Here is a 144,179-nt window from a genome sequence, read left to right as displayed (position 1 = left end):
CATTTATTAGCAAAGCTAGCAATTACCAATAAATTGAATGTTTCTCCAGTAGCCAAGGATAAACTGAGGGATTTGCAGAGAGCATTTTTCTATCAATAAAGAGAAACTAATCAAAAAATTAAATGTGTTTGTTTATGAGACTAAGATTCATGATAGTGATGCATAATCTTAGGATTTACCAAAATAATAAGTATATAACAAGTATATAAGAAGTATAACAAGAATAGAGAAGTAGGTCATTTGTAACATAAAGGCTGTAGGCATTCCCAACTCCATGTGACTTTAATTAAATCAAAACTCAATTTTATTGTTGGGTTGGGTATCCAAGATTAAAGAAGCAATGCATTGATATACTATGAGAACATCTTGGAGTGTTTGTAAGTTTTCATGAGTCTAAATGAGGAATTAATTTACATGCAAACAGGGAAAATACACTCAGAGAATGGGAAGGTTTATAAACAAGCGACTTAGGCTCAGGAGAAGCCTCACTCTAACAATTTGGTAGGTCTCAACTTTTACAACTTAACTTAAACAAGCTAGCTTAAAAAGAAAATCTTTTTTTGTTAGTTCCTCTATGGCAATGCAAATGCCATAGAGAGAAATGCAAATTGAGAATCTATATAATCATCCATAGAGGAACTGATAAAAAAATTAATTTCTTTCTGTAGTCTTTCTTTTATTAAAATATAATAATGCTATTAAAATTTATAGTTTAATATCAAAGCATGTAAGATATTTTTGATTTTAAAAAATAAAAGGTCTATTATAAAATCTACCTAAAAAATCAATGACTTTTAAAAATAATTTTTACCATGAATTTTCCTTGAAAGAACTAGTCAAGCATTCCCAGATAGAAAAGTGGCAAAAAAAAGTAAATAAATTCTTCTCAAAAGAATTTAAAGCCATCAGTTATTTGAATGAATGTTATTCCAGATAACTAAAAAGAAGAGAAATACTACTCAGGAAAACTGTGAGTTTGCTTTACCCCTTTGTCACAGCAAAGTGACAAAGATGATAAAGAATGTGACTATTGGAAATATGTACAATAATCACAATAATGTAAATGGGAGAAAAACCAGCAACAAAACAATTAAAATAAAATGATTCAAAATTTTAATGACTAAGCATTATCTCTCTCCATAGAGATGAAAAAAAAAAACAACTAATTTCCTACTTCATTACAGAGATGGGGATTTATTTTGGAAAATAGAATATTATGTCAGACTTTCTCCACCCTCTAACCTCCAATATTATGGGAAGTATCTCCTTACTTTTTGCCTTGGAAGTTGGTTTTATGGAAAGAGGAGGGAAGGAGTTTATCTTGAGAAATATAGGTGATATGAAAACAAAATATCAGTAAAATGTTTTCAACAAAACTCACAAAAACAGAAATGACATTTAAAACCATTTCACAGAATTACAGAATTTCAGAGTTGAAAGTAACATTGACCTTAATAAAGCAGTAAGTGATATCTGCCCAGAGCCTGGCAATAAAGATGGATTTGGAGGTGACAAAAAAGGAAGAGGTTTGCTACAAATAATAATGAGTATGATGGGAATTCAAAGATGAACAAATACTTCTAATTATTTATCTACCCTTATCCATTGGATGGATGAGTGATCCAGTTTATTTCTGATTTGGGATGTTGTTATACTTTGGTCTTGATGTCTCTTAGTAAATATTCCTCTATAAAAGCTAATTGATGTTAATTGGTATTGACTAAAAATTAATTCATTGATTGATAATGGAAGGAATAGTTCATATAGCCTGATGAACAATAATATGGGGAGGAGGGCATTCCTTTAGGGTTATCCCTATAACCCCAAGGGGAGATATAGTAGTTGAATTCTAAAGAACTGACCAGGTAGTCAAATTGTGAATTGGGAGAATTCTGTCTATGCAGAAGGGCACATAAGGCTTTCTACCATTTTGCATCCCATGTTTCAGCCTTGTCTCACATTACCCTCCACCTCACTCCTGTATGCTCTAGTAAAACCATCATACTTTCTGCCTCCCCCTCTCATCACATATAAACATACCTGCACTTTCCTTGACTCCAATCTTAGATCATGCGATTCACTATGTCTGAAATATTCTCCTTGTCCCTCTTCTTGGTGAATTCCTATTCATCCTTTAAAACCTAGGTCAAATGCCATCATGAAGCTCTGCATTGGTAATATTCCCCTCACACATCACGTATCACTTCATTTTACAACTCTGGTATTTATTACATGGCATATGATTATTAGCCCTCTGTAATTCTGTAAATTCCATGAGGACAGAGACTCTTTCTTTTATAAACTTTATATCTTCAAGTTTGGTGCTTTCTACTCAAAACGTAATTTTTCTTAAGTGAATGAAAAGGAAAAAAGAAGCCAGAAAAAGATAACAGACTGAGATAATAAGGAGAAATCCAGGAACTAGAGGTCACAATGAGAACAGATCAGGTATGAGAGAAGAAAAAAAGGAAAACATTATGATCTGAGATGAGTATTTCAGAGTTTCTGGGAGTGATAATTGTTTTAGGTAATGATAAATTTTGAGATGTGGCCAGCCCTTTGAAAGTTAAAGCAGAATAGATATGTTCTCCTTGAGCCTTACTAAGTCACCCCTGCTTACGTACAGATTCAGTTGTTCAGATTCATCAATTACACTTTCACAAGGACTTTTTATTATAGGTCCCAGACATAAAAGAAGAGGAGATAAAATGACATCCACACAGCTAACAGCCAGACTTTTGTTCTCATTTGTTACATACCCACTTGGGAAATCAGGGCTAAGTGAAGAGGGAAAATGGACTGTGTTCAGCTCAGGCTGAAAAATCTTTTTCTCCATTGTGGATATTTTCAGAATCTGTCAGACATTAAATCAATACAATTAAAGGAAAGGACCAACTTAACTCCAGATAAAGTGACCTCATACTTAATCTAGATGTCTAGGATTTTGGCATTTAGAACCCAGCTCTCCCCATTCAACCATAGACAAATGTCTGAAGCAAGCCAGTTACTCACCAGGCATTTAATTTAACCCTTATCTGCAAGAACATCTTCCTGATTGGAGCTGGAAGCTAGAATGAACTGGGGAGCAGGAACCAACTCCAATCTTCAAGTTTCCATCGATGATCAAACATAAAGTTCACTATGCTGAGTTTTAAATGTTTACAACCCAATTCATTAATTAAAAAGACTGGCTAGGACCTAGACATCAAAGATATTTTCTCTTTATGGCAAGGCACATATTAAATTTCACACATCACATACCTTTCATTGATCTTTCTCTCTCCTTGCTTGCTTGCTCTAAGTACCGAGGATTTGGTTTAAACCACTTATCCTCACAAGGGAGTAATAGTAATCACTGCTTTTGCCACAGTCTAGTTGGACCTCAATCATCTATCTTTAGAGATGGCACAAGCAAGTGAGATTTCAATTAAGTGTAGCAGTGGTATTCAGAAATAAATCACGAGTGTCTTAAAAGCATAATAAAGTTGGACATTTAAAAAGTAGATTTCCAAAGAAGGTTAAAAAATATTCCAAATAATGAGGATGATGATGGTCAGGATCTTTTTCTGCCCGTGTCACAGATGTACTCCATGCAGCCTTTTCTTTGGCCATGTCAGATCTGCATGAAAATTACCTTCAAAGCACTTAAGAGATAGTGCTCATAAAAAAGATCACGAGCGCAAACACAGACCATAATGAAATTCAATATAATTTGATGACTCAATGACTTCATAAATGTGAGTACTTTTTCCATAATTGCATGTTGTATGCAGGAGTGTATTAGAGCCAGCTCAAACTTGCTGGTGAAAGTCAATTGTTAAATTTTCAGTAAGAGAATTTACACCTTGAAAATCAACAAATGCTACAAATCTGGACTTGATTTATTGTTTTATTGGATGACTAGATTTCAGAATGTGGTGGATAACATGCTAATTAAGATTCAGTTTAAAAGTATGTAGTGGATGTTTTTTTTTTTTTCTCAGAGAACCAATTGTTAAATATCTGTCAGCATACTGATAATCACATACTACCTTTGGTTTCTCAACCTGACTAACTCTTATCTATATTTCTATATGAATCTTTCATAGGGGAACTATCTAATGAATTAGAAGCTTTCTTTTAGTCTTTTAATATTAGGAATATCAAATACTAAAGTTACCTATCTGTTGTCTTACACTCTTGTTACATGATTAGCCCATTTCCCTGTATAGCTCTTTTGCACATCATCATTAGCAATATATTGCTATTCTGTTTGTACCTTAACAATTATGCTTCCTCCATTGTGAATTTCTTCTATATGAATCTGGAAAGGTCAAAGATACATGTACTGGAAGTTTAACTCAAAAAATTGCTCCAAAAATCTAAGTAATCTGATTTCTTAATCTACTTAGTTTTTGCTAAACTATTTGACTGATGACTTTTGAGGCCTTGTAATATTTCAGGATTCAGTGTAATTGGTACAATGTTATATGACAACAGAAACATTTAAAGCAGCTATATAGTTCAGTAAATAGAACATTAGACTATAGACAGAAAAACCTGAGTTCAAATCCAACATTAGACACTTACTAGTTATGTAACACAAAGTAAGTCATTTAATCATCTGTCTGACAATTTCCTCAATGGTAAAAGGTGAATAGCACTTACTTTCCAGGGTTCTGTGAAGATTAAATGAAATATTTATAAAGTGCTGTGCATGGTGCCTAGCACAAAGTAGGCACGTTATAAATGTTTGTTCCTTTTCCTCCTTTCCCTTCTGAAGAAAATAATCATTTCTAGAACATACTTCTTTTATTTGTCATTTATAAAGGACATCTTCTATGATACTGATAATCACCTTTGGTGAATATATCTTTTCCTATTTAGAAAGCACTGAATAATGGCAAAAAAAGAACCGAGTTTGAATCTTGATACTAACATTTGTTAAATGCATAACCAAATCATTTTACCTCTGTGAACTTCAGAGGGGATGAAGTTATTGAGGGAAGGAAAAAAATACTTTGTGAACCTTAAAGCATTATAAACATGTGAGTTATGGTGCTAATGCTCAAAGGGAGGATTACTGAATAAGGTTATCTTTATTGCATCCACTACAAAATCTGATATGAATTTGACATACAAATGGTAGACATGTTATCTGAGTAGAGCTTAAACAATTGTGAAAATGAATTATCACTTAAAATTAATTTATGCTCAAATTTGGGACAACACCCATGATGTCACAAGACCTCAGTAAAAATGAAGAATATGAATGAGAACAATGAATTTTCTTGAAAATAGATATTATTAATACTGCAGTTCTTATCATGTGAGTGCCCACAAAATCATTTGATAATAAACCAATTTGGGAACCACTGGTATAATGGAAAGTTGAAGTCAGGAAAGCAATTTGAATGTTGCAGTCTACCCCAAATAGCAGACTCATTGTACAAAGTCAGTTATATAAATTCTCTGAGCTTTAGTAAAAAGGAAGCCTTTTCAGGTAAGGATTTAATATTCTATGAATGCAGCTCTGAAATTTGTGATTCTTTGAATAGAAAATAAATCACTCCTTGAGGAAAATAAATCCCAAGGAATCCCTTTGACTGGCATTCAGAGCTCAATAGTATAGGATTTCAGAATCACAGATTTAGAAGCTGGAAGAGCCCATAAAGATTATCAAATTCAAATGCCTCATTTTATAGATGAAGATTTAAGGCCAGGTGAGACTAAGTAACTTGCCTAAAGTTACAAGTAGTAAATAACAGAATGTAGATTTGAACTCATATCTTCAAACTTCTCACCCAAAACTCTCTCCAATGTACCAGGATGTTATTCAAGAGAAGTTGCCCTACACTTAACACCATGCTTTAACTGCCTTTCTTTCTTAGAAGGTACCTTCTAAAACTGAAATATCCCGCCATTCTTGCTCCCCTATTTCCATTGGTGAGTGCCTTCTTGTGAGGAGGATCTGAGCCTCCAATCCTTCATTTCCCTCTTGATTTTTTTTCTTGTTCTCTGTACTTCTCTACCATTTCCTACCCACTCTCACCCCTCTCTTTTCAATTCCCTTTTATGTGTGCTTTCTTTCACTAAAACATAAATTCTTTAAAGTCAGGAGATAACTTTCTTTTTTGCTTGTATATGTATTCCCAACAGTTAGCAGCATTTAACACTGCCTAGCATGTAGTGAACAATTGGTAAATTCTTATTGTCCACTTGCCTACCTAAGTGGGGCATTAAAAAAGGCTTTTAGCATATAATATGGGTCTTGAGGAAAGAAGAGAAGGATTTCATCAGAGATGAGATGAGAGCTCATTTTAGTCATTGATGATAGCTTACTTAAATGCTCACAAAAAGAAGATAAGATAAAGTGAGGCAACCACTAGTAATTTAACTTGTCCAGAATGTTAGGTAAGTGAAAAGTCATCCATCTATTTACTTATATTCTACTGAGAAGCTGAGTCCTAAAATCCCTCTTATGTTTTTCCAGCAAAAAATGACCATCCCAAACCCTTCAACTTTTTACAGAACCAGATATATATAAATATAAGGTGACTCTGTGGGTAAAATGCTGAACTTAGAGCAAGGAAGACCTGGATTCAAAACTTGTGTCATATATTTCCTAGCAGCATAATCCTCATAAAGTCTTTTAATCACTTTTCAGTCTTGGTTTCTTCAACTTTAAAATGCTACATTAAATGTCAGATTCTATTATTAATTCATAGGTTTGAAAGATTTCAGAGAAACCTGTTCAAGTTTTCAAAACCACTGGAAAAGATAGATTACAAATTTCTCTTAGGTCACTTGCCTCATTTCCACATAAATTATTTTCTCTCTCCAACTGGGGGACTTCTTTAATGTTTAAAAAGATTTTGAATGACATGTCCTAAGTCTTCGTTTTGGTTCAGATCTTTTTTGGATTTTATGTTTTTATTAAAGAAGTTGAAGGCAAGAAAATTGTTTTCCCCACCAAGGAATGAAGCAAAAGGGGAAGAATGGTATTGTAGACACTTATGGAGGAGTCATTCAATGACAAAGTATCTGCCTGGGACTGCTAATTTTGACTTTTTTTTTTTTTTTGCAGCTCACAAAATCAAGTTGAAGCACTTCTACAGCTTCCTCTTCCCACACCCCTCCCACTTCTAAATCCATCTGCTCATTCCTTACAGATCACCATGACTTCTCTTAAAAATATTTATAAATAACGTGCCAAAAACAATACCTTGTCAATCTGCAAGCTGGCATTACCATGTGTGTATTTGGAGAGAGGTGAGGGAAGGCAGCAGATTCTTTTAGGAGACCAAAAAACAAAACAAAAAAAAAAAAACAAAAACAGTCAGAATCAAAAACTGAGGGTCTAATTTCTGCTAATTCCCTACTTTGTGTTATTTTAGAACCCTAAGAAAATTATTTCAGCTCTCTAAGCCTATTTCCTCATCTATAAAATGAAGGAGCTAGACTAGATAGTCTCTATGATTCACAATCGGTTTACATTGGATGATGTTACATGCTAGTGACTTGAAATACATTCTACTCTGGCTGTGTTGCTAAAATGAGAAGAGGACACTAAAAGCAGATAGAGCTTTGTACATTACCTCCTCCCTGCCTGGGATACAGTATTAATAAGGTCAAGTATTTCCAAGAACTGAGATAAAGCTTCACATCCTGTTCATTTAACCAATTTATTAAAAAATATTCACCAATATAGAAAGAGTAGATATAGACACAAGCATTCTCTTTTCACTGATACCTACCAGATCCCCATCTTTATCTGATCCAGCATAATCAAGAAACACATGTAACTGTTCCCAGGAATTTGGTCCTATTGAAACATAACCCAATCACCAGATGGTTTACCACTAGCTGTTGGGAGTAAACATGGTCAACATAGCCAGATGCTGAAACTGAATGGTTTTATTCTGATTTAAAGGACACTGCAGCCTCTTATAAAAACAATGATTTTGAGGGGGTCAGATTTAATTGAACACAAGGTTTGGTCAAATTCCTTTCTAGCTATGTCTGTCTCTATGTCCTTTTTTATCTTGATGAAGGCAACTTATCTAATCATCCTGATGATCTATGAATGGCCAAAAAAAAATTCAGTAACCATTCTAATTGTTGGGTTTGGTTTCTTGTTGTGGCAAAAATTAGACAAATCAATTTTGCTGACAATCCTAATCTTCACCCCTAGAGATGCAACCCTACCAGAATGAACTAACTTCCAAATCTTCTCCCCTTCCACAGAAACTAAGAAACTTATCACTAAAATGAATGCCATTTCATTAAAGCTAAGATACTAGATAGATGCCTGAGATCTTGATGTGGCTAACAGGAAAACTGAATAAAATCAAATATTTGGAAACTGATCCTCACATTGATCCTCATCTTGATTTATGGGAGCTACTATTAATCTCCAAGGAAGAATCTATCTGTTGGAAGAGAAAAAAGAAAGGTTTTTAAAGCTTTAATTGGGGGTGGCAGGGTGGAGTGCAATTAATTCTTGATTAAGCATATAATCATTCTTGGAAAACATGATAGGAACCAGCTGAAAAATTCTTCTCTCTTCCAATTACTCTTTTAGATGGCTCATAACTATTGAGGGAGGAGAAAAAGTGATTACATATTGGTCTGATTTTGATGAAGTTTTCAAAAGAAATATTTTATCTGGTGAGTATGGAGACAGAGCCCTAAGGACTGAAAGATTTACTGGGTAGCAAAGGCCAGGACCTAAGTTTGAAGAAGTGAGGAATCTGGAGTCAACTAGCCAAGTCCCAGAAGTATTACATGACCTGGAGTGGGCAAGAAATCCAAAGCAGGATTTATGCCAAAAACAGACTTTGAAGATCCAATTTGCCCACCCCAAGGAGGAACAATGAATTGGCAGATACAGGAGGCATAATGGTTAGAGTGTTGGGCCTCTCTAGGAAAACGAGTTCAAAGTCTGTCTCAGATACTGACTAGCTATGTGATCCTTAGCAAATGACCTAATATTTCTGTGACCATCTTTTCAAATCTATAAAATGAATAGAGATCAGTAGTCCCAGATCCTAAACTATATCACAAAGCAGTATTCACCAAAATCATTCAATATCACTTAAAAAAATAAAGATGTCAATCCGTAGAACATATGAGAGATACAACATACAGAAGCAAACATTATAGTACAGTTTTCAACAAATACAAAGATTCTGACTAATTATGAGCTCACTATTTGATTGCCAAGAAAAATGGAAAGCATTCTGGCAGCAAGTGTGTATAAACCAACATCTCACATCAGTAACCAAGATAAGTTCCAAATGAATATATACCTTATATATAATATATATATCATAAACAAATTAAAGCATCAAAAAAGAAAATACCTTTCACAGCAATGAATAGGGGAAGAGTTTTTGAAGAAATAAGGGATATAGAGGATTATAGAAGATACAATGATCTATTTTGATTATATTTTAAATAATTTTGCACAAATAAAACCAATACAGTTAAATTAAAAAAGAAATAGGTAATTGGAAAAGTTTTACAAATTCCTTTTATAAAAGTTTCATTTTCAAGATTTTTAAGGAAGTAATTCAAATTTATGAGGGAGAACCATAAGTGGCACAGTAGATGGAATACTGAACCTGGAATTAGCAAAACCTAGCTTTAGATACTTACTAGCTATATGACCCTTGACAAGTCACTTAATCTTTGTCTCAGTTTTCTCATCTGTAAAATGGGGATAATAACAATACCTAGCTCTGGAGGTTGGTCTAAAGATAGAATAAAATAATAACTACAAAGCACTTAGTAGAGTGCTTGGCACTATATAGGTACTATAGAAATATTAGCTATTTTTCTTAAATGATATAAATGGATAATTTTTAAAGGGAGAAATTCAAGGTATTAACAACCATGTAAAAATGTATTAAATTATTTGTAATTTTAAAATCACAAATAAAAATCTACCCTCATATCCATCAAATTAGCAAAGATGATAAAAAAAGAGAAATGCAAATTTTGAAGGGGTAAAAGAAAACTAAGAATAGTCAAGTTTGTTGATAGAGCAAAGAATTGGGTCATACAACTGGAAAATGATTCTGTGGCCCAAAAGTCATTAGACTGTCCTTATCTTTTGAACCAACTAATTGTTGTTGTCCCTCATTCTTAAAATGGACCAAAAGGATATCACTATTTTGGGGTCAAGTAATAATGTGTTCAACTGTGGCTACCACGATCAATCCAAACTTAGAAGACTCTACCATTGCTCAGGCACACAATTGGTACTATATAAATGTTTATTGACCTACTGGCATCACTATCAAGATCTGTTCCCCAATGAGTAAATAAGAAAACTCCTATCTATAGTCTTAGATCTCATATACCCAAATCCCGATGAAAAGGAACCCCTTCTTCTAGGAAGTTTCATTTGAAACTGTGGATGCCCTCTACATTTCACACACTGGGGCACAGCCCCAGTTACTTTAAATTAAGCATAACCTCCTTAATCCTGGATTCTTTTATCTATAAAATGAGGAGTGAGTTACCTTCTAGCTCTAAATATATGATCCCAAGATCCATATTCACAAGGTTGGATGAGAATAATAATTGCAAATCTTGGAATGCAAATCTTTGGCAAGCTCAAGTCTGTGCTCTGACATTTTTTACTTGGCTCTTGAGATGCCTTCCTTTCAGAGAAGTATGCCCTGAGGAAGAACTCCTCTAGCTTTTCATTAGCTAAACATGTAAACAAAATTTTCACTCCCCTCTGCTTGTTATCTGCATGAATAAACTACCTCCTCCTAAGGACATTTAAAAGAACCTTTCCCCTATCATTTCTGAATGAATCAAACTGTGATGAAAAGTACTTCTCCATGCAGGAGTTCAGAATTTCTCTTGGGAGAGAAAAAAGAATGTCTCAATACATCAGAGTATTTCATTTCAACTAAAAAAATTTTTAAGCACCTATTAAGTGTAAGGCACTGTTCTACATGCTGAGAATAGATACTAAAAAGCCCTTGACTTCCAGGAACTTATTTCTCCACTAAGATAAGACCTAAGGATCACAGAGGAAGGTTTGGCTTTCAAAACCAAGGATGGTCTTCTGTACAGTAGAGTGCCAGTTTCTTAATTTGTGTTCCCTGAGTTTCTTTAAATATATTTTGATAACTATGTTTTAATACAATTGGTTTCCATAGCAATCTCATTTATTTTATTTTATGCATTGAAAAATATTATTCTTAGAAGAGTAACCAGATTGCCAAAGGTTGACACCAAAAAAAGGAAAAGAACCTATGAATTTGAGTAATAGTAGTTAACAACTTAATAACCACTCTGAAAAAGAACAGGGTATACATAAAGAATAAATGAAATTCATTGAAGTCCAACTGTGCCATTCTGGCCATAAATCTCATCTCCATTCTTTTCCTATGCTGCTAACTCAAAGAAATACATAGCATCCAAGCAGGTGAGAGACTATAGAGAGATCTGTATGCATGCTTGAACTGGTCACAGATGAATTATGCTGTCTGTCTTCCTGGTCTATTAAGTAATCACCTATCTCCAGGAACCCATGAGTCCCATATCCAACAAAGGAGTAAATTAATGAAAACTGCTGCTTCGAAAAGCTTGCCTACTCCTGTGTGAAGCAGCATTGAGATTGACTTATTTGCAATTCATCTCTTAAATTTCTTTTCTTTCCTGCCTTGAAAAACACAAAGTAAAATCATCAAATGATGGACAACTGGGTTCTATACTAATCAGTAATCTGTTCTGAGAAATCAAAGAGGAGGGAGGGGACAGAGCTATTATTTTGTAAATATATAAACAGAAGCCCAAAGAGATCATAGCTCATAAGATCATAAGTCTCATAGATGGGATCTCAAGAAAAATATAGCCCAAATCAAATCCCTTATTTTATAGATAAGGAAAAAGACTAAGTGATCACACAGATAGAAAGATCACAAGATCACACAAATTAAAAAAAAAAAAAAGTATTAAAGGCAGAATTTGAACCCCAGTGTTCTGATTCCTAAGCCAGCTATGCCCAAGGTTAAACAATTCTGGAATCATGAAAAGATCAGTGTATTCAAAGTCAGAGATCCTTTTCTCCATTCTCACTTTGGCTATTGGCTATCTGTGCAATCTTAAGCATAATTTCCTCATATGAAAAATTAAGAAATTAGAATAACTCTGTAGCCATTTTGAGCTCTAATATTCCATGACTTTTAACAGTATTTTGGGTCATTCTATGCCCAATACTTGACTGAGCCAACCTTAGTTGTATCAAAGACTCCCATGTGATCCACTTTACAAGCAGCTTTTGACAATATTCTGAAATGTTTATTAAGACAAAATTATCTGTTCATTTCAGACTGATGGAAGAAAAAGCCCCACTTTGACCTGGCTCTCATCCAACGTCAGCAGCACAGAGGGATGGTTCAAAGGACATTTCCATTTTTGCTTATTAGCTCCCCTCTGGAGTTTGAAAAATGTATTCCAATAACTGAAAGTATGCTTGGTTGGGTTTTCAATACTGTTTATCTTATGAACTGTGATTTTGAGAAGCTTATGAAAAAATTCCTATAGTAGATTCTCAGTATAATTATTTTAAGATCCATATGCTTGTTCTGGTCCACCAGTTTTATGAGTTTTTCTCCCTGTGATCCCAGATGAAAAAGATCACAGCAATCAAATATTATTTCAATGCCATTAGGAACATGTGTTCTTGATGCTGTTTGTGGTTTACACAGGCTTATTTCTCTTCTAAGCTGTATAAGTAACCCATATGTTAAAACCCATCATGAGAAGAAGGGTCTGAGAACATGTTTTTTTGGGGGGAGAGGAGATTCTTATCCTCTTAACTTTTGACCCCTACCCAGCATGTGTGGGACAGCATATGTCCATTAATATCCCCTCCCTCTAAGAATTCCAAGACAAAGTCTCCATTAATAAGCATGCAGTTCAGAATTCTTGTTTTTATACAAAAGCAGTGATTTTAATAGTAGGGAACTGCCAATGAGGAAAAAATATCCCTTTACCAGTGTAAATTGGTACTTGATCTACATCTTACATTCTTAAAGGGAATGGCCTGGAAAACAGAAATTAAATGACTTATCTAGGATCACATAACTCCAGTATGCTGTGAGATGAGAATTAAACTCAGACCTTCTACATTGTGTGGTTGGCTCTCTATCCATTACGCAATGTTTTCTTTAAAAAAAAAAAAAAAAAAAAAAAAAAGGAAAAGAAATCACTCAATATTTGTTCCATGACTATAATGTACCAAGGTACCAAGTACACTGTGTAAAAGCTGGGGTGTGAAGACAAAAGTGGAACAAAAGTGTTTTGAAAGAGTTTATAATCTAGTAAAAAATAAATAAATAAGTTAACATATAAGTATATGCAGCCAGGAGGTGAAGTAGACAGAGGGTTGGGCCTGAAATCTGGAAAACTCATCGTTGTGAGTCCAAATTTGACTATGTGCCCCATGGCAAGTCATTTAACCCTATTTACCTCAGTTTCCTACTCTGTACAATGAGAAGGATAAGGCAAACTCCAGTATCTTTGTAAAGAAAACTGCAAATTAATTATGAAGTCACACATGACTAAAACAACTGAACAACTACAAAATATTAAAAACATAGAATGCCTTTATCATGACTTTTATAACGTGATTAAGTTTTACATTGCCTTATCAGGCAGGTGTAATAGACCAGTTTTTAAAATCTACAGGCAATCACAACTTCACTGGGTAAAACATATCTCCTATGGAGACTACCTGGGACAGCCCCAATTTTAAAGTGGGATCAAAACCATTAACCAAACACAGTACAAGCCATATCTTTACCAAGGACAAGCACTATCAGTGAAGGGTGAAAAGCACCCATAGGGTAGAGAGAGAGGTATATCAGTTTTTAAAATCTTGTAGAAAATAGTGTTTGAAGTAAGACTTTAAAGAAGCTTAGAAAGTAGAGGGCAGTGGGATACATTTCAGGTAAAGTTAACCATTATCCCTATACAGGTTGCTCTCCTGTAGCTGTCAGATTTTCCCAGAAGGTGTTGTCCATTCAGAACTTTCTATAAAGACTCCTCTATTTCTTTGCAATTCTCAGGGATCATTAGATTTAGAATTATTTTCCTGGGCTTTGCCACTACTCCTTCAGGCAAGAAGCCATGTAAAACCTGGCTTGGGAAGCAAGGTGCTTGTCATTCCATCTTCAGAGCTCACTCCTTTGGTCCAAATTCACATGTGATAACTACAAACCATTACATGAATTTTTTCCCCTTCATTCAGAAAGGGTATCTTTCACCCAAGGGAACACTCCTCACTTGTTGAAGAGCTGACAAAGTGTTACTCATTCAGCAGACTTAGCTAATTACCCCATCTCTCACTCCCATTGTGGGGAGAGGGAAAGTTAAGGGGAGTGGTACTCTATAAGTCTTCAAACATTTCCTCAGGGAAAGACATTCACTGGGGAGAGGGGGAAGGTATGAACACCCACAATATTAGCAATTCATATATGTCAGTTGACCTGTTTTCTAAATTGACAGATAATCAGAAGAAATGTATTTTTACTCTACATCTTGGAGATGTTCCAAGTCCTGTTCCCCTGGGAACCTATTCTCTGGGTCCATTTTTAAATTTGAGGTTTTGGAAATTAGCTTTTCATTCCATATGCCCAAATGCATTATTAATAACCATTCCCATTTACATATAGATTTTAAGATTTACAAAGGCATCATTTACATATGAAAAACTATTGACATCCAGTGTGTGCTGTGCCCACACACTAAGCCCCTTGATCTAATAATTCACAATTTAGGGTCAGTCCTACTTGTCCCAATTCCTAAGCTGACAATTTCATTGGCTCCTCTTTAATTCTCCAGTGCCCTTGATTTTAGGAACAAGGACAAAAGCCCAGGAATTTTATTGTTAAGTAGGTTAAGATTTCAGGTGGAAAAGGACTTAAGGAAAAGGATTCCCCTTTCTTAGACAAAAGATGCTCAGCCTCCTGGCTCACTATCAGAGAAGGAAAAGTATGTATTTGAGGCAAGTCATCTCTTCAGAAACAAAATACCTATGAATGTCCCAAAATAGGTTTTGCCTCAAGATCAGCAAACTAATATTTATTTAGTATTTTAAAGTTTGTCCTTTATAAATGTAATGCTGGAGAAACTGAGGCAAAATGGGAATTAGAGAGTTATAATATTTTATTTGAAAGGGAGAGATTTACTGGGACCAAATGGATCCATGGTTTGGTCCCAGGGCTGAATGAGACTATCCTCTCCAAGAATCCAGCAGCGAGTTCTCACTGACATATATACACATGGCTCAGATAAAGGGGGTAGACTGAGGCAGGGGCAGAGTCAGAGTGCTGAGAGTGGGAACACAGGACTAACAATTTGCTTCTGACAAGGTAGGGGGAGGCTTGGGGGACATCAGATAAATTGGGATTATAGAATGGGGAGAGGCACCCAACATTCTGATGATGCCTAAGATAGAAGGTCTTTCTCTTTATCTGTATCATCATGATTAGGAGGGAGGAGTGATGTTGCAGTATTGACCAGAACAATTAGGAACTGAGGCAGAACAATTCAGGGAAACTGAAGCAGGACAATTTAGGGAAACTGAATCAGGACAATTAGGGAAACTGAGTCAGGACCATAAAAGAGAACTGTGGCATAACATTCCACACACTCTCTCTCTTCTGAATATTCAAATCACTGAATTACCTTCCTCTAGAAGGTCTTAGCACCTTAATTTTGACCAACTCTATGTAAAGCAAATAAACCAAAATAAAACTAGAAAAATGCAAGGACAAGTCTCTCCCTGATAACCTCAGAGTTAATCAGCAGTACAAAGGCTCCCTGTTGCAAGCATGTCAGTTCCTCTGAAGTTGGGGCACTATCTCAGCCAGAGAATCCAGTTTGACACGGACAGTTCACTGTGAGTTAGGTCTGTGGTCATTTGTGCATTTAACTCAGCCTCTGCTTATAGAGCAGCAGGGCTCAAGACAATTGTGTTGCCCATTCAGAGGAGTAACCCACTCCAGGGGGGAAAGGTGGGACTTTGGAATAGCTGCACCTGTCCCTGCCCAGAGGAACAGACAGGGCTGCAGAAAGGATCCAGATTTCTGAGCAGAGTATCAGAGTGTGCAGGTAGATCAAAGCAGGCAAATCCTGAACTTTTAGAGGTTTCATAACAAACTGCAAGGTCCTTTGAGAATGCTGAAATACTAATTAAGGACATGGGGTTACAGGAGTGGAGAAGCAAATCAGAGAGACTGCCAGTCCCAAGACAGGTGTCTGATTTCTGATTGTTTCTAAAAAATAATCCCCCCAAACTGAGTCTACCTAGGCAATTCCAACAGAATAAGGGATTTCAGAGTTAAAGCACAACCAGCAAATCATAGTACAATAAATTTGAGGATTTCCAATTCAATCTGAACTAGTGAGATAGGGGGTGGGGCAAAGTGAATAGGAACTAGGGGTTCCCATTCTTTCAGGTATTTTGGGGAAAATCTACCAGTTTCCCCAATTTCCTATTTCTTCCTCCCTTTTTTTTTCTCACAGAAAAGAATTATCAAATAACCTTTCCACATATAAATCCCAAGAGTGAATGAAAATCCCTATACATAACAGACTAGTAGAGTAAGGTTTCCTGAAAATCCCTCAAACATAACAGCAATAGTTACAGTTTTAACAAATTCCATCCCAAATCTTAAACACACAGTAATAGATGACCCAATCAAGGTTCCCAAATTCCCCATATCAGTCCAAAGTACATTAGGAACAGGGACAATGGTCTCTCAAAAACTGCTTCATGCTGTTGGGGCAGAAATGTGTATGGTGTGGCGTGCTGACAATCCAAGCTGATCTAGGTCCCAGAAGCAAATCTGTAATTTGACCAAAATCTAGAACAAACACAAATCTATCAAAGAAAAGTTAGAACAGTCTTAGAGAGAAAGACTGGTCCACAAGGACTGCTACAAGCTGTGGGGAAGCCAAAATAGATTGGCCAGCAGCTTAACATGTTTTCTTCACAGGACAGGCAAATTGCTCTCAGATATAGTCCTAATAGATAAAACAGCAGTTAGATTTCACACACCATGATTAATTGTCCTTTAAAAACACTTGAATATCATAGACACAACATCCAGTATAGATAGATCACCAGGCTAAATACTTATTTGCCCAAGTATTTAGGATATAATGATTACAGATAACGAGATTGGGTTCTTTTTCTTTTGTATACTATGATGGTTCTCTGGGACCCGGTTTCTTGGGGAGGTTTTCTGGAGGCAGCCTTAGTTTCAGTTCAGAGTAATAATCACCTCAAATACAGCCAGCTGATAAAATCCAAACATTTATTTTCTCCTTCCAAGTCTTGTCTCTTTCCTTGGGCCCAGTTAGCTTTCCCAACTCCTGGCAATCTTCTAAACTGACTGACTGATTGAAGCTCTAAGAGCTTCTTATATATGATCTCTTAAAGGTGTGAACCCAAAGGTTGACTCCTCCTTTGAGAGTGGGATTATGGAAGGTGTGAATTCACAAAGTTACAAAGTTTTGTGTATCTCCCATACTTGTGAACTCCAATGTGTGAGTCAATGTGTGAATTCTCAAAGGTGTAAACTCAAGCATTGTTTCTAGCAATACTAGTGACTTAACACCTTGTAAGGATTTGCTCTAGCATTGTATCAATTCCATTGAGTTAACACTAGGATTCTTACAAGATATATTTGCCATAACCTTATATTGATAACAGTAAGAAATTTATCTCAGTAAGTTCATATTTAAGTAGACAGTTTCATAAGTGAACATTATACATACAAACCATTTTGCTTTAAAATACCCAATACATAGACAAATATCCCAAATTGCATATTGTCCATAACAGAAACATTTTCAAAAGGACAAAGAAAAAAAAACTATTATTTTCAGAGGCTCAGTAAATGACTTCAGGATGACCCAATATAATCAATTAAAACTTAGATAGAATATCCTAAACAGAATATCCTAGTATCACATACAAGAATGCAAGAGGTTCTTAAAAATATTAAACTTTTAGAAATAACCCTACCAAATTACCAAGGAAACCATTATCAAAAGAAACAAATATTCAGTCAATTAACTTAAAAGCAGGCCTATCTCTTGAAATCATTTGCCAAAGCCAAGGCTCTGCAGAAAGTGGCTGGAACAATTTGGAGGGTGAGGGGTAGGAGAGGATTCCATCTGGCTGCTCTTTCCCTACTCCACCTCCAAAGAGGCAGGGGGAAGGGAAGGCGAGCTAAACTCTACCCCTGGACAAAAGATTCCCTCGTTCTCCCATCAATTTTTCCCACACAAAAATCCTTCCATTAAAAATGTTCCTCTGTCTTTTCCAATCTTTCTGACTAGATGCTCCATTGCTAAAGTAGCAGAGAGCAGTAGGGGAGGGTTAATCTTCACCTTTGAAGACAAAAGATCCTGTTTCTCCCTACCTCACCCAACCTTTTTCCACATACAAATTTTCCTTCTAGTCTCTCCTAAATTACCTTCAAAATTATTAAGATTCACAATACAGTAAATAACTAAATGACTCCATGAAACCCACATGTCCAGCAAAGCTGAATTTAAAGCATAACTTAACAATGTTAACAAATTACCCAATGTATTTCAAAAGATAACATACTTTACCTAATTAGAGGTACATGACCCTTTCAGGCAAGTTAACAGAACCTCTCTTTAACAAGCCATTGTTCTAAAGATCTTATACTCAAAGGTAACTAAATCTAGCCTGCATAGGTAACAGTAAAATTATTTCCCACAAGTTTAAAACTGCCCAAAAGAATACTCAGAACAAATCTAGCATGCAAAGGCAATAGTGAAATTATTTCCCACAATTTCAGAATCATCCTAAAATTCCTAATCAAATGTTTTCTCCTGCCTGAGTTTCAGTCAGATACAGTTTTGCAACAGTTTGCAACAAATCACAAGCAAATTTTATACTAAGCAGTTGCAACATTGAAATAACCAATTCTTTTTTTTTTTTAATTATAGTAACTTTTTATTGACAAAATCCATGCCAGGGTAATTTTTTTTTACAACATTATCCCTTGCACTCACTTCTGTTCCAATTTTTCCCTCCCACCCTCCACCCCCTCCCCTAGATGGGAAGCAGTCCTATATATGTTGAATATGTCCTAGTATATCCTAGATACAATGTATGTGTGCAGATCCAAACAGTTTTCTTGTTGCACAGGGAGAATTGGATTCAGGAGGTAGAAATAACCTGGGAAGAAAAACAAAAATGCAAACAGTTTACATTCATTTCCCAGTGGTTTTTTTCTTTGGGTGTAGCTGCTTCTGTCCATCATTGATCAGTTGAAACTGAATTAGGTCTTTGTCAAAGAAATCCACTTCCATCAGATTACATCTTCATACAGTATCGTTGTTGACATATATAATGATCTCTTGGTTCTGCTCATTTCACTTAGCATCAGTTCATGTAATTCTTTCCAAGCTTCTCTGTATTCATCTTGCTGGTCATTTCTTACAGAACAATAATATTCCATAACATTCATATACCACAATTTACCCAACCATTCTCCAATTGATGGGCATCCATTCAATTTCCAACTTCTAGCCACTACAAACAGGGCTGCCACAAACATTTTGGCACATACTGGTCCCTTTCCCTTATTTAGTATCTCCTTGGGGTATAAGCCCAGTAGAAACACTGGTGGATCAAAGGGTATGCACAGTTTGATAACTTTTTGGGCATAATTCCAGATTGCTCTCCAGAATGGTTGGATTCGTTCACAACTCCACCAACAATGCATCAATGTCCCAGTTTTCCCACATCCCCTCCAACACTCATCATTATTTTTTCCTGTCATCTTAGCCAATCTGACAGGTGTGTAGTGGTATCTCAGAGTTGTCTTAATTTGCATTTCTCTGATTAATAATGATTTGGAACACTCTTTCATATGAGTGGTAATGATTTCAATTTCATCATCTGAAAATTGTCTGTTCATATCCTTTGACCATTTATCAATTGGAGAATGGCTTGGTTTCTTATAAATTAGAGTCGGCTCTCTATATATTTTGGAAATGAGGCCTTTATCGGAACCTTTAACTGTGAAGATGTTTTCCCAGTTTGTTGCTTCCCTTCTAATCTTGTTTACAGTAGTTTTGTTTGTACAGAAGCTTTTTAATTTGATGTAATCAAAATTTTCTATTTTGTGATCAATAATGGTCTCTAGTTCGTGAAATAACCAATTCTTAATCACTGTTGCTAAACCTTTAGCAGGGCTCTTTAACCAACAACTGGATCGGATTCTCTTCTCCAAGTATCCAGTCAATTAATTAACTCTCCAATAAATTAAATTATTAAGACTCTCTAACCTCTATCTTGCCTCCACTTCTCCGGCATTACAATAAAGAGATAGAACCAGTTACTTAAAAATTGGCCTAAGAAATTCCCAATTGAGAAAACTCATTCTAACAATATAAATTCATACATTCATTGAAGCTTGTGCGCATTTTAGTTGAATATAAATAGTCATTTTAGTCACAGTTGCCTAAATGGACAAAAAAAGTCAAGTGACTTGCTAAGTCATATAGTCAGTATGTGACAGGTAGAATTTGAAATCTTGACTCCAGATTATCCATTATGGCAAACTGCCTCTCCTTTACATACATTATTTCATTTAAATCTTATAATAATGCTTTAAAGGTAATATAATGGATATTATTCCCATTAACAGATAACAATAATAAAAAATCACATATATCACTATAAGGTTTATAAACTACTTTACATATATTATTTACTTTAATCTTCACAATAATCCTGAGAAGTAAATGCTGATATTATTTCTATTTTACCAAAAAGGAAACAGATTAAGAAAGGTTCTGTGACTTGCCCAACATCACACAATATATAAAGCAAGATTTGAACTTGGTTAAATGCAACTTTAGTTCTTTACCTACTACATTATGCTGAAGCAGTGTGTTCATGATCTTTGGGCAAACTTCTATGAGAAGTAGCAAATCAAGGGAGAAACTCCAGAACAGAAGTAAATGAATAAATAAATGGGACCTGAGTTACTGAAAGAACTGCCAATTGACAAAATAAGGGAGCTCTGGAAAAGACAGACACAAGACAGAATACCTGGAGGAGCTGTCATCAAGAACTGAGTGCAGATGTTCCAAAAGAAGACATATAAAGGGGAAGAGGCTAACTGACTTTGATCTCAGCTGACCCCATGACTGGTGCAGGTTCAAAACAATTTCCCCATTACTGTATTTGGAGTCTGACCCTGTTGTTCTGACCAGATGTCATTCCTACCCCTGATCTTCTCTATGGATTTCTGGCTGTTATGCAAAACAGCTTATGTAAAGGCTTCTTCTTATGTAAAGGGTCGCTCATGAGACTCTCCCCAACTCTCTCCATTGAAATGTATTAAATCCTGCTTCCTTATGCCCTCTTGAGCACTCCAGGATTTCCCTGCTTTCGTGGTGACTCAAATTTCAATTTGTTTGCTTCTATTAAAGATCCTAGCCTTTGCTATTTAGTCTTCTGTATTTCAGATTGACACTTGCCATAAGGAAGAAAAATAGGATTTGTTGTGAAGGGTTCTCAGATACACAGCAATGGATAGAAGTTGTAGAGAGGCAGATTTCAATATATAAAATAATATATTATAATAATAGACTGATATAAGACATAACTTTCTAATGAAATATTTGTGTAATGATTTCATTTTCACAAACCAAGTTACATTTATTATCTCATTTGATCTTTATTACAGTCCTGAAAGGTAAGAGTAATTTCCATCCTCATTTCACAGATGAGGAAAGTGAAACTGAGAAAAGCTAAATTAACTTGCTCAGGATCACACTGCTAGTAAAAATCTGAGGCAAGAATCAAACTAAAGTGTTTAGCACTCTAAATTGATTGGGCAGCAAGGTGCCTTAATTTCCATCTAAAAGTAAAATGGGCTGTTATAGGAAAAATGTTCCCTATTACTGGAGGCCTTTAAAGTAGAAGCTAAGACCCATATTATGTCACGGGAAGACCACTGATTCTGGAGGCAAGAAATTCAAGTTCACATCCTTCCTCTGAAGCTAAGTGCCTGCTGTGTGGTAAACAAGTCACTTACTTCTCTGGGTCTTATCCATAAAATGAGAGAAATGAACTAGATGACCTTTGCAATCCCTTTCAAAGGTAAATCTATGCTCTCATAACCACTGGTCAGGAGTTCTGTACATTTGGCAATGGATGTGTCAATTTTATTATCAATGTGGACATCCCTGGAAAGTATACTGCCAAGTAAGAGAACTTTTCCACAGCACTCTAAACTTCATCATTTGCTGTAACTGATGGTTCCACATGTGGATGATGTATTACTGGCTGATGGAGGATTGTGTTTTCTTGGTATTAATTAATGTGGTGCCAAATGTATGCTTGCCCAAAAGATTATTTTATGGAGAGCTCATACTGGTAAGCACTCAGAAGGTGGTCAGAAAAAGCAATACAAAGATACTCTCATGGTTTCTCTTAGAACTTTAGAACTGACTGTATGACATGGAATTCACTGGCAGAGGACTACACAGCATGGAGTGCTCTCATCAAGCTCAATGAGTAAAGAAGAATTGAATTAGCTCAGAAGAAATTCGAGATGCTCAAAGTTAGAGAACCCGTCCCAAATGTGTTAGGTACTATTGTGTCCTATCTGTGCCAGAGCATGCTGAATTTTTATGGGTCTGATCAGACACACTCAGACACACTGTAACTTGACTCTAACATAGTGATGTCATCCACCAATTTGAGAACAAAAGACAATAACCAAGGAGTTCTGTAAAATAAATTTCGGCTCAAAGATGGGTTTGACTAGAAAATTTCTAATAGCCCTACCAAACCTTCAATGCCATGATTCTAATTTGGGAATTTTCCCAGCCCCCTTACTGTAATATTCTCTCCAAAATGTAATGTTCTCTGTTGAGGTTTTCTTGGGGTCTCTGGAAGCAGCCTTCGTTTCAGTTCAATAATCACCACAAATGCAGCCAGGTGTTAAAGTCCAAATCCTTTATTGTCTCCTTCAAAGTCCTATCTCCTTCACTTGGGGCTCGGTCAGCTTTCTGGAAGTCTTCCTCTCTCCTTGGTTCTGAGAGCTTGAGCTCCTGCCTGTCTTCTCTGGTTTCTGAATCTCCCCGACTTTAAAGGTTTGTGCTTCAGCCTCCAGCCACTACAAAGGTGGACGATGGAATGAATCTATCTCAACCTCTGAGAACTTCTAGTGCACTTGTCTTTTTGTCCCTGAGAGGTTCTAGCTTATATCCTCCACCCTGAGTACAAATCAATCATTACATCACTAAGAAACCATTATTTGTGGTAGGATTAGATCCATGCTAAACTAGATTTAACCATTGTCTCCTCAATTCCACTTAGTATCTTGTTTCAAGTTCTGGCCCATAACATCACCTTGTAGGATTAAATCAATCATACTGAACCATGATAAATTAGATAACTATTGTCTCAATCAATTGCACTGACTTAGTACCTTGTAAGAATCCTTTGTTTCATGTTCAGAGTTCTGGCCCATAACACCTTACCATAATAATAAAAATGACAATTTGAGCAAACAACCTGGTGAAAATCTCTCTGAGATGTAGAAAAGTTTCACCTGAACAGAGCACAAATCCAATAGCCTTGTCTAACTGCATCTCAAATATGTGTAAGGGAGTCTATCAGTAAAGGAATAAGTTAGTGCCCACTTGGGCTCCTCTTAGGTGAAGCCTGGGATAAACAGTGTATTCTAGAAGTCTAACTTCAGGGACAGGGCTGGAAGGGGCAGTCTTTTCAAATTCAGGACCCAAGAGACCCTTGGTCAAGTGCACATAGTAGTAACCCTGAAGCCAAAAGGGCACTTAGATCCTTTTTATTCTCTATTCTGACTTCAGCCCTTCCTTTTATTTCATATTGGTAATAGAGGTAATAGACCACCTTTTGGTGGTCAGATAAGCAAATGAGAAATTAGTGACTGTTTCTACAGAATGAACTCCTGGTAAGAAAATTAAACAAATAGGCTTCCTCAGGATTTTCTCAACAACACGCTTGCTGCTTCCACCTGACTGGTTCATAGAAATTTCCGGTAAGTCCAATGCATCTTCTGTTACTAGAGATTGGTCATCACCTTGGCTCATCATTTGCCTTGCCTGAAGTCCTTTGCTAATATCTCTATGAGCCCCCTGCCATCATTTCACTTTTTAGTTGGTCAGACAAAATTGAATCAAGCTCTCACTGGACAAGTCATTTTTTCTCCAGAAGCAGTCCTTTCCCCAAATGCTGATGGGGAACAGAAAAAAACCTGCAAATTCCAGAGTGGACTGAGTTCACTGCCCTTCTGTCTTCCCAACTCCTTCTAACACATTTATAAGCGAGAAAAAAGTTAAGAAAACAGAACTATGTAATTTTAGAATTCTTGTAATATATCCATATGCCAGGAAGAGGAAAACAGATGGTTTATTCATGTGGTTTGGAAAAATGTTCTTTGTTGAAAAGGGAAAGCAGAATGTTCATAGTTCAGACACTGATACCACCTATATACCATCCTTCTGGTCCTCTGGTTATTCTTCTATTATTTTTGCTTCCTCCCTTTCCTTCTGTTCCCTAAATATGGGCATTCCCCAGTGCTCTATTCCTTCTATCCTCTCTCTCCATGTCCATTCCTATCACATTGACTATCACCTCTATGTGGAAGATATTTCTTTAGTGTAACTACTCAAGCATGCCAGACCTGCATTTCCAGCTGCATGGTGGACATTAGCACTTAAGTATCTAACTGAGATCTTAAACTTATGTTTAAAACTGACCTCATCACTCATCTCTCTCTTCCAACACAGTTCTTCCTCGTGACTTCCTTATTTCTATTAATGGTATGTCTATTTTTCCAAAAATAATGATTTTTTTCAAACCTGAGATTTCACTCCAGTAGGAACCCCTCCCTCTCCCCACAGTAGCAGATCAGCAAGCCATCTATAGTTTATAATCTTAGAGAGTTATCTGAAGGTACCTAGAGATTCTCTGTATCAAGACTTAAATTTTGTCCTATCTAATTCTAGGTCAGATTTCTTCCAATCATATTATGTTGACTCTTAAAATAATAACAATTGTAATGGTGATGATGGTGATGATGATACCTAGAATTTCCTAGTCACTTAACTTTATTTATGTTTACTATATTCCCATCTTAGAGAGTTATCTGAAGGTACGGGGACATTAAGTGATTTACCTGTAATCACAGAGCTCATAAGCACCTGTCTCAAGGCTTGAATTCAGTCCTGTCTGATTCTAGGACAGTTTCTTCCAATTATATTATGTTGACTCTTATAATAATAATAGTAATTGTAATGGTGATGATGATGATGATGATGATGATACTTAGAATTTCCTAGTCACCTAACTTTATTCATGTTTAATATATTCCCATCTGTTGTGTTCTTGAACTGAACCATAAAGATCAATGGGACCTTTTCATCTAGCTTTCAAGTTAAATTTTCTCTTTTTTTGCTTCCACTTATGGAGTAGGAATAGTCTGTAAGTGTTTGTAATGTAAAAAACAAAACACTTCAATAAAGCTTATTTAAAAAATGTGAGCTTTTTGAAAGAAACAACTGACTCCACTTTTCTATTAGTATTCCCAGCATTAATCACTTTATAAATGCTTAATAAATATTTTTCAATAATTTATTCATCTATCCATTCATTTATTCATGTTTGACTCCTCCCCCCTTTTCATGAATCTTTTGTGAGCTCTCTTACATTCATGCTTTCTATTCTATTCCAATTTCATAATTTAATTCCAAGTCCTTCTAAACTTATATTTGGAAAATAAAATTCCCTTAATTTGTCTCTTTGACTCTAGTTTTCCCACTACTGAACCATCCTGAATGTTGTCAACAGTTTGATTTTTGTAAAAATCTATACAATAAACAAAATAATAAATAGTCTGATTCTGTAGCTCTTACTATTTTCCTAATTGTAAATAGAATGAACCACTAGGATGGATAACATATACTCTTTTTTAAAAATAACTTTTTATTGACAGAACCCATGCCAGGGTAATTTTTTACAGCATTATCCCTTGCACTCACTTCTTGTCCGATTTTTCCCCTCCCTCCCTCCACCCCCTCCCTCAAATGGCAAGCAGTCCTATACATGTTAAATAGGTTACAGCATATCCTAGATACAATATATGTGTGCAGAACCGAACAGTTCTCTTGTTGAACAGGGAGAATTGGATTCAGAAGGTTATTTATACCTTCAGAAGGTTATTTATACCGGGAAGAAAAACAAAAATGCAAACAGTTTACATTCATTTCCCAGTGCTCTTTCTTTGGGTGTAGCTGCTTCTGTCCATCCTTGATCAATTGAAACTGAGCTAGATCTCTCTGTTGAAGAAATCCACTTCCATCAGAATACATCCTCATACAGTATCATTGTTGAGGTATATAATGATCTCCTGGTTCTGCTCATTTCACTCAGCATCAGTTCATATAAGTCTCGCCAATCCTCTCTGTATTCATCCTTGCTGGTCATTTCTTACAGAACAATAATATTCCATAACATTCATATACCACAATTTGCTCAACCATTCTCCAATTGATGGGCATCTATTCATTTTCCAGTTTCTAGCCACTACAAACAGGGCTGCCACAAACATTTTGGCACATACAGGTCCCTTTCCCTTCTTTAGTATCTCTTTGGGGTATAAGCCCAGTAGAAACACTGGTGGATCAAAGGGTATGCACAGTTTGATAACTGTGAGCATAGTTCCAAATTGCTCTCCAGAATGTCTGGATGTGTTCACAATTCCACCAACAATGTATCAGTGTCCCTGGATAACATATATTCTTAAGGCAGTTCCATTCAACTCTTGGATAGTTAGTTATTAGGAAGTTTTTTTTTCCTTTTATCAGTCCTAAGCAAATGCCTCCACTCCACTCAAAGTTTGTGGGAATGTGTTAAGAGCGGCCAGAGAATTTCCAAATGGGACCTGAATTTGAAACCAAATATTTAGGAGTCTTCTCCATTACTCAACTCAAAATCCCATGTATGTACAACTGGACCTATAAAATATTTTGGGATCTCTTTTAAGTAGTCGATTTACTTAGCCAAAAATAGACTATATATACTAATTTGACAATTAAATTGCTTTTATCTATAACTCACAAATATTTGTGTTAATTCTTCTTTTATCAATTAACAAATTTAACCTACTTTGAATTTATTGCCTCCGCATTAAAATCTACTTTCTTTCTCACTTCCAAAGATCTGTCAATGGTGTCCTAATCCACTTGGTCACAAAGATGTTTTCCTCTTTCTCTCTCCTTGTATATACTATCTCTCTAGTACCTTTGCCATCTATCCCCTCATTATTCCCATGTCACAACTCTATCTCTGATTTAATTACATGGTACAAATGTGAGTTTTATTCTTTTTTTTTTTTTTTTTTTTTGGATGCTCAAAAATTTTGACAAATAAGTATGTGGAAATTTGTATAGAAGAATTTAGCGTATATTGGATTACTTGCCGTTGGATTTTTGCAATAAGCTAATGGATATCTTAAAGTTATGAAGAACTTAGACAATCACTAATTTTTTTCATAAATTTTATTTTAATAGTATATATTTTTTTCTTTTTTAAGAATGTGTGAATTTTATTTTTAGAAGGCAGGATAGAAAGGTTTTAGGGCATTTTCAGATTCCAAAAGAATAAAAGTAGAGTTAGAATTTATTTGCTGTTCTATTGCTTACTCTTTTTTATATAAATAGTTTTTTTATTGACAAAACACATGCATGGGTAATTTTCCAACATTGACCCTTGCAAAAACTTCTGTTCCAACTTTACCTCTCTTTCCCTCCACTCCCTCCCCTAGAGGGCAAGTAGTCCCATATGTGTTAAATATGTTAAAGTATATATTAAATACAACGTATGTAGACATATTTATACAGTTGTCTTGCTATACAAGAAAAATCAGATTTTAGAAAGAAGATAAAAATAACCTGGGAGGAAAAACAAAAATGCAAGCAAACAATAATAGAAAGAGTATAAATGCTATGTTGTGGTCCACACTCATTTCCCATAGTTCTTTTCTGGGTGTAGCTGATTCTCTTCATTACTGATCAATTAGAACTGATCTGGATCTTCTCCTTGTTGAAGAGAGCTACGTCCATCAGAACTGATCCTCATTGAGTATTGTTATTGAAGTGTATAATGATCTCCTGATTCTGCTCATTTCACTTAGCATCAGTTTACCTAAGTCTTTCCAAGCATCTCTATATTCATCCTGCTGGTCATTTCTTACAGAATAATAATATTACATAACATTCATATACCACAATTTACTCAGCCATTATCCAATTGATGGACATCCATTCAATTTCCAGTTTTTAGCTACTACAAAAAGGGCTGCCACAAACATTTTTGCACATAGTATATTATTTTTCCAGTTACATATAAAGATCGTTTTCAACATTCCTTTTTGACAGATATTGAATTTAAATTTTTCCCCTTCCTCTCTTATTTTCCCCCTTCCCACATTAGCAAGCAATCTGATATAGGTTATAAATGTACATCCACTTTCTTTTTCTTTTTCTTTTTTTTCTCTGAGTCAAAAAGTGACTTGCCCAGGATCACACAGCTAGGAAGTGTTAAGTGTCTGAAATCATATTTGAACTCAGGTCCTCTTGACTTCAGGGCTGGTGCTCTATCCATTGCACCACCTAACTGCCCCTGTACATTCACTTTTAACATATTTCCATATGAGACATATTGGAAAAGAAAAAAATGAGAAAGAAAGAAAAAAAGAAAGAAAGGTGATAATAATATGCTTTAATCTAAATTGTCTCATTAGTTCTCTCTAGATGAAAATGGCATTTTCCATCCAAGGTTTTTTGGAATTGCCTTGGATCACTGAATTGCTAAGAAAAGCTAAGTCTGTCTTAGTTGATCATTACATGATCTTGTTGTTACTGTATACAATGTTCTCCTGGTTTTGCTTACTTACTTCACACAGCATCAGTTCATGTAAATCTTTCCAGGTTTTTTTTTTAATCAGCTTATTCATCCTTTCTTAAAGAAACTAATATTCCATTATATTCATGTACTATAACTTATTCAGTCATTTCTCAAATGATGGGCATCCACTCAATTTCTAGTTCTTTGTCACTACAAAAAGAGTTACTACAAATATTTTTGCACATATGGGTTTTTTCTCCTCTTTTATGATCCTTTTGGGATACAGACTTAGTAGTGACACTGCTGTATCAAAGGATATGTATGCACAGTTTTATAGACCTTTGGGTATTATACTTATTAATTTATGAGAAACAATTCTTTACTGTGGGAAAGATCATCTTAAGAGATCTACTGTTAGCATTTACAAAGAAACTGTATTATTTCCCACATTCTTCTTTCTATTTTATCTATGAGGGATGAGAACTGATATTTCTCTTAACTTTTGTCGCTTTATTTGGTCCACTCTCTTTGTCTGCCTATCACCTCATCTCTGTCTTCTAATAATAATAATCTATCTCTTCTTTTTTCATGCAACTCCTAAGTCATCTTCTATGAAACCTCTATTTCTTCTAACTGCAAGAAATATCTCCCTTGGCCTATTTCATAACATTCTCTCCTCTTCTTGTAAACATCTTAATTTTATTATATTGACTTGCCTCTGTCAGACCATCCCATGTTATAAACATAACTTTTATCATTGTAGCTCCCCTAGAACAATATATTTAATAATCAATTGGCAAAAGTTTGAGAGCCAGTTTTCACTTACAACCTGAATTCTTTGGGCTGGGACTAATTTCTTTCAGACCCTAACCCATACAGCTAAACATTAATCTTGATTGCCTGAAATCTTTTCCCAGTTATGTGCTTGTGGCTCATGAGGCAGTCATATCACTTCCTCAGACACCCAGCTAAATTCTCAGAACCCTACAACCATTGGAAATAAGAAAATCAAAACAGCTCTGCGGGAAGATGTAAATGGCAGAATAAAATACTCCAAGTCCTTCAGTTCCTGTGTTCTTAGAATAGCTGTCCTGTTCTTCTTGCAGGGAACAAATTGTCTGAGGAAAGCATTATTCTCTCCTTGCAGATGTGAAAATTTTTTTTCAATTAAAAAAAAAGAGGTCAATTTATAAGTCCCTCAGAACACAGAAAGATTAACAAGAAATAAACTAACTACAAGGTGCAACATGCTAGAATGGATGAAGAATGGTCTAATAGTCAGGAGGACCACACTTCAAAACCCACCTCTCACACATGCTGGCTGTGTATTCCTTGGTAGATCACTTACATAACCTCTCAGTGACTTGTAGTGGTTGATGGGATTTTCCTTATTGGGAGTTCTTTATACCAAAGAAATCACAGGTCTGAAAAAGAAAGTTGAGACCATATTGTGAGAATAGGTAAGATAGAAGAGTGGGTGAAGGGTAGAGAAAACAGGAACAAAATTTCTCTGAGGTAGTCAAGAATAAGGAAAGCCCTCATTTGACATAATGAAACACAGTGTTGGCAATAACTTCTCCAGGTATCAGTTTTTTACATTCCCAAAATGAAGAAATTGTTCTCTTTTCCAGTTCTGGATCTGTCATCAAATCCTACCCTAATCCTCTGGAGATAATAGAAAATTGTTCTGATGTAGGTTTTTCATTAATTTAGCCATTATAAATGGCATTCTACTTTGGGTAATTAGGGTGCAAAATACAAAAGTTAGAGGTTGACTACTGACTTCAATTGCTCAATAGCATAATCCAATACAAATTCTGTGTGAAATGGAAATTCAGACATGAAATAGGTAATCAGATTTAGGTGTCCCTGGGGACAATTGGATCTGAACATGAGCAGAAAATTTAAAAGTTCCATTCATGTCCAGATGAAAATTCATTTTTCAGCAAAGGTCAGAGAAGAAAACAAATATTGCTTGAATTTAATTACCACACCAGCTGTCAGTCACTGGAAGGAACAGTGCCAGGAAGATAATTCAAGGTTGAAACTAGCATGTTATAAGCCTTGTATTTTTGAATTCTGACCATTTCTTTCAGAAAAGCTTGAAGTTATCACTTGAAGGATGAGACTAAGCTGACTTCTTTTGTATTTCATTAATGATGTATCTCATTCTTTGAAATGGCAAAGGCAGAAAACAAGACCTCATTTCACTAAAATGATGTATTTCTACCATGTGAGTAAGAAGGTTAAGGTAGCTTTAATTATATACAGACTAAATGAAAATTCTGGGACAAGAGCAAAAACTGAGATATTAAGGCACACTGATCACCACCACCCACCACATGTTCTCAACTCACTTTATTCTACCTTCAGATTTCACTGTGACAGTTTCTCCATGGGGTAGGGAGTGTGAAGCCCAGATTTCAGGTTCCTGATAAAATCAATAGTCAGTTAACAACAATTTATTAAACACCACCAATACCAGGCACTGTACTAAGCACTGAGGATAGCCCTCCCATTAAAAAAAAGACAAAAATAATTCCTGCCATCAAGGAGTTCACATTCAAGTGAGGGAGCCAGCATGTAATTAACCAGGGATGTACAAGACAGGTGGAAGGCAGGCTGAAAAGTTTGAGAGGAAGGAGAGGAATCTTCCAACACCATGGGAGATTTGATTTGACTCTTAAAGGAAGCAAAAAAAGAATTGGAAGTGAGGAGAAAGAATCTTCTAGGCATAGTGAATGGCCACTGGAAAGACCCAAATTGGGAAATAAAATATTGTGTATAGAGAGTAGCAAGTAATTCAATGTAATTAGATTGTAGACTGTGTGGAGGAGAATAAAGTATAAAAATGGAAATTTGTGGAAGAATTTTAAATGTCAAATAGAAAATTTTATATTTTACTGAATTAAAAGGAACCCAATGGAGTTTATTAAATTAGGGTTTCGAGAAGAGGTCAAAAAGGAAGGAAGTCATATGGTTAGAATTACACTTTAGAAAAATCATTTTGGCATCTGGGTAGACAATATATTGGGGTAAGAAGATATCAGTAAAAAGGCTACTGCAAAAAGGTGACAGATAATAAGGGCCTGAACAATGTTAATAGTTTGATGAGTGGAGAAAAATGGAAATATGTAAAAGATGTTGTGAAGGTAAAACAGTATTTGTCAATGGGTGGAAAATACAGGATGAGTAAAGGTCAATCAGTTCTTAAATAAACATTCATTAAATATTTACTATGTCCCTGATATAAGCACCGAGATTACAAAGAAAGGTAAAAGATAGTCCTTCCTCTGAAGGAGCCCTCAGTTTACTAGGGAAAACAGCAAGTAAATGAATAGGTTACATAAATTGGAAATAATCTTAGAGGGAAGTTATTAAGAGCAAGGGGGACATGGAAAGGCTTTCCTGTAGAAGACTGAATTTTAACTGGGACTTAAAGGAAGCCAGGAGGTAGTGATGTAAGGGAGAACGTTCTAGGAATGAGAGAGAACCAGTAAAAATGCCCTAAGGAAGGAAATGAGATATACCGTGTAAAACTGAGGACAATGCTGAGTTTGGGAACCTGAGTGACTGGGAGGATGGTGATACTCTTAGCATTAATAGAGAACTTTGGAAAAAAAGCGGATTTGTAGGGAATGATAAGATATGTTTTGAATATGTTGAATGAGATGTCTTCAGATGTCCAGAAAGCATTTGGTGATAAGGATCTTGAGAAATATAAGGAACAATAGAGATTATTCAGTCTAATTCCTTAATTTTGAACAACTATTCACAAGCTCTGACAGAACTTTTAAAAGTATTGTATGGATGAGGGCCAGCCTTGATGATTAGTCCACTCCAATGAAAATAACTGATATGATGGTAAGCTGTGAAATCTTAACAAGATACTAATTTAAAAAGAGTTTGATTAGTAGAATAAATTGAGTACACAAGATACAGTCAGAAGTAAACAAACACAATTTGATAATCCAAAGATTCTGGCAATTGTGGCAAGAACTCACTATTCAACAAAAACTTTTTCAAAAACTGAAAAGCAGTCTCGGAGAAATAAAATATGCATTTTACCTCATGTATAAAGTTAAATGGACATATGACTTAGATAAAGGGATATCTTTATCCTAAAATATCCCTAAACAAATATGAGAAGCAAAAGAGAAATTACTTTTCAGATCCATGGATAGAAGAGTTTGTGACCAATTAAGAAATAAAAATGTTAACAGGAAGCAAAATAAATAATTTTGATTACAAAAAAATAATAAAGTTTTTGCACAGACAAAAGCCAATGCAGTCACTCTTGGAAGGTTTGAGGAGAGACAAAAAGTTTTAAAGAGACACTGGGGTAGTGGCGACAGCAAGCTAAGTAGAGAAGTGTAAAAAATTACTTTGCAAGCAGTAAGGGTCCAGAGTCCAGTTGAGATTATGGAATATAAATCAGTAAAAGACACCATCAGCAACTTTATATTTGCTTCAACTTCGTTCAGTAGCACATGTATATGAGGAAAGGTAACAGGTGATAGGAGTAGTCCAAGACTGAGGCTTGGCAGGGCAAGATTGATGTCATAATAAAGGGGCACAAAATTCAAGAGGAAAAAAAAACAGTGTAGAGTTGAGCTAGCTCACCAAGACATCAAAACAGGGAAAGAAAAAGAATGTAGCTGGTGCATGATTGGGGTAGCTAATTAAACCAGTGGGTAAACAGAGTTCTAGAGTCAGGAAAACCCGAGTTCAAATTTGGCTTTAGACTTTTACCAGCTGTCTGATACTGGACAAGTCACTTAACTCTTTTTGCCTCTGTGTCCTCATCTGTAAAATGAACTGGAGAAGGAAATAGTAAGACACTCCAGTATTTTTGCCAAGAAAACTCCAAATCACAGAGTCAGACATGACTGAAATAACTGAACAACAACAATAACAATGACTGGGAGAAAACTGAGGGGGTGAGGGATTGGAGGTCAATAAGATGAAGGATAGAATGTGGGGTGGAAAGGCAGAAGAGGTAGAATGCCAATAGACTGTAATCAGAGAAAGGAATTTCAGAGTTCATGAACATGGAAATAGTACAATTGTGGGCAATGGCAACATCAAAATAGTAATGTATAAATGGCTCTCGCCCCCATTCCTACATGTTTTCCTTGACTTTCACCTTGTTTTTCTTTCTTAGTGTTTCCCTGAAGAATTTATTCTTAGTATTTGAAATAAAATTTACTAGAAGGAAAAAGAAAATAAAATGCAATCATATTAAAATCCAAAGTGCCTCAAGCAGCACAATTTGCCATAGAGTTTTTGGCATCTTTTGATAGATGTAAGTTATCCAACATTTTGGATCTCAAATATAAAAGATGGAAAGAAATATACTGCTCATAACAATCTAGCCCACATGATCTCCTTTCATTACTAGGATGACCATCAACTCCAACTCATATTGTGTGACCACAATTCCTGCAACCCGATTCCTGGTAGCCACCAAAAAAATCTAGTGGTTCCCAACCCCAAGAACCTGTCTTAGGCAATGTAGGCTATCCATTCCATTCAGTCTCTTTCTCTATAGCTCTTCCTGATAGAACCAGATGAACCTGGGAATTGGAGATTGCCACTAAAATAGTTTTGAGAAGGGAAAAAAAGAGACAAGAAAAAAAGTTAGAAAGTCTATGTTCAAATATATGTGTATACATATTGTTATATATTCAGTCTCTTAAAAAGTCCTTGTTCAGTTTTTAAAATGGTAATAAATATTAAACATATTTCTTGCTGTTGTTTTCTATCCATTAGACAACATATTTTTCATATGAAGGCTATTCTTAATTCGCCACAAAATCTGAAATATTAATCTATAGTACAATTTTGTATGTAATTGCACTCAATTCCAATTAATCTGTGCTCTCTGGTATCATCTCTGTGATCATAAATAAGTCATATAACCTGAATTTCCATTTTATCTTCTGTAGGTATGTATGGTATCTGCCACACGTTGTGGCTGTTGTGAAGATCAGATGTAATTATATATGTAAAGTGTTTTGGGTGAGTGAGGGCAGCTACGTACTGCAGTCCTGAATCTGAAGTCAGGAAAAGTCATGTTTGTGAGTTCAAATCTTGCCTCAGAGATTTATTAGCTGTGTGACCCTAAATAAATCACTTAACCCTACTTGCCTCAGTTTCCTCACCTGTAAAATGAGCTGAAGAAAAAGATGGCTAAATCACATCAGTATCTGGCAAGAAATCTCTAAATAGAATCACATAGTATTGTGAGTGACAAAAACAACTGAACAATAAAAAAAGCACTTTGCCAAATTCAAAGTGCAGAGAATTGTAAGTGACAAAAGCAACTGAGCAATAAAAAAGCACTTTGCCAAATTTAAAGTGCTGTAGCTATAGACCTACTATCCATGTTAAGATATTTCTGGACCCATGGATAAAATTGTATTTAAGGATTCCTAGTCATCCAATTTATATATATATGTATATATATATATATATATATATATACATATATATATATTTAAAATATAAAATACATATATATATATATATATATATGTATATTATATTTTAATTGGGAAGAGAGGAGACCCACTATAATGGATTGAGTGCCAGGCTTACTTTCAGGAAAAATGGAATTTAAATACTACTTTTCACATTTACTCTGGGTAAGTATAACCTGAATAAGTCATTTGACCTCTGAGAACCTTAGGCAACTGGTAAAACTTATCTATGAAATCTTAGTTGAACTGCTCAATGGAAAAAAATACCTCATGCTGATGAAACGCTAGATCCTTTCTCTACCCATTTACTTGTCACTTAACTGTAAATTCCACAGATAAATTTGTCTTAAAAAAATTATGAATAAGTAACAGAAGGCTCTTTTTTTTTTTTTTTTTGTGGAAAAGTGACAAGTATAAGAACAAGATGTTTTTTTTTTTCCCTAATGAAAGCACTAAGTGTTGCATAAGTATAAAAACAACAGAAAAAGAAAGATCTTTAAAACTAATTAATTGCTCCTCCCCTCATAAGAAAATTGAGGCATACCCTAGCCACATCAGAAATTCTACAACCAGCAGTGCTTCCCAGTATCATGACATCTCAGAATGGTAAGAGATCTGAGTGGCCATATAGTTTAACTTCGAAAGAAAGAAAGAAAGAAAGAAAGAAAGAAAGAAAGAAAGAAAGAAAGAAAGAAAGAAAGAAAGAAAGAAAGAAAGAAAGAAAGAAAGAAAGAAAGAAAGAAAGAAAGAAAAAGAAATTCCCACTTATAACATCCCTGATTGTTGGTCGTCTAGGCTTTACTAGAAGAAAACCAAGTTTAATCCCTCTTTCACAATTATTTTACAATGATCTAAGAAATTCAACTATAGAAATAGCATTTCCTTGAACGATCAGCTTAAAAAGAGTCAAAAAATAAAATAAGATTACTTTAAAATGATCTGTTCCTGATGAAGTTGCACTAGTTCTTTTATGACTGCTTCCTTTCTCAAATGTTGCATATACATCCCTTTAATAATATTTTCTAGAACTCTCCCAGGAATCAAAGTCTAATTCACTGTCTTTTAACTTAAAGATTCTACTTTTTTTCTTTGTTGAAAGTCAGGATAGCATTTGCTTTTCTCAATACTCTGGTGCTTCTATTTCTTCCCTTTCTTAAAGATCAAAGAATGGCTCAGTAATCACATCTGGCAGCTTTTTTCAATTCTCAAGCTTGCATCAAGTATAGCTAGAAGGTCTCCTACTTTCACTTTATTTATCTTGGATATCACTGAGCTAGATAAATAATATCAACCATTTTTGTTCTTTCTGGTCCAAAGATTATTCCCTTTGGCAGAGAAAACAGAAGGAAAGAACTGAATTTCTCTGTCAATTATAACGAACATATTTACCTTGCACAGGGGTACATTGGATATGGGGTTTTCAGGGAGCACTAGCACCCATGGCCTTTTCAGGGCTGCTAATCCATCTCTGGTGTCCACTTTTCACCCAGCATTCAACTGTAGCTCCAAGAAGCTGTAGTATGGACAGCAACCTCATCCTAATAAACTCTCTTTGCAGACAGATTAAACTAGTTGGAGAGTAACTGACAGGTCTCAAACCTAGGTCTGAGTTGGGGGGTGCCTACCAGTGGTCATAAAGACAGATGAAATAGGCCCTGTGGAGAGTTTACACTGTCAGACCTTGAAGCTGCCAAGGTCATCCACTGTATCTCGGGTCATCACCAATCATCCTGACATTTGTCTTGCTATTAGACTTCAATGACTAGAAAAGAGGGTGGAGGGTGATTGTGTAATTGCCTCACTTAAATGTAATTCATGTGCAAGTCCAGATATCCCCTTCAAGAATGAAGGATAAACAAACTCCTTGCACATCATTCTTGAACCTTCTTTAGTCCTCTTTTCCCTAGTGTAAGTTTTTTAATCCCTTCTAGTTATCCTTAGTTTTCCTCAGCAGCCTGAGCTCATTCTATCTTGTATTCATGCAAATTAGAGAGGTTAATATATCTTTATCAAATAATAGCAGAGTTCAGTCATAAGCAGCTGAGTAATTTTAATAAATGAAGCAGTGAATCTTACTAGATTATGAGAAATGTTATTACCAGTGATTTTATGGTACTGTACTGGCTTCAAAGTCAAATTGCACCTTACAATAATGAAATCAATTTTTTAATTTATAAAATTGTATTTAGCAGAAACTGAGATTCTCACTATTATTCTACTTCAGCTAGAAGTCTAAATCTTTATTTCTTAAATTTACTAAACACTGGGATAACTACAATTACCAAAGCTAGGATAGAACAATTGCTGATCACTTCTCCCAGACAGCAATAATTCTCTTCCTTTTATTTCAATTGATTAATCGTGGATCAATTGTTATTTTTTTGTCAGGTACAAAGTAAATAAAATAAAAGTCCCTGCATTTAAGCAGGTCATCTTTTACTGTAGAGGTATATACTATGAATACTATGAAGAAAAAAACAACAATCTCTGTCTTTGTGTCTATCTTTGTGTCTCTTTTTCATATTCATTTTCCCTCTCAATATTGGGAAGAGAATGCAGCCAAACTAATGAAAGAGATAAGAACTTTGTCTATCTTGATCTCTGTTATTTTTCCCTTACTTTTTATCTTAATTGAAAAGAGGAAGAAGCTTTGGGTAGGAAAACTGTGAAACTCTGAATTCCATGACTGTCCTATTACTGAGCAAATGAGTGTCCTAATTACTGAGCAAATAACCATTTTATAGCCTGATCATTCTCTGATTCTATCCAGTTCTATCCTCTCTCCTGACCAACTAACTATTAAGACATCTCTAACTAGATGTTTCACATACATCTTAAACTTAACATGTCCAAAAAAAAATCATTAGCTTTTCACCAAGCCTTTCCATTTTCCTAATTTTCAAGGGCACTACCACTACCCTCCCTCTTTCCAAGGCTCAAAATCAAGTTAAGATTCTTGACTCCTTGCTCTTTCTTAGCTCCCTTCATGTCTAATTGTTTACCAAATGCAAGTTATTCTGCCTTCAAAACATGTTTTGTGTTTCTTCTCTCCTCTGACACTGTTATCACTCTAGGACAAAAAGAATCTATGGGAGAAAAAAATATATAGGCTTTAAATTAAGCAATACCTATTTTTCCTATAAGGGAGAAATAACTAAGGATTTCAACTGAACCAGAAGCTGGAGGTAGTGGAGCAGCAGCAGGAAGAAACTATCAGATCATATCAGGGCATTATATTGAGGCTATTCTCTATGTATACTCATTGCTTACATACCTTTACTAAATTCATTTCCTTCATGTACATTTGCACCTCAGTGAAATATATTCCTTGAGTGCTGACCCTACATATAAGGTTCCTGTATTTGTCTACTCTTCCCACCAATGTGTGGATCTGTTGGAGAGTGTGCTCCCCGGTTTTTTTTTGGGGGGGGGAGAGAGTTATCATTACTTTTTTTTAGTAACACATTTCATTAAATCATTTTATTTTGAACTGTATCCTCTGTCTAACTATTAAAGGTAAATATATAGGTGAGGGGTTTTAAATTACAGTTTTTGAGAATATGAACATACAGATTACTTTGAATCAGGGTTAGCTGCTTTCTGTAGAGACATAGCCTTTGAATATGTAGAACATTGGTTCTACATATGAAATAAATACAAAGCAAATGGATGGGAAAAGTATTGAGGATATGGAAAAAGTTCTCATAGGAGGTAGGACTTGATTTGAGGGAGCTAAAGATGACAAGTGGCAGTCTATGAAAATGCACAGAAACAGAACATGATATTGTATCTGGAAAGCAAATATGGCTGGAATACATCATGAAAAAATAAATGCAATTTTATATAAGCCAAAGTGTCTCTGTGAAGGGCTTTACATACTAAATAGAAGATTTCATAATTTATTCTAGAAGTAATAGTGACATACCACCCTCTGCTCTCAAAGTTCTGGTGAGTAGGGACTGAGTGATAATGAATGTGGACAAGGAGATGACTGTGAAAATAGTGCTCCAAAAGACTGGACCTCACATAATCAACTCTTAAACCCCAATCATCACCAAAAAAGTGAGTTGCAATGAGTACTCATCTATCTTGTATTAAGATGTTTAATTATCAAAATTATAATATTAATGAGATAAGAATGGCCATATGATATAATAATTATGAAGTGCTTAGCACAGTGCCTTGCACTGTGTTCTTTATTATTATTATTATAGCTAGCATTTATATGGTACTTTAAGATCTGCAAATAACTCCATTAAATATTCTCTTATTTTATTCTCACAACAACCCTGGGAAGCAGTAATGGAGGTAGGCGTTAGTTGTGACTTATCCAGGATCACACAATAAATGTCTGTGCTTAGAGTTGAACTCAGACTTTCCTGACTCCAGTATCAAGACCCTATTCACTGCTCCAGGCTATGCTTGATACATTTTAACCAGATTTCATCTCTTCCAAAATGGTTTTGGGAAAGATGGAGTGCACAATATAATTGGCCCCAAACCTCTAGGATGGCTTTTAGGGACACTGGGGTTACTCTGACTCAGACTTCTAATTTCTTTGACTTAAAAAGGATGAAAAAACAAGGGAACTGACAAAGCAGACTTTAGGAGAAGCCAGTTTTCTTAAACTTTATCTATAATCAAAATCTGTTTCAGTGAACTCAGCTAAGGCATTTATCTCTTTCTCTCCTTTCTCTTTTTTGTTAATTCTGCAGGAAGCCATTCCCTGAAATCTCACTTGCCATTACTGAATGAATGCTGTGCTCTGAGGAGCTACTTACTACTTAAGTAGCAGGCTAATACATGGAATCACCATCAATTACATGAACAGAAAGTAGCACTTATTGCTGAATGAAGACAAACTCCTGGAAAATTGTTACTTGGAAAAAATACCAGAGCAAGTGGTTATAATAACACAGAAGATCAAAAAGACCTTGAAATATCCATTTTACAAGGACAAAGATTGGCCTTTCAACAGTTCCACTTTCCCTCCTGAGGAACTGACTTTTTTGGGGAGAAACACAAGAAAAGAATTATCCTAACAATTAGTGAAGACAGAATGTAAATTGAATAACTGTTCATTTATTTAATGAAAGGAATACTGCAGTGATGATTATATAGCCAAATCACAATTTATGATTTAGAAATAAAAGCAGTGTTTAAGAAGGATTTTTAAAAAATCAACTATTGATAATAGGCATTTTTGGAAGGAATTACCCAGAGAGATATACAAGTGTGCAGAACTATCATTTGAATCTCATCTGTAGTGAAGATAGCTGAAAAGGAGAAAGCATTGCAACGAAGTATTCTATTGTCCAAAAATCGCTTTATTTGAAGCAAGAACAAAGGAGGCCTAAAGATGTGTTTCCAGCCCTAAAACTATTCTGGAAAAGCCTATAACAGAGGTAGCAAAGTTTTCGTCTGAAATGAAACTACCTGTTTTTTTTTTTTTTTTTTAACATCTTCAAAAACCATAAGAATCTCTTGAGCCTCCAGCACCAGCCCAACCTCTTCACTTATCTGCCATCTGCATAACACTTTCACCACAATCACAGAACTAGCCCTGAGAAGACCAGTTCATCTATTCCAATAAGCATTTATTAAACACTTACTATATGTAAGATATGATCAGGTTCTGGGAATATAATGACAAAAGGAATTTCAATAGGTTTATATTTTACTAGATATGGAGAATGAGGATAGAGATATGAGAGAAATGCAATTCATGAGACTGACCCAAATAATACAATAATAATAGGTCACATATAAGTAGTGCTGTAAGATTTACCAAACATTGCACACATCTTATTTATTCTTCACAACAACGCTGTTGATAGTCCCATTGGACAGATGAGAATTGTCTAAGTGACTTGCTCAGGATGACACTAATAATAAATGTCCAAGCCATATTTAAATTTATATCTTCAGATCTGCCTTAAGAAAGAATTATTAAACTTACTCTATTAAACAACATTTAAGTTCATGGATGTTTAGAAACTTGGCTTAATATCTATAAATGAAGCGTAACTAATAGTGAATTAATTTCTCCTGGTCATGACTTTAATTTCATTTTTACATGTTATCATTCGTTGGTTTGAACAACTAATTAGATATTGCTGCCTCATTTAGAAAGAATCTATGGAATATAACAAGATACAGAAACATTTTTATGGAAATTTTGAATTTCATGGCAGAAACCCACTCCTATCACTGTTTTAATAAAGTCAGTTTACAGCAAGATGAAATGTCGTAAGCTTACAAATAAATGACAGATGGATAAACAGGATTTTCATGAATGGATATAACAACAGCCATTTCCTTATCATAGACATTATTAGTCTAAGCTATCTCCATGATCAAATGTTTACCATATTTCCTAGGTCATGTTTTTCATACCTCAGTGATATTCTGGCCATTCAGTATGAACTATATCTATTCTTTTGTCCATCTCAAACTATCTTTGTATGTTTATCCATCACCTTTTTCCCTCCCTCAAAGGAAGAAGTATCTTCCTCTGTTCCAAGAAAAATTCATACTCTTCTGTTTTTGATTCAAATCCCCTCATACCCATTCAGGGATTTTTACTCCATCAATTTTTCTTGCCCTTTGTAATATCTTCCTCTCCACAGGCTCCCTCTCCTCTGACTTCAAAGAAGTTCAGGTTTTCTTCCTTTGTATCAAGCTTTTCCAAAAAATGATTTAAGACACTGAATTTGGTGCTATAGAGGGATTCATGGGTCTTTCCTGATACTTAGTATCAAATACCCTGTAGATAAAGTCACTGGTCACAGCAGAAAATGAAAAACAACCCTCATAGCAATATTAAAGGAATAAATACATTAATTAAGTTCCTGTTAAGCCCTAAGCACTGTGCTAAGTGCTGGGGATATAAAAAGAAACAAAAGATAGTTCCTGTCTTCAAGGAATTTATAATCTAACGGAGCAGACAACATGCAAACAAATATATACAAAGTCATCTATGTACAGAATGAATAGGAAAAAATTTAGAGAGGGAAAGCATTAAAATTAAGAGGGGTTTGGGGTAGATTTCCAATAGAAGATGGGATTTCAGTTAACACAGGGAAATCAGCAGGCAAAGTTAAGGAATGAAAGCATTCCAAGAGTGAGGTATAGAAAGAAAAATTAAAGGAGGCCAATGTCACTGGATGATTAAACTTAAAAATTTACAGCCGCATATAATGAATTACATGCCAGTCTGCAATTAGTTGGTCCTGGTTTCAAATATGCAGTAAAGTACTTACTGATTGGTCCCACCATAGCACCTATGCAATGCTACAAGCTTAAATTTAACTCTTTCCTATTTGATTCCTACATCTGAGCTAGAAATCAAAGTAAACCACTCGTATATCCCAGGATTCTCTCTGGATTAGCTGCAAATAAATATAAGCCAAGACAGAGAGTAATTTAAGGCAGCTACACACACAAATTAGTCAATATAAGGTAATAACTATCAACTGGAAAGAACAAGGAAAACTTCAAAGAGGAGACGGCCCCTGAATGTCTCAGAGACCTTGAAACACTCAGGAATGTAGAGTTGAGACTTTTCCAGGTATGGTTCTGTTGAAATGGATGCATTGAGGCAGGAAGTTTCAAAATGTTGTTTAAGGAACATCTAGTAGGCCAGTTAGGCTGGAACTAAAGTGTATGTGGAGGAGAGTAACATGAAGCAATCTGGAATAGTATAGTAGCTTGGAGTGAGACTGTGTAGGATCTTAAGCACCAAACTAAGAATTGTGTTTTGTCCTATATGTAACTGTGAACCAATGAAAGTTTTGAGCAAGAGAATACCCGAGATCTGCACCTTACAAAGATACTTTCCAGGCTGCAGTCCAGGCTGCAAGTCATGAGGGACAAGGATTGTGGTTATCAGATTAGGGGAAAGCATATGGAATCAACAGGACTAAGTGACCAATTGGATATAGAGTTTGGAAGAAGAATCAAGGATAACTGAAAGATTTCAAAACTGAATTGGTGGTGACCTTAACAAAAATAGGCAAACTATGAGTGTCCATTACTTTAATGATAAGCCTCTATTTTGTTCTTTGCCTCTATTAAGGAATCTTTTACCATCTTAAGTTACACATGGGACAATTTCTTAAAGGCAAGACTTTAAAATGGCATTTTTTTGGCCATGTGCAGTATTCTTATACAACTTGTATTCTCTATACCTTTCACTAAACCTAAATATTACTATGAAGATGTTTATTTTCCAGAAAAGTCTTTGCAGCTTACTTTAAAAAAATATTTTCAGCAATGATACATTAATACATGTATGAAACACTCAAACAATTTTACAAAGCTGAAAAAGAAGGCATTTGGCTTTTTAAAATAACTTGCAAACTGATTTCTGAACCTGGAGTGTTGAATCCAAATGTAATGGTTTTCCAATATCAATAAGGACACTGGATCACTAGAAAAACCATTGGCAATTTTTTCATCTTGGGTCTATTCTGTTCTTTCCAGTTTTCATCTAAAAATGCTCAAGATAATATTAGTTGTGCCTCAATGAGAATCTTTTTTCAGTATTGTTTTCTGCTCCACTGCTTTTTGATGTTTTGAAAATGGAAACTGGCAGTGTTCTTAGTTGTCATATCTTTTCACTAATAAAGGAAAACAAGTATTTTCTGGCAAAGACTCTTTTAGCTTCCCTTTTAAGGTTAGTTTATATCACATGAACCCAAATTATAAATGGTAATAGTACTTATTTGTACCCATTTTCCATTTTCCAGCTTCACCACCTTAGATCAGATTAGAACTATTGTAATTACCAAAATCTTTCTTTTTCTAATTTGGTCTTAACTATGCCCTTTGATCAAACATTCCAATGATCTGACTTTACACATCTAGGTCTGAAATGTTTTCCTTCACACCAACTGAGTGTTACCTAATTTATAAGATACAGTAAATCTGATTTTATTTGATGTTTAGTGTTGGCTGTATGTAGCATTTTCCAGTTCTCTAAAAAATATTGCTATATAGGCATTGGGCTTCTTAATAGGTACAAGCTTTTGGCTTCTTCAACTTCTTAATCTTGGATGCGATTGTTTTTCTATATGATCTTGTATTTAAGAATTGAAATTAGTTAGTGTCAAGATATATGTTAACTTGTTTTGAGAACTTTCATTAATATTTCTCTACTTCATCCTTTGCAACAGATGTTAGCACATAAACAAACTGCAATTTTCTTCATGGCCATCTTTTTGCTTACACTCTGGCACCAACAATATAGATCAAGATGATCAAAAATCATGATCACATGAAATGTTTCCTCTTACATTTGGGCGTACAATGAAATCAACTTATTAATTCCTTTTTTCACCAAAGCTAAACCTATAGTTCTTATTTAATTTTTTTCACTTAGTAGTATTTTATTTTTTCTAATCACATGTAAAGATAGTGTTTAATATTCAATTTTGTAAGATTTTGAGTTCCAAATTTTTTTTTCCTCTTTGCCTTCCATTTCCTCTTTGCAAGACAGCAAACAATCCGATATAGGTTGGTTATAAATGTACAATCATTTGAAACATTGTCCCATATTAGTCATATTGTGAAAGAAAAATTAGAACAAAAGGTAATTACCATGAGAAAGAAAAAAGGTGAAAATAGCATGCTTCAATCTGCATTTAGCCTCCAAAGTTCTCTGGATGGTATTTTCCATCACAAGTCTGATATACTGCTGTATTCCTAAAAAGAGCTAAGTCTAGCATAGTCTATCATCACATAACGGTGTTGTTACTGTGTATAACATTCTCTCAGTTTTGCTCATTTCACTAACAATTAGTTCATGTAAAACTTTCCAGGTTTTTCTGAACTCTACTTGCTCATAATGTCTTATAGAATAATAATATTCCATTACATTGATATACCATAACTTATCAATCGTTCCCCAATGAATGGCCAGCCCCTGAATTTCTAATTCTTTGCCACCACAAAAAAAATTGCTAGTTTTTTGCACACGTGGTTCTTTCCCTTCTTTAAGATCTCTTTGGGACAAAGACCCAGTAGTGGCACTGTTGTATCAAAGGGTATGCACAATTTTATAGCCCTTTTAGCATAGTTCCAAATTGCTCTCCAGAATGGTTAGATCAGTTCACAGCTCCACTAATAGTACATTATGTCCCAGTTTTCTTACATATAACATTTATTAATTTCTTTTTCTGACACTTTAACCAATCTGACAGGTGTGAGATAATACCTCAGTTTTATTTTGTATTTCTCTGGTCAATAAATAGTGACTTAGAGCAGTTTTTCATGACTATAGATAGCTTTAATTTCTTCACCTGAGAATTTCCTGTTCATATCTCTTGACCCTTATCAATTGAGAATAACTTGTATTCTTATAAATTTGAGTCAATCCTCTATATATTTAGAAAAGAGATCTTTATCAGAAACAATGTCTGTAAAAATTGTTTCCCAGCTTTATGCTTCCTTTTTAATTTTGGTCATATTGATTTTGTTTGCACAAAACCTTTTTAATTTGATGCAATCAAAATTATCTACTTTGCACCTAATATTCTCTATTTCTTGTTTGATCACAAATTTCTCCCTTTTCAAAAGATCTGAGAGGTGGATTATCCCTTGCTCTCCTAATTTGCTTATAGTATCACTCTTTCCACCTAAATCAAGTAACCATGTTGGTCTATACCTAGTTTCTTCCATAGTATTTTCCAATTTTCCCAGCAGTTTTTGTCAAATTTTGTCAAATGTCCCAGTAGTTTTCTTCCATTTTGTGAAGTGCCATGATATAATAAAAGAAAAAATTAACTAGCTCCAGACTCAGAAAACCCAGGTTCAAAACCCACCTTTGACACTCAATATCATTTTAAGTAGACAAGTTACTTAACTCACTGGGTCTCAATTTCTTCATTTGTAAAATGAGGAGGTTGGACTAACTGTCCCCTTTAGTACCTCTCATCTGAGGTCAAAATTTCTTCTATTATTTTCCAGAATAATTTTCAACATTAAGATGGTTATGGACAAATATCTCATATTTAGAGCTTATATAATTTAATGATTATAGATCTAAAACCTTTGTTTATAGTACCATTTGTTTTCTCTTTTGTACTCAGGGTAATGTTGCATTTTTTTTTTGGTTTGCCATAATCAAAAGAATTCATTACCTAGTGATAGTATTCCTATCTTCCACCCCTGGTGTATACTGTTTTCCCTTCCCCCATCATTTTTCTCCATCCCCATACACACCCCCACCCAGTCCACCATTTATACCATTTCCTTCAATCCTCTGGGAACTTTAATCAACCCACTATTACATTCAGAGAAAGACTGTGTCAATTTCCCTATGATTCCATTCACATTTTGTTTTTTGTTTTTTTAGAACAAAACACCCTTCACTGGCCACCAATTGCTCTATAGGTAAAGGATGTGCAGAGAGAATAACAAACTTAAAGAATATTGGCAAGCATCACATAAACCGAGCAAACACAAATGAATCACAATCTCCATTAGTGAAGGGATTATGCAAATCAATAAAATCATCCATTTGATTTATCTGAATATTGAGAAAGGCTTCCTTACTATTTTTACCTTATTTTCTAATAATCTTCCTACCCCCATCCTCATCAGCAACCACATACTTCATCACTTTCTAATTGACATTGTAACACTATTTAGCTCCACTTTATATCTATCTGCATATCAAAACTAACATCTGTTTGAATCCTTAATTCTGTCCCTTTTTATCTCTTCTTGTACCTTCCTTGCAACAATTATCTCCAGTTGTCTTGGGTCATCAGTCTTAGAAGCAGTGTATACAGTACAAAGAATTCCTGAATTTGGAATCAGGGGTTAAAATACTGACTTTGTCACTATAAAGTCACTTAATCATTTGGAACTTTGGTTTTCTGATCTACAAAATTAAAAAGCTAAATGATTTCTTAGGTTCCTTCTAACTCTAATAATTTCAATCTTTCTCTTTTCCTTGTTTCCTCCCTCTCTCTGTCTCATGATTCCTACCCTTTTTGCCTATAAACTTGTTCAAGTCATTCTTACCCAGAACTTTCTCTGTCCCTGTTAGTAAGCCTGATCTAGTTTCTTCATTTTACCATTAAATTTCTGGAAGGAATGGTTTACCTTCATTATCTACACTTTTCCACAATTCACTGTAATGTGGATTCCATCTCTACAATTTCATTGAAATAATCTCCTTAAGGAACTAATAAAAAAAAATCAAATAAAGATGGCCTAGCTGTACCTGATGTAAAACTATATTATAAAGCAGTGGTTATCAAGACCATTTGGTACTAAGAAACAGACTAGTTGATCAGTGGAATAGGTTAGGTTCAAAGGACAAAACAGTCAATAACTATAGCAATCTAGTTCGACAAATCCAAAGATCCCAACTTTTAGGATAAGAATTCACTATCTGACAAAAACTGCTGGAGAAAACTGGAAATTAGTATGGCAAAAACTAGGCATTGACCCACACTTAGCACCGTATACCAAGATAAGGTCAAAATGGGTTCATGATTTAGGCATAAAGAACGAGATTATACTGTAGCTAGGCTATACGGTGACATATTCAATGTGTATAGGACTGCTTGCCATCTGGGGGAGGGGGTGAAAGGAGAGAGGGAGAAAGTCAGAACAGAAGTGAGTGCAAGGGATAATGTAAAAAAAATTACCCAGGCATGGGTTCTGCCAATAAAAAGTTATAATAAAAAAATTAAAAATTAAAAAAAGAACGAGATTATAAATAAATTAGAAGACCATAGAATAGTTTACCTTTGAGATCTGTGGAGGAGGAAGGAATTTAGAAAAATAGAAAATTGTGATTATATTAAGTTAAAAAGTTTTTGTACAAATAAAACAATGCAAACAAGATTAGAAGGGAAGCAATAAACTGGGGAAAATTTCAGTTAAAGGTTCTGATAAAGGTCTCATTTCCAAAATATATAGAGAGAATTGAATCTAATTTATAAGAAATCAAGCCATTCTGCAATTGCTAAATGGTCAAAGGATATGAACAGATAATTTTCAGATGATGAAATTGAAACTATTTCTACTCATATGAAAGGATGTTTCAAATCTCTATTGATCAGAGAAATGAAAATTAAGACAGCTCTGAGATACCACTACACACCTGTCAGATTGGCTAAGATGACAGGAAAAAATAATGATGAATGTTGGAGGGGATGTGGGAAAACTGGGACACTGATATAATGTTGGTGGAGTTGTGAACGGATCCAACCATTCTGGAGAGCAATTTGGAATTATGCTCAAAAAGTTATCAAACTGTTATCCCTTTGATCCAGCAGTGTTACTACTAGGCTTATTTCCCAAAGAGATACTAAGAAAGGAAAGGGACATGAATGTGCCAAAATGTTTGTGGCAGCCCTGTTTGTAGTGGCTAGAAACTGGAAATTGAATGGATGCCCTTCAATTGGAGAATGGTTGGGTAAATTGTGGTACATGAATGTTAGGGAATATTATTGTTCTGTAAGAAATGACCAGCAGGATGAATGCTTGGGGAGACTTACATGAACTGATGCTAAATGAAATGAGCAGAACCAGATCATTATACACTTCAACAAAAATACTATATGAGGATATATTCTGATGGAAGTGGATATCTTCGACAATGAGAAGATCCAAATTCAGGTGCAATTGATCAGTGATGAACAGAATCAGCTATACCCAGAGAAAGAAGATTGGGAAATGAATGTGGACTAATTGCTTTTTGTTTTTCTTCCCAGGTTATTTTCACCTTTTGAATCCGATTTTTCTCGTGCAACAAGAGAATTACACATATATTGTATTTAAGATATACTTTAACATGTTTAACATGTATAGGACTGCTTGCCATCTAGGGGAGGGGATGGAGGGAGGGAAGGGAAAAGTTGGAACAGAAGTGAGTGCAAGGGACAATGTTGAAAAATTACCTATGCATATGTTCTGTCAACAAAAAGCTATTTAAAAAATAGTCTCCTTAAATGAAACCATCTTTAAATGTTCTATGATCTGACTACTTGGGTAATACCATCAGACAAACCAACTCCAAGGAATTAGGTTAAATGCCTACCAAGGGATTTCCCTACCATGGGATGACTTACTCAGCGAGAAGCAAAATTAAAAACAACACATGGATTATATTCTTGTGGAGGTTCCAGGGTGTTGGCACTAAATCTACAAGTAGATTCGTAGAATAACTGTCTGGTAAGAATCTGGGAGATAAAAAGACATCATATCTTTAGATATGGATGACTCATTATACTTATTGTGTGAAAGTCATGGGTCTTGTCCAAGATTTGAAATCCTTTTCCTAAGAAGAGCAATGCCACTTCTATGTTCTTTGGAAAGTTAATACATGAAATATGTGATAAAATTTTATATATTTAAACATGAATATTAAATTCCTAATTAAGCCAAACTGGCAAGATCACAGGAAAGTAATTAGTACATTTAGCTACTAAATGAGAAATAATATGGCATAAATGAGAGAGGGCTGGCCTTAAGTCTAATGAAGATCTGGGAACGGGGTGTGCCTTAGACTTAGTGCCATAAGTGATTCTCTAGGGTTCTTACTTACAAAGGTGTGCTTATCTGCATCTGAGGAAGGAGACCCCACATCATGATTTCTTTACAGTTATCAAACAACAGTTATGGAGTTAAAATGTGTGTGTGTGTGTGTGTGTGTGTGTGTGTATAAAAGATAAGAATAGTTAAGTACAATACCTGGAGAGTTTTTTAAAGTATTACTCCAACATTGATCCTAACTATGATTTTAACAAAAAGCTTTCTTTAAAAATGAAATAATATAAATAGAATAGTATTCTGGTTTGGATTTACAAAAATACTTTTTGATTTAGAGATTCATGATTTCTATGCAGCATCCCATCCCTCTGAAATATACATACTCGATTGTTACTGAGACATATAAGTAAAAAAGGAGGATCTCCTTTTCTTCATATATACAGCACACTATTTCCTTAAGACCTGTTTTTGATACAAACTAAGCTAAAATGTAAACATTGTAATTTTTATTTAATTTGATGAGTGTCCCCAATATGTCACTGGGAAATAAACTATTTTCACCAGTTCAAAATGTACATGAGTTGTAATTTTCATCTAGAGCCAAGACCAATCAGGAGAACATGACTAATTGACCCAATTATTTCCATATTCTTTTTTTTTTCCCCTGAGACAATTGGGGTTAAGTGAGTTGCCCAAGGTCACAAAGCAAGGAACTGTTAAGAAGTATCTAAGGCTAGATTTGAACTCGGGTCTTCCTGAGCTCAGGACTGGTGCACTATCCACTGAGCCACCTAGCGGCCCCTATTTCCATATTCGTAATGTAAAAAACCTTCTTTGGGAGTTAAATTCATTCCCGGAGACTATGACTTCATATAAAGGTATCAAGCTTTTCCACATTTAAAGTAAGAAAAGCCAAAAATTATAGTAACATGATGTAGGTAATAAAATAAAATAACATCCCCTGAATAGTTCACACTTATGCTCATCATTATCAGGATCCTTTCTGACTGATTTTTTTCAAGTTTCTAAAAATGAAAAATAGTCTAAAAAATTGTAATGGTCACTCAAAGACTAATTTTTTTTTTAGAGTACAACCATTACAACCATTATATAAAAGGTATAATTTTAAAAAATCTGGTTCAGTTTAAAAGGACTATCTAGTATAACCAAGAAAGATTTCAACTTCCTTACTAAGGACAGAATTTTTGAATGTACTTCTATATTTTTTTCTCTTTAAAGATAAAACTGCTGGTCAATGAAAATAATAATAAAAAAAAAAAAACCAGTATGTATTTTTCTTTTTTTATTGCCATAGGAAAACTACATAAGAAAGAAAAAGTTGCTCCTTAACTGAGTTTTCTCTTAAACATTTAGGAACAAAATTTTAATATCAAGACAAATTAAATTTATTTTTATAATACAAAAGCATGATTATCCAGTAACTATTCCATGTTATGAAAGCTTAAACTTTTACCTCTTTAAAAGAAGATTAAAAATTAAAACTATAAAAAGTAGGAAAACAATTACTGCCCAGATACCTCAACTCCAGATATCTTTTCTTTTAAGAGAAAAGAAGAACTTCTTTTAAGTTCAATTTAATAAGTAATATTGCATAATCCTAGAAAAGGAGTTATTTGGTTTTTTGCATAAACTTTTTTGCTTCTTTCAAAAGCTCCTCAACATCTTCCCCTTCTTGGTCTTCACTTGCTGGCTCCCAGTCAGAATCCTCATCTGTTGGTTCATATTCGTCTTCTTCATCATCTAAAAAGCTGTCATTCAAATCATACTCATTCGGTTGGCCATCATTGTCACTGTCTTCATCCAAAACACTAACACCTACACAAACAGAAGATTTGAATATTTAACAATATGATTACTTCTAAATCTTTACTATGCCTTTGTTTATTGAAAACTAATTTCAGAAGTTCTGGTTACACCAAAGAAGAACCAAAAATGAGATGAGCAGCCATCACAAAGTTCTAAGAAGAACAATTGAAAATAATTTGAATATTATTTATCCACATGAAAAGACAATAAAAGATAATGGAAAAAAGCAATGGTTTTGTAGAGAGGAAGCCTGAGTTTGAATATTGACTCTTATTTTGTGACTTGGTTATTAAGTCAATTAATCTTCAAATCTGTTTTTTAGCTGCCATATGAAAAGACTTGCATCACTTACCTCACAGAATTACTGGAAGAAAGCACTTTATAAATCCTGAATAGTCCTATACAAGTAGAAATTATCATCATAAGATTTTCAACTACTGCCACTGATTCTGATCCTCATTAAGACATAGACTGGCTTGAATAAAATTAAGTCCTTTTGGATATCATACTCAGTAATAATGCTACCTAATATAATGTGCTAGTAAGAGTATCAAGCCATATACTCTATACAAAAGGTTTTGAAAAGTAAAGTTATCATTATCCTGTCAAAAGGAAATGTACTAAGAAAAAAAAAAAAAAGCTAAAGCTTGTCAAGGGTAAGATTTCTATCATTATACTTATACAAAAAGTTTTCCATATACCATACTCCTAGCACACCAACTGGAACCTTAACCTTACCCGAATATGTAGTTTCTCCATAAAAAGCAAGAGGAAAGCAAGTGGAATCATCATTAAGAGTAAAATGAAATATCTGGTTAGATGTATCTGGGTTACAAGATAGGAAGTTAACACCTTTGTCTCTGAATATATACTTTTTTTTTCACCTGAACCTATAATTTCTTTGGTGTAGTGAACGACAGTGCAAAATCCCTTTCCAAATGCAAACTGGCAATAATCTGTAACTTGCAGTTTCAGATTATTCCTTAGTGTACTGTGAGGAAAACAAAGATTGCCCAGGATTATTAATTACCTACAACAACTAGTATTCATCAGAGGCAGTACTGAACACAGACCTACCAGAGGCTAAGGCCAGCTTTTAATCCACTATACCATTCTGCCTTTCACTCTGTAAACAAAATAGTAAATTTTTTCCCCAAAATATTTACATACAATTGGGATAGAAAATAAGAGGTGGCAGTTATTGAGCTAAAGCACCTAGAATTTAGGAAAAAGCAAAAAACCAATGAAGATGAATGATAAATGATGAGGATTTTTTTTTAAGTAAAAGAAAATAAAGAGTTTTATTCTTAGTCTGCAACGTCACCTCAAATCTACTAATCTTCCAAATCATTCTTGGCATCTAAGCAACCTGCATTCTGCAGAACTATAGATTCACAGCTGGAAAGGACTCGGAGATCCTCTGGTGCAATGACTTCACTTTACAGATGAAGAAATTAAAGTTCAGTGAAGGAAAGGACTTGCCAACAAGGCCAATGAAGGGCAGTGCTTATACAATTTAAAATCTAATGTATTCTTCACCATATAAGCTGCCTCTCGGAAAGCACCTCAAAGAGAACTCCCATGCAGCTAGCAAACAAAATTAGCTTTCTCCCAATTGTTTTATACAACAAAGAACTGAATTGACAGCAGGTCATTTTCAGATGACATTATGCTAGAAATGACACTGTGTTTTAAAGCACTAACCTGAAACTCTCTGTGAACCAAACAATTATTAGGCCTTCTAGTAGCAATTAATGACTTTCAGATTTACATGCATCAACTATCATCTAGTTGGGTGCTTGCTTTTCATAGCTTCCCAGCAGTCTCGATGTATTTTGGGGGGAATGTCAATTCTCTTCTTCAATAAAGCATGCTAAACAACATTCAGAAAAGGTTAATGGATGCCTATCCTCTTGGTAAACAGCTTTGAAAAAAGAGGTACTTGTTGATCCTAACTATGACAAGCCTTCTTGTACCTTGGCAACAAGTTCAGGAATCAAGACTCTATTTCTAAAATAAATACTGCTAACCTTTTCATTTGAGCTGCTTGGAAAATAATAAGAAACTATGCTGTGTACATCTAAGGAATAAAGTGACTATCTTCATAAGATAAACATAATTTATTTTTATATAAAATATATATGCTGGGAATAGTTAACAGCAGAAGAAAAAATACATTTATTTTGTTTAGAAGATATGGGTAGATTAATGCTTAAGAAAAATCAGAGATCTAAATGAAAAGAGATAAAATCTGGAATTCTATAACTGTAGTTACTACAGAGACATTTCAGGAGCAGATGAACACCATCTAAGAGAATTTAAATACTACAGTATTAAAGGAAGTGTTATAAAGCAGTCTCACTTCTAAGATGGTTGGTTGTGAGGCAACAGTCCCTAGAAGAGCTTTTTCAAATAAAAAGGTAAACAAAGAGCAAATTAATATCAGAAGAACCAGCTGCTTCAAGAACTAATGAGCTGCTTTTTCCTCAGTAGTTTTTTCTCCCACTTACAATTCCATAGAACCAAATAGTAGAAAGGTTGTATATTTTTTTCCTTGTTTACATAAATTTGAAAAAAAAATTTAAACTCTTCCCCATAGGTTAAGGTCAGGTAGGTGGCACTGTGGATATAGAACACTGGGTATGAAGTCAGGAAGATCCAAGTTCAAATCTGCCCACAGATGCCTTTAAGCTCTCCCCTTTCACTAAATTAGGCCTTTGGCAACTATTACAAAAGCCTCTTTCTTAGTTTTCACACTGTGGCTTCTCCTTTCAAAATCTATCACCACTGCTGTCAAAGAATCCTAGAACTTTAGAATTGGAAAAGATCTCAAGGACCATCTAGTCTCATATGCACTGAAACAACAATCTTCATTAGAACATAACCAATGGGGGTCAGTACTCTGCTTGGAAATCCCCAAAGAGACATCATCCATGACTTCTCAAGGCAGCTTGAAGAGCTTTGGTCTATTTCTTATTATGAGGGTTAAACCTGCCATTCTGTTCTTCTAGTCCTTGGTCCTACCTCTGAATCCTTGGCACAAGCAGAATAAGTCCAGCCCTTCCACATGACATTCTTGAAAGCAGCTATGGAAATATCTGTAAGTACTCTCTTCTATATGATAAAAATCTTCAATGATTCTGATTCTCTTATGTCATTATCTTAATGCCCTTCCCTGTCAAATATAAATAAATATCAATATCAAAGGATATGCACAATTTGATAACTTTTTGAGTTCCAAACTGCTCTCCAGAATGGTTGGATCCATTCACAACTCCACCAACAATGCATCAGTGTCCCTGTTTTTTTGACAGGGAATGACAGAGAAAGATAATGCGGAATGTTGGAGGGGATGTGGGAAAATAGGGACACTAATACATTGTTGGTGGAATTGTGAATACATCCAACCATTCTGGATTAATTATATATAACTTTAATATATTTAACATGTATTGGTCATCCTGCCGTCTAGGGGAGGGGATGGGGGGAAGGAGGGGAAAAATTGGAACAAAAGGTTTGGCAATTGTCAATGCTGTAAAATTACCCAAACATGTAACTTGTAAATAAAAAGCTATAATAAAAAAAAAGAAGAAAGTAATGCCTTTCAGGGGCACAGTAAAGATGGGAGAGCAAAGTAATCATTTCTCCCTGCTCCCAAGATATTCCTCTAAACCACCTTTAAACAACACATTAAAACCAAACTATGTAAGGGGGATAACCAATTAAAAAAGTCACAGTGAGTCATTTTTCCAGACTAAAGCACCTAAGACAGACAAGAAGGTTTGTAGACCTTGGGTTGGGTGACGACCAGGGGCATGTTGGGGTGGCACCAGTTGTTGACCTGCGAGGTAGCAGTAACAGCAGTAGCAGCACTGGGAAAGGCACTGGCCCCAAGTGGGCTAGCCCTGGGTGCAGGATCAGGTGCTATTTGAAAACTTCATTGCCTATTACTTAATTCCAGGTATAGGTCCGAAATCAAGATCACTTGCAGTTGAAAGGACACAAAGACTCTATCTGGGAAAGGACCAAAACCCAGACCAGGAAGGCAGGGCCCAGACTTCTCTTGGGATCACCACTACCTAGCAAATGAAAATCTACAGGCTCCCAAACCTCATTGAGAAAGCAGCAAGATATAACAATCAGAAGACTAAGCCCAACAGCCCCATCACTAAAAGTGAGCAGAGGCCAACTCTAACAAAAAGTCCAAAATCAAACAATGTAATCAAAAAGTGAACTATCTCATAAGAAAAATAACTGACAAGGAAAACAGATAAAGGAGAGACAATTCAAGAATCATTAGGCTATCTAAAAATAGTATTTAAAGAAAGAGCCTAGACAACATGTTTCAGAAAGTTATAAAGGAAAACTTTCCAGATTACCAGAACCAGGTAACAAAATAAAAATTGAAAGAATATACTAATCAACTCCTGAAAGACACTCAAATTGAAAGCCCCAGAAATTTAGTTAAATTTCAGAGTTTCCAGGTCAAGAAGCCAGAAAGAATTAAAACACTGTGAAACAACAGTCTGGCTGATTCAAGAATTAGCAGGTACTCTATAAAAAAGTGAGGTTCTTTCAAAATGATATTCTAAAAGCCAAAAGAGCTGGGATTATAACCAAGAATCTATGAAATGAAGAGATTTATACTAACTGCTCTCTATAGTTTCCTTAGGTTTCTAAGTTCTATGAATTTGAGTCAAAATTCAATGTCTTTATATACTTTAAAAAGAAATATGGTAGTATGAAATGTTAAGTAATTGACAGTTATATAAGCAGCAAAGCAGAATTAAAGTTGTTAGACATATTTTTAAAATGATAGATTACCATGAGCAAATAAAGATGCCATGATGGTAATGACATTCTTCTCACCCCCCCCCCAAAAAAAAACCTAAAATAAAATCTGCTTTTAGAAAAAGAAACAATACAAGTTTTTTAAAAATATTTTCCAAGTACTATTACAGCACAGCATACAGTGACAACAAACCATTCTCTTTTTCTGTTTATATATCCTCAAAGTTGTAAGTAATGAAGATATTTTAAGAATTTGGTTCTACATTTCCTTTACAATTTTATTAAATTTTCTGAATTGCTGAAGTATTTGTCAGATATATTTTAAAATCAGATCATCATTTTATAAGTTAATTACATGAGCGGATTTTTCAAAACTTAATTTTCTATCAGTTTTCTGAACTGGGTTTTAAGATAGTAACTTTTTTCCTTCTAAAAAATTTAATAATGTTTTATTATTCCAATCACATGTAAAGATAGTTTCAATTTTCATTTTGTAAGATTTTGAGTTTTACATAATTTGATATCATCAAAAATAACCATATTATATTATAATGTTCTTTAGTTCTTATTTGGTCATAAATTCCTCCCTTCTCAAAGATCTGACTGATCTACTAATTTGCTTATTGTATCACTATTTATGTCTAAATCATGAACCCATTTCAACCTTATATATTCAACATAGAATGTGAGATGTTGGAACTGTTTTCCAGTTTTTCTAGTAATTTTTATCATATAATGAACTCTTATTTCAGAAACTAGATTCCATGGGTTTATCAAACAGTAGATAATTGCAGTCCCTAGCTACCATGTCTTAGGTTTCTAAGTTGTTCCACTGATCCACTACTCTATTTCTTAGCCAGTATCAAATGGTTTTGATGACTGTTGCTTTATAATATAGTTTTAGATCTGGTACTACTAGGTCAGTTTCCTTTGTATGTTTTTTTTCATTAGTTCCCTTACTATTCTTGACCTTTTGTTCTTCCAGATGAATTTTGCTATTATTTTTTCTACCTCTATAAAATAATTTTTTGGCAGTTTGGTTAGCAAAGCACTGAATAAGTAGATTAATTTAGGCAGAATTGTCACATTTTTATTATATTAGCTCAGTCTACCCATGAGCAACTGTTATTTTAATTGTTCAAATCTGATTTTATTTCTGTGAAAAGTGTTTTGTAATTGTGTTCAAAAAATTTCTCTAGGTACACTCCCAAATGCTCTATGTTAATTATAGTTATTGTAAATGGGGTTTCATTTTCTATCTCTTGATGCTAGTCTTTGCTGGTAATATAGAACTGTTTTATATCCTGTAACTTTGCTAAAACTGTTAATTGTTTCAAGTACTTTTTTAGTTGATTCTCTAAATATACCATTGTATCATCTCCATATATGTTTTGTTTCCTCAGTGCCTACTCCTTCAATTTTTTTTCTTTTGTTATTGCTAAAGGACAGCAGCTATTTCAATAAAGAACTGATAACTAATACTTCAATATTTTCTTCTTTTTAAAATAACCAGCTTCATCAATTTTTTTTTGTAAAAACTTCCATATTATGTAATAGAAGCAGTTTTTGTTTCCTTTTAAAAGAAAAATAAAAATGTATTGCATCTAATTAGAAATGCATTATATAGCAGATCATGAGTGGTGTTTTCAATTTCACTGACAAGAATAGAATTTCTTTTAAAAATACACAATTTCACTTATAGAAATACCATTTCTTTTCATGTTCCACTATTTCAAATTTAATTTTCAAATGAAATAGAAACTTTCATTTTAGTACTTCTCATCATTGGTATACACATAGTTTGTATGAAAAAATGCCTCCCTTTCTCCATCTTTGCTTATTCAAATTCTACCCCCATCAAAAGCCAACTCTTTCATAAACTTTTTTTAAGTTGTTTTTTATTTCCCCCTCAAATCAGAAAGTATTTTGATCTGGAACATAAGCATGAATTATTCTGAGTTTTAATTATTTAATACTATTTGCTGACACTGCCCTCCCCCATTCCATTCCCAAAAAAGAGAAGAAAAAAACAAAACCCAACTAAATAAAAAACTTCCATTTAAGATTAATAATCTTCAAGTGATACTGCATGTTATGAATCACATAAAACCACATTCTATGAAAAATAAAAATTATGGGTGATCTAAAGGAAAATAGAGAGATGCCCAGTGGACAAAAGCAGACTAAAGTTTATTACTAACAATTATGTATGGCAAGAAGTGGAGAAAGAAGCATTTTTTGAGGAAACAATCAGAAATGAAGGTAGGCTAGTCATGAGAAACAGGAAAAAATAGAGAGACAAAATGAAGATTGCACTAATAATCCAAAAAATATTAAAAAGGAATTCTTCCAGCTGAATTTTTTTTACATCTAGTATATAACAGGATTTCATCAGAATTTCATCTTGTGGGTTTTTCCTTCAGTCTTTCCCATATAGGATAGCTAGACTCTTTTAAAACTTCACTTTAAATCCTATTACTTACCTTTCTTAGTAGCTTTGTGTCTGGATCTTTTGGTTTTCATCTCTGTAGAAACACATGCAGGTGTTATTATAGTGGGAGAGAGATACTTAAGTAAAATTGAATAAATAACTTTATTACAAACATTGTTATGATAAATTACAAAGACAATAAGCACCAATTGGAGAAAGACACTTTAAATAAGGGATCAAAACATAACAGATGAACACTGTATGGGATTTTCTTTAAACTCATTCTTGCCAAGATAAAATTAAGTATTTATAAACTCACATACTCCTGTCTCAAGAGAGACAACATGACCTAATAGATAAAATGCTAGATCCATCATCAAGATGACTTAAATCAAAATCCCGGCGGCATGTCCCTTCACTTCTAGGAACTTTCCAAGCCCTAGCTACTAAATCCCAACACTTAGGAAATCACAGATCTTTGATTTCTCTTATACAGATTCTTCTACTACTCAAGGATTCTTTTTTAAAATAACTTGATATATACTTTAAGCCAAACCAAATGAATAGATATTCAATATATATTTATCTTAAATTATTGATATCTTTTGTTTTCTCATCATTCAAATTTTCCATTGTATCTCTGCCTTTTTCCTCCCAAAAGGAGATATCCTTAAAACAAAGAATTCAAAGGAAAAAAATAGAGGGGAAAAAAAGGAAAGAAAAAAAAATCAATGAAACTGATTAATATATCAATAAAACCTGACATTATACTTAAGGTTCTCTACCATATCGCCTTTACCTCTACAGAGGAGTGATGGCAGATATCTTCTCATATTGTAGATTATTTATTCCTCTGTGTACTTTTGCATTCACCTTTTGTTCCCCTGTATTTATGCATAAAGTTTTCTTTCATATAAAATGTTGTTTTTTATAATCAATCAAAAAACAATTATCAAGTGCTTACTTTATGCCAGATACTGTGCAAGGTGCTAGAGATACAAATAAAAAAAATCAACAGTTCCTCCCCACAAATAGCTCATAATCTACCAGAGGAGGTAACAAAGAAAACACAAAACCTAGGGATAAGAAGCCCTAGCAACTGCAGAGAACCCCTAGAATGTCTTGTGTTTATTTTGTCTATACCTATTGCAGTGAGGCCCATGAAAAACCTCTGGAGAGAAGTTAAAGTGTTATGGGGAGTCAGTGTGCTAATACCACTTTTGATTACAATTGCTATTTAGGTCTGGCTTTTCATCATATACCATTAATTGCTAATGTTGTGATAGCTTTTGAAAATCTTGGTAGAGGTATAATTAACACCATTAAAGTCTCTGTTCATTCCTTGCTGCATTTCCTATCTGAGGTTCTTTAGACCTAATCCACTTGTAAATCAGATATGTTGTTTTTCCTGACAAAACATGATTATTCAGCACAAGTCCAAGTACACTAACACATTGTGTCCTGGTGGGTACTTAATACATGTTTGTTGAACTGAAATTTTATGTCTAAGGAGACACAAGAACTGAGCTTCAAGAAAACTGGAAGTTTTAAGGGTCTGGGATAAGAAAGCATTCCTGATATTTGAGAGAGCTTGTACAAAGATAAGGGACCAAGTGTCATGTTTAAATTACAGGAAGAAAGCCAGTTTGGCTGGACTTCAGACTGTGTGAAGGGGAATAAGGAATAATAAATCAGGAAAGGATATGGGATCCAGGTTGTGAAGTACTCTAAATTTTCAAATGAAGTAATCTTATCTTTGGTCTTGGAGATAAAACGGTATCACTGGAGCTTATTGGGCATAGAAGGAACTGTAGTTTAGGAATATCACTTTGGCAGGTGTATGGAGAATAGATTGGAGGCAAGACAGACATGAGAAAAGGAAATTAATCAGAAGATATTACAATAATCTGAATGAGAAGTATGAAGGACCTGAATCACAATATGTGTGAATAGAGTAAAGTGTATAGATGACAGATATTGAGAAGACAAAACATACAGGACTCACCAACTGATTAGCTAATAGAATATAGGAAAGTAAGTGGTAGACTATGACTGATACTACAACCTTAGGTAACTGAAGGATGGTGGAGCCTTACACAGAAAGAAAGCAAAAAAAAAAAAAAAAAAAAAGAAAGAAAGAAAGCAAAGGGACATTCTGGGATTGAGGTCTCTTTTGTCATCCAGAGAGTGGTGAAGTGAGACTGAGGTTAAGGAGAAAGACTTGCAATGGATCTCTAGACTACAGAATTATTTGTATAGAAATTATAACTGTTGTTAATTCTCTCTCCACCCACAAATTATTTTTTATTTAACAATCTGTGTAAATGTTGTATCCTTTCTTCCTTCCCTCCAATTCACCCACTAAGTAAACTGGAAGCTTCTCAAGGGTAGAGACTGATTTTTTGTTTAGTTTTATATCTTAAGTGCCTCACACAATAACTATTCATCATTCAAATCGAAAATTCTCTGTTTAGCTTTTAAATGTATTTACAATCTGGTCTCAGCCTCTCTCCATTCTCTATGGTCCAGCCAAACTGTGTTCTTGCTGTTGTTCACGCATGATCTTTTATCTCTACCTCCTAAGTGTGAATGGACCATCTGTTTTCCATGACTATAACACTCTACTCCTTTACTTCTGCCTCTCAGAATCCCTGTTTACTCCAAGTTTGCTCAAGAGATACTTTCACATAAAATGTTTCTGATCTCCCCAACAACCAGGATCCACAAATTTTACATTTCCTTTAAACATATTTTGTATACACTTATTTTGTTAAAAAATTTATTTAAATACAAGTAAGAAAAAACAAAATAGAAAAAGACAAAAAGATTTTAAAAAATTGTCATGTGCCCAGGAGAACATCAGAAAGGATTCAAATATAGACCTTATATTCATGACCATCCATCTTTTCTTTGCTTCTCTGTAGGTTATTCTTTAGTTCTCTGCTGTACACTCTTTACTCTTTTTTTTCCCCATTTATCTTCCCCACCTCCCCCAAATAGGCTATTGTTAAGCACAGTGATTTTGAGTTTTGTGAAATAAAAAACAAACAAATGAGATTTACCTGATGGTATAATACTGTGTTTATATTCTATTTTGTGTTGAGGATTCTTCCTGTAAAGAATAAAAAGATAAAATAAAGTTTACCAATTAATAATTGCGTAAAAACTGGTTTATGATATAGAAACAAAAAACTCCCATACCATCTGCATCTACAATTCAACCGGAGATCATGGCTTGGGGCATAATCACTACCCTTTATTGAGTTGAAAATTAATCCCTCAAATTCATCTGGAGATGGATCCCTAGCTCCAGCCCACAAAATAACCCAATATAATTAAAGGTGGACATCCCAAACTTTTGCAAAAAATACTAACAAGATTATGTCCACTGAGAAAGTTGTTTTCTCAGTGTAATAAAGCCATTTTTTGGCCACAAATCTTGCCTCATTCATTTGGGATTGCAAATTCTTTCACAAAGCTTATGGCACTGAGCAGGGAAGCTCTCAATCCTCATTTCTCATACTTCAACAATATGACAAATTATTTGCTAAAATCTAGGTAAATAATATCTATCTATCTATCTATCTATATATATATATCTTTTCAATTCTAGTCAAGCTATCAAAAATAAGCAAACAAAAAAAGATGTTAGATTGGCATGACTTGCTCTTGATGAAACTATGTTGGTTCTCTTTGATCATTTTCACTTCTAGATGTTCAGTAACACCTTTAATAATACTTTTTAGTGTTTTGCTAGGAATCAAAGTGAATGTTATTAGTCTATTTTTAGCCCTATTTTCTTTCCTTTACTAAACAACAGAATTATTTTGTTGTGCCACAGTTCCCTTTTATTGTCCTAACTCAGTTTCCCTAATTGTCCTGCCTAGGTTTCCCTGAATTGTCCTGCCTCAGTTCCTAACTGTTCTGTTCAATCCTGCAACACCACCTCTCCCTCCTAATCACATGATCCAGATAAGGAAAAAGACCTTCTATCTTAGACATCATCAGAATGTCCTGGTGCCTCTTCCCATTCTGTAATCCCAATTTATCAGAATGTCCCCTGCCTCCCCCCACCTTGTCAGAACTGTTTTGATACTCCCATTCCCACTCTCAGCACTCTGACTCCACCCCTGCCTCAGTTTAGCCCGGTAGCTGAGCCACCTGCATATATATGTCATTGAGAACTCATTGGTTGCTGGATTCTTGGAGACAATAGTCTCATTCAGCCCTGGGAATAAACCATGGATACATTTGGTCCCAGTGAATCTCTCTCTTTCAAATAAAACCTTAAAAACTCTAAGTTTTTGCCTCAGTTTCTCCAACATTACATTTTGGAGGCCCCAGTGAAATATTAGAAAATGAGAGCAGGATTAGAGATTGGAGACCTTTGGGTCTCTGACTTGGGCCTGGGGTGGTTGAGGATCTGCATTCTTGGCCTGGAGAGGCTGGCCCTCTGGATTTCTCCAGTCTCCGGGAAATAGATCAGTTTTCAGCCACACCTGATGGTGGATACCTCCATTTGGGACACTGGAAAGTAAGTCTGTTTATCTTAGGACATAATCTGATCTGTTTACCTGTTCTGTCTGTTTGTGCTAGCATCTGGATTCTCAGAATAATAAAATGCTGATGGGCATTAAATTCCGAGAAGAGTATCATTCCAGGATGCTGGATAATACCCTCTAGTTTGGGTGTCTTCTAAGACACATCTGGTCTGATCTGACACTGAGAGTCTTCTTAGGCACTCTCTGGTTATATGTGTTAAATGTTTTGTTTAATGTTGTAATTGTGCAGTCTATCTGTGTAATTTGTGTTCTGTGTGATTTGTCTGTTTTGCTGGTTAAGACCTCTGCTAAAGGTTTAAGAACAATGATTAAGACTTGGTTATTTCAGTGTTGCAACTGTGCTTAGTATCCTTGTTCTTTTCAGATAGATGGAACTCACTAAGTAGCTGCATTTTAATTAGCCAATTTATATTCTTGAAGAAAAAAACTTTTGAAAGTCATCACATAGTTCCTGAATGTATTAAAAGCAAATTATATCAAAGATTTTAGAAATGTTTACTTGGCATTCTTAGTTTAAAAGTCTGACTCCAGTATCTAAATGGTGTAGAGATGGGAACGGGTTGTTTAAAAAGTGTGCTAGTAAAGTATCATTATGGCACTACTAATATGAAAAGATTTCTACCAATATGAAAACATTTTGAGTAAGGACTAGGTGATAGGCTGATTATAGCTTTGTCCTCCAAAGATCTAATCTAAATTCCCAAGGATTAATCACTAGATGGTTTACTTACTAAGTAATAACTGTAGCAATCATATATATACTAGCCAGTTTCAGAATGTCAGTATGAGTGGGACCAAAAGAGTCCATGACTCTTAATCATGATCCTTGAAGAACTGAAGGGCAACAAATATGCCTTAAAAATAAAGGTTTCTAAGACTAAATAACAAAGTCAGGAAACAAAAGTTATGAATTATTCCATTTATTCCCTGTCATTCAATGTCTGCCATTATATGGATTCCCAACCCTAAAACCTTTCCATCTCTCTGCCCAGATTAACTAAATTCCTCAAGAACTAAACTAAAAAGTCTTCCCCACTACTCCAGAAGTAAAAATTCTCTTTCCTCTGAACTTCTCTAAAACTTTTTGTCCAGAACATTTAGCACTTATTACATCATTTGTTATTTTTTCTTCTAAATATTCTGTCATCTCAACTCTATTGTAAGCTCTCTGAACATAGAGACAATGTTATATTTTTCTTTGCATCCTTTACAAAGCTTGATAGTTTCTTTCGTTTATCATGGATAGAAGTGAGCACGTTTTCCATTCTCAAGAAATTAAATTCTGTTTTCTGTACTTTAGGAAATTTCTCTCATTTAAATTAATTTGAATGAAAATTTTTCTGTGAAAACTGAAATGGATTACTTTTCTTTTTTTTTGTGGAAGTACAAATAGTATCATAACACCTAACTTTTTTGACTAATTTTTTAGCTTCTTATATAATATTTATTTCTCATTTCTAATATGATTTTGATCTTTGAAACTTTTAATTTATTTCAAATATTAATTCCAAGGAAAAAGCATTTTTCCTAGTGGGAACATTCCAAGAAATGCCTACTTGCCTTGAGAATTTGTACGGAGACCTGTAAAACTAATAATCAAGGAACCTCATTCTACCTTAACTTTACAAATCTGGTATTTGAATGCATATAGCTTTTCTGAAGCCATAAAAATTTGACAGCCAAGTTTATTACACAAAACAGAAATGATGGTTCCTAAAATATCATCAATAAGCATCTTGAACTCATTTATCTTCATTCTCATTAGGTTATCACAAAAGTTACCTGGGAGTAGAGATAATATATATATATATATATATATATATATATATATATATATTTTTTTTTTTTTTTTTTTCCCTCTGATAACAACCTCAAAGCATATTATATTTTTCTTGGACCTGATCTCATTTAAATGTTAACATTTTGGCTCTGCTAATTCCTGTTATTATCTTTACAATCTTTACAAAATGAATCAAGATTCTGTTAATGAGCTATAATGGGCATAGTCATTTATTTACCCAATATTTATTAATTCTGAGATAATATGCAAAATGCTGAATTTAGAGTTAGAGTACTTAACATTCATTCCTCTCCAAGGTGTAATCCCAATTATTTCATAGGACTTCTCTATGTCACAGAAACCTTTTCACCTTTGAATTTCATTCCACTTCAGGACTACCTCTCAAACTGGAAATACCCTCCATCCAAGGCTTTCTCTCTTATTGGTTGAATCCTTTAAGGAGAAAAATTTCCATTTTTATCCAGATATCCTCCTGAATCTTCTGACTTTTCTCTATTAATCCCCTCTCTAAAAGGAATTAGAACCTATCCTCCTCTACTCCTTTTCTGGTATTGTTTGTCCTTAGTTTTGAAGAGAGCCAGTGACATCATAAGTGATAGCTTGACTTTCATGTGAACTGGATTTAAGTGAGGTAGAGTTAAAAAAGTCATCAGTCTTATTCTCTCTTCATGAGTCATTTTAGTTCAGGACTCATGGTAGGACAAAAGTTAAGGTGAATGATAATAACCTGGGATGCAGTGGATGTCCCTGGCATTTTTGATATGTAATGGAGCTCTAAACACTCCACAATGTCAGCTTCAATCAAACCTTCAGAGCTGTTGGAATCAAGTATTCTCATTTTCCCATTTGAATGGGGAAAGACTTCACATGCTTAGGGTAGACATTCCCTAAATCACTGACAAGTTTAAGGCCTGTTAGTTATCTTCAACTAGTTGAATCCTTCTGCTGAGATGGTTTACTAGGGTGTGGGTGCTGTACATGTTAGAGCTTCTTAGACCCACAGTGTAAGAGCTGGATGAGGGTGTATAACAAAGGCGGATGAGCAACTTTGAAGAAGACTCTGCAAACCCTCTAGTTAACCCTGAACATTCCATATATTATAAGATCCTTGAAGGTAGGGACTGCCTTTTTTCTCCATGTATTAGTATTCCTGGCACTTTAAAAGAGCATGGCATATAGTATGCATTTAATATTTATTGACTTGATTTCTTGACTTAAAAAAAATCCTCCCAGCTGTGCTTGACTATCTGATCTCAAATAAGTCACTTAAATTCTCTGGAATTTACATTTTCATGTTTAAAATGGGGGTGGGGGGAGAATCAACTTAAGTCTATATTTCTTTTCATATCTAATCCTATGATGCATCTACTTTTAGTAATAGTAGTATTTATAATTTTGTAGATAACAATCTAACATAAGTGTCAACAACCAAAATTAAGTTTGTTCTCAAAAATAAATAAAACAAGGTAGTAAGAATTCTACATTATTCCTACAAAATATTAAAAATCTTCAAGAAAGACCTCCAGGACACTTGGGAGATTCTGTGGAAGATAAATGAGAGAGAAAAAGACTCTCATAGGAGTAGCAGTCTGGGCCAAAAAGATCTCATACCCATTTAAGTACCAAAGTATAAATATTGATAATATCCTGTTTCAGACCATTTAAAATGAGATGCCTTTAAAAAAAAAAGTTGGACCAGAAATATAACAGATTTAATTTAGTGATCAGATTTCAGACAAGCCAAAAAGGCAAAGAAGTGAAGAAAGTATTATAAAGCAAATAATGAAATAAATATGGATACATATGCGTAGAGGAAAAGAGGATGATACTGAAAGATTTACCAATTGTGGTAACCTAAATTCAGAAAAGTCAGAGAGTAACAGAGAAGGAAAGTAACCAAGGTAGATAGTGAGATGATGGTAGATAAGTACACTTGAAGGAAAGAGGGGATTATGAAGAGATTTAACAAAAGCAGTCCCATAACATAGAGGTAGTTGATATAATTAGATAAACAGATAACCTACTTTTGGATTTTATCATTTTTGACAAGTTTTTATAGCTTATATGTGGCTAAGAATTACAGTGAACTCCCTAGTATGGTCATCTAATCAAGATAAAAGTAGATGACTCATACATATAAAAACTAGGAGAGCTACACTAAAAAATAGAGGAAAGAAAAAGATTATTTTTTTTTCACTTACTAACCACCAGTAAGAACAAAGTAGGCAAAATAGTCCAACATGGGTTTACACATTGTTGCAGTTTTGCAAACACACAACATAACAACCCAAAGGCCATTATTTATACTTTGTTTAAAAGCGAGCCTTCCTAATTTTGTTAAAAACTTAACTGCTAACACACTAGAAAGAAAATTTTAAATAAAAATGTCATGCCATCTGTGATCAAATAGTAGAATAAAAGAAGCTAAATCTAAGGATTCCATCTGCACTAAGCAGAAAGACTGGGCAACCCCAGAGCTGTACAGCAAACTGGTTTTCACTGTCATACGTGATTTCCTAAAGATTGAAATGGTTTAGAGGAACTGTGCTTAAGCACTGTATGGACACATTAATGTTGTATGAAGAATTAAGTTACAACTAATTTAATAGGAAGTTTTAATAATCATTCTTAGAGGCTTTCTATATTGTTCTTGATGAATTATTATGGTTTAATGAGTTATGTAAATTATAAAAGCTGAAGAAAAGAGGGGGAGGGAAATGATCACAAAGCACCTTGGAGCTAATATTCTCGGAATCCTTTACTTATTTACTCATCCTTCTCTTTTAGGGATTATATCTACCTATAATCTTTTACATAAGTAGAATACTTATGAAATATTTTTTAAAAACAAAGATGTAGAAATTCTTCCCAAAATATCCATTTCACTTTTCTTTTTTTCTGTCTTAGACAGCAACAACATGGCAAAGTGCCATGGTCTTTGCACAGCCACAGAAAAGATCAAAAATGGAATGATAAACAACACAAGAAAACCTATTTGGGCACTGCCCTGGAGGCCAACTCATTTGGAGGAGCATCTCATGCAAAGGAATGACTTGGGAAAAGTTGGTATGAAAGCCAAGCAACCCAATTCTGCTACCAGGTAGTGTATAAAACCAGCTGATTAAGAATGGGAAAAAAAAAAACCCCTACCTTTGCTCTATGATGGCTGCTTGAACTTTAAGAAAAAAGATGAAGTCTTGGTTGCTGGATTGTTTCTCTTTCTCAGTGATTTCTCTACATAACCACAGACACCAAAGTAAACTCTGAAAAGGAACTCTCCTTACAAGTAATAATCAACCCTTATTGGAGGACATTTAGTGAGGGGGTAGGCTAAAAGTCGTCAGCTCTTTCTACTGAGAACATGGCTCTACCATTAGACTCAGCCACTGCAAGGCACATGGGCAAGATTACTCTAGCTAGTTTTCTTCTTCATGAGTTGAGCTGCCTTCAACTCTAATGGAAGGGATTGAGCATAAGAGATTCCTACTCCAAGCAAAGGCTTACCCAGACTGATTCTGCTCATACTCTAAATAGAAATTAGGTCTCCCAGAGCAGCTAGTTGGTGTAGTGGATAGAGCATCAGCCCTGATGTCAGGAGGACCTGAGTTCAAATCTGGCCTCAGACCCTTAACACTTCTTAGCTGTGACTCCACACAAGTCACTTAAACCCAATTGCCTCAGCAAAAAAGAAAGAAAGAATTAGGTCTCCCAGCTGATGGGATTCTACCAACCAATTAACTAGCATATGTGTGTGAGGGCTAGAAGCAAATTTCATCAATCAACCATGCCCTTGGTTATGCCCTTCAGAGGCTGACTGACCTTTTCTAGAGTTGAGTTTTAACAGAAATAAAAGGGTAAGAGTTGATCACCAATTAATAAATTAATATTATACTATCGTATCAGAAACTCTATTTTACTATTGCCTTAAAGTATCTAAAAAATGTTGGTCTCTGATTGGAAACCTAAGCCTGGAATCTGTTCTCCAAATACTGAGATGTCAGTATTAATCTGACAAAGTGATTCCCTTTAAAAATTTAAGTTTCCTATGTACACTATCATACATATCTTACAAGGCTTCTGCATTACAAAAAAAAAGTTCTGAACACCAAAAATATTTTACAAGTGAAAAAAATCAATTTAAAGCAGGTTTAATAAAAAGAGTTACAGACATAGAAAATTCATAGTGATAGAAAAATGGCCAATACTGCTTTAGGTAATGTTAAATTTCATTGATCAGTTGTTTCAGTCATATCTGACTATTCATTTGGAGTTTTCTTGGCAAAAATACTGGAGTGACTTGCCGTTTGTCTTTTCAACTCATTTTATAGAGAAGAAAACTTCAAGCAAGCAGGTTTAAGTGACTTGACCAGATGTCGCACAGCTAGTAAGTGTCTAAGGCTGGACTGGAACTCAGGAACATGAGTTTTCTTAACTCTACACCTAGTACTCTATGCACAATGCCACCTACCTGCCCATTGTTAAGTTTATAAGGGTCAAAATATAAATTTAGATTATAGTTTAATCTAAAAATAGATTAAAGCTACATTATAACCAGTCAAGTAAAAGAGGCACATTCTAGAAAGAGCAGACATTATTTTTTTCCCAAACATTTAAATATTACTCTTATCTTCTGGTTGAAAATTACAATATTAGGATTAACAAACACATCAAGAGGTCATCCCCTTAATGAATCTACATCATATTTGTCACCCAAGAGAGCTGGTTCTGGAGGCAGCACGGAACAGCAGGAACTGGGGCTGAAGTTGGAGTCAGGGGATATGAATTCAGATGCTAATACCCCTATTTATGATCTGTGTTACTTTGGGCAAGACCCTCACCCTCTTGGGAAGTCAATTACCTTTTTTGTAAAATGAGGGAATTAAATAAGATGAATTTCAAGGTTCCTTCCAATTCCAAATCCATTATCCTATGATCATTATTTTGCAAGATCTTGAGGAGGCAGAAAAAAGATGACAGACAGTAGATCTGTCTTTGTCTGAGCTCTTCCTGGCATCCCTCAGATCAACATCAGATTAGGCCTTTGAACTTGTTTTGGAGTGACAGAACCCATGAATATTTGGAATGTAACAAATTTCCAGATGAAGATACTTTGGAAGAACTTTCAGAAAAGTTCTGTTTCAATTGGGAAGAGTAGGAGGTGGCCTAGAACAGATGCAACATAGGGAGCCAGGGCAGGGAACCATGCTGACATTGAGATGTCCAGTACCAGGGAAACTACTGGGAAGCTCTCAGACTATTCTGTCCTGATCACAAGCTAGTGGATCATCAGATTAGCTGTGAGACATTCAAAAGCAAAAACAAAAGGCAAATAGTGAGTTTCTGAACCCCAGAAAAACGCTAGACCTGGCCATGCCTAATTGGAAGTCAGTCAGCAGCATGGGCCACAGGGCAATCTAAAACTGTTGTCAGCGCTTTGCCTTAACAGTAGACCTTATCCTTTTTTTAAAAAAATGAGCAAAAAGGCAAAAAGAACTCTGACCATAGATAACTTTTATGGAGAGAGAAAAGAACAGACCTCAAACCCTGAGGATCCTAAAGACAAATCATCTCCAGATGAAGCCACAAAGGGTGATATGAGTTAGTTCCCACTTCACAAGGCTTTCTTAGAAAAATTCAAAAAGGATCTTAAAAGAGAGTTAGAAAAAAAATGGGGAAAGAAAATAAGAATTATGCAAGAGAGTATGGAAAAGGAAAAACAAACTATCTGAAGAAAACTCCTTAAAAATAGATTTGATGAAATAAAAAAAGCATATAAATCCTTATAAAATAGATTTGAAAAAGAAATCAATTTGTTGAAAAACAGAATTTGTGAAATGGAAAAAAAAATACAATGAACAAAACATTTCATTTATAAGTTCAACTGACCAAATCAAAAGGAGATAAAAAGTTAACTGAAGAAAATAATTCACTAAAAATTAAAATTGAACAAATAGAAGTGAATGACTCAGTAACACTTCCAGAATTGTCAAGTAAAACCTCCAAAAATGAAAAAAAAAAAATAGAAGAAAATGTAAAACACATCTTTGGAAAAACAATTGACCTAGAAAATAGATATTCCAAAAGGCAAAGAAAATTAGATTGCAGCCAAGAATCAACTATCCAGCAAAACTGAATATTACCTTTCAGGGGAAAAGATGGCCATTCAATGAAACACATAAATTTCATTTGTTTCTGATGAAAATACCAGAGGTGAATAGAAAATGTGATCTTCAAACACAGAACTCAAGAGAAGCATAAAGAGGTAAAAAGGAAATGAAGAAAATAACTTTATTTTAAAAATTTAAAAAGTTTATATCCTTATATGGGAAGATGATATATTTAACTCCTGAGATCTATATCTCTGTTATGGGTATACTTAGAAGATACAGGTATAATTTGATTTTATTGTAATGATATAAAAAAGAAAAAGAGGAGGAAAGGTGATTCTACTATCAGAAAAGAAAAATGGAGTTAAAATGGGAGAAATTACATCTCATGAAGAGGCAAAAAGACCTATTAGAATTGAGGGAAAGAAGAAAGGGGGATGAATATTGTGTGAATCTTACTCTCATCAGATTTGGCTCAAGGAGAAAATATCAGACATCTTTAGCTTCATAGAAAAGCTTGTCTCACTCTACAGGGAAGTAGGAGGGGAAAGGGAAAAGGAAAGAGGGAGGCTAATAGAAGGAAAGACAAAAATAGAAGGGGAGAGGTATAAGAAAAAGGGAGGGGCTGTAAAAGGAGAGGGCTATTTGAAGAAAGTGGTGGTGATCAGAAGCAAAATACTGGGGAGAAGGTAAAGGGAGAAAAGGAAAAGTATAGCGTGAGGAAAACAAGGAAATAAAGTTAGTAATTTTAACTGTGAATGGGATGAACTCTCCCATAAAGCAGAAGCAGATAGCAGACTGTACTAAAAGCTAGAATCCTACAATTTGTTATTTACAAGGAATACATTTAAAGCACAGTGAAACATTCAGAGTAAAGGTAAAAGGCTAAAGCAGAATCTATTATGTTTCAGCTGAAGTTAAAAAAAAAAAGGGGGGGGGGGTAGCAATCCTGATCTCAGATCAAGCAAAAGCAAAAATAAATTTAATTAATTAATTAAATTAAAATTAATTTATTAATTTAATTAAAAGAGATAAGGAAGGAAACTACATCCTACTTAAAGGTACCATAGAAAATGTAGTAGTATCAATACTAAATATATATGCACCGAGTGGTATAGCACTCAAATTCCTAGAGAAGTTAAGAAATATGTAAGAAGAATTAAACAGCATATAACCTGTAAATAAAAGGCTATTAAATAAAAAAAAAAAGAAGAAGAATTAGACAGTAAAATTATACTAGTGGGGGAATCACCTTAAAAAATAGATATGTTGAAATAGAAAAAGCATATAACTCCTTATTAAATAGGAGTAGATAAATTGAACCACAAAATAAATAAGAAAGAAGTTAAGAAGATAAATAGAATCCTAGAAAAGTCAGCGATGATAGACCTCTGGAGCAAATTGAATGGAGAAAGAATGGAATACACTTATTTCTTTTCAGTACATGGAACCTATACAAAAATTGACCATATATTAGGGCATAAAAACCTCAAAATCAAATGCAGAAAGGCAGAAATAGTAGATGCATTTTTTTTCAGATCATGATGCAATAAAAAATACATGCAATAAAAGGTAAGGAGAAAATAGACCAAGATTAATTGGAAACTAATCTAATCCTTAAGAATGAGTGGGTGAAACAACAAATCATAGGCACAATTGGTAATTTCATCTAAGAGAATGATAATAATGAAACAGCATACCAAAATTTGTGGGATGCAGTCAAAGCAGTTATTTTATATTTTATTTCTCTAGATGCTTACTTGCATAAACTAGAGAAAAAGAAGATCAATGAATTGGACTTGCAAATAAAAAAGCTAGAAAAAGAACAAATTAAAAACTCTCAATTAAATACCAAATTTGAAATTCTGAAAATAAAAGGCAAGACTTAATAAAATTGAAAGAAAACTATTGAATAATAAATAAGAGTTTTAAAAAAAACAACAAAACAGATAAAACTTTAGTTACTTTGATTAGAAAAAAGAAACAAGAAAACAAAATTGTTAAGCTCAAAAATGAAAAAGAGAGAACTTTCGACCAATGAAGAGGAAATTAGAGCAATAATTAGGAGTTATTTTGCCCAAATTTGACAATCTCCATGAAATGGAGAAATATCTACAAAAACATAGATTGCAAAGATTAAGAGAAGAGGAAATAAATCATTTAAATACTCCTATTTTAGAAAAAGAAATAGAACAAGCTATTAATCAACTCCCTAAAAAAAAATCTCCAGAGCCAGATGGATTTACATGTGAATTCAACCAAACATTGAAAGAACAATTAATTCCAATACTATGCAAACTATGAAAAAATAGGGAAATAAGTCCTACCAAATTCCTTTTATGACACAGATATGGTGCTGATACCTAAACCAGGCAGGGTGAAAACAGAGATAGAAAATTACAGACCAATTTCCCTAATGAATATTGATGCAAAAATCTTAAATAAAATATTAGCAAAGAGATTACAGAAAGTCATCCCCATAATACATTATGACCAAGTAGATTTATACTAAGAATGCAGGGCTGATTCAACATTAGGAAAATTATTATCATAACTATATCAACAACCAAACTAACAAAAATCATATGATTACATTACTAACTGAAGAAAAAGCATTTGATAAAATCCAACTCTCATTCCTATTAAAAACACTAAAGAGTATAGGAATAAATGGACTTTTCCTTAAAATGATTACTAGCATCTATTTAAAACCATCAATAAGCATCATATGTAAACTAGAATCATTCTCAATAAGATCAGGGATGAAACAAGGTTGCGCATTATCATCATTAATATTCAATATTGTATTAGAATTTAGCTTTGGCAATAAGAGAAAAAAAAAGAGCTTAAAGGAATTAAGAGTAGGAGAGGAAACCAGGTTATCACTCTTTGCAGATGATATAATGGTACACTTAGAGAACTCTAGAGAATCAGCTAAAAAACTACTAGAAACAATTCACAACTTTAGCAAATAAATAAATCCATATAAATCATCAGCATTTTTATATATTGTTTGTATCCAACAGCAAGAGATACAAAGATAAATTCTATTTAAAATAACCATCAATAATATAAAATATTTGGGAGTCTATCTGCAAGGCAAAGTAGGGAACTATATGAACACAACTACAAAGCATTTTCCACACAAATAAAGTCAGATTTAATCAACTGGAAAAAAGAGGCCAAGCGAATATAATAAAAATGACAATATTATCTAAATATTACTTATTCAGTGCCACACCAATCAAATTCCCAAGAAATTATTTTACAAATCTAGAAAAAATAAAACAAAGTTTATCTGGAAGAACAAAAGGTCAAGAATTTCAAGGGAATTAATGAAAAAAAAATGCAAATGAAGGTGGCCTAGCTGTGTCAGACCTAAAGCTGTATTATTAAGCAACAGTCATCAAAACCATTTGGTATTGGCTAAGAAATAGAGTAACTGATCAGTAGAATAAGTTAGATTCAAATTGTCAATGACTATAGTAACCTAGTGTTTGACACACCCAAAGAACCCAGTTTTGGGATAAGAATTCACTAGTTGACAAAAATTGGAAACTAGTATGGCAGAAACTAGGCACTGATCTACACCTAACATTGTATATCAAGATAAGGTCGAAATGGGTTCATGATTTAGACATAAAGAGTAATATTATAAGCAAATTGGAAGAACATAGGATAGTTTACCTCTCAGATCTGTGAGGAAGGAAGGAATTTGTAGCCAAAGAAGAACTGAAGTACATTATTGAACACAAAATACATAATTTTGGGATTATATTAAGTTAAAAAGTTTTTGTACAAACAAAACCAATGCAGATAAAGATTAGAAGGAAAGCAATAAACTGGGAAACATTTTTACATTCAAGGGTTCTGATCTAAAATATACAGAGAATTGACTCAAATTTATAAGAATTCAAGCCATTCTCCAACTGATAAATGGTCAAAGAATATGAACAGACAATTTTCAGATAAAGAAATTGAAACCATTTCTAGTCATATGAAAAAGTGCTCTAAATAACTATTGATCAGAGAAATGCAAATTAAGACAACTCTGAGATACCACTACACACCTCTCAGATTGGCTAAGATGACAGGAAAAGATAATGACGAATGTTGGAGGGGATGTAGGAAAACTGGGACACTAATATATTGTTAGTGGAATTGTGAACTGATCCAACTATTCTGTTGGATCTGTGCATATCCTTTGTCAGCAAACTGTGCATACCCTTTGATACAGCAGTGACTCTACGGACTTATATACCAAAGAGATAATAAAGAAGGGAAAGGGATCCACATTTTTGTAGTAGCAAGAAACTGGAAACTGAGTGGATGCCCATCACTTGGAAAATAGCTAAATAAGTTATAAAATAAAAATGTTAGGGAATATCATTTTTCTATAAGAAACAATCAGCAGAATGATTTCAGAGAGGGCTGGAGAAACTTACATGAACTGATGCTAAATTAAATGAGCAGAACCAGGAGATCATTGTACACAGCAACAACAAGATTATACAAAGATCAATTATGATGGATGTGGCTCTTTTCAACAATGAGGAGATTCAGGTCTCTTCCAATGATCCTGTGATGAAGAGAGCCATTTACATCAGAGGACTGTGGGAACTGAATGTGGATCATAATATGGTATTTTCACTCGTTTTGTTGTTGTTTGCTTGCCTTTTGTTTTCTTTCTCATTTTTTTCTTTTTGATCTGATTTTTCTTGGGCAACAGGATAACTGTATAAGTATATAAACATATATTAAATTTAACATATATTTTAACATGTTTAGCACATATTAGATTGCTTGCTGTGTAGGGGAGGGGGTGAGGAAAAGGAGGTAAAAATTTGGAACACAAGGTTTTGCAAAAGTCAATGCTGAAAAATTATCCATGCATATGTTTTAGAAAATAAAAAGCTTTAATAAAAAAAAATTAGCTCACTAAAAAAAAAAGAAAGATCTTTATGGAAATGGATTAAATACCCTTTCCTGATAAGCCTAAAATTACCTTAATGAGAAAGGTCACTGATTGCAATAAACATATTTTAGCTAAAAGACATCAGTACAATTGTGTACATAAATAATTTAGTGAAAGAATGTCAAAATTGTCCAGAGAAATTGCATACTATTATTCAAAAAGATTTAATGTGTTATCCTTTTTCAAAAACTTTAATGTGATCACCATAATATGACCTAGGTGACACAGTGGAGGATAGCTAGCTATGTGATATTATGCAAGTCACTTAAGACTGCTGTTTGTTTCAATTTCCTTATCTATAAAATGACTTGGAAAAGGAAATGTCATACCACTCCAGTATCTTTGCCAAGAAAACCACAAATGGGGTAAAGAAAAGTCAGACATGATTGAAAACAATTGAACAACAACAAACAAACCATGAGGGTAGTCAAAAAAAAGGCGGGGGGGGGGGGGGGGGGGGGGGGGGGGGCAGAATTTATCTATAAACATGCCCTGCTAGTCTGTAGATATCCTTGCAGAAATGAAAACTGCTGTCAGGTATTTATAGATTTGCATACCTGTAACAAGAAACTCCATATGGGCATTCAGGTCTGTTGTCATCCTCATCTTGATTCATAATTTGGGTATCTCCATAATCCCTATCACCAGGATGGCTAAATTGCTGGAAATGGACAGGGTTCTTCCTATTAATTCAATAAATACATAGTAAGAAACAAGAACTAGCAGAAGTGAAACATTTTCATTCAAGTTATAGGGTTGGAAAACCCAACCTCATGGGCTAATTTTTAAACTAATTTTTAAAAGAAGGTTCTATTTTATGCCACTCAGAGCAGAATGTTATGGATCATCACATTCAGTAGGTCAAGAACATCAATCTACTTTTTATTGCCAGTTTTTCTTTTTTACAAATTTATTTATATTCCTAATTAGACAAATGGCCTTACAAAGATAAAAGTTTCAAATCTAGTTAATATTTCTAAACTTATAAACTACTAATAAGAGATTTTTCACTAAAATCCTACTCTGATGCCCTAATATGACATGGAGGTTGACACTTAAAAACTATATCAACAGAACAAATATAGAACATTTTAAGTTTAAACATCAGTGATAGATTGTCATGAGGGAGCCAGTCTAACTAAGCAGCAATTTATGAAGCTAAATTGGTATCTGCATAGAATTATCATTTGTATTATTGAAATCACAACTAATTTCAAAATTTTACTACACAAATCTTTTTTTTGTGTGTGTAATGTTAAAAACAAGATGTCCCAAAAGTCTTACTGCAGTTTTAAGCTTAAATAGCTTTAACAGTGTAAACTGGAACTAATACTGTGCTCTATCTTCTCACCAAGTTTTTACCCCCACATAATCTCCTTTAGGGCAGAGACTTTGTCAATTTTATATTTTCATTTCCAATGCTTGGCAGCTGATAGTAATTTAACAAATGTTTACTTAACTAAAAATGAAAGTCATCCATGACAATAAGAAATAATACAATGAAAAACTAAGCTACTTTGGGCTGATCAATCTTTGATAGAAGGTAAGCCAGGTCAAAACAAAGAGACAAAATTTACATTTTCACTCTTTCTTTAAAATTGAATTCCAATGAAAATAGGGCATTAAGTATACAAATGGCAAACTTACTGCATGACGATTTTTATAGACAGTTTTAAAATAACCACTGAAAGAAAAAAGTCTATGCAATACAGTATCAATACAAAAATACAAAAGCCAAAAATATTCTGGTATTAATTCAAGATTTTAAATAACTGTGGATAAAATTTCAGTAGGCAAGAGAATATTATAACATTTTTAAATAGCTGATATGTTTTATTTGTTGATAATACCAATAATGTTGTTTGGAAAAACCAAATACAGAATTTAAAAGGCAAAAAGGAAGGTAGAATGCATTGTTCTTGTTATAAAAAGGAATTTTTTTGTTATTTTAGGTTTATTAAATACGTGGATTTATGACAATAATGGATATACAATACTTTGAGAATAAAATAGAATTTTATTTTCTTAAAAGTGAGAGTTCAGAAATAGAATAGTTGGATAATAATTACCTACTTGGAGTTAAATCTGAAAGTTAAAGGTCAAGAAGGGAAAATAGAGGGTGCTAGCTTTTATCTTGATTGAATGATTCTGTTCTTAAAAAAAAAGTTAACCACTGAAATAACATATGTAACAGAAAATGAATGTATTTCTACATATATGAATTATTCAGAAAAAATTTAAGACGCAAATTTCAAAAAAGTTTAATCTCTGAATTTGAAGTATTGTGAAAAGAGGGTATATTATGCATAGGAGGAGAAGGGAATAAGAATTTATATATCATCTACTACATGCTAAATTGAGCTAAACTTTTACAAATATTATCTCCTGTGATATATTTCATAGAATATATTTATGCCTGATACTAGTTACTTTTTCCTCATCAGAATATAATGCATTCTAATAAGAATGTGATAATTGTGAAATTCATATAAAGGAGATACAGGTCAAGGCATTGAGAGTGGTCTGACTTGGTAGGGGTAGCTGGTGAGATAGTAGATAGAGCACAAGCAAGACCTGTAATCATAAAGATCTGAGTTTAAATCTGTCCTCAGACACCTGTGTGATGTTGGGCAAGTTATTTAACCTCTATTTGCCTCAGATACTCAATGATAAAATGGGGATAATAGCAACATCTACCTCACAGGTATTTTTAAGAATCAAATACAATAGTATTTGTAAAGAAAATTTAACAAAGTATGACATATTAGTGTTATACAAATGCTTAATTCCTTCTCCTCTCCAGGAATAAAAATAGGCCTTCATAAAAGCTGATGTTTCATCATGATATCAGAGGCCTTCTTGAGCTCTTGAAGGCTCTTGCTTAAAAAACAAACAAAAAGGAGAATAAAGGACATATTCTTTTACAAATGGTTCTAGAAGCATACTACCAGGCTTACTGAAAGAATCTTTTTTTCTCTCTTCCAATTCCTATTCTCATAGCTAGGGCTATTACTGACCCCTACTGTAAGAAATTAAATGTGCATGTTTAAGGAAATGACTTACATAGCTCATTTGTTTCCTAATGAAGCAAGTTTTAGTTATTAAAAAAAAAAAGTTTTGTTTTTAAAATTTTCTTCCTTTGTTAAAAATGAAAGGAACAATTGAATTCAATTGTAACTAAAGACCTTTTCAATTCTAAAAAATCATAATGAAGCATACATATAGTCCTGTTTATTCAAAAATAATACTTATAGAGAAAAGGGAGCTGGAGTTAATATGTTTCAGAGAAAAATTTCTTGAGCAGTCAGCATTCAACAGGGGAAAGCAGATTGTACCAATATCTCACTCTGTACAGCAAGATAAGCTCCAAATGGATACACAAAGGACAAACAAAAAGAGTGACATCATAAAGAAGAAAAACAAGGAAGAAATTAATTTTTGTGCTCTATGACTAGGGAAGAATTCATGTACAAATGAGAAACAGATCAGAAAAGATAAAATGGATAATTTTAATTATATAAAACAAAAGGTTTTTGCATAATCAAAATCAGTGCAATTAAAATTATAAGAATTAACTAGGAAAGAATATTTGCAGCAAGTTTTTCTGATAGAAAATTTATAATCACTTGTTAAAATGCTGGATTTTGTAGAACTGTTCACTATCTATCAATCCTGGATTCTCTCAGGAGAATCACTCATCTTAAATACCTATGCTGCTGCCCAACATAACTGCCTCTTCTTCTCCAACCCCTATTTGTTGAAAAGATTTTAGTTCGCAAACATATGGTGGTATCCACTTTTCAGGAAGAATATTTGAATATTACATTTACTGAAAAGTAGTTGTACAAACTATTTATAAGCTAGAAGTTTTTGGTGCTAAATTTGTTATTGATGCCAAATGTGGGCAAATTATTTATGCTCTTTCCAAGAGCTGAAAAAAAGATTTGCTTAGAGCTTTGTTTTGATCATGTGAACTTTGAACCAAAAATGGAAACAAGAGCAAGAGATCTAACACCTGGATATTGTAAATCTAGCTGTTACAGAAGACACTGAGCATTATCCAGAAAGAAAACTAAGGGTAAAGAAAGAAACAGTCATTCATAGAAGAAAACAAGTGTAGAGAGTCTGAGGAATGATGCACATGTTATCAAAGACAATAAAGACAGTGAAATCAAAACTTTAAGAAAGAAGTCAAGGGATTCATGTCTGCAATGTGCCACTGGAAGAGAGTACACTAGGTATTTCTTTTTTCTTTATAAATTGACCAGGTGACCTTGTTAGCTCTCAGAATTTATTTATCAACTTTATGAGCTCAAGACCATTACTACCTATTGCCTTCTGGGCATTTGAATTTCAACTCAATAGGTCTAAAACAACTCCTTATTCCCTCCTTGCTTCCCCAAAATTCACCTCGCTTCCAAACTTCTCTATTAAAAGTACCATCATTCTGCCAGTCACCCACATTCCCAATCACATCTTTGAAAACTAACTTATTTTCTAGACATATTCATTCAAGTTGCCAAATCTTGTCATTTAGATCTCCACAACATCTCTGACACATATCTCCTCTTCAATAAATTCCAATATACAACTATTGCTTCTAGGATTAAATAGAAACTCCTTTTTTTTCCCTTTTAAAGTTCTTTTATCTGATTATTTTTATCTGATATTATTTTCCAAACTAAAGCCTTTTTCATATTTCAGGGGATATGCTTTGTCCCCTAATATATCCAAATCCCTAGAATAATAAGTCTGGTAATATATAGTGTTCTATTATATGCAATCCATTTTTACCTGTAGCAACTTGTTCCATAAATGCAAGGTATTCTCCTGGGATGATTTTCCTCAGAATCTTGTGGAACAGCTATGCTTTTAATTGAACTTGAAGTCTCAGGGTCAGATCTCAGTTCAGGGTCAAATCTTTGGTCCTTATTCTGGAACAAGTTGTTATGGTGACTCTTGAGATTTCCAGAATCTTCTATGGACTCATATTTATCATATTCATCCATCTTTTTTCTTTTATTTCTAGGAGATGTTCTATGTTCATGGTCCTCATCATGGAGATTTTTATTGATTTGCTCTCCTGGGATTTCAGATTTTTTGGTGTTGGCCTTAGTCATCTTTGTTTTATTTACAACAGATGATTCATTCACTTCCTATAAAGACAAACCAAAAATAAGTAATGTATTTTTACTATCAGAAGCAGAAAGTTAGAGGATCTACTTTGTTCAGGCTCTCCATTGCATCCCCTAAAGCTGCATTTCCCAATCTTTACAGAGATGCCTAGAATACCAGACAGTTAAGTGATTTGCCTAGGACATATCGCTAGTACACTGCTTTACCTGAGTTGAAAAGATCAGACTTCAAAAGTTGAAATTTCAAAATTTTTTTTTTGTGAGTACCAAAATTGTCCATTTTTAAAAACATACTTTTTTCATTGCAACTATTTTCTACTTCAAGGAATTTATGATCTCAGTGACCTGGGTACATATTCCTTCCAAAAGGGCAGATCACATATCATCAATGCTTTCCTGAACTCTTTTTGACTGTCAGTCATTGAAAAAAGCATTTACTTAGCACCTACTATTTGCAAGGCACTGAGCTAAGCTCTAGGAATACAAAGAAAAGCAAAAGACAGTCCAGGCTTCAAGGAATTCAAAAGACAAATAGCAAGGGACATCAAAGGAGTCACAACTGGCATAATAAGGGCTTCCTCCCCTCAAGAAGGCTCCTTGTCTGTCATGATGCTCTCATGATGTGACTGGTCCATCTCCTTTCCTGATTATCCTATATACTACTTCTACCATACAATTCTTCCTTGATAACACAATCCAGTTTATTGTTTCCCTAGCTGTGCATATACATTGTTCTCCAGGTGTCTGACAAATTCATTTCATCAGAGATTATGGTAGCACATGACTCATAGAGCATCATTGTATGAATATTAGTAATGAAAAGATAAGCCTTTGTTTCAAGAAGTTTTGGATTGATGGAAATACTGGATAATTTCTTAACAGCAGTTTTTCTTATCTTCTTTGTCATACTAAATTCTGGGCCAGATTCACTGCCCAACTATGTCTGACCAGTGTCTATAACTAATGATAGACACAACCTTTCAGTTGACCATTCAACTATCTATCATAATTTAGACAACAAGCATTTCTCATCTACTTGTTGCTCCTAGGTGACTAGTTAGCTTGTTCTCTTTTGAGTGATTAAGGGTCTAATTTAGTATGCTCTCTTATATGTTGAGACTCAGTGCAATGATCACAATAACAAATTACAAACAGAAGCATCTGAAGGCTCTCAGAATCTAGAATTCCTCTTCCATTTGAACTTTGTGCCAAACCCCCTCACTAGTTCAAACACCTGCAAATCCCCGTACTTTATACCTCACTTAATATTAAAAATCAATAAATAAAAACTTTTGTGTTCTTTAAAGGAATCTTTTATGATTTTTGACAAATGACTAGGAGTTACCTTATTGGAAGAAAATCTTTAGGTAGAACTTTGCTCTTTTTCTTTTCTGTAGTCCAGAAACCAAAAGTAATGTAGGATTTTGTACTATCTAGATATTTTAGTAAATATATTACTGTAACAAAGAAACTCTAAAGATTTTTGTTTCACATTGACATGCTATAATATACTCTTCCTACATAGAACACCTATGGGAACAAAAGAAAAGAAAAAATTTTAAATATTACCTTTGATGAACTGGTTGAGTATTCCTGATCAGATACTCTGCATTCTTTCTTTAGGTCTTGCTCTGCTTCAATATTTTCTGAATTTCCCGAAGACAAGCTTTTTTTCCTTTTTGATGATGTTGGAAGCATGTTCATTCTTCCCTTTGTTATTCCATCATCTTAAAAAATAAATTATATACTATACACTTCACTAAGTAATTAACAAGCTAATTTTTCATTTATATTAATGTCAAGTTGTCTTATAACTATTTACAAATCTGTTTTGAATTTCAATACCTGATGTTTCTAGTTGAGAGTCATAAGCAAATAGGATCATTGATCTAGAATGGAAAGTGATTTCAACAATTAGTCCAAGACCTTCCTTTCACAAATGTAGAAATGAAAGCCTAGAAAAGTGAATCCAAACTCAGGACCTGTGCAAAATTATTGTTCTCTTATGGGAAAGAGTTTTTAATACAACCATGTTAATACACTCTGTATATGTGTGGGCATTAAGGAGATAAATGTCATTTTAATGTAGATTATGACCTCAACCTCCAAATGATAATTCAAAATTTTATCAATAAAGAAACTATGGCTTAATATGCTTTTGTGTGTGTGTGTGTGTGTGTGTGTGTGTGTATGTGCGTGTGTGTGTGCCTCTCCCTCATTTCAATCCAATTTATTTGCATATCATGGCATCATCTCACTGATGTTTCTTCAAGAACAAAGGACAAACAACAATTCAACACAGTCACAATTCAGAATAATCTAGTGCATTCTGTTTATATTAAATATAAAGTTTGCTTTGTTAAGAGTAGAAAATGTCATTTTTAACTTATGTGCTCTTCAGTGCAAAGCCCAAAGTCTGTACCATAGTCAGCACGTAACCACTAGCTGCTGATTGACTATTGATCTTGATAGCACTTTAATATAAGTTAGGAATACAGTTGTCTAGAGTATCACATAGCTTCTTTCATGGAATTTAAAAGCACGAAGTAACAGGAGTTGACTTTTATATAACTGATTATACCAAGTATAATACACATATTATTTCATTTGACATTCAAAGTAATCTTGTGAGATTAGTAATGGTGAGGTTAGTTAGTAGTGGCTTGCCAGTTAGCAATGAGGTATAGAAGATATGAACCTCTGACACATAGTATAGGAAAAAAAGATTTAATGGATCTTGATGTCAGGGGGCTTGGATTCAAATTCTGCTTCTAATGCTTAATACCTGTGTAACCTCAGGTCAAACACTTAATTTCTTTGGGCCTCAGTGTCCTCATCTGCAAAAATGAAGAGGTAGGAGGTTAGGTGGCCTTTAAGATCTCCTACAATTCCACATTGGTGATCCATAGATACTAACCCTGTGACTATGGGCAAGTCTCTTAATCTCTCAAGGACCCTGGCAACTTTGTAAAACTAAATTACAGATGAACAGCTCTTCTGCATTGGTGGAGGGTAATTCTGCACCAGCAGTTCTCTGTATGGATGATATAATTAGTACTTCCCTTTCCAATTTAAAAAAAAAATATATATATATATATATATATATGTGTGTGTATATATATATATATATATATTTCTAAAATGAGGAAATTGAATCTGATTTTTCTAACTAATTTCTCTGTGATCACACAGCTACTAAGTTGGTGCTGGACTTAATCCCTGTGAATATTATTTATATTCTTTGATGATTCTAGAGATTCTGCAGGATTCTATGGAGCCTCAAATCACCCATATGAACATCATTATTACTGTACAATATATCCAATATACTGTACAAAGTGTTACTACAGTCCAAATCTGTACAGAATTAAAAGCAACCTGAAATTTAAAATGTAGAAAAAATTCTTCTTACTTAATCAGTAATTGCTTTATCTATTCCTCACACAAGGAATTCCATCTCCTATTTCTGTGAATTTGCCACCCCCAATGCCTTAAGCCTGGAATTCTTTATTCTTAATTGTATCTCATATAATTCCTTTCTTCCTTAATGATATATTCCTTAATATCACCTACTTGAAGCCTTTCTTGATACCTACCATCATTAATGTCCTCCTTCCTATGCTACTTTGTATTTGTTTACTTGTATCCTCTTCATATTTATTATGTATATAGATATGCCTCCTTCCCTCCCAGGCCCCTCCCCTCATCTATCTATCTCTATCTAAATGTAACTGTCTCTCCCACTAAAATCCCCTTGAGGACAGGATAATTTCATGTTTTGTATCTGTATCTCCCTGCTACATAGCAGGTGCTTAATAACTAATTTTGAAGTCTATACCAGAAAATATCTTCCTGCCTTAAAAAAATAAAACATTTAATACAAGAAGGTATGTCAGAAGAATCACATCCTAATAGCATAAACTTCTAAGAAAAGGACAGACCTGAGCACAAACCGTTTTTTTCATTTATTTTGAAAATCTTTTTCATTTAAATACATACATTATGTTCTACATTAATATATGTTGAAAACATGATCAAAATGATCTCATTTTCCAAAGAATAACATACAAAAAGGTGCTTTAAATTCAATCTGGCACCCTGTCAAGTTGAAAATAATAACTGATAGTAATTTTGGGGAAAATATATTTTAACCAATTATGAACAATGTCATGTGAGCAACATAAAACAGAAGTAATTTGTTGAATAAATTGCACCAAAAAATGAATTGCTAGGCAGAGGACAGTCCATTTTAGTATAACTGTTTGTCAGGTTATCTTAAATAATAACAAAGTTTCTATTTAAGATCTACTCTGATTTTTGGGTTCTCAAAGGTCATCCCATCCAAACACAAACTCGCTGTGGGAAATTCTAATAAGCTGAAAGGGCTTCAAGTAGAATTTTCAGTGAACATTTTAAAGTATCTACCAGGTTCCATGCTATGTGTTAAATACCAATGATAATTATAATCCCTTCCCAAAGGAACTCACTTCCTAATGAGGTACATGTGTACATGTTATCAAGTGTATATTAAGAGATTAAGAGAGACTGTGATTTCATTATTATGGAGGACTTGGTAAGGAACTTCTTCTACCTATGCAGATCAGCATCTTCTTTGTGACCTTAAGAGTGAGAGCTGCCTAAACCACTGACAGTTTAAGAGTATGCAGAGTTGCACAGACAGCAGGTATCAGTCACAACTTGAACTCGGGTCTATCTAGTTCCAAGGCTAGCTCTTTATGCACTGCATCAGTGGTATCAATTTTAGACAGCAATGGGGACCAATAACCCACACATCAGAATCGTTGCAGCCACATACTGACTTAGAAAATCACAAATTGTTATTATCTATGTTCTACTATATTTTTATTTATTTTGTTAAATATTTCCCAATTACATTTTAATATGGCTCCAGTTCAAACGGTAGTTCTGAGACTGCAATGACCCACAGATCATGCTTTGCAGTGTCTCATGCTGCCTCTCAAGTATATATAAGTATAAAAAATATTAAAAATATATATATAAAGTTATTAACTACACAGTGGCTTTTGAGAGAAGGCACTAGCAAAAAGTTAGTTAGGCTATCAGGAAAGAGTAACTCAGAAGGACTCAACCACAGGAGCTTGTAATTCAAATCCAAAAAATTAGATTTTCTATCTCCAGGCTATCAATTCAGTATAGAGGGGAGGAGATAAAGCTGAAAAAAATTCCCAGCAGAGGAGGCTTTTGAACTAAATCTTGAAAGAATCCAGGGATGTCAAGAGACAAAGGGCCATTTCAGAAACTGGGACAACAAAGGCACTAGAGAGGTGGCACATAGTGCGGATCAGCATATCGATCATTATTGCTAGATCATAAAGTATATGAAGAAAAGAAAAATGAGAGGAAAATGGGAAATGTGGGAAAGGGTCAGGTGTTGAAGAGCTCTTAGTGCCAAATACAGGTTTCTCCCAAATGTAATGCTGTTTTAAGACTGCACTATAAAATCCCTCCTGATTTTAAACTCTGTTGTTCACAATCCAAGGTAAAGTTCATAAAAAAGCATGATTTTTTTTCCCTAATTAGTCAAGTGAAAAACAACAGTTGACTATAAAAAGAATATTGCTCTTTTTTGGTGTTTAAAAAAAATCGAGACTAGAAGTCTAGAGATCTAAGTTCTGGCCCTGGGAGCCAATAATTGTGTAAAATGATCTTGAACAAGCCTTTTAACTTCTCTGAGACTGTTTCTTCAACTGTAAAATAACACTTTGGACTAGAGTACCCTCAAGGACCTTGAGAACTCAAAAATTCTACAATTCTGCTAACACAGTAATAAAGCAACAAGACTTCTGAACTGTTTATAGTGTTTATACATTTTCATATCTTACTAGACTGAAATTTGCAAGATCAACTCTATGAAGACTGATAACTATTTTAGCATAATATATCTCCAACTGAGGTAGCTGCCAACAGATGAACAGAGATAACTAGTAGTATGGATCAACTTGTTAGGCTTTGAATTTCTATTAGCATGACAAATTTAGTATCATAGATATAATAGAAAGAAATCTCATTTCAAAAATAATCAGTTAAACACAAATGATAAAAATATGTATTTTAACCTAATCTTTGTGTGAATTTCTAAAATTATTTTAATATTTAAGATTGAAAATTATGATTTAGAACTCATATTAATTATGATAGTTAAATTCTTTCACAAAAATTTAAGTAATGTGCTTAATATTTAACTTAAAAGGTCTATTAATAGCAGAAAGATCAATTTACCTTCCTGGGCAAATGGTACCTCAAGGTTTTGAACATTTAGATATCCCTGAACCATCCAAGCTGGGAGGATTCGTTTCCTCTGGCCAGAGTTTGGTTGCTCATTGCTGTTTCTATATTTTTCAGGAAAAAGCTGAAAAGGCATTTATTTAATAAAATTAGAAGTTATGTGGTAGACTAAAGGATGCATGATTTCATCAAGCAGAACTCCACTTTGACAACAGGATTTGATGCAGGTCTTACGAACTCTGACCCCAACACTCTATCTTGTATACTATGTTCATAGTGCCTCTCCTAGTAATACTATTTGTAAATAATTTACCAATACAGCGATTCTTGTAAATTAAGGATTAGTAATTTTATATAGAAACATAAATAATCCATTATTAACCATTCAAAAGTTGCTAAATGTTTTGAATGAACTCGCCACCTTTGTATACTTTTAAAATGTTTTGACATTTCTTTAAAAGATTAGCTTGAAAGGTAGGTCAAATACAGAAATCCATGTTGCCTTTTTTATCATAACTAGTTCTACTTCTCTCCTGTCCAATAAAAGAACTTCTAAAAGTTGGATCAAATCTTAAAAAGTTCTCACCCAATTATTCTGGGGTACAGTGACTGGCATGGCTACTTTTGCTGTTTCCTCCAACTCTGAGAATTGGCTCAAATTAATATGTTTGGTACAATGTGATGGTGGTTCCGATGGAAAACTATCATCTTCATCAAGCATCTGACTATTTCTATAAAGTAAAAAGTTCATTTGTTAGTAAATTACAAACTAAGAAACGTATGTCATTATGAAAAAATTTTAACTATCACACTATAAAAAAGGTTTTTCTAGGATCAATTGGTAGGCATTATGGATCATTCTCTCAAAATTAATCATTCAAAAGTCAAGTTTATTGTGTGGTATAAACCACCTATTTGATAAAGTGCAAACTTTAAAGCACCACTTAAATTCTCTAGCTGCTATGCACTGGGGATGCACAGACAAGAACAGTCCCTGCCTTAAAGAGCTTACAGTCTATTGGGGGAAGGAAAATAGGACATATAGATTCAAATCAAATACAAAATAATTTAAAGGGTATGTTATAGAACTTGAGGGAATGAGTAATTGTGAAGGATAAGCTTCCTGTAAAAAATGACACAAGAGCTAAGCTTTGCAGAAAAGTTAAAAATTCTAAGAGGAAAAATATAGAAGTATAATAAGTACAATCTGTACTATGGCACAGAGACAGGGAATAGAGTGCTACATAGGGAACAAGCAAACCAGTTAGCTGTTAACATAGACTATATAAAAGAGTTATGTGCAATAAGCCCAGAAAAATAGGCAGGGACTAGATTATGAAGCTCTTTAAATAGTCTAAGAATTATGTACTTCTAAAGACAATTCAGTGGAACTGCTTGAACAAGGAAGAAATAGTCAGATTTGTGCTTTGGAGAATATCAATTTAACAGCTCTGCAAAGATGACATAGGAAGGACGAGAGGGTGAGAGAGAAAGAGGGGGGTGGGAATGAAAAGGAAGAGGAGGAAGAAAAATAAAGAAGGAAAGAAGGAAGAGAGAGACAAAGAGGAAGAAAAGAGGAGGGGACAGAGAGACAGAAAAGGGGGAAAAGAGGAGGGAGAGGAAATTTGGATCCTGATGGAGCTTTTTATCATACAATAATAAATAAAATTCTAGTAAAACAAAATTCTAAAAATCACCATGTTTTTCACATGTCCTTCCCTAAAAAAAAAAAATTTAATGGAACAATCTGAACATTTGATTTCTATTAACTATTTCACAGAATAATTTGAAGTTAATGGGAGTACCCATGAGGAGAGCACTGATTTAAAATTAATCAAAAATAAACATAAAACATTCTTGAAATTATAACATAAATCGATAGTAAGCAGGCTTTGATTTTTTAAAAATATAGTTTCATGCAATTTTCAGGAACATTTCTGAATTTAATCAAGGTATAAATATATGAGAATCCAGGTCTGAGAAATAACAAAACAAAAACAATGCAGTAAGTTATATTTTGAGGGAAATTAATTTAGAATTAACAAGTCAGTAAAATTAAATCAAAGCAGGAAATATAACAGAAAGATAAATAAAAGAAATAAAATTTATAGAAAAGACAAATAAGAGAAAGTATGTAAAGTTAGGAAGAGGACTGGTCTTATTATTTTAAAGAGACAGAAAATTTGGTAGCCCATTTTTATCAACAAATCAAAAGAATTAATTCACTATTCCCACTAATTTTCTGAATCATATATGCAATAACATCTGGGTCTCTACAGGGACATGGAAAACTCATATTTATTCAAGAAAAATAAGAGAACAACTTTTCCCCAAAAAATCACTTCAAGCAAAACTAAAAATTCATTTCAAAAGGAAAATCTGAAATTTTTTTATGACGTGGAATTATGTACATTACTTTTAAAAAGTTATATAGTTTAAATTATTCTTTTAAAAGATACTTATTTTTATTATTATCTTACATTTAAGAGATTCAGAGAAAAGATGTGAAGAGAAAATAAGTCCTCTAAATAAGGAAAATAAAATGAGAAGATTAAGTTTCTTTTATTTAAGCTTGTAGAGAAATATTCAAAAATTACAGGTTTTATATGGTATTTGTAAAGTTTACCACTCCTTTCTACATTCTTTCTACCATAGCAACAAAGCACTATATATTACTGAAGTTTGAAAAAAAACCCACACAGTAGTGCTTTGAGTTTCATTTTCAGTAATTTTCATAGACTTCAAGTCCCAATACTAATTCACTCAGACCCTGGACCTGTGTTGATGTGTACAGATATACCAAAGACTACCAAGTATACCATAATTTTTAAATTGACAAAGATTTTGAATAACTTTAATCAAATAATACACATAAATTGGTTTTGAGAGGCCCAATATTTCCTTGACTTTTCCTAAAGCACTTATTAAAACTTAATTTTTGGAGTTCAATTTATAGGGCAAAGAAGTGGTTATTAATGTTTCATATCAACAGCCAGTCCATTTCTTTAGAAATAGTAACCCATTCCAGTGTTGGTTATGAAAATATACACACTTTTAAAACTGTAGAAAAGCTCATACTTTTAAAAAAATAAGATATACTGTCCCAGAGAAGAGTTCCCATTTTAAAAATGAATACACAAACTGATAACAGTTATTTCATTTAACTGAAATATTAAAATCATTCTCAATTTCTCAGAAATAGAACTAAGAAAAATTGGTAGAAGTTGCAGAAAAGTTTGAGGGGAAAAAAATCTCCTAATAATTAAAATCCTGGTAGTCTACCTAGGGATATAGAGGTTTCCTCACCAGCAACCTTACAAGTAGAAGTTTGACGATTACTAATTGAGGATGTGATTTTTAGTCAGGAATAAGATGAACAAGATCAGTCAGTGATCCTTTACAACTCAAATTATGTGATTCTTTTCTACTGCAGGATTTTTTTTTCATTTATTCATAAAGCCTCAGAGTACCAGGGATATGAGTTTTAAATTATAATAAATATCTGATATTCATTAATTTCTTAATTTTTCAGCTTTCTTATTGTATTCTTTTTAGGAAAAGGGATCAAAGACAAAGCATACTGCTCTTATAATGAAGACAGGGAATAATTATAAAATTTAAAAGGGAACAGTTGTAAAATTTAAAAGACAAAGTACAAATGAAGGAAATATTTGTTCTACTGAAGTCAATTTAACTTTTGGCTCTAGGCTTCACATTTAGCTTTCTTTACCTGAAAATAAATCTATTCTTATGGAAAATGGTAAGCACAAATTGCAGATAACCTTGATCACTTTTTAGGTATAACAACTGCTTATAGAGTCAGAGATTTTCTAGGAAAACAGTCTCTTAAAAAATCACTCAAATACTTAATTTCTTATAGAGTTCATCTCAAAATAGTTTCAGGTTAAGTATTTATGGGCTTAATTAACACCTGTAAGTAAGAAACTATATGGTAAATAGCACTCTTTACCATCATTAAATTAGAAGATCTTACCGTAAAGTACATTCAGTTTCAGAATGTGTAGAGAAAACATAAAAAATGTATTTGTCAACTAATAAAGAAAAACTATCTCCAGGATTCAACCAATGCCATTTATTTGTCTCCAATGGCAATAACTGGCTCTTTTCAGAGGACCGATAAAAACAAGGATTTACATGGATCTGCCAAACAGAAAAATAACAATAAAAAATATGCTATAATTTCCTTAAGCCCAATTATCACTTCTTAAAAGCATACCAAAATAAAACCATATAGAAAAAGATATAACATTCACAAAATATATATTTAGGCATAAAGTTGGTCCTAGATATTGTCAAATAGAACATACTGACCACATCATTATATCTATGTATAGTGTCATATCTTATATTGTTGCTGTTATTCAGTTATTTCAGTCACATCTGACTCTGTGACCCCATTTGAGGTCTTCTTGGCAAGGATACTGGAATGTTTTGCCATTATATACTTGCTGAGGGAGGAATGGTAAGGAGAGGGAGAGGGAGAGAAAGTTCTGCTGTTACCCCATAGAAGTGACAATGCAAAGGAAGAGCAAGTATATTAGGAAGCTTAGGTTGGTAAACAAATATATTCATACTCACTTGTCCCTTTTCACCCAAAAAAAGACTACATAAATTCAAGAAAATACAGTAAGTAAATTTATAACCCTATAAATATTTTAACACGAAAACTAATTCCTGAAAAATTCTCAATCTAAAAATCTTATATTTAAGAAATGACTTCTCTACTACACCCTCTGTCTCAAAATTTTCAAGTAAGATTAAAGAATAAAAACTGAGAAATTAGTTGAACAAAGGTCTAATATTGGAGAGCTTTTCAGCTCAATTTGAATTGGGTCCTTATGAAATAATTTTTTAAAAGTAAATTGTAATAATATTTTAAAATGCAAGTAAAAATATATTATAAAGCCAAATAAGTGACTTGACTTGGGGTTCTGTATTACTATGTAATTCTATATCACCACTTTGCATTGCCTATGCCACTGCTTTCCTTTCTTAGTATACATGACAGTTGATGTAATAGTTTACAGACCTATTACATGCTAAAAGACTTGAAACTGGTTATTATCTTTTTTCACTTTTTTAAATTTTGAGCTCAACAAATAGCAAATATTTTCATAAACAATGTAGAACAAAAAAGAATATTGTACATATAGGCACAAATCTCTATTGTATTCGAGTTGCCTAGTTTTTAAAGTATATAATAAATTCAATATATTAAATATACAATACATCGAAAACATTACACTGAATTCAATACTTTCAATTCAGTTATTTACAAAGTTGACTCACCTGTCTATTATTTCCTACTAATGATCTTCAAATATCTGCAGTCATTTTTGTAGTATTCCAATAGCATTCATTTTATAGTTTTCTATTTTTTTTTCATTTTGGTAACCCTAGACTTGCTGTCTCCCTGCATTCCTCCTCCATCAAAATGAAAGAAAACAAAACCCCTGTATCAAATATGCATATTGAAATTAATAGTTTTATATATATAGTAGTATATATATAATATAAATTATATATATATATATAATTTATATGTAATATATACAATATAAATATATATATATAAGTATATATATATATATATAAATAAAATAGTCACTATTGATAGTAACTGAAAATATCTCATTCTGTACATTGAGCTTAGCACCTCTCATCTACTCATGAAATGAATATTATGTTCACCATCAGTCCCATGGAATTATAGTTGATCATTGTATTGATCAGTCCTTAGCAGTTAATTGTTTTTCTCTAGAATACTGATGTCATTTTATATAACTTCAGTTTCCTTCATTATGCTTCAGTTCATGCAAGTCTTCCCAAGTTTGTCTGAAATTATTACTTTTGTCATTCCTTCCAATAAAATATTTTGGTACATTTATATACCACAATTTGTTCAGCCACTCCCCAACTGATGGGGAACCAGTTCTTTCCTAAAATAAAAAGAATTGCTATAAATATCTATGCATAAGGTATTTTTCTTCATTTGACTATCTTAGGAATAGAGTGAGGGACCCACTCTAGTAGTGAGTCATAGGGTATGCACAGATTAGTACTTTGTAAATATAATCCCACATTTCTTTCCAAAATAACGGAGTCAATTTATAGCTCCAACAGTGTGCTAGTGTGCCTATTTTTTTCTTGTAGCTCTACCAACTTTTATTTATTATTTTCCATTTTTGTTATCTTTGACAACCTGATCAATATGAAATGGGTTTGCATTTAATGAATTTGTATCTAATTAATAATGATTTTGAACATGTTTTCATGTGTATTGATAGTTTGGAAGAAATACCTTTGATAAAAAAGATCACAAAAGATTTTTAAAAATTGATTTGATAAAAATAAAAAGCTTGTGCAGAAATCAAACTAATGCAGTTCAAATTAGGTAACTGAAGGAACAGAAACCCTGCAACAAAAGATCTCATATCCAAAATACATAAAGGGCTGATTCAAATGTATAAGAACAAGAGCTATTCCCAATAAAGGAAGAAATATAGGTTGTTAACAATTATATGAAGAAAAGAGGACAAGATGGAGTTTGTAATAAACAGATTCAAATTTTTTTTTGGTGAAGTCTGAGATGAAATCTTCATCATAAAGGGGAGTTTTTGAAGGAACAAAAAGGTCTATAATAGGTGATGTGGTAAAACAGGCATAAATTAGGGTAAAATATTAGGATTACTTTGCTGTACTAAAGACCCAATGAAGATTAGCTAGAACAAATTTAAAGTCAACCCAATCAGCATGGTTTCATTATTTTCTCTAATTTTGTTCACAACAAGTGAGGAGGAATGAAACAAATGGATAGTGAGAATAACAGTATTATGTCAAGGTATGATCATCAACAGAATAAAGGAGAGATTCAAGAGTGGAGGAGAGTGTAAAGTTAAAAACTAATTCATCAAGTATTTAAAATTGGGAAAGAAGGAGAGTATAGATAGAGCAGGAATTGTCAGGGACAACAAAGGGTCCCCTAAATAATAACTCTTTTTTGACTTGCCATAGTTTCTAGAAACACTACACCAAGAACATGCAGGAGGCCCTGAATGTATCAAAGATGAAATTTTTCCAAGCTGACATAATTTGTAGTTTGCATCTCAAACATCTCTGTGTGTCCTTAGGAGTCAAGATAGGTGCCAGTCAATCTGCATTAGACTGTGAAATTGATTTGCAGCTGGGACCCTTATAGATAAGCAGACCATCCTGTCTTCATAATCTCCTACTTCTCAAGAAAGAAGAATGCAGCTTTTGCCATTGCATTGCTCCTTCCTTTTGTGAGAGATTTTGTCCTTTCCCCCTTTTATGCCATACTCCTTTAGGTGGAGATTTCTTTTTTCTCTTTCTTTTGTTGTACTATCCTAAACATGCAAAATTTTGTGAGGATTATAAAACTCTTTGGGTTTCATATACATGTTCATTTCTCATATAATTAACCTAGTTTTAACATTTTCATGAAGTTATGATTGCTTGTTGACAAGACAGAGGGACTGGAGGTCATGATCATGGATGATCAAGTGTCCTCTTCATTTCTTCTTTGGTTACTCTATCTGCAAGATTACCATTAACGGTAAGATGGTTGATTACAAGCAGCTATCTAGGGGATCTCTTCTAACACTCCCCACCTCCCCAAACACTTTTAAAATAATTGCCTCAAATCAAATTTTAAAGTGGCAGAAGTCAACAAAAGATTTGGGTGAGAAATATTCTAGCTTACGAAAACTTAACAGATCAACAGAAATCTGTAATAGTGGGGAGGAGTCTTGTCCAGAACACACACATGCAAAGACATCAACTGTGACCAGAGCATCAGCAGAAGCTTCAGAAACTCTCAGCCCAGATTCAGTAAAGAGGGTTAGACAATTGGTCAGAAAAATATTACAGGGGAACTTTTGTGGGCACTGGATACACCTGGAGCTGACTGGCAAGTCTATTGCCCTTACAGAGTATTAAATCACAATTTCAAGGTAGAAAAGAGTGTTGGCGGTCTGTCACAACGAAGCAGAGGCTCTGGTCACAGTTTCAAAACAAAAAAAGCACTAATACTGGTAGATGTAGAGAACCAAGTATCCTTTCTGGATAAAGATGAGAATAAAAATCAGAAGAGAAGTGACCATACCTCACCATTTTAGAAGAATCAAAATTTGCAGAGCCCCAGAACTAATTCTTAAAATAGCTGTACAAAAAGCTCTAATGCTTAGTACAGTGCTCCTTCCACTCGCAGGGGAAGAGAGTTCAACTTTAAGTTTCAAGTCAAGAAATATGTTGGAAAATTAAGCAAACGGAAAGAGAATTGATTATAACAAGCCACTATGGGCCAGGGGAAGTTGTTATTTGTTATTCAGTCATTTTCAGTCAGTTAATTCTTTGTGACTCTAGTTGGAGTTTTCTTGGCAAAAGGTTTGCCATTTCCTCCTCCAGCTCATTTTACAAATGAGAAAATTGAGGCAAATTAGGTTGAGTGACTTGTCCAAGTTCATACAGCTTTGAAGGGTCTGAGGCCAGATTTGAACTCTAGAAGACAATTCTTCAGGCCCAGAACTATTCCTACTGGACCATCACCTGACCTGAGCTGGGACGGTCCTTCCTTAGCTCCATGTGAGCAGGATCCAACTTTAACTTAAATTTCAAAGTTAGAAATATATTGGAAAAATAAGAAAACAACAGAAAATTTATTTTACAATAAAATGTATTATGGTGGCAGGGGAAATCAAGAAATAAACTCAGAAGAAAACAGTAATATAAAAAAAAAATTATCAAGAAAAAAAATCTCAAAGAAAAATGCAAATTGGTTCCAAACCTAACAAGAATTCTTGGAAAAGTTAAAGAAAGCAGTAAGAATGGTAGAGGGAAAAGTAATGAATGGAAAAAGTAATGAGAGTGATGCAAATATATATAAACAGAGAATTAACAGCTTGATAAAATCAGCACAAAAGAGTTTTGAAGAAAATTGCACCTTAAAAACAGAACTGGTCAAATTACTTTTTTAAAAGGCACAAAAATCCACTGAAGGAAATAACTTAAAAATTAGAATTGGGCAAATGGAAGCTAATGACTCCATGAGACACCACAAAATAATAAAACCAAGTCAAAAGAAAGAAAAAAAATACAAGAAAACATGAAAAATTCATTGGAAAAATAACTGACCCAGAAAAAAGATAAAAGAGAGATAATTTAAGAAGGAATGAACTACCTGAAAAACATGATCAAAGAAAGAGCTTAGACATCATATCTCAGGAAATTATCAAAAAAACAAAAAACAAAAAACAGAAAAACAAAAAAAACCTACCCCAACATCTTAGATCCAAAAGGCAAAATAGAAATTCAAAGAATCAATCATCATCTGAAAGAGATCCCAAAATGAAAACTCTCAGGAATATTATAGTCAAACTCCAGAGTTCCCAGATTATAGAAAAAATACACCAAGCAGCCATAAAGGAATCACTGAAATATCAAGGAACCACAATCAAAATATATTAAGATTTAGCAACTTCCATGATGAAGAAGTGGAGAGTTTGGAATGTGATATTCCAGAAGGCAAAGGAGTTAGGATTATAACTAATAATTTGTCCAACAAAATAGAGTATAATCCTTCATCAAGAAAAATAGACATTTAATGAAGTAGAGAACTTCTAAGTATTCATGACAAAAAGAGTTAAATTGAAAATTTGACATTCTCAAAAAACATATGTAAAGGTAAACATGAAAGAATAATCAAAAAGGAATCAATATAGGTTAAACTGTTTACATTCTTATGTGAGAACACTGTAGAGGGTCAGGAGGTAAGAATCCATTCCAGATCTTGAATCTTATAATAACTTGGCTTATCAAAATCCCTTTTCTATTATTAATAGCAGAGACATGCTTGGTAATACTATAAATTAGAAATCTAGCTACTGAAACAAAATGCAAATACTACTCAATGGATTAAAGGCAAACCTTTGAATTTAGGACAGGAAAAACAGTTCACAATGAGATAAAGGCATTTGGGGAGAAAGATACTTGAGACAATGGTTTAATAAATTTTACTCTGATGTATATCTTTACATTTCTAAGTAACCAAGATCTGGGGCTTAAAGGGCTTAATCATTTACATCACAATAGATCTTGTTTGGTTATAGGAATTTCGAAAGAATGTACTTTGTAGCAAATCTATAAGCATTTAAGGTGTATATATATTCGTAGTCCTGAACAATAAAATTTGAAAAGTTTTAACTGAATTCTTTTGCCTGGTCTCCTAATTATCACACCCTTCATTCACTACAGGAGCTGGACTCCAACAGAACATGATGACATGTAAGTCCTAATAATTTTATCATTATTATGGGGTAATTTAAAAGAGTGTATATAATCACAGGGGCATGGATGCAAATAATTATGGTGCAAAGATCTCCAAAAAAATTGAAGGGATTAGAAAAAAAATGCATTGGGAGAAAGGGAAAGAGAAAGAGAGATAGAATAGGGAAATTTTTCTCACATGAAAGAGGAGGAAAAAATGGAGGTGGGGCGTGGGCAATGCTTGAACCTCACTCTCATGGAAATTTGTTCAAAGAGAGAAGACTATATATGCATACTCAGTGGTGTATAGAATTGTAACCTATCCAGTAAGGACACAGGAGGGAAAAGAAACAAAGGAAGGGAAAGAATGCTAAAAGGAAGAACATATTAAGGAAAGCAGTGGTCAGAAACAAAATAGATTCTTGATGAGGGACTGGATAAAAAGAGAGAAAGTAATTGAAGAAAATTGGATACAGTGAAATATATAGTTAGTAATCACAATTGTGAATGTTAAAGGAATTGAGTTTACCCCCAAAAATGAAAGCATATGGCAGAATGGATTAAAAACCAGAATCTAACAATATGTTGTTACAAGAAGCACATTTGAAATAGAAGTATGAACAAAGCATTAAATAAAGTGTTGGAATAGAATTGAATATGCTTCAGCTGAAGTTAAAAAAAAAAAAAAGGTAGGGATAGTAATCTTGATCTCAGACAAAGCAAAAGCAGAAACTGTTTTTCAATTGTGTTTGACTCTTCATGATCCTTTGGACTACAATATTAGGCCTTTCTATCCTCCACTATCTCTCAAAGTTTGTCTTAGTTCATGTTCATTGTTTCTATATCTTCTCTCCATTTCATTCTCTGCCATCCCCTTTTCCTTTTGCTTTCAATCTCCCAACATCAGGATCTTTTCCAATGAGCGTCATATTCCTATTACATGGCCAAAGTATTTAAGCTACAGCTCTAATATCTGACCTTCCAGTTAACAGCTTGAATTTCTTTAGCGATTGTCTGTTTTGATTTCTTTAATGTCCAAGGGGCTCTCAAAAGTCTTCTTCAATGCCACAATTTAAAGATGTTGATTCTGTGTCACTCAGTTTCCTTACAATCCAACTCTTACAGCCATGCATTGCTACTGGGAAAAAACATACACCTACCCATACAAACATTGATTGGCAAAGTGATATCTTTGTTTTTTAGTATTTAGATTTGTCATAGCTTTCTTTTCTAAGAGCACCTTTTAATTTCATGAGTGCAGTGATCTTAAGAGCCCAAGAATATAAAATCTGACACTATTTTCATTTCTTCTCTCTCCATTTGCCAAGAAATAATGGGAGCAGTTGCCAAGATCTTAGGAGTTTTTTATATTAAACTTCAAGCTAACTTTTTTACTCTCCTCTTTTACCTCCAAGAGACTTCTTAATTTCTCTTCCCTTTCTGTAATGTTCTGGTTAGTTTTCTGGAGGTCTCTGGACCAGTCTTTGTTTCAGCAGAGTAATCACCATGAGACTAGCCAGAGATAAAGTCAAAAAATCTTTATTGTCTTCCTTCACAGTCTTGTCTCCTTGCCTGGGGCCCAGGCTAGCTTTCTCAAGGCCCTTCAGACAAGCATTGGTCTCAGTGGAGAAATGAAGGAGGACAGACCAGCCACCACAAATGTGGGAGATGGAATGAATGTCTCTGGCTGAGTTTGTCCCAGCTTAGATACTCTAATATAATTACATCATCGTAGGTGTGAATCTTGTAGAATAGATGTCAATCTTGTAGAACTATATTATTAAGTACATGTACTGAACTAGAGAACTGTTAATCACCATGCTAAACTAGATAACCATTGTCTTATCAATTCCACTGAGTTAACACCTTGTTTCAAATACAGAGTTCTGGCCCATTACACCTTTCTGCCATCTGAGTCTACATGTCTAGGATTGTTATATTCCCTTTTGAATCTTAAACTAACCAGTTGTTCCATATTTGGTTCTAATTGTTGTTTCTTGGCTCTATGCAGGTCACTCAGGAGACAAATAAGATGGTACTGATACTCTGTCCTGGTACTCCCATTTCTGTAAGGACTTGCTACATTTTGTTGTGTTAACAGAGTCAAAGGCTTTAGAATAGTGAATGAAGCAGTAGTAGATGTTTTTAAAGAACTCCTTTGCTTTCTCCATAATCCAACAAAAGTTGGCAATTTGGTCTCTAGTTCCTCCGCCGAGTCAACAACCAGTCTGCTTTTCTGGTAATTCTCAGTTCATATTTTAGGGAAGCCTAACTTGTAGAATCATAAGCATAATGTTGCTAGTATGTTTTTATTTTCTTTTGCTTTGCATTTTAAAGAATAACTACAGCATATAGTAGCTAGATTATTCCCTCAAAGAATATTATATACTACTCCATTTTTCTTTACAAGATTTCATTTGAAGTGGAATTAACACAGATAATACTATAAATTAATAATAGCACCAACCAGTTTTTCCAGTCTTATGTATGATAGCCCTGCTTGGGAGAAAAATAGGTTAACTTGTACTGACATCTTATACTGACATCTCCTAACTACATATTGGCACTGTGTTTCTAGCTTTAGTTCTATATTTTCTATTAAGCATGCAAAAATCAGCCTTCTAGATTCAGAAGATAAGAAAAACAGTAAGTCATTAATAAAAGAGGAATAATTAACAGATTTACCGGTTTGATTTTAAGTTGATCATCCACCAGCTCCAATATAGCATGTCTTTTTGATATTCTTTTGTCTGTTATCTATAAAAAAAATTTAAATAATATGGTCATCTCCAGATGTGTCTAAATAAAGCAAGAAATAAAAAGTCTATTGAATAGATCTATAAAAAGACATTATTTTGATTTAAGCCAACTATCAAAATTAGTGAGGCCCACAGCATACTAGATCTAAATAAATTCAAATAGCCATCAGAATTGAAACAAAAATTTGCTTCATAAGACTAAAACTGTACTTCAGACTACTTATGCCCAGAGTTCTCAAATGTACCATCCTCATAACATCATAAATGTGAACAATATAAGTTTACATATTTGGAGGCTATAATTAAAAGCCTAAACAGTGGTGCAATTTTTCAAAAAACAGGCACTTTGAGAGCACTTGCTCCTCCTTCACTCCTAGCAGAGAACCTTGCTCATACTGAACTGAAAAGAAAGGCCTTAGGCATTCCCTTAATTTACTCCACACCTCAAAATCCCTAGTCAACACCCCCCCATTTCCTCTTCAATCTCTTCTCCAATGCTCTAGGTTCTGAGGAGATGGGTCTTCTCCTCATGCCAACTCTTGTATTAATTTGATATTAAACCTATATTCTTTACTGTCTACTCCCTCAATCTCTTCTTTTTTTCATCTTTAATCTCTCCTTATTCACAAGCTCCTTCCTTCCTACCTCATATTTCAATCTTCTCCATCCTTAAATCTTCATCTTTCATCTGATTTTGGCATTTCCTCAAGCTCTTCTCTAAACTTCCCCATTTTCCTTCAATATTCTTTAATGGAAATTGTTTATATTCCCTAAATCCTACAAACATAATATTGAAGGGGAGTGGGGCACAGGAAGAGGGCAGGGAGGAAGAGATATGGAGAAGAAGGTTGAGAAGTCCAGAGATGTGTAGCTCAGTGGGAAATGAAGGGTCTGTGGAAGCACAAAGAAAAACAAAAAAGTAGTCCCTGCTTTCAAGAAATTCAGTCTAATGGAGGAAGCCACAGTCAGACAACTATTTATGAACAGTTTTAATAGCTGGCTAGATAGATACACACACACACACACATATGTATATGTGTGTGTGTATATCTATAGGCACACATACACACACACATAAATAGGATAAATAGATGATCAAGAGAGGGAAAGTACTGACATTAATAGGGAACAGGAAAGGCTTTTTGTAGGTGGAATTTTAGTTCATTGAAAGAAGACCAAAAAACCAGAAGATAGCATCATTATCCTTCCATTTTTCAAAATTTGTAACTTGGACACTATTCTGGATTTCTCCCATTCCTTCATTCCACACATAAAATCAATTGTCAGATACTGCCATCTCTGCCTTTACACATCTTTCCCTCTCCTCACAAAGCTACTTGCTTTAGTTCTGATCCTTATCATCTCTAATCTAGATTATTGCAGATGTCTTCCTGCCTTAAGTCTCTCCCATTTCCCAGTACATCCTACACACAAAAGCCAAACAAATTTTCCTTCACTAGAGATCTGGCCATGCACCTCCCTGCTAAATCAACATTTCCACAGCTTCTATTGCATCTAGCTTTTAAAGTCCTACATGACCTTGCCCTAACCTAGCCTTTCAAGCCTTGGTAGACAGCAGTTTTCTTCTCAAACTTCATAATTCAATCACAACACTTCATCTTCCAGCATTGGACATCAAACATGGCTGAAATGCACTTCCTCCCAACCTGTCTCTGAGTTTCTTTTTTTAGCAAGTGTCCTCTCTTTCTGAAGCTACTCTGCATTTAACTACTCTCTGTCTCTTGTCTCTCTCTCTCTGTATGTGTGTGTGTATATATATATATATATATATATATATATATATGTACGTATTTATGTATTTATTCACTTTATATTTATACTATATATTTGTATATGTACCTATTCTTTTCCCTATTAGAATGTAAGTTCCTTCTGCATTAGAATTACTTGATTCTTTGTATTTACATTCCCAACCCAGAAATAGTGAGTACTTAATATTTGTTCATTGATAAATTGGTATGGAAATACTCTAAACTTAGCCAGCTAAGTAATAATAATAATAATAATGTTAGACAGCTAAAACTGCGTTATTACAAATGACTGTCCCTGAAAAAAAAAGTAATCCTCAGAACCCACATGTGTTATGACTTCATTTTAAAGAAAAAAAAAAAGTTTCTTATAAAATACATAGCCAATGTGTTTAAATTAGCAGAAAAAAAGATTATCAGTGTCAAAATACAATTTCTACCTGGATGTCTTGTCTACCTGTCATCTCACAGAATTTCGTACTTCAAAGGATCTCAAAGGACATCTTGCATACATAAACAAGAATTTCTTCTGTAACAGAGCCAATAGGGAATGATTCAATCTTTATCTGATTACTTCCAGTTTCTTTGCAACTTCCAATTCTTTTAATTCTGGATTCTGGGAGCAATTAAGAGCTTTTTCTACAAGGCAATTCTTCAGGTATTTGAAGAAAGTAAATTGGGATTACTTGGGGATTAAAAATCCCAAATTCCCTTAATCCATCTTCATATTGCATAAATTTAAAACCTTTCATAATACCAATTTCGCTTCTTAGAAAATTTTGTTTTTATCAATATCCTTCCTAAATTCTGACACCCAAAATTGAATACAATACTCCAAATGTGGCCTAATCATGTCAAAATATAGAGAGACTATCTCCTTTTTATCATGAGAAGTTACATCTCTTTTATAGTCCATGGCTTTTTGGTTGCCATGTCACATGGCTGGCTCAAACTGAAATTAAAACTATTAACATATTAAAAACTAAAATACTTTTTCTGACAAACTACTATCTAACTATTCTACCACTATCTTGTATTTAGACCAACTTTTTTAACCAAAGGGTAAAACTTTGTTTCCTACACTCTTTTACTTTTATAAATTCAGCTCAGTATTACAGTCTTTCAAGACATTTTAAATCCTAACACTCATGCAACGTTAGCTATCCTTCCTAGTTTTGTTTCATTTGAAAATAATAAGCAAACTATATGTCCTTTTTTGTAAATCAATGGTAAACATTTCAAATGCACACGGACAAGTACAAATTCCTGAAGTACTCATTACATTGAAGACTTCTTTCCAAACTGACATGGAATCAAAATTGACTTGGGGGCTCTTGCAATTCAACTACCATAGTTCTGAATCCAGCTAATTGTATTATAAAACTTTGTCCACATCTCTCCATTCTTTCCATAAGAATAACATGGAACAAGCTATCAACAATGAATGCTATGATAAAATTCTGTGGAAAATCTATGGCACTTTCCTAATCTACCATTCTAAAAGCCCTATTAGTAGTTAATTTCACATTCTTGTTAAAATCACAGGATCTTTTTTTTTTTTTTGACCATGACTTCCTTTTCTATATGTTCATTATCTCTAATAATTAGATCTGGAATTTTTCCATTAATGGGAATCAAATTCACTAGCCTAGTTTTCAGACATGATTTTCTTCATCTTTGTGAAAATATGAAAATAGTTGCCCCTTTCCAATCTTGCAGCACCTTTCCTATTATCTACAATCTTTTGAAAATGAATTTAAGTGATGTACTCACCATACCTGCCAGTTCCTTTAGTAATTGAAAATGGAATATCTAAAAGAGAATTTACAGAACTGCCAAAATGTTAAAGTAAACACTATCCTTTTGGCAATAGACATAATAACTTCAGTCAATCTTGCCTCTTTCCTTGACTTCAAGCCCATTTAATTTCATTTTTATCTTCAAATTTCTCATACTTATGCTCTTCTCTAATCACATAGCCACCAGACTATTTCTGGCCTTCATCATCCTAATACCTGAATTACTATAAATTTCATCTTTCCATTCTATCTTATATAGCTGTCAAAATAATATTCCTTTAGTACATATTTTAACACTAGAGGTCACACTTCTGCTCAAAAATCTTCAGGAATACCCTGATGTTTCTAGGATAAAATACAACCTTCTCACTTTGGCATTTAAGAGGCTATGCATTCTATTTCCTATCAAATTTTTATTTTTAAATAATATATTCTCTTTGCAAACTCTCCATTCTAGTCAAACTGAAAATAGGAAGTAGAAATCTATTGTTCAAAGCTTCTTTCTTGCTTCCATTTGTGTAAACTATTCCAAGTGCTAGGAAGTCACTTCCTTTTCATTATTGCCTCTTAGGTTTCATTTCCTCTGTGAAGATCTTCCTGATTATCCCAAATTGAGCTCATTCATTGGCCTCAAATTAACTTGTATAATGTTTTGTGTAAAATATGGTAGAAATTATTTTTCTTTGTACCTTGAATACTTGGCACAATGTCTTGTACCTCGTAATAATTTTTTTAATAATTCTGAATTTGCTGCAATGCAGCTATAACAAAATATCAACATGAATTCCATACAAAGTCATTTTGTATTTTAGATACTATCATGTAAGTAATGATAGATTCAAGATTATACCTTTCAATCAGCTTGCTCGATAAACATAAAGGAAAAAAATAATAGCTGGTGCCTAAATTTAACTCTCTATTCTTAATCTCAAGGTTCATTGACTTTAAAAAAAAAAAAAAACAACAACAAAAACAACTTAGTTTAAATCTTCATTAGCTACTATAAGTGCCTCACTTCCAAGATTATCTCCAATTTACTCTGACCATAGAGTTGTTGGCATGTTATCTCCATCATATAAACATAGTAATAACTTCATAAGTGTTTCTTGATTTGAAAGTTGAGTACAGATTCTTTGGAAAAAAAATTTAGCAACTACAAGTAGAGTTTAGCAGATGTAAAGCAAGTCCCTTCGATTTAAAAAAAAAAAAAAAAATTGGGATAGCTAAGTCGTGCAGTGGATAGAGCACCAGCCCTGAAATCAGGAGGGTCTGAGTTCAAATATGAGCTCAGACACTGAATACTTCTCAGCTGTGTGACCCCGGGTAAGTCACAACCCCAATTGCCTCAGAGAGAAAAAAAAAAAGTACAAAAACTTCTGTCACCATCCATTGGAAATAATTGAAATCTGTTAGGATATCTAAGCAGGGACATTCAAGAATTTAAATTCTTGAATGCTAAAATTCCTGGACAGTAATAAAATGAAATACTGGATTTGAAGTTCCAACTTTGCCACTTGCATTTATTTCTAGCTGTGACTTTAGACATACTTAACCTCTTTAATCCTCAATTACCTCATCTGGGAAATAATGATGTGGGGATAAATTTATCTCTATTGATTGCACTTTCAGGTCTATTATTTTATGACAATTGGTCTCTTAAAAGCACTTTTCATATTTGCTTTTTGAACAAGTTCTGTGGGCAAATAAATTATAATTTTTATTAAATTATTAAATTTAATATTTAATTATTAATTAAATTAAATTAAAAAATAATAAATTTAATAATAAAATTATTAAAATAAATAATACTAGACTTGGCAATCAGGAAAATCTGAGTTCGAATCCCGCCTCAGACACTTCTTAACTGAGTCAAGACACTAAATTTTTCCACCTTGTTTCTTCATCTGTAAAATAGGAATCAAAGAGCACGATTAAAAGTGCCAATAGGTGCTATAATGGTAGAGATGCAGCTGGAGCAGAGAGCTGATACAACTTCTGACATCAGCCTGGCCGCTTCAATCAGGACCTGAAGCGTTGTTTTATTGACTGGACTTCGGTAACGGAGAAAATGCTAATAGTGTAAATTAAAATTAAAAGTATATTGTACTTTTTGGGGAGCCCGTTGATAAAACATTTACCGCTGCACCGGTGCATTAAGGATACAAAATAACACACTTATTTTGTTTGTTTGTTTTAAAGTGAAATCAGCAAGGCAGACTTAGAAGCCTCTGAGGTTTGCAAAACACATTGCTCACAAACGCATCCTCGCCCCCGCGGGAAGACAAGTTTGCAGGCAGTTTAAAGGGAGCGCAGCACACGCCCCATCTGGGCTTCCCAGCGCACACTTACACCCAACAGCGGCCCGCGTCCGATCACCGTCTCCCCGGGAGACAAGGCCACCCGGGGGCCGCCATCCGCCGGCGCGAGCTCGAATCCCCTGGCCATGAGGAGAGCGCCTTCAGCCAGAGCCCGGTCTCGCACCGCGGCGCCGCCCCGGACCGGGGTTCTAAGGTACGTGGGAAAAGCTGCTTCCGCCTTCTCCGAGCTCGACTACAGCCAAGACTCCCTCCTGCAGGCCCCGCCCCGTAACGCTCGGGGATTCCCCTAATGGACCAGTCCAAAGGCTTGAAGGCCCCAACCCATCACGGCGTCCCCGAGGGATCTGGTTCTTGTAGTCCTCAGCTCTCCTTTCTTCCCTTCACCATTTAGTCTAATCTCAACTCCAAAAACTACTCTTCCCAACAGGCACTTGGGCGAGTCAGTTTTGCGCCTGTGCACAAAGAAAGAGCCCGGCCCCGAGAAGTGGGAGGGGTACAGAGAAAGCTGGAACTATGGTGTTGCATTCGAATTCTGAAGTATTTAAACTGCCGTTCCTACAGTAGGCTGGGAGGCGTGTAACGGCCACCCCAGCTCCTGCAGGTAGGAGGACCAGATTTCCCGGCAGCCCCCGCGCCTCGCCCGCAAACCCTGCGAGCCTGACGCGTCGCTCCGCAGGCTTCGATGACAGTTGGTGGGGACGGTGGTTGTTTTTGTCATTTGTCAGACTCCCAGTTCATAAGGGCCGGGGGGGGTCACCGGGGAGTAGGCGTGTGGGTGCCTCCTCCTCAGGCTGAGGGGCGGACTCTTCCCCGACGGCCGGGCGCTAGCCTGAGCTGGGGCCGTCCTCCCCGGTTCTGGTTGTCCCACGCTGCGGAAAGCTTGCCGCGTTTGTTGTTCTTGAGATGACGTGTTAACGTTGGCAAAGTGCTTTCCCTCAGCACTCTGAGGCAGAGAGCGCGGTATCTTACCGGTGAAGAACTCAGAGCAGTTAGCGGGAGGTGTGTCCCCATGACTGGGAAAGGACACACCCAACACAGTGTTTGCGGTGACGAGGGGGTTTTGTTAAAAAGTTCCCACGATCCTGGAGAAGTGATGGGTTGCTGGGGACCATTGTGTACGATTAGCGTGCCTCCTATCTGAGTAGTAAGTAAGAGCCTGCTATTTGCCGAGCACGGGAATGCACACCGTCCCGCTCTCCCAGAGCTCATCATCCGGTGGTAGGAAAAACATGCAAATATCAGCTGTACACGTAAGATAAAAGCTGAGTAAGTGGGAGGTGTCTCAGGGCTGGGAACTGCTGCTTGCAAAAGTTGAGCCATTAGCCGAGACTTGAAGGATTTCAGAGTCCAGGTTTAGGGCCAGATTGGGAGTGTTTTGTGGGAATAACAAACCGCTGGTTTAGGAACCGTGAAGGCATGCTCACTTTCCTGCTCCTAATCTCCAACTGAAACCATTTCCCCCCCATAATTATAGGTGGAAGAATCTAAAGACGTAACTGGTTTCAAATGTAAGCAAATGCTTCTCTTAAAAGTGATATCCCTGGTTAGGTATAAAAAACTGATTTAGAAATTCCAAACAAAAGATCTGATAGAGAAGAGAAAGTTAAAGGTTCCTGTATTAAAAAGTAAATCTTCACGATTTTACCCAGTCCACATTCAGAGGCGCAATCAAAAGAAAGCTGCTTCTGTATTTTCACAAACATAACTTCAGCTCAAGATTGACTCAAAAGAAGGAAATAAAACTAGCAATAGTTTAGAAGAAAGGAGTAATTTGTAACGAATAAAACATTTAAGTAGACATTTAAAAGAGATCATTTGTAGAACCATGTATTTTAAATTATCAACAATTTTTAATGTTTATGCCACTGATTCTCAAATTGACCTAAGTTCTCTCTTTTTTTTTTAATTAAATGTTTTTTTCTTCTTTTTTTTTTTATTTAATAGCTTTTTATTTACAGGTTATATGTATGGGTAACTTTACAGCATTGACAATTGCCAAACCTCTTGTTCCAATTTTTCCCCTCTTACCCTCCCACCCCCTCCCCCAAATGGCAGGATGACCATTATATGTTAAATATATTAAAATATAAATTAGATACACAATAAGTATACATGACCAAACCGTTATTTTGCTGTACAAATAGAATCAGACTCTGAAATATTATACAATTGACCTAAGTTCTCATCAATTTGTGAGTTCTCTCCTATCAGGAACTATTCATGTCCGCCCATTCTGGGTAACTCTTTTTTTCATATCCTCCCATAATTTTACATAGGGGATTTATAAAATATATTAAGGATCACTTCAATTTCTCCTCACATTGTATACCAGTAGAACTCCCATGTCCACCTGTCAGAAATCATTGCATATAAATTAACAAAATATCAAAAAGTCTTGGTTGTTTTTCTGTCAGCTTCTGATCTTTTTTTTCTGGGTGTTTTCCAGATTGTTGTTATTGTTTGCATTATTTAAATTGCAAATATAAAAAGTGATCTAATACTCAGTTTTTAAAAAATGTGTCATCCTAATAATTAATAGGTTTTTTTTTTAAAAAGAACTTGGAGACCTTTATAATATAGAATTAAAACTAAATATTTGAAACATAAGTAGTGTTTTAAATATATTGGCATTAAAAATATAGCACTTCAAACTGATATTTGTCATTTGAGTTGCTTTATGTGGTTGGGGAAGGAAGAGATTGGACTTGGTGGTGTATATAAAGAGCCATATCTTCTGTCCCTGTTCTTGCCTTATCTCACTACTGAGATATATAAGTATAGGTATATTACAGTGAAAATAATAGAAACATATGGAAATTAATCCTTGACATCATTAGCTCAATAAATCTACAAGGCAGCTGTAGACACATAGTTACTTGGTGGATGGGAGATATAGTCATGTAACCCTACATTTATTTCTTCCTATCTTTGCAATTAATGGTGCTGGATGGATGGCTCCAGGGATTATTTCCAAAACACAAATTATACTACTAAACTGTGTAGTTTAGATTTGGTGTCTTCATGGCTTTAATCTTAACCATTTAACAATTTCAGATGATTTTAGGCAGCTAGAATACTGAACCTGGAGTCAGGAAGACCTCAATTCAAATCCAGTCTCAAGACACTTAGAAGCTATGTGATCCCCCACAAGTCACTTTACTGATATCAGAGAAGTTTCCTCAACTATAAAATGAGGATAATAGAAGTAGCACCATCAAATGAACTAATTGCAAAGCATTTTACAGTGTCTGGCACATTAATAAGTGCTATATAAATTTTGTTTTATACCTAATATATTTTGATATTTATATATTTTTATTTTATTTGCAATATTTTATTTCTCTAGAGCTAAAATGAATTACCAGTAGTAGATCACATTTTGAATTTTTCTTCCAACAATCCTGTGAATTAGTATGAGAATTACCTCCATTTTGTAGGTGAGGCAGATAAAGTTGAAATTGTGAATAAAATAACATCACAATGTTAGGAGTTAGTTGTAGTGTGATTCCACGTCCATTGTTATTTTTACTACTGTGAATGCTTTTAGAAACCATATGGCTAAGATAACAAAAATCCAACTATTAGGCTTAAAAAAAAATTTTTTTTTTGCATAAACTACCTAGTTAGGCCTATTCACAAATCAACAACTAAAAGATAAATAGTCTATTTTTAGTCATTGTTAGTTCTCTTAGACATCAAGTATCTTAACTTCATAAGAGTTTAAGGAATTAAATTTCACATATTTACTAACCAAGAACAACAGATTGAGCTTAAAATATTCTATTTGGAAGAATATTCCTAAATGTTTTAAGATTAGTGTAATAGAAAAAGCACTGGGCTTGAAGTCAGTGAATTTAGGGTCATCTCTACCACTTATTAGTTATGTAATTGTGGGCAAGTCATTTAACTTTTCTGAACTTTTGTCCCATTATCTGTAAAATAGAGATAGTAATTTTCACATTAGCTACCTTGAATGGTCCCCATGAGGCTCAAATGCTTAACATTTACTGTCTTACACTCTTACAAGATATAGGGGTTTAGGAGGATAGCTTCATTTAGAAAAAGTGATAATTGAACTTCAAAAAATAATAAAGTATGAATAAAATCTGTTTTGCATTCTGAAGAAAGAAAATAATATGTTAATATTGTGTTTTAGGTCACATGAAACAGATTTATCAAAACATCAAATTATGCAGAAAATCTCCAAGAGAAATAGTAATTCACCTTTTACAGGTAAAGAACTGAACTCTGTTTGTCCTGATAAGAAGAAGAAAGAAAAGAAAGACAATTTTGTTGAAATATTACCTCCAGAAATCACTTTTAAAATTTTTAGCCAACTTGACATTCAGAGCTTATGCCGGGCTGCAACAACATGTAAGAGCTGGAATCAAACAATCAAGAATTGTGACTATTTATGGAAACACCACTGTTTGACTGTTAGAGCTATATGTCAAAAAGAGATAGATGGTGATCGAGGAAATGGATATTCATGGAGGGTAAGTTTAAACACTGAAAACTTCTGTGTTATAAGTTCTGTGTATAACAGCAACAATAAAAAATAACTCATCCTAAAAATTCCTAATTCCACATATAATTCCATATATTTATATATTATAAAACTCAAAACTACTTCACCCAAATTAGCCATCTTAATTTTCTAATGTTCTTATATCAATAACCTTATAAAACTATATATGTATATAGTCAATATAGAGTGTTTGAGACAGGCCTTAATTCTCAGAATTAAAATGTTTCTTAGTTGGAAGAGCAGCCATCTGTTACAACCAATACCTGAAAAAAGAATCCCCTCTACAGTTTAAGCCAACCAAATAATTGTCTGGCCTTTGCTAAAATGCCTCTAGTGAGGGAAGAACACACTACTTTCTCTAGAAGCATCCCATTCCACTTGTGATGTGGCTTTCATGTCCCTTACAACTCTAGATCCATGATGCAATGAAGAGTTTTTAAGTCTTTCTTTACATCATGCTTGAATTTGCTTCCTTGTTATTTTTACCCATCATTCCTAATTCTATTTTTTGAGACAATCCAGAATAATCTCTTAACGGCCCTTCAAATGCTTGAAGACAACATGTTCCCTTTAACACTTTCCTAGACCAAGGTTTCTTAAATTTTTTTCCACCAGTGACCCCTTTTTGCCTAAGAAATTTTTATATGACCCTGGGTATATAAGTGTATAAAATAGGTTATACAAATCAAATATTTACTGATAATTATAATTTTGTGATCCCCCACATTCAGTTATGAGACCCATATGTAGTCACAAAACACTGTTTAAGAAGCTGAGTTCTAGACTAAACCACCTCATTTCCTTCATCCTTCTATGGTATGAACCTGAAGCTTTTCACTATCAGGTTTCTCAAAGTATGTTGCCCCAAACTGCACACACAATTTCAGATGTCATCTTACCAAGACAAAGTCTAAGTGGGACCATTAACTCCTTATTTCTGGATATTCTGCCTTTCTTGATTTCTATAGAAGCATACCAATTTTTAATACTATATGTCAAAAGCAGATAGATGATGCTCAAGGAAATGGATATCAATGGATGATAAATTTAAGAGGAGGTTTTTTTAAAATTCTGAACTTAACAAAGATTGAATAAAATAGGCATTTCCATATGTATGAAAAAAGGGTTTTATATGAAATGACATTAATTGCAGCTTTTCTTTTTAAGTACATAAAAATCAATTTAAGGCTTTCACAACTGTACCGATGATCTTTGCTTCTTTCTGCTCTTCTCTGCGTTTAGAAAAAATAAAGGTGCCTCCTTGACTCTTCTTTTTTGCTTCTATTCTGTCTCTATGGGAAAAAAAGAAAAAAGATAAAGTCCTTGTAATAACAGAGTCAAGCAAAACAAATTCTTACGTTAATTGTATGAAAACACATGTCTTGTTCTGCATCTCAAATCTCTTACCTTTTTAAGAGATGAATAGCATATTTCATCACTACTACTCTAAAATTAATTATTGCATTGATCAAAGTTCTCAGATTTGTTTTTCTTAATCATATTATTGATAACTTATTTTCCCTGGTTGTACTTAACTAACTCTGTATAAGTTCACACAGGTCTTTCCAGGTTTCTCTAAAACTGTGTTATTTCATTTTTTATGGCACAATAGTATTCCATAAGTGATTTATCCATTTCTAATGTGTTGTCACTTCCTTAGCTTCCAGTTCTTTGCAACTATAAAAAGAGTTATTAGACATCTTTATTTGACCTCCTTGGGGTCACATTAGCTTTCTTGGCTGTCACATCGTTCTGTTGACTCATATTGAGCCATCCATAACCCCTACATCTTTTTCAGACAAACTGCTCTCCTATCTCCTGCTTATGAATTGATATTTTGAATTCAGATTTGATTTTAAATTTAACCCTTTCTTTTTGAACCATGACTTTGGTATCCATCATACTGACAATCCTTCCTAACTTTAAATTTGATGAGCCTATCTTAGATGGCTTTAAGTCATTGGTAAAAATAAACATCATAGATCTAAGCACAAATTCCTAGGATGATATTGTATAGATGATATTGTAAACAATGATGACTACTCTTGAAGTCCAGTTATTCAAGCAGGTCCAAATCTACTAAGCATCTCCAAATTTTCCATAATCTTGGAAGCGTTTTACAAATATCTAAGTAAACTTTATTTACATCATTCTCCTTATCTGCCAAACTAATAATGGTTTGAGTATAAGGATAGGCTTCCACCTCTTCCCTGATTAACCACTTGATTAATAAAGTTTGTTAGTTATTAAGAAATTTTCCTGTAAGTTGCACATAATGTATGCTTAAACTCTTAATTTATATGAAAAGGTCATAGGTCTCTGGGTCATTGGATGAAAAGTAAATGAAAATGTGGGATGAGTCCAAGGGGATGAGTCCAAAAGAAATTTTATGCCCCTCTTCAATTATTATTGACTATATTATTGAAGAGACTGGACCAATAGGAAATGGCATGTCCATCAGGGTGCAACAGAAAGAGAGATACTGGAGGGAGAAAGCAACTTCAGAAAATAGAATCCTTCGTGATCAAATGCCTTCCATGGACTCTAGAAAGACACTAAGCTTCAGAAACTAACAAAAGGCTTTACCAAAGGGAACTTCATGAGAACTCCACAAAGGAAAAAAAGGATGCCCAACCACTAGGATCTGTGAAGTACCGCTTTCCCGTGTCATTCCCTACATATGGGTATGACTACTTTTGTATTTTGTACTTGAGCCAACCTTTCCCAATGATCTTGTGTGTACAAGGGGAGAGTGCACTCTCTTTTCTTGGGGATGGTGATATGTTTTCTGTCAATTCTTTTTTACTCTATTATCTTAGTAAATATCTTTAAAAACCAATTAATAGGAAGTGTATCTCTAGAGATACATAACTGACAATATTAGAACCCCAGCTTCTCAAGGTAAATTCTGAGTAGGAATAATCAACAAATATCTGGGACTCTCAACCCTTGAATGGGCGTGCAAGTTGAGAGAGTTGCCCCCAAAGAAATGCTGCCCTATAAAAGGAAGTAAGGTTAGGCTGACAGGAGTTACTATTCTTTGTGAAACCATCCTAGCTCTTTGTGAGGACCACTTCCTTTTGTTTATATTCAGTAAATATCCCTTAATAATACATACTGGATTTTTGCTGGAAATAAAAGTCAAGTACACTGAATTAATTTATAGGCTCCATTCACTTTAAATTTCATTAAAAAAAAACAAAACCAAAAAGCTTTGGTGTATTCCCCTTTTCCAGTTAATCCACTGTTTTAAAAAACTCTCAACTTCTTCATGAAAATTTGTTTTAATCTTCATAATGGAGGTGACTACTTCCTTTAACCATTCCCTGCCCAAACAACCTTTCTGTCCTTGGTTTGCCTCCATTAATGCACTTTGCAAAATATAAAGTTATTCCTATAGTTTACATTTGATATTCTATTGTATGTATCCATGTGTTTTATTGTATGTATCCATCCTTAATCAGTATTATCTATCTTCTGAATACTCAGAAAACAAAAATTTAACCTATTTTTAATTGATAATGACTTACTTTTTTTCAGGTAACACTACTGAGGAACTATTGGAAAAGTAAAGTAAAGCATGAATGGCTGAGTGGCAGATACAGCAACATTTGCTCTCCCATTAGCCTGCCAGAAAAAAACATGTGCCCTATGGATGCAGATACCTGGGGAGAAATTCTGGAAGCAGAACTTGAAAGATAAACTGAAAAAGCCAGAAAAGATCTCAACTTCCAAGAACTGAAAGCAAACATTATGGTGCAAATGCCATGTACATTTATTTACATTCTTCATCTTGTTTTATTTGTGAACTTTTAAAAGAACATTACATGAAATGTAAATCTTTATTTTGCACTTTATCCCTTTTCCCCAAAATTTTACTTGATATTTTTATTGTAAGAATGAAAATTCAATGATGCTATTATAAAAAGACTTACTAAACTGTCGGATTGATTTCAAGATTTGTATAATATTGATTTTATAAAATGCTATGTATTACTGTAAAGTAATAGGAATGAGAAAAATGGGAATGAGAAAATGGGAAACAAACAATTTGAATAAATTGTTGTTTCTAGTATTTTAAATGAAAAGTCAGTATCTTCAAGAAAAGAATTTATTCAAGATAGAGTACTCTCAAACTCTTTCTATAACATGAAAAAAAAAGATTTAAAGCACAAACAACTATTTGGGAAAACATCTCCAACTGTAAGCAAAGTTCCTTTTTAAACTAGATGTGTTTAGACATTAGAATAGCAAACAGATAAAGTATCAAATAAAGTAAGGATACTAAAGCACTTGAAAGTATTATACCAGCCATAAGATAATTTTCTTATCCCAGATTTGTACTTTGAATGTGTTTGTACCTATGTGAAGCTTTTTTCCAGTTTCTTATAGACTTTTTTTTACTCATATATTAGTATGCTAGTTTACAGTATATCCTTTATTATTTATACTCTGTTTTCTACTTCTATTTCAATATTGTTTCTAATACAATTGTCTCATTTTACACATGAGGAAAATGATGTTGCAAGAAATGAGTGATTTGACCAGGGTTTGATAGGTAAAAAAAATCAAGGTGGAAATTCCAAAGGAAAGACTAGAAGGCAGAGCATATGTTTAGAAGACTATTCTTTTTTCCTGGCTCCATTCCTGACTCTTTGGATTTATCTACTTTTTCCTTTTCTCCCTCTCTCCACAGCCACTCCATTTTCTTTTCCCACTAAAATTTAAGCTCTCATGGGATAACTATGTTTTCCCCCTTATATTTGTATTTTTATTCCTAGCACTTAGTACAATGTCTGATGGCCTGGTAAGTGCTTAAAAATTAATTACACCTCTGTGAAACATTAGTAGGCAGCCTATGTGGCACAATGGGCAGAGAATTAGGACTTCAAATTCATCCTTAGAAACTTATTAGCTGTGTGACCCTTGATAAGTCACTTAATTTCTACCTCAGTTTCCTCAGCTATAAAATGTGGATGATAATAGCACCTACCTCCCAGGGTTATTGTGAGGATCAAATGAGATATTGTTAAAATGTTCAGTATATTGCCTGGTATGTAGTAAACACTGCATAAATTCTGTTATGGAAGCAAGATTATTTGGAACAAAAAAATAAAAACATATCCAAATATTGTTTAATATGTACTGTTTTGAACATCAGGTAATTTCAATCACCATCCAGCAGACATAGAGAACTTTTTCAGTTTGCAGTATTTGTCTATCCAGCCATTCATCTATTCATGTTATCTTCACAAGAGTCCCATGGCTGTGCAGGTTAAGTTGTGTAGAGAAGAGAAAATGTTTCAAGGTGAAAAAACTTGTCCAGGCTTCAAGCAGTTAATCTATTAAACTTGGATTTTGAAATACATTCTTCTCTTTGCTCTACATCTAGTAGAGTGATATCAAACTCATGTTAAATGAGGTCACTGCTCTATACACAAAAATTCCTGCAGCCATATATTGACTTAATTTTAAAATGTAAAATGTATATTTTACTGCATTTTGTTTTGTTAAATATTTGCCAGTTACATTTTAATCTGGATCAGGCAGCACTCAGATGTGTTGTGAGCACCCATTTTATCTTTTGGATCTGCAGAATCGTAAGACTCCCAGAATTCTAGGGTTGAAAGGGATCTCACAGGTCATGTAGTCTAACAACCAAAAAGATCCCTGACCTGATTGTCCAACTTCAGGAAGGCAGAACATACACTTCATTAGTCCATTTTACTTTTGAATAGCTCTAGAGGTTTAGAAGTTTTTCTTGTCATCTTCTAATCACCACCTAATCCTGGTTTTATCTCTTTGATGCAAACCATCTAATCAGAAGGGAGCTGATTAGTGCAGTGGATAGAACACTGATCTTGGAGTTAGGAAGTTCTGTGTTCAAATCCTATCCTAGACACCATTACCCTGGGCAAGTCCCTTTACATCTCTGCCTTGGTTTACTCATCTGTAAAATGAGGGTGGTAATAGCGACTTTCCAGGGTTATGTTGAAGATAGAATGAGATAATATTCATAAAACACTTTGTACACCTCAATATACTATATTTTATACAAAAGCTACTCATTACTATTAATATTTCCTCTTCTCTATGATAGCCCTTCAAATACTTGAACATAACTATAACATCTCCCCTATGTCTTCTCCAGGCTAAACAACTACAGTTTCTTTACCCAGTCCTCATGTGAAATGGACTGAAGGTCTTTCATCTTTCTGGTTGCCATTCACTGAAAAAAACTATCAATGACAGATATAGAGGCAGAAGGGGAAGCATTTCCACTTAAATCAACACTATATCCTTTTTGAAACTCCTTTTGACCATGAGGTAAGGAATTTTTTTTAATCATATGACACAGCACATACAAATCCTGAGCCTAATTTTATGGAATTAATGTGATTTAAGAACAACTCAGACCATTTATATTGCAATTAATTGCTACAAAATGCTTTTATGGCCTTTCATCTAATAAACTTTGAAAAGTTTAAGGCATAAATCAGAATCTGAAAATTGAGTAATTTTCATTTGATTTAGTACTTGTCCTTTGTGTACCTACTTAGGCCCATTGTGCAAGCAATGTCATTACTGAGAGATGCAAGGATGAATAAGAACTATACAGTCTATCTGATGCGGTTTGAGTGGTCTCAATTCCTGGTGGTCTAGAGGTTAGTGGCAATAAAAGAGTTGTTAAGAATCCCCTTTAAATCGGCCACAGGTTTTAGGAGTGAAAGAATTCATTCATTCCCGAATTATAGTTGCAAAATGAAAGTTTATTGTTGCATAGAAATCAGTTTACCAAGAGACTGACTTTTATAGTGGCAGATCTATTGGAAAATGGAGTTTTGCACTGAAAATGCTTTCTCAGTGGACAGAAGGTCCTGGCAGCTGAGTGAGCTACCTAGGTCCCTCTGCAAAGACCTTGGTGGAGGGAAGCTGTTATATTGGGTATCTTTAGTGGGGACTGGGACAGCCCAAGCAAGTCAGACCCTGTGGGGGCTGGGACAATCCAAGCAGATCAGACCAGATAGGGGGCTGGGACAGATCAAATCAGTATTCCTCTATTGAATGAGAATTTAGAATTTCTTTGGGAATTGATTCTCTTATCCTGAAAGGTTTGGGCTCTGTCTGTACTCCTTGGAGCCTGGGAGATCCTGATCAAAGGAGACACAATCTCAGAGTGATAATCTTAAAGGGAACAGTTCCCCTCCCCCTTCATGTCCTCCAAGAACTTAAGCATTTCCTTATTCATGTCCCATCCTGTGGGGGACAACTTGTATTAAGCTGCCTGCTTCATATTTGCTGAATTCTATTATAATTTCTAATAAAATAATTTTGACCAAATATGTATGTAAATACATAAAAACAGCATGTAGAGTTTTAGGCTTTATCCCTTCTTGTTTTTAATCTTTCTTGGCTAACTAGTTTTCTTTTTATTATTTTCAGCATTTCCTCAAGGGCCAACTTTTATGTAAAATTTTATTTTATTAGTCTAAAAGGGAGTGATCTTATCTCTTTTAACTGTTTTTATCCAAGTGTTTAACTCCAACTTGACCAAGATTGATTTGCTTTCCCCTTGTACTTATAATAATTAATAGCATTTATATTATACTTTAAGATTTATAAAGCATTTCAAATAGTATCACTTTATCCTTATAACAACTCAGTGAAGAAGGCGCTGTTATTAACTCCATTTTGCATATGAAGAAATTGAGGCTGAGCGAGGTTAAATGCCTTGCCCAAGGTCACACAACTAGTAAATATTTTAATGTAGAATTTGAATTTACATCTTCCTGATTCTTATCTAATACTCTTATCTACTGAACCATCTTTCTTCTATTAATATATTTCTATATTTTAATGTTTCTTTTGTAATATAAAATGGAATTAATTGTGTATATGTATGTAAAAGTTTCACATTCAAGATTATGTTTATTTGCTACATGTTAATCTTCAGTCATTGAGGTCTCTTTTCTGAATAGCCTGCAAACAAAATATTGCAAATATTTTTTCATCATAAGGGCTTACAAGTGATGACCTATTGAAAAACTCAAGTGAACACTGAATTAATGAGAGGCAGATTAATAGCAATTTTTTTTTCCTGTTAGAATGCCAGAAAAAAAAATTGTAAATACATAGAAATTCTAGAAAATAAACTTGAAAATTAAAAACTCATGAAAATCCTTCCTTGTATAAATTAAGGAATCAGATTAGATAGCCTCTAATTAGAAGGTCTCTTACAACTCTAGAGATCTGATGCTATGAAGTAAAATTAATAATTTTTTAAAGTTAACAAAACAAGCTGACTCATGAGGCATCAGTGCTATTCCATTATTCACTTGTGATTCATCTATTTGCTCACAAATGGAAATATTTTAAAGAACATTTTAAGACACTTAAAGTCTCATTTTTATTATGCACTTGAATTCCTCCTCACTCTACTCTTGAGGTTTTTGTAGTAGAATGAAAATTCCATTAATGCTCTTTCAAATCAAATTTCAAATTCAAAATTAGATGATGGGATAGTTTCAAGATATATTTTATATTGGTTAGTTTTGATTTGTCTATTTGCTTGTTTGTTTATTCAATATTTATTCGCAATCCATGCCTTTTTAATCTCACCCAGGCTGGAAATGTAAAAGCTACTCATAGGCCCAGGCCCTAATGATCAACAGGGAGGTTTGACTTATCTCTTTCCCACAGGGGCTGATTTGTTCTCCTCAGCAGCCTGATGCTCCCTCTCTATATTCATCACATTGACACCAGATTTAGTTTGGACAGGACATCAGATAATAAGTTTATAGCCTTACTGAAGCTCAGAACTCAGAAGAGCTAGAGATCCACTAACTTTAGCTTTTCTTAGTAGCAAGAACTACAACAACACACTACCATACCCAGCCAAGTTGTTTGTATGTTTACTATCATGCATTACTATGAATTTATAAGAGAAAATAAGACAGTTTGATACTTTGGCATTTAAAGCATTTTAAAATTAAAATTCGATGGAATTGCTCAGTGAATCATTCAGCATCTTTGTATTTTTCAAAATGGTATTTGAGAAACATATCTCTTGTTTTAAAAGAATTCTCACTGTAAAATTGAAACTAGTCAGAATAATATTTTCAGCACATTGGAATCTGCATTACCTCAACAGCTTAAAATAAACCTGGAAATTTTTAAGAACCTTGGGCTACTACAATTACAAAATATAACAATGTTTATTCAGCCAAATTTACTCTCTGAATGGAGATCTCAGAGCACCATCTAGTGGATTAATGCGAAATAACAAAAAAAATTAAAGAGCCCAAAGTTTTTATTTTCTCAGGAAACATATTGAGTATTTTGAACATTAAGAATAAGTAGTGGCTCTCTCTTGGGGAAAAAATTAATTTTCTAGTACCCACAAAATCTGAATATTGGTGTAATATGGATAGAGAGATAGCCTTGACTAGAGACATCTAGGTCCAAGTCACATCTCTGAAATAATATTGGCCACATGGCACTGGCCCATATCATTTCTCTAAGGCTATACATTGCAGAAGAGCCACACTAGGTTCCAATAATTGAGATTTCACCTTAGCATGCTTGGAAGCCACTTCCCAGTCATCTCTACATTACGTGTCCAAGGTACTCTTCTTGTCTTCTTACTGTATCTAGTCTTTCCCGATTAGAATGTAAACTCTTTGAAATCAGGGATTATATTGATTATTTATATGTACATACTCATCTTTTAACAGTTCCTGGAGCACAGAAAATGTTTAATTAAGTCTTTATCACTATTCCCTATCCCTATGTTTGGAACTAGGAATATATCCCACATGGTCAAATTATTTTTCCTTATGTTATTTTGATTTACCTTGCGTCTTTTTGTTTATGCTTTATTTTTGTTTCACACACAACTATTCTTGCTAATACCATCTCTTTTTTCCTTAAGTATCTCTTTTTTCATTATTTACAGGACTTTTTTCTATTGCCATTATTATTACTTTGACATACATATCTAAAATGTAATCACATCCCTGAAAGGGCAGGCTATATAACTCATCAGAAAAAGAAGCATCTTGTCTTGGATAAGATATTTTTCAGGCACGAAGAGGAAGGGCCTCGATTCTACAAAGGACACATCCTGACCTAGTACATGAAACACTAATATATTTTACACGAAATGTACAATGAAATTACTTGCTTTATTATAAATGAATTACAATATTACTTGTTGAATCTTCCACATTTCCTATGTTCTAATGTTCTTATAATATGAAACATGAGAAAACCAATATTTGAATGATTCTTGTGGTCACCTAAAAAAATTAGATGCCTTGGTGCTAAATAAGGAAACAAGAAATTTCTATCATAAAATTTAAAAATGAGCACAAGTATAATGTGGCTTTTTTTTTTTTTTTTTTTTTTTTTACCATTGAGTTACCCTATGCTACAAATGTTAACCTTGCAAGATGTATTTGATAGCCTTTTAATTTAAAAGGATTTAAATGGTTTTTAAAATTTTGCTTTGTTTTGGATTAGGTCCAGGCTTCTAATTTCATCAATTCAGGAAACTCTTCATTGAAGAAAATCTGCAATTATTTCTAATTTAGAAAATTAGAACTGGAGGCAGATCCTAAATGCAGGTCTTCCAGTCTCCAAAACTGGCCTTTCATCTGTAGGCATCCTGCCTTTCAGTTTGCAAAGTATTACAATTGAGAAAATCGATTTGATAAGGCAAAAATATGAGCCCATATCTACCATCTAGCATACACTGAAGAACATATTGGAGCACTTTATAAATAAATTTCATGTGACAGATTCCCAAAAGAAACAACTTTAATCAGACTAAACCATTAGCAACACACTACAGTGAGAAAGATGGAGGTAAATAAAAAGCAACTTCAGAGAATAACCATTTATATTGCCTAGAAAAATACAGAAATGAAAGGTTGTAACAAAACAACTATTTGACTTTTTTTGTATTTTTTCCTTAAAAGAAAAAAAGTCACTTACAGTTAAGATCCTCAAATATTCAAAATTATATTAAAATAACTATCTTATTCTTATTTTACCAGAAGAGTTTGTTTTCAAGAACCTTTGTGTGAATGTGATTGATAGTCCAAAAATATCTTGAGGGTTTTCTGGGCCTTGCTTTTTCCTGCTCTGTTGTATACTCTTTAATCCTGCCTAATACTATTTTCTTTTTCAGTCATCTATGACTGAAACATTCCATACTTGAAAGCTCAAGACTTCCATATATATCCTTAGTAGATGTCTTTCTGACCTTCATGCCAAAAATGGGGATGGGGAAATTATTCATGATCCCCCCATGCAAGCTCTGGCCCTGTGTCTTCATTGTGACCTTCTCCGTGTGTGGGAAAAACCCTAATAAACTAAGAGTGAGACAATCCTAAACCTATGTATTAGGTCAGGATGGTGCCTTTTATAGGATTATATCCTATTCCTCTTGTTGTCTAAAAAGTATCTCATTCATGGCCTAGATGGCCCTTGCTCAACCGAGCTACATCTAAACTCTTCCTATCTCTTCCAAATGTTGTGGCTACATCTTTATGAATCTTTATCCATTCTTCCCTTCCTCCTTCAAGGGTCTTATGCCTCCTCGTATATACATTACACACTTAGAATAAAGGTTGATTGATTTCAGCATCACTGATCACTCTGATTCTTCTACACAAATTTTTATGTCCCCAGAAGTAGCTGCAATAGTGAGAAATCAGTCCAGGACAATCAAATGTTATCCAGGATTCTTTCCAGTGCAACATTCTCCCTGTAATAAAGTGCTCAAAATAGTATTTCTACTAGCAATTGAAAAGTATTAACCTTTTTCTCTAATTTGTCAAGTTTCCTTTTCTTGAAATTTCAAAATACAAATGTTCAGGAAACTCTTCCTCAGTAGTAACTTCACACTTCAAAGCCTTAAAAAGAAATGACCCTCCAGTAAAATATGCAAATGTTTCATTTGAAAAAATGATTCTGTCAAACCAATCACGTTCTGAAGGGGCACATTCCATTTTGAGAAAGCAACAATTATCAGAAAGTTTTACTTAAATCCAACCTAAATGTCTATGTGTCAGAGAACCCTGAGAAAGAATAAAAGGTAACCTACCTAGCCTTCAACCAGTGGGAGAACCATGATAATCAGTGTTATTCATGTGAAACTGATTTTTGAACCAATATAAGATTTTACATTTACTCTTAATTAAATTTCATTTTTTTTCAAGATTAGGACCAACATTCTAACCTACCAAGATATTTTTCTATCCTCATTCCGTCAATTCTCTCAACCTTGTTTCACTTTTAATAGGAATGTCATGACTGCTTTTAATCCAGTCATCAGTAAAAATGATAACACAAAGACAAATATAAATCCCTAAGGGCACTATTCTGGAGATTTCATTGGAAACTGACTTAGAAACACTGATAACAATTTTGTGTCAAAGATCAAAGCCATCGACCCCGTTCTGAATCCACATTATTTTACACTGTGTAGACCATATCTCTCCTTCTATTCCTCAAAAATACAAAATACTTTTAAAATGCTTTGCTAAAATCTATCTAAGTTCTATGTAGATTATTTCTTTTGCCAAGCCCTTTCCTAAATATTTACTAATATCACTTCAATATATTCCAGGATTTTGTTAAGAATGAAAGTTAAGCTCAGTGACTTATGTAATATAAACCATTTGGTCCTACAATTGAATACGATTCTTCAGTCTTTTATTTCTTTTCATGAAACAGTAATGCTGAGGATTATTTTCATTTAGAATAGCTCTTTTCACAATAGCCCAAAATTAGAGAGTGATAAAGCAAATTGTTCTATGTGGATAATAAGAGATATCAATGAATTATAAGAAATAACGAAATGGACATTTTCAGAGGAAATCAACTGATGCAGAATGAAATGAAAAGAAATAATAGAACAATTTATATGATGACAAAAATACTATAGAGAAAAATAACTTTCCAAGACTTTTGAACTTTAAGTCAATGAGAGTCATGAGTCTAGAGGACTAGATAAATTATGATACCAACTTCCTTCCAAAGAAGTGATGAACTTAAAAATCCAGAGTGAGATACTCATTTCTAGAGTTGGCAAATACAGGCGCTTGCTTTGCTAGACTTTGTGTATCCTGGCTTAAGACTGGTTTGTTTGTTTTTTATTTGGGATAGCAGTGGAAAGGAGAGATAATAAATGCTTGTAAGATGAATATGATTTTTTTTTTAAAGAAAAGAGATATTTTGGACACTTCTCTTTGTCACCTGCTTTCTTTGCTATTTCTCTTCATCTCACTTTCTTGTATTATGGTTTCCTTTCTCTTTGGCACAATTAAGATAATTAAAGTAAAATATTGGAAAACTACATAAATACCAATCATTATTAATATTATTATCTGTATTTCTCTTATCTGAAAATTACAAAGCACTTTACAAATATGTTATTATTTTACTTGAAATTCTTAGGACATTAACTCAACTATGAGGCAGCTTGCCCCAGATGAAGATTTTCACCCAAATTTTCTGATTCCCTAATCCCTGCTGTCTTTACTATACTGTGTTGCTTCTGTTTCTTTAAATGTATTTTTTCCTGGGTCTCAAATATTATTATTTTTTTTATCACACTGCTTGCTACTTATTTCTTAAGCTTGTGGTCTTCTGAAATCAACAGTGTCCTGGAGTCAGCTTAAACTAATTCATGAGAATTGACCATTTAACTCTTCAGTGTGAGCAATTTAAATTTACAACTTGTAAATTGGCAAATGCTACAAATCATGTCTGGATTTATTGTTTTCCTGATTGTCTAAACCTTAAAAAGTGAAGGATAATATTGCAGATTAAATTTAAAGTGTTAAATGTTTATCAATATAATTTAGCCTTGCCTTTATATACTCAGGGTTACTTCTGCAGCATAGTGGAGCAAGATTTCAGTAGAATCAGAAGTATTAACTTTTTTTTTTTTTTTTTTTACCATGACCCTAATCTTAAATAATCACTGCCACTCTGAATAAATGAAAAGGCATTTATTAAGAACCCATCACCTTCCAAGCAATATACCATTTGATAAGAATGTAAACAGAAAGTAAAATATTCTCTGCCCTCAAGGAGCTCATATTCCTTATTTGGGAATTGGTATCCCTGGAAGGGAGTTTTGATATGGACAGTCACAACAATAATAAGTGGAACCATAGTATGCTTGACTGTTACATGCTTTCAGGAAGAAATATACATTCTGATTCTTTTTTTTTTTCTTTTAACTTATTCCTTTTTAATTTTTTTCAAAAAATATGATAAATTGTATTTTCTATGTAATTCTGAGCTCAACTCAATGTTCAACCAAGCTGTGGCCAAGTGGTGCAGTGGAAAGTGTGCTGGATCAGCTAAGCTTTCAGTTCAAATCTGTCTTTAGACACCAAATATTTGTGTAACACTGGGAAAATCATTAACCTCTGTTTGTTTCATGTTTCAGGTTCCTCAACAGTAAAATAAGGATAGTGGAAGTAGCTACTTCCCAAAATTTCTTTTTTTGAAGGTTCTATTTTTCCCCAAATTTATTTTATTTGAAAAAACAGAATAAGTGAAAAGAAAAACAGAAAAACTATACAAAAAATGAAATAAAACGAAAGAGAACATTATCATGTGCCCAACAGAACATCAGAGAGGATTCAAAATATATGACAACAAATACCAATTTAGGAAAATATATAAAAATTAGTAGAAAAAATTATATTCACGAGTGTCCATCTTTTTTTTACTTCCTTAAAAATTGTTCTTTTGTTGTCTGCTGTATACCTTATTTACTTTGTTCTTTTTTTCCCCTTTCATTCCTCCTTACCACCCCCAAGCAGAAATATAGTTTAAAAAAGATATAATTACATATTCATATGTAGATAAATACATACACACATATAGACACACACATATCTCCCTTTCACCCCCTAGAAACCTACAATTAAGAAAAGATGTATTTATGTATACATATGTGGATATATACATAAATACATACATATATTCCCACACGCACATACACCCAGATACACACATCTTTCTTATCTCTACTGACTTTTTCATTAAATTCTGCTCCATAGCTTGACTCACTATGACTTAATCTCCCCTAACCCAGGAATTCCTTCCTTGTCTTCTTCCCTCACTCTTTGCTTCCCTATCCACCTATCCCTCCTCCCCCCTTATTTTTCTAATAGATTTTGGAGGGTGATATATATATATATATATATATATAATTTGCTTATCATTTTGCTCTATATGATATTTTTAGCCATGGGCCTAGTTCTTTTGCTTATCTGTAGCTATGATTCCAAGATCTGCAATCTTTTATTGTAGCTGCTGATAAGTCTAATAGAATTCTACTTGAAGTTCCAATGTATTTGAATTTTTTTTCTTGTTTCTTGTAAAATTTTCTCCTTGATCTGGGGGTTTCAAAATTTGGCAATAATATTCCTATGTGTTTTCCACAAAGGATCTCTTTGAAGTGGTGATCAGTATATTTTTTCTATTTCTACTTTCCCCCCTATCACTCCAGGACAATTTTGTTGGATTATTTCCTGCATTATTGTGTCATGGTTCTCTTTCTGGTCACAACTTTCTGGCAGTCCAATTATTCTTATATTTTCTCTTCTTGATCTGTTCTCCAGATCTGTTGTTTTTCTTATGAGATGTGTCACATTTTGTTCTATTTTCTCATTCTTTATAATCTGTTTTGTTACTTCTTGAACTCTCATAGCTTCACTGGCTTCCCTTTGCCTAATATTAATTTTCAAAAACTTATTTTCATCTTTGAGACGCCGAACCTCCTTTTCTATTTGGTTAACTTTTTTTTTCATAATCTTCTGTTTTTCTTGGATGGTTTTAATTTTTTCTTTAGTTTTTCCTCAATGTCTCTCATTTAATTTTTAATCCTTTTTTGAGTTCTTCTATAAATTCTCTCTGGGCAGGGAGCCATTTCACATTACTCTTTGAGGTAGAAGCTTTCTTTACTAAAGTGTCCTCTTCTGAAGATGAACTCCAGTTTTCCCTTGTTTGTATATGTTTCACTGGTGGGGTTCTTTCTTCTTTGCCTGTTCATTTTTTTTTAAAAGGTATTAATGTAAGTATCTTTAATCGTGGAGTGGGAGGGAATGATGCCTCAAGCTTCCCTTCCGATCTCCATTCTGACCATGAACTCCAAACCAAGAGCTCCACCCTCCTGTAAGTAACCACAGCCAGTAACATCCCTACTCCACTGCTTCTGCACTTAACAGGTGCTGATTTCTTCTTGCCCAGGGCCACATCTCAGCAGCACAGGTAGACCTAGTGTTCCCAATCAGCCAAGGTTCACTTTGTCTTCCCGGACTCAAAACCCCACACAACAAACAGTTCAGGAGATGAAAGTGTCTGTGGTTCCTGCAGAGGTTCCAGCCACAACCAGTTAGCCCCAGCTAGCCCAGAGGTGTTTGCACTTCAAATAATTAATCCTGGCCCAAGGTGTTTTGAGTACAAATGAAAGAGGGATGTCCTATAAGGATGATCAGATGCCCTAGATGCTTCTTTTTGTACATATTATGTTGATCAAGTTCAAGAACTCATTGGAAAGCCTCCTGGATGAATTGTATTCATTAAAAGGGTGTGACCTAAATATACACAGGTGAAAAGCCAAGCATATGAAGAATTATTGAGGCAGCTAGAAATTATACTGGATAAAATATTGGATTTGAAATTCAAATATTTCCTCAGACACTTCCTGGCTATGTGACTCTGGGTAAATTATTTAACCGAATTTTGAATTAGTTTTCTTATCTGTAAAATTGGGGTAATAATAATAGCATCTACTTCCCAATGTTTTTGTAAAGATCATATGAGATAAAATAGTTAAGCACTTTGCAAACCTAGAGTACTTTATTTTTTTTTTTAATACACATTTTATGAATCATGTTAGGAGAGAAAAATCAGAGCAAAAGGGAAAAACCATGGGAGAGATAAAAAAAAAAAAACAGAAAAAAGAAGTGAACATAGCATGTGCTGATTAACATTCAGTCTCCTTAGTTCTTTTTTTGGAAGCAGATAGCATTTTCTGTCCAAAGTCTATTGAGATTGCTTTGAATCACTGAACTACTGAAAAGAACCAAGTCTTTCATAATTGATCATCATTTTTGCTGTTACTGTGTACAATATATTCCTGGTTCTGCTTGTTTTACTCAGCATCAGTTCCTGTAAATCTTTTGAAGCCTTTATAAAAATCAGCTTGATAATCATTTTTTTGTAGAACAAAAATATTCCATTACTTTTCTATATCACAACTTGTTCAGTCATTCCTCAATTGATGGGCATCTATTCATTTTCCATTTCTTTGTTACCACAGAAAGAGCTGCTACAAACATTTTTGTACATATGAGTCTTTTTCCTTCCATTATGATTTCCTTGGAATACAGACCCAGTAATGGCACTGCTGGGTCAAAAGGTATGCACAGTTTTATAGCCTTTTGAGCATCGTTCCAGATTGCTCTCCAGAATGGTTGGATCATTTCACAACTCCACCAACAATATATTAGTGTCCCAGTTTTCCAAAATTCTCTCCAACATTTATCATTTTCTGTCATCTTAGCCAATCTGAGAGGTGTGAGGTAGTATCTCAGAGTTGTTTTAATTTTCATTCCTCTAAACAATAATGCTTTAGAGCATTTTTTCATATGACTATAGATGACTTTAATTTCATCATCTGAAAATTGTTTGTTCATATCCTTTGACCATTTATCACTTGGGGAATTACGTGCATGCTTACAAATTTGACACAGATCTTTATAAATTTTATTTATATTTATTTCTTTATCAGAAATAATGGCTGTAAATATTTTCCCCAGTTTTGTACTTCCCTTTTGATCTTGTTTCTGTTGGTTTTGTTTGTGCAAAAACCTTTTTAGTTTAAATATAATCAAAGTTGTTCATTTTATCTTTCAAAATGTTCTCTAGTTCTTCTTTGGTCATATATTCCTCCCTTCTCTAAAGATCTGATAGATAAATTATGTCTTGTTCTCCTAATTTGTTTATGGTATCCTTTATGTCCAAATCATGTATCCATTTTGACCTTATTTTGGTATGGCATGTGAGATGTAGGTCTATGCCAAGTTTCTGAAATATTATTTTCCAGTTTTCCCAGCAATTTTTGTCAAATAGTATGTTCTTTTTCCAGAAGCTGGAGTTTGGGGGTTTATCAAATATTAGGTTGCTATAACTCTTGATTATTGTGTCATGTATATCTAAAATATTCCACTAATCTACCATTCTATTTTTTAGCCAGTACCAAATGGTTTTGATCACTGCTGCTTTACAATATAGTTTTAGGTTTGGTATTGCTAAGCCACTATCCTTTGTACTTTTTCCATTAATTCCCTTGTTATTCTTGACCTTTTGTTCTTCCAGATGAATTTTGTTATTATTTTTTCTAGTTCTATAAAATAATATTTTGGCAGTTTGATTGGTACGGCATTGAACAAGTAGGACAATTTAGGCAGAATTGTCATTTTATTATATTAGCTTGGCCTAGCTATAAATAATTGTTTCCAATTATTTAAATTTGACTTTATTTGAATGAAAAGTGCTTTGTAATTGTGTTCATATAGTTCTTGGGTTTGTCTTGTCAAGTAGACTCCCAAGTATTTTTTTTTTGTCTACAGTAATTTTAAATGGAATTTCTCTTTCTATCTGTTGCTGATAGGCTTTGTCAATAATATATAGAAATGGTGTTGATTTGTGTGGGTTTATTTTATATCCTGAAACTTTGGTAAAGTTATGAATTGTTTCCAGTAGGTTTTTGGATGGTTTTCTAGAATTCTCTATGCATATTATCATATCATCTTCAAGAAGTGATAGTTTCATTTCCTCATTGCCTATTCTAATTCCCTTAATTTCTTTTTATTTTCTAATAACTAAAGCCAGCATTTCTAGTACAGTTGAATAATAGTGGTGATAATGGGCATCCTTGTTTCATCTCTGATTTTGAGGGGAATGCATGCAGCTTCTCTCCATTACAAATAATGCATGCTGTAGGTTTTAGGTAAATACTGCTTATTATTTTAAGGAAAGTTCTCTCAAAACTTTTTTTTTGCATACATTGAGATTATCATATGATTTGTATTGATTTTGTTATTGATATGGTCAATTATGGTAATAGTTTTTCTGATCTTGAACTAGCCTTGCATTCCTGTTATAATTCCCACTTGACCATAGTGTATTATCCTGCTGAAAAGTTGCTTTCATCTTTGCTAATATTTTATTTAAAATTTTTGCACCAATATTCATTAGGGAGAGTGGTCTGTAATTTTCTTTCTGTGTTGGCTCTTCCTGGTTTAGGTATCAGTACCATATTTATGTCCATAGAAGAATTTTGGCAGTACTCCTTCTTTATCTGTTTTTCCAAATAGTTTACAAACATTGGAATTAATTGTTCTTTAAATGTTTGGTAGAATTCACTTGTGAATACACCTGGCCCTGGAGATTTTTTTCTTAGGAAGTTCATTAATGATTTGTTCAATTTATTTTTTCTTAAATGGGACATAATTTATTCCATCTTCTATTAACCTGGACAATTTTATATATTTGTAAATATTCATCCATTTCAGTTAGATTGTCAGACTTGCTGCCAAACAATTGGGCAAAATAGATCCTAATTATTGCTTTAATTTCTTCTTCATTGGTGGCAAGTTCACCCTTTTCATTTTTTGATACTGGTGATTTGGTTTTCTTCTTTCCTTTTTCTGATCAAATTAACCAAAGGTTTGTCTGTTTTGTTATTTTTTTTTTCATAAAACTAACTCAGTTTTATTTATTAGTTCGTTTGCTTGGTTTTTAATTTATTAATCTCATTTGAGTTGCAGAATTTCTAATTTGATATTTAATTGGGGGGTTAATTTGTTCTTTTTCTAGCTTTTTTAGGTGCATGTCTAATTTATTGATCTCTTCTTTCTCTATTATGTTCATGTAACTATTTAGAAATGTAAAATTTCCCCTAAGAATTGCTTTGGCTGCATCCCATAAGTTTTGGCATGTTTTCTCATTATTGTAATTCTCTTGAATGAAATTATGAATTGTTTTTGTGATTTGTTGTTTGACCCACTCATTCTTTACAATTAGATTATTTAATTTCCCACTTGTTTTTAGTCTATCTTTCCCTGGCCCTTTATTGAATATAATTTTTATTGCATTGTGATCTGAAAAGGAAGGATTCACTATTTCTGCCTGTTTGCATTTGATTGTGAAAACCTAGAGTACTTTAAGATATTAGCTATTAGTATCATTATTATATGGAGTTTGATCAAAAATACATACCTTATTGATGTGTACATATATATGTATATATTGCTGAGGCAATTGGGGTTAAGTGACTTGCCCAGGGTCACACAGCTAGGAAGTGTTAAGTATCTGAGGTCAGATTTAAACTCAAGTCCTCCTAACTTCAGGGCTGGTGCTCTATCCATTGTGCCACTTAGCTGCCCCAAGATAAATATTTTTATCTTGAACAATTACTACAAATGACTAGTGTTCTGGGGTAGGAATTGAAGGAAGAGGAAGGGAGGGAGGACAAGATTGTTCAATTACCTTTGGGAAATTGAATAGTTCTTTTAATTGCTCCAAACTTCTTTAAACAAAAGTCCTTTTTTTTTTTTTTTTTTAAAGCAATCAGGATTAAGTGATTTGTCCAGTGTCAAATAGGTAGTAAGTGTTTGAAGCTGAATAAAGGTCCATTTTAAACACTGATATCTTTCTACTGATTTTGCGCAGTTATTAGTCAAGAGACATTGAAGTTTCCAAAGAATTGAAGTTGAGGGTTAACTAAAAAGGCATTGGAGAGCTAAACGATGAGCATGGTTAGAATGAAACACAACATAAATATATTATTCAGGGAAAACTGCATGAAACATATCCTCAGCAACACATGTGAGCAAAAAAAAGATAGATGGAATGTTAATGTGGGGCAACCGAAAGATAAACAATAGGCCATATTCTCCACTGCTGCTGACTTAATAAAAAGAGAATGAGACAATCACCTTCAGCACATTGAGGTGGATTTAAAAGAGATTATAGGTAAGAATAGTACAGGATAAACCAATGTGAATGAGTGCAATCTACAGAACAAAGCATTTTTAAAACCTTAAATTGCTCTAAAGTTGTTAGGTATTATTATAAAGAAAAGACATCATTTTATAGGATCATTATGAGATCCTTATTATTTAATTCTAATTTTTATAAGAATTTGTGATCACTGACATAGTTATTATGATTACTATTGTTATTTCTACTTTTAAATCTTATTCTTATCTCTCATTCTGATATGAAAATTAGTTACCCTAGGTTTCTGAAGGCCAATGAAATGAAATCTCTGATAAATTCTATGAAATTTAAGTTTATGCCTAACACTGAACTCTGTTAACTATAATTGAAAGTCCAACTCTCTAAGTCCAAAGTAGTTTATCAATGGAAAGTTGCCAACCAAGTGGCATTTTTTTGGCCATGTAAACTCTTAGTTATTTAACAAGAATTTATTAAGTTCATGCTATGTGTCAAACACTGTGATTGATGCTAGGGATACAAAACCAAAAATGAGATAATTCCTGTCCCCGAGGATCTTTTTACCTTCAATCAGAAGAGACAGCAGCAACATGTAGAACTATATAGAAAATATACATAAAGAAAAAAAAACAAGCATTTATTAAGCACTTGCTCTGTGCCAGGAACCATGAGAAGTAATTTACAAAGATTATATCATTTAGTCATCTCAGTAACCCTGGGAGGTAGGTGCTATTAAATTAAATACCAGATAAGTTGGGGTTGGGGATGGGGAGAGAGAAAGAAAGCACTAGTATCTAGAGGAATCAATGAAGGTTTCATTTAGGAAATAGCATTTGAGCTGACTTTTGAAGGAATCCAGGGATTCTTAAGGTACCTCTCAAAACAAAGAAAAGTTTCGATGAAGGAGAATCTACATGAATAAAATCATGAATCTTTTTGAAATACTGAAGGAGTAGTTTTAGTGTGAACAATTCATTGTTATAAAAGGATTCTTTTTCATTATGATTTTCATAATGTAAATGATTTTCATTTATATTCAACCTTATGAAATTCTTAAATGATTTAATTGTTTAAGGCACAGTATCCTGAAAAGAGAGAAGAAAGGAAACCACAAGTGTATTTGCAATGAAACCACTTGGTTCATGCAATAGCTAGCAACTAATTTAGATACCTCTGCATTTTAGACCCAGAGTTGCCCCATAGTTGGTGCCCACACATCCTATATCTGACCAACAATGTCACAATTATATTAAGAAATCATGTTTGGAAGCCTCAGTATGAGAGGCCTCTTAAACTAAGGCAACCCCCTTCACTGGAAGGAAAAAAATTGTTCAGATCTCACATGAGGATGAATATTACATCTGTGAAATCTTGTGGGTTGGAGGGGAGGATTCATCACTTTAACATTAGTGCTGTCTTGCACAGGGAATAAGTACGTGTTGTTTGGGGTTGGCATTTCATTCATGCCAGCTTGTTTCAGGATATCCTTGGCTTGTGACATAGATTCCTCTACTCATTCTCTTTGTCTAGATTAAGCACAAATGTAAGTCTTGCTTTTGTCTCTAAATGTTCCTTAAAAAAAGAAAAAGAATTGCTCTTGATCTGGGGATTATCCCTGAAATCTGAGGATTTATATTTGAATTTCATTTGGGAACAAAGACCCCAGAAAAGACAGTAACATAGGAATTTCTTAGGATCCTATGTGAACTGTTTGATCCTAAATTCAAAGATGCAAACATGATTTTCTATTACCCACCTTTTATTAAGTGACATTCATTTTGACATAAGTTTTCTTTTGTTTGTGCTCTTAACTCATCCAAAAATCAGTCTGAACTTTTTAGTTTCTAGAATAAAAGATGCATCCTTCTTCAAGACAACACTAAAATTTGTTCAATCAATGAATAAACAGTAATTAAGTATCTACCATGTACTGGGAATTGTGGGGTTTTTTTATTCAAATATTCAAAGCACAAAACTTGACTTGAGAAACATGAAGTATGAAAAATATCCTTGAAATATCATATTGGAATATGATCCAATAATAATCAATTCATTAATTAATAAACATTTGTTAAAGACCATGTACAAGTGTTGTAATGGGTGCTGGTGATACAAATACAAAGAGTAAGAGAATCCTCAAACACAGGTAATTTATACTCTAATGAGGAAGTCAATAAGTACATGTGTACAGAATAAATATATAAAGAATAAGCACAAAGTGGTTAAATACAAGATAGTTCTGAAGAAAGGGCACCAATAGCTGAAGAGATCAGGAAAGGTTATATGTAGAATACACTTGATCTTTATCTTAAAGAAAAAGAAAAACTTTATGAAGTGAAGGTGAGGAGAGTGTATGGCCAGGCATGGAGAAAAAACCAGCACAGAAGCATAAAGACAAGAGAAGTATAGCATTGGGGTATTACAAGTATTGTTTCTTTACTTATAAATAGTACAGCAAAGACTGAAAAAAACCACTAAATTAAAAACAAAAAACCACAAACCACTAGCCTTAAAGAATTGATTCCAGGAAAAGAAAAGTGTGACAAGTAACCATTGGTTAGCTTTGAAAAAGTTTTTTTTTTTTTTTTTTTTACCATTTTGATATAATTGTAAAACAGGGGAGATCAGTTCATAAGACATCGGAAAGAAAGGAAGATAATGTTGGGAAAGTTTCCAGACATCATTAATATGGAAAAGAAATCCAGGAGAATAACAATTTTATTTATATATGTTAAGGTTTTATGTAAAGAAAATTATTTCATTGTTTGAGGTTCTATCAAGAGTTGAGGTTGAGTATGCTCTTCATTTTCATATTCTGGTTTATAGAGAACAGATCTCATAAAGGATGGGGCCGTTAAATTTTCAGAAAAACTGGACAATAATAAAATCAAGAGAAGTGTGTTATGACTGCCTGCTGCAAATTTTATAGGGAACACAGCTTGTACATTGTGTAAAATGGACTTAGTCATACATTTCAAAATCCTCTCAGAATAATGATTTATTCTGATTTGTTTGAAAATGTTTGGGGAACTATATTTTGATATAATTAGTTTACTTTGTAATCCTCTATTTTATAAATGATAAAGATTTGAACTTAGGTATTCCTGAATCCAGGTCCAATATGCCAGCCACTGAAGCAATGAGCTGCCAAGGAATGATGGCATTTTGTAAAGCACAACCATCTACCATCACAGCTGTATAACGACAGACTCCTACCCTGTTCTTCATTCTCTCTCAACTACAAGTGGAGATGCTCTAAATGCTTCTGTCCACATAAGTCCTCTGTGTGTGTGTGTGTGTGTGTGTGTGTGTGGTTACAACACAGATAAAGACACACAATTAGTCCATATACATACATATACACACAGATTGAGTTACTATATATAAATAAATATGTATATATGTGTGTGTGTTTATGTATAATCACAATAGACAAAGGGCTAAGCTAGGTAGTCAGATTTCAAAGCTTTATAAATTAAGATCATGTTGATAGAATTCAGGCAGCACAGGAAACAGAGTCATCAAATCACAGAATTTTCAGAGCCATTTGGTCCAACTCATATTGGAAGAGGAAATAATTTTTCCTATAGCATACCCAGCAAGTTATCATCTAGCTTCTATTTGAAGATTTCCAATGAGAGCCTTCTATATCCTAAGTCAGTCCAAAATACTTTGAGGCAGTTATGATTGAAAGTAAGTTTTCCTTGTATTAAGCCCAAATGTTCTGGTTTGGATCTTCTATCCTTTGTTCCTAGTTCTGCTCTCTAGGGCCAAACAGACAAATTTAATTTTTCTTCCACTGGACAGTCCTTCAAATATTAGGCAGGTATTGCTCAACATCCTCAGCTTTTTCAAACATTTTACATGTGGTATGAACTCAACACCTTTCATTATCTTGGTTACCATTCTCCCATCTCTTATCAATGTCCTAATCTGTGGCTCCCAGAACTCCAAGATATGATCTGACCAGAGAGAAATAACATAACAATCCCCTCCTTATTCTTGTATTGAACCCCATTTGAGGTTATTAGGATATTTACTCAACCAGCACTCAAATTTAAGATTTAGAGCACAAAGGATAGTAGTTCAGAAATAACACTAGAGATTTTGCTTCTGGTACTGTCACTCACTAATCCCTACTGATATTCTTCCCAGTAGCAACTAGTCAAGTCTCAACTGGTAAGAACAAAATTTTCCCCAAAACCCTGGTGCTCAGTCATATGTAAAATATTTCAAAGATATTCAACAAAAAAATTCTTGCTTAACATTTAGTTAATGAAAAATTTTCAATTAGCCATAACATAAATACCCAAACATTCTGTTTATCAAGGTATTTCTGTGAAGCACTCCACTCCACTTAGGAGACTCATTAAATTTTTTCTTAGTTCATCCTATCTTTTTTTATTATTTAGGGGATTGAACTCAGTAGTACAAAGTACAAAGAACAAAGTAGTACAAAGAATTATGAAAAAGACAGGTGTTTCAAATGGCAGCTTCATTTATCTCTTCAAAGAATGGATTCCACACATGCATGATTTGGAAAGAGTCACTGGTCACATGGAAATCATCTATTCAGTAACATATATTCATAAAATACAAAATTGCCAGTAATGTCACTTTTCAAAATATTACCTTTATATGTATGTGCATGTGAGCATATGTATACACATTTAAACAAAAACATTTGAAGTTGTATAATAATAGCAGGGTGAGTTTTTTTAATCATAAACATAAGTATTGGTAGAGCATAGTTATTTATACAGTGATATCTGTCCTCACAGACTTCCCTTTCAGCAAAATAGGGCAGAACTGAGGAACACAGCCAGAAGTAAGGAGTAACAGGAAGTACTGTGGTATACTGATTAGAATTTGAACTCATGCCTTCCTGACTCCAGGTTCCATGCTCTGTCTGCTATATTCCTTGTCTTGCTTGGCTCCAGATAACGAAACTAAGAACAAGAAGTAAAAGTTGTAGAAAAGGATGTAAATTCATCATAAGGCAAAATTCTCTAGAGGTATCCAAAGTGGAATGAACTGCCTTCAGGTTGTAATGAGTCTAACCTCAGTAGTTTAGTCATTCAGTCATGTTTGTCTATACATGAGTTTGTCATTTCCTCCCCTGGTGTGTCCCCATTTTACAAATAGGGATCTGAGACAAATAGGAGTTACAGGATGTGGTCAGTATCACACAGCTAGTAAATTTCTGAGGCTGGATTTAAATTCAGATTTTCCCTTCTCTAGGCCCAGTGCAGTAGAAGTGGACTCACTAAGAACTTCCCTTTTTTCATTCCTTATTTCCTTCCTTTTTCTTTCTTTTTTTTTATTCATTTTTTTTCTTTCTTCCTCTCTCTCTCTCTCTCTCTCTCTCTCTCTCTCTCTCTCTCTCTCTCCTTTCTCTCTCTCTCTCTCTCTTCTTTCTCTCTCTCTTTCTCTCTCTTTCTCTCTGTCTCTGGCTGTCTCTCTTTGAGTCTCTCTATGTCTCTCTCTGTCTTTGTCATTCTCTGTGTGTGTCTCTTTCCATTAAAAGGGAACTAGAGAGGGGAGAGCAGATGTGGAGGTAGAGGCTAAAAAACTTGACTTGGAATTAGCGAGACCTAGGTGCCAGATTCCACTCTGATACATCTTAGCTATGTAACATTGGGCAAATCAGTTCTGCAGGGAGCTATTCCAAGTCTGAAATTCAGTGAAGGTTCAGTCGTTTCAGTCATGGGCAGTGTTGGCAGGATAGTTAGCTCCTAATGAGGGTCCCCTATATTGAGGAAATCAGAAGTCCAGTAAAAAGTGGGAGAGTGGACTAGATGAGGAACAGGTGGACTTCAGTAGATGGGATCTAAGGCTGTTCCTTGGGAGGTGGGTTGACTATAGATAGGGGCATGTTCTCACTGAGGAAAACAGAGGTCCTTGAAGTAGAATGCTTGAACAATATCTGCCATTTTGGAAAGTGAATCAGTTCTGGAGTAGCTATAACAGAGGCCTTTCAATCAAGGTTGGGCAATTACTACTGCTGAGGAACTATCACTTTGTTAGAGTTTATCCTTTGTAGTCTTCTAATTCAGAGATTTTGAATCCTGTTAATCTCTAAGAGAGTTAATTAACCAATCAGCCACTGTTTATTTACCACCTGGTATGCACAAGATGACAAGCAGTAGGATGCAATGCGAAGGATGGCAGCCTTAGAGTCAGGAAGACTTGTATTCAAGAGAAATTCCATTCAAAATAACTGTCGACAGCATAAAACATTTGGGAATCTATCTACCAAAGGAAAGTCAGGAATTATATGAGCTAAATTACAAAAAACTTTCCACACAAATAAAGTCAGACTTAAATAATTGGAAAAATATTAAGTGCTCTTGGATAGGTGGAGCAAATATAATAAAGTTTGACAATACTCCCTAAACTAATCTATTTATTTAGTGCTATACCAATCAGATTCCCAAGAAAATATTTTAATGATCTATAAAAAATAACAACAAAATTCATATGGAATAATAAAAGGTCGAGAATCTCAAGGGAATTAATGAAAAAAAAATCAAATGAAGGTGGCCTAGCTGTACCTGATCTAAAACTATAGCAGCAGTCACCAAAACCATTTGGTACTGGCTAAGAAATAGATTAGTTGATCAGTGGAACAGGTTAGGTTCACAAGACAGAATAGTCAACTATAACAATCTAGTGTTTGACAAACCCAAAGATCCTAACTTTTGGGATAAGAATTCATTATTTGACAAAAACTGCTGGGATAATTGGAAATTAGGCACGGACCCACACTTAACACCATATACCAAGATAAGATCAAAATGGGTCCATGATTTAGGCATAAAGAATGAGATTATAAATAAATTAGAGGAACATAGGATAGTCTATCTCTCAGACCTGTGGAGGAAGAAATTTGTGACCAAAGATGAACTAGAGACCATTATTGATCACAAAATAGAAAATTTTGATTACATCAAATTAAAAAGCTTTTGTACAAACAAAACTAATGCAAACAAGACTAGAAGGGAAGCAACAAACTGGGAAAACATCTTCACAGTTAAAGGTTCTGATAAAGGCCTCATTTCCAAAATATATAGAGAATTGACTCTAATTTATAAGAAACCAAGCCATTCTCCAATTGACAAATGGTGAAAGAATATGAACAGACAATTTTCAGATGAAGAAATTAAAACCATTTCTAGTTATATGAAAAGGTGCTCCAAATCACTATTAATCAGAGAAATGCAAATTAAGACAACTCTGAGATACCACTACACACCTGTCAGATTGGCTAAGATGACAGAAAAAAATAACGATGAATATTAGAGGGGATGTGGGGAAACTGGGACATTGATGCATTGTTGGTGGAGTTGTGAACGAATCCAACCATTCTGGAGAGCAATCTGGAACTATGCTCAAAAAGTTATCAAACTGTGCATACCCTTTGACCCAGCAGTGCTACTACTGGGCTTATACCCCAAAGAGATACTAAAGAAGGAAAAGGGACCTGTATGTGGCAAAATGTTTATGGCAGCCCTGTTTGTAGTGGCTAGAAACTGGAAAATGAATGGATGCCCATCAATTGGAGAATGGTTGGGTAAATTGTGGTATATGAATGTTATGGAATATTATTGTTCTGTAAGAAATGACCAGCAGGATGAATACAGAGAGGTTTGGAGAGACTTACATGAACTGATGCTGAGTGAAATGAGCAGAACCAGGAGATCATTATATACTTCAACAACAATACTGTATGAGAATGTAATCTGATGGAAGTGGATTTCTTTGACAGAGACCTAACTCAGTTTCAATTGATTAATGATGGACAGAAGCAGCTACACCCAAAGAAAGAACACTGGGAAATGAATGTAAACTGTTTGCATTTTTATTTTTCTTCCCAGGTTATTTTTACCTTCTGAATCCAATTCTGCCTGTGCAACAAGAGAACTGTTTGGTTCTGCACACATATATTGTATCTAGGATACACTGCGACATATTCAACATATATAGGACTGCTTGCCATCTAGGGGAGGGGGTGGAGGGTGGGAGGGAAAAATCGGAACAGAAGTGAGTGCGAGGGATAATGTTGTAAAAAATTATCCTGACATGGGTTCTATCAATAAAAAGTTACTATAATAATAATAAAAAAAGGAAGACTTGTATTCAAATCCAGACTCAGACACTTGCTGGTTATGCAGGCTTAGGCAAGTCACCTGACTCCAGGTACCTCAGAAAACTGTCAGAGTCTACATTCTGTAAGGGACAATTGCCACTCTGAATTAGTACAGGATATTTCTTACCAAGAGTTCTTTATATCAAATGAAATTTCAAATCTGAACACTATACTACCTTTTCCATCACCAAAAGTACAAATCACTGTGAAAAACCTTTGAGACCAAAGATTCCTTCTGTACTATCGAGTGCAAATATAAGTAACATAACGCATGATCCCTGCTCTTAAAGATTTATAATCTCATTGGATATCATAAAACAAACATTAAAAATTAGCAACATAAAAATATAAAATATGCTAAAAATAATTAGCAAATTGCTATCAAAATACAGGCTAAATGAGTATTATAAATTATATGTACTTAGAAAATCAGAGAGAAAGAGATATTGGTAGAATGGCAACAGGAGAGCATTCAACATAGGGGAAATGACATAATCAGAAACTTAGAGGAGAAATGTATGCAAAGTGTGTTCAGGGAACACAATTATCAGTTGGAATTTATAGAGTTCATAGAGCAATCTAATGGGAAATGTGGATAGAAAGGGAGGACAGAGATATTATTGTAGAAGTTTTCTATTGTCAGTTTTCTAGGATCATGCAACTAATGAGTGTTTGTCATGATTTGAACTTGGTGCTTCATCTAGCACTGTGTCACTTAGTTTTCTAGGAAATACAACGGATTCCCCATGATCTTCAGTCTGTTCACTCCCTACATCTATAACATTGGGATAGGGCAGCTAGGTAATACATTGGATAGAACCCTGGATAGGCCTGGAGTCGGAAAGACAGGAGTTCAAATTCATCCTTAGATATTTAATAGCTGTGTGATCCTAAGTAAGTCACTTAATCCTATTTACCTCAGTTTCCTCATCTGTAAAATGAACTGGAGAAGGAAATGACAAATCACTCCAGTATCTTTGTCAAGAAAACTCCAAATAGGGTCATAAAGAATCAGCCAGGACTGAAATGACTGAATAACCACCACTACAACCATAACATGGGGATCAGAACCTACCTCCTAGGATGGCTATGACAACTAAATGAGATACCATATATAAAATGCTTTACAAGCCTTAAAATGTTACATAAGTGCTCACTAAACCTATCTGGAAGATCACAAACCTTTCAGTAAAATGGGAAAGGCCGAGGGCATATGAACTTTTCTTATAAAACTATGCAAGATAGTGACTACAGTGCCAGAGCCTCTTGTGCCTCAGCAAATGAGGATGCAATATTTAGTGTACCTTCCTCATAAGTTGGTTATGAAGCTCAAATGAGAAAAAATCTGTGAAGCATTTTGTAAATCTTTAAGCACCGCCTAAAAATGATGGTATTGGACCACTTGCCATCTAAGGGAGGGCATAGGGGAAGGGAGGGAAAATTGCAAGGTTTTGCAAGGGCTAATGTGGAAGAATTGTCCATGCATATGTTTTGAAAAATAAAAAGCTTTAATTTTTTTAAATGATGTACTATTATTGTTGATTAAATAAACAGAAAAAATATTGAATTTGGAAAACTGTCCCTTCCCTCTTCCTTCTGCTCATTGCTATCTCTTTTTAACCAGCCTTTTCTTTTTCCTGAAATTAAGTCAAACTGGATGCTGACAGTATTTTTAAAGTTAGGTTATTCTGAGCTGTCAGCTTTCCCATGACTTCCTTCCTTCTGCTGCCCATCTCTCCCAATTACACAGCTTTGAACTTCCTTATTTAGGAAAGAGTCAGAAATACTCAAATAATTCCACAGTACTCATAAGGTCAGAAGTGACCTTTAACAGGCATTAAACCTAGCCTGCTGCCTTTACATTTAAACTTTACCCATAGAGATTACTTTCTCCCCTATTTGTAAAAAGAAGCAGAGACTTTTTGGTTTCCTTTTTTAAAAAAATGGGGGAGGAAGCATGTGTCAACATTTAATGGCCAGTATGGTGAAAAAATTGTTCCTTATATCTCACCTAAGTTTCTCATGCTGCAGTATAAAGCTGTCTTCTGTTTTCTCTTCAATAGAAACAGGGGGGCAGCTGTTCACTTTTCTTCATCTTTTGTATACTTGCAGACAATTATGAAGTCAAACTTTACTTTCCTATTCTGCAGTCTAAATGATCACAATTCCTTTAACCATTCCCCAGAGGTTCTATTTTGCAGGTCTCTAATCAATTTTAGAGAATTCACACATACTTGCCCCAGAATCTTTAGATCTTTCTTTTGTTGTAGGGTCTCGTCTGATACCCAGAATCCTAATAAGGTCCTTCCTATTGTTTTCTATTCTAAAATAATGTAGTATAATATACAAAGAGAACTAAATTGAACTTAGACTCAACAGAGGGACCACATTACCATATACAGCACTCAATAGAATTATAAAATAGTCATAAAATCTGAAATGGAAGGATTCCCAAACTCAAAGCATCAATATTCTCTACAACATTCATGAAAAGTAGTTATCTATGTCAATACCACCTACTTCAATTGGCCATACCCTGGTTTAGCTATCAGAAACCTGGTCTTACTGGAATTAGGATTCTGATAACTATTCTCCTTCTTCTAACTTGGCACTGTCTATAAGTGATATGAAATGCTTCTAGTCATTAAGAGAAAACGTGGCAATAGGCAGAGCACTCAACTTGAAGAAAGCAAGATCTGACTCCTTAGAATACTGACTAAAATACTTGCTAGTTATATGATCTCAGAAGCAGGTCTTTTAACTTTCTTTTCTGAATACTTTTTTTTTTACCTGCAAAATGAAGATATTATTATAGGTACTATTGTATGCATCTCACTGGGTCATTGTGATAGTATCTATAATGAGATAGGATCTATAAAGTACTTTGAAAAAGTTAAAGTACTATTTGAATGTCAAATACTATCTTTATACAACAGGGAAACTAGGAACCTGAAGAACATATTATTTATGTACCATAGACATTATTGACTTCAATCAGTCTGAAACCAAGAATTTCAAATCAACCTTTTGTATTGTGACTACAATTATATAGCATTTTATACCAACTGAACTATAATAATAAAAATAATAACAATAACTGGCATTTATATAGTATCTGCTCCGTGTGAGGCATTGTGCTAATGCTTTATTCCATTTTGGAGAATCAATTACTTCTTCAATAACTCCCTAATGTTTCTTAGGTATTCTTTAGGAGGAAATTTCATCTTCCCCTGATCTGAGTAGTTATCTGATTCTGAAAGAGGGCATTTTCATGGACTCTTTTCCTTCTAGGAAATTAGTTATTAGAGCTAATTTTAAATATTAATTTGGGAAGAAGACTATCTAAATAGCTCAAGGTTTCTACCATATATTTTCCTTAAGATATACAGAAGAGCCAATTGGACATATTGATCACTATCACTATCAATCATAAAAAATTAAGTACCAGGTACTATGCTAAGTGCTGAGGATACAAAGAGTCAAAAAATAGTTTTAGCCCTCTTGGTACTTAAAATATAATGTATGCTACATAGGCAAAAGAAAGTCATAAGATGATTTGTGAAGGAACAGGAGGGAAGAATCCTCCAATAAGTAACAGTTATGAGTATGATAATGGGAATGAAATCTATTAGATTGT

The 144,179-nt window shown here is 34.0% G+C and overlaps 2 protein-coding genes across 11 annotated transcripts; one reads left to right on the top strand and one right to left on the bottom strand.

Moving 5' to 3' along the window:
• Positions 1 to 51,252: 51,252 nt before the first annotated feature.
• Positions 51,253 to 106,957, bottom strand: APLF (aprataxin and PNKP like factor). 3 transcript variants are annotated; one of them, XM_031950594.1, is made up of 11 exons: positions 106,840 to 106,957; positions 100,849 to 100,920; positions 91,853 to 92,019; positions 88,445 to 88,589; positions 87,853 to 87,982; positions 83,161 to 83,318; positions 81,251 to 81,612; positions 77,014 to 77,139; positions 62,074 to 62,123; positions 59,064 to 59,105; positions 51,253 to 51,798 (listed from the first exon to the last, which is right to left on the bottom strand). In XM_031950594.1, the coding sequence occupies exons 1-11, from the start codon at positions 106,933 to 106,935 to the stop codon at positions 51,593 to 51,595; spliced, it is 1,554 nt and encodes a 517-aa protein (XP_031806454.1). In that variant the 5' UTR covers positions 106,936 to 106,957; the 3' UTR covers positions 51,253 to 51,592. The 3 variants fall into 3 exon arrangements, with proteins under 3 accessions (XP_031806454.1, XP_031806455.1, XP_031806456.1); XM_031950595.1 differs by lacking the exons at positions 87,853 to 87,982; positions 88,445 to 88,589 and adding an exon at positions 83,437 to 83,480; XM_031950596.1 differs by lacking the exon at positions 91,853 to 92,019 and having other exon boundaries at positions 106,840 to 106,924.
• FBXO48 (F-box protein 48) lies at positions 106,915 to 117,567 on the top strand. 8 transcript variants are annotated; one of them, XR_004231737.1, is made up of 4 exons: positions 106,915 to 107,001; positions 110,965 to 111,304; positions 114,877 to 115,170; positions 117,488 to 117,567. XR_004231737.1 is itself a non-coding variant. In XM_031950597.1 (3 exons), exons 1-3 carry the CDS (start codon positions 106,934 to 106,936, stop codon positions 115,036 to 115,038), a joined length of 570 nt encoding a protein of 189 aa, XP_031806457.1. In that variant the 5' UTR covers positions 106,915 to 106,933; the 3' UTR covers positions 115,039 to 115,357. The 8 variants fall into 8 exon arrangements, 7 of the variants coding, with proteins under 7 accessions (XP_031806457.1, XP_012396257.1, XP_031806462.1 ...); XM_031950597.1 differs by lacking the exon at positions 117,488 to 117,567 and having other exon boundaries at positions 114,877 to 115,357; XM_012540803.3 differs by lacking the exons at positions 106,915 to 107,001; positions 117,488 to 117,567 and adding an exon at positions 107,257 to 107,409 and having other exon boundaries at positions 114,877 to 115,357.
• Positions 117,568 to 144,179: the final 26,612 nt, after the last annotated feature.

The sequence above is a fragment of the Sarcophilus harrisii genome, chromosome 2 (assembly GCF_902635505.1).
Source record: "Sarcophilus harrisii chromosome 2, mSarHar1.11, whole genome shotgun sequence".
In the NCBI taxonomy this organism is placed as follows: domain Eukaryota; kingdom Metazoa; phylum Chordata; class Mammalia; order Dasyuromorphia; family Dasyuridae; genus Sarcophilus; species Sarcophilus harrisii.
This window is presented reverse-complemented; position numbering and strand designations above follow the sequence as displayed.

What these genes read in the sequence shown, in the direction of transcription:
- APLF (XM_031950594.1), bottom strand. Translation starts at nt 106,935, where the DNA reads ATGGCCAGGGGATTCGAGCTCGCGCCGGCGGATGGCGGCCCCCGGGTG. An exon ending in GGTACCATTTGCCCAGGAAG is followed by an intron (nt 83,319 to 87,852) that starts GTAAATTGATCT and finishes TTATTTTTTAAG; the next exon opens with ATGATGGAATAACAAAGGGA. An exon ending in ACTCAACCAGTTCATCAAAG is followed by an intron (nt 81,613 to 83,160) that starts GTAATATTTAAA and finishes TTGTCTTTATAG; the next exon opens with GAAGTGAATGAATCATCTGT.
- FBXO48 (XM_031950597.1), top strand. Translation starts at nt 106,934, where the DNA reads ATGAGGAGAGCGCCTTCAGCCAGAGCCCGGTCTCGCACCGCGGCGCCG. An exon ending in CCCCGGACCGGGGTTCTAAG is followed by an intron (nt 107,002 to 110,964) that starts GTACGTGGGAAA and finishes ATTGTGTTTTAG; the next exon opens with GTCACATGAAACAGATTTAT. An exon ending in GAAATGGATATTCATGGAGG is followed by an intron (nt 111,305 to 114,876) that starts GTAAGTTTAAAC and finishes ACTTTTTTTCAG; the next exon opens with GTAACACTACTGAGGAACTA.